This window comes from Argentina anserina, chromosome 2 (assembly GCF_933775445.1).
Source record: "Argentina anserina chromosome 2, drPotAnse1.1, whole genome shotgun sequence".
Lineage (NCBI taxonomy): Eukaryota > Viridiplantae > Streptophyta > Magnoliopsida > Rosales > Rosaceae > Argentina > Argentina anserina.
Genome location: NC_065873.1, coordinates 20,506,118 through 20,630,212, shown reverse-complemented (window position 1 = coordinate 20,630,212; position 124,095 = coordinate 20,506,118). Strand labels below are relative to the sequence as shown.

General features: G+C 37.6%; 15 protein-coding genes and 1 long non-coding RNA gene across 18 annotated transcripts; 6 read left to right on the top strand and 10 right to left on the bottom strand.

Annotated features, from left to right (window-relative positions):
• The first annotated feature begins 1,088 nt into the window (after positions 1–1,088).
• LOC126784730 (outer envelope membrane protein 7-like) lies at positions 1,089–1,537 on the top strand. Its single transcript, XM_050510222.1, has one exon. The coding sequence runs from the start codon at positions 1,150–1,152 to the stop codon at positions 1,357–1,359; it is 210 nt and encodes a 69-aa protein (XP_050366179.1). The 5' UTR covers positions 1,089–1,149; the 3' UTR covers positions 1,360–1,537.
• Positions 1,538–3,720: 2,183 nt separating this feature from the next.
• On the top strand, positions 3,721–7,246 carry LOC126784723 (F-box protein At2g27310-like). The gene is made up of 2 exons (XM_050510214.1): positions 3,721–4,009; positions 5,984–7,246. Exon 2 carries the CDS (start codon positions 6,004–6,006, stop codon positions 7,123–7,125), a length of 1,122 nt encoding a protein of 373 aa, XP_050366171.1. The 5' UTR covers positions 3,721–4,009; positions 5,984–6,003; the 3' UTR covers positions 7,126–7,246.
• A 1,783-nt stretch (positions 7,247–9,029) lies between these two features.
• Positions 9,030–12,453, top strand: LOC126784721 (protein trichome birefringence-like 10). Its single transcript, XM_050510212.1, has 4 exons — positions 9,030–9,771; positions 10,627–11,016; positions 11,250–11,408; positions 11,628–12,453. Exons 1-4 carry the CDS (start codon positions 9,389–9,391, stop codon positions 11,980–11,982), a joined length of 1,287 nt encoding a protein of 428 aa, XP_050366169.1. The 5' UTR covers positions 9,030–9,388; the 3' UTR covers positions 11,983–12,453.
• A 295-nt stretch (positions 12,454–12,748) lies between these two features.
• LOC126784728 (antifungal protein ginkbilobin-like protein) lies at positions 12,749–13,480 on the bottom strand. The gene has a single exon (XM_050510220.1). The coding sequence runs from the start codon at positions 13,442–13,444 to the stop codon at positions 13,031–13,033; it is 414 nt and encodes a 137-aa protein (XP_050366177.1). The 5' UTR covers positions 13,445–13,480; the 3' UTR covers positions 12,749–13,030.
• Positions 13,481–31,004: 17,524 nt separating this feature from the next.
• On the top strand, positions 31,005–32,209 carry LOC126784727 (uncharacterized). The gene is made up of 2 exons (XM_050510219.1): positions 31,005–31,194; positions 31,426–32,209. Exons 1-2 carry the CDS (start codon positions 31,080–31,082, stop codon positions 31,788–31,790), a joined length of 480 nt encoding a protein of 159 aa, XP_050366176.1. The 5' UTR covers positions 31,005–31,079; the 3' UTR covers positions 31,791–32,209.
• A 1,322-nt stretch (positions 32,210–33,531) lies between these two features.
• LOC126784722 (aluminum-activated malate transporter 2-like) lies at positions 33,532–36,009 on the bottom strand. The gene is made up of 6 exons (XM_050510213.1): positions 35,695–36,009; positions 35,270–35,416; positions 34,817–35,089; positions 34,602–34,708; positions 34,106–34,249; positions 33,532–34,021 (listed from the first exon to the last, which is right to left on the bottom strand). The coding sequence occupies exons 1-6, from the start codon at positions 35,969–35,971 to the stop codon at positions 33,698–33,700; spliced, it is 1,272 nt and encodes a 423-aa protein (XP_050366170.1). The 5' UTR covers positions 35,972–36,009; the 3' UTR covers positions 33,532–33,697.
• A 22,600-nt stretch (positions 36,010–58,609) lies between these two features.
• On the bottom strand, positions 58,610–59,930 carry LOC126784731 (uncharacterized). Of its 2 annotated transcripts, XR_007670978.1 has the most exons (5): positions 59,806–59,930; positions 59,533–59,633; positions 59,346–59,448; positions 58,930–59,234; positions 58,610–58,757 (listed from the first exon to the last, which is right to left on the bottom strand). It is a non-coding gene; the product is annotated as an uncharacterized LOC126784731 (long non-coding RNA). The 2 variants fall into 2 exon arrangements; XR_007670977.1 differs by having other exon boundaries at positions 59,533–59,891.
• A 6,740-nt stretch (positions 59,931–66,670) lies between these two features.
• Positions 66,671–72,025, top strand: LOC126782956 (transcription factor BHLH42). Of its 2 annotated transcripts, none has more exons than XM_050508313.1 (6): positions 66,671–67,220; positions 67,383–67,620; positions 69,305–69,401; positions 69,645–70,284; positions 70,706–71,646; positions 71,737–72,025. In XM_050508313.1, the coding sequence occupies exons 2-6, from the start codon at positions 67,430–67,432 to the stop codon at positions 71,806–71,808; spliced, it is 1,941 nt and encodes a 646-aa protein (XP_050364270.1). In that variant the 5' UTR covers positions 66,671–67,220; positions 67,383–67,429; the 3' UTR covers positions 71,809–72,025. The 2 variants fall into 2 exon arrangements, with proteins under 2 accessions (XP_050364270.1, XP_050364271.1); XM_050508314.1 differs by having other exon boundaries at positions 66,672–67,220; positions 67,366–67,620.
• Positions 72,026–72,253: 228 nt separating this feature from the next.
• Positions 72,254–77,153, bottom strand: LOC126782766 (general transcription and DNA repair factor IIH helicase subunit XPD). Its single transcript, XM_050508071.1, has 12 exons — positions 76,555–77,153; positions 76,187–76,467; positions 75,589–75,671; positions 75,083–75,486; positions 74,485–74,678; positions 74,022–74,202; positions 73,775–73,899; positions 73,492–73,581; positions 73,290–73,368; positions 73,105–73,181; positions 72,868–72,976; positions 72,254–72,549 (listed from the first exon to the last, which is right to left on the bottom strand). Exons 1-12 carry the CDS (start codon positions 77,086–77,088, stop codon positions 72,439–72,441), a joined length of 2,268 nt encoding a protein of 755 aa, XP_050364028.1. The 5' UTR covers positions 77,089–77,153; the 3' UTR covers positions 72,254–72,438.
• Positions 77,154–77,471: 318 nt separating this feature from the next.
• On the bottom strand, positions 77,472–79,000 carry LOC126782306 (uncharacterized). Its single transcript, XM_050507524.1, has 5 exons — positions 78,756–79,000; positions 78,617–78,674; positions 78,064–78,525; positions 77,862–77,983; positions 77,472–77,720 (listed from the first exon to the last, which is right to left on the bottom strand). The coding sequence occupies exons 1-5, from the start codon at positions 78,851–78,853 to the stop codon at positions 77,642–77,644; spliced, it is 819 nt and encodes a 272-aa protein (XP_050363481.1). The 5' UTR covers positions 78,854–79,000; the 3' UTR covers positions 77,472–77,641.
• Positions 79,001–79,091: 91 nt separating this feature from the next.
• On the bottom strand, positions 79,092–84,644 carry LOC126782305 (preprotein translocase subunit SCY2, chloroplastic). Its single transcript, XM_050507523.1, has 14 exons — positions 84,561–84,644; positions 83,862–84,365; positions 83,661–83,749; positions 83,314–83,393; positions 83,097–83,186; positions 82,648–82,739; positions 81,869–81,952; positions 81,591–81,732; positions 81,184–81,300; positions 80,830–80,959; positions 80,341–80,464; positions 80,145–80,251; positions 79,528–79,650; positions 79,092–79,422 (listed from the first exon to the last, which is right to left on the bottom strand). The coding sequence occupies exons 1-13, from the start codon at positions 84,607–84,609 to the stop codon at positions 79,561–79,563; spliced, it is 1,698 nt and encodes a 565-aa protein (XP_050363480.1). The 5' UTR covers positions 84,610–84,644; the 3' UTR covers positions 79,092–79,422; positions 79,528–79,560.
• A 1,964-nt stretch (positions 84,645–86,608) lies between these two features.
• On the bottom strand, positions 86,609–88,612 carry LOC126784803 (uncharacterized). The gene is made up of 4 exons (XM_050510312.1): positions 88,507–88,612; positions 88,213–88,278; positions 87,045–87,243; positions 86,609–86,940 (listed from the first exon to the last, which is right to left on the bottom strand). Exons 1-4 carry the CDS (start codon positions 88,552–88,554, stop codon positions 86,681–86,683), a joined length of 573 nt encoding a protein of 190 aa, XP_050366269.1. The 5' UTR covers positions 88,555–88,612; the 3' UTR covers positions 86,609–86,680.
• Positions 88,613–90,592: 1,980 nt separating this feature from the next.
• LOC126782731 (pentatricopeptide repeat-containing protein At4g02820, mitochondrial) lies at positions 90,593–92,574 on the bottom strand. The gene is made up of 2 exons (XM_050508039.1): positions 92,296–92,574; positions 90,593–92,039 (listed from the first exon to the last, which is right to left on the bottom strand). The coding sequence occupies exons 1-2, from the start codon at positions 92,572–92,574 to the stop codon at positions 90,753–90,755; spliced, it is 1,566 nt and encodes a 521-aa protein (XP_050363996.1). The 3' UTR covers positions 90,593–90,752.
• Positions 92,575–92,794: 220 nt separating this feature from the next.
• Positions 92,795–97,274, top strand: LOC126782730 (mitochondrial Rho GTPase 2-like). The gene is made up of 14 exons (XM_050508038.1): positions 92,795–93,050; positions 93,130–93,268; positions 93,373–93,522; positions 93,605–93,781; positions 93,876–94,127; positions 94,258–94,326; positions 94,433–94,488; positions 95,015–95,096; positions 95,249–95,460; positions 95,764–95,833; positions 95,996–96,108; positions 96,369–96,522; positions 96,671–96,857; positions 96,968–97,274. Exons 1-14 carry the CDS (start codon positions 92,839–92,841, stop codon positions 97,039–97,041), a joined length of 1,947 nt encoding a protein of 648 aa, XP_050363995.1. The 5' UTR covers positions 92,795–92,838; the 3' UTR covers positions 97,042–97,274.
• An 11,673-nt stretch (positions 97,275–108,947) lies between these two features.
• LOC126784526 (protein FANTASTIC FOUR 1-like) lies at positions 108,948–110,170 on the bottom strand. Its single transcript, XM_050509989.1, has one exon. The coding sequence runs from the start codon at positions 110,081–110,083 to the stop codon at positions 109,109–109,111; it is 975 nt and encodes a 324-aa protein (XP_050365946.1). The 5' UTR covers positions 110,084–110,170; the 3' UTR covers positions 108,948–109,108.
• A 6,519-nt stretch (positions 110,171–116,689) lies between these two features.
• Positions 116,690–123,480, bottom strand: LOC126781998 (probable transmembrane GTPase FZO-like, chloroplastic). The gene is made up of 11 exons (XM_050507139.1): positions 122,924–123,480; positions 122,148–122,692; positions 121,965–122,033; positions 121,096–121,290; positions 120,757–120,888; positions 119,069–119,155; positions 118,475–118,912; positions 118,206–118,373; positions 117,688–117,918; positions 117,335–117,450; positions 116,690–117,181 (listed from the first exon to the last, which is right to left on the bottom strand). Exons 1-11 carry the CDS (start codon positions 123,405–123,407, stop codon positions 116,899–116,901), a joined length of 2,748 nt encoding a protein of 915 aa, XP_050363096.1. The 5' UTR covers positions 123,408–123,480; the 3' UTR covers positions 116,690–116,898.
• Positions 123,481–124,095: the final 615 nt, after the last annotated feature.

Sequence of the window (124,095 nt, the reverse complement as noted above, 5' to 3'; positions counted from 1 at the left end):
TATTACTTTCATAGTTTCACTTGATTTATCCAGAAGCTAATTTTCGCCCCGAGAGGCATACATCATATAATGATTATATTCACATGAATCACTCTTCGGCTAAATCCAAGTTGTTGGATTCGATCAATTCGAATCTTCTCCCTGCTCAACTTTGAATCAATAACAAAGTAACAAACTATCCAAAAGTAACATACAACAATTTTGTTTACAAATAACTAACTATCTAATTTGATAAAGTAAATAAGGACTAAAATTTACAAATAAGGACCAAATGATGTCAAGTTGCCACATGTCATAAATATTTTATTTTTTACCCATCTTTAACCCATAGTGTTTGCTACTATTAACAGAGATGTTATCTGCTATTGTTGACTATAAAAACTAAATATTATTGTCGTGTTAAAAACTAGTTGCTATTGTCGACTTGGAAAACACCTGCTACTGTCGACTTGGAAGACACATGCTATTGTCGATTATAAGTCTAGCTGCTACTGTCGGTTGAGAAACTAACTGCTACTGTGGTTTTTAGTGAGCAAAATTCAAAATTTCAAAATTTCAAAATTTCTCAAAACATATGCAATATGGTACTTAAATAAAAGCACATGACATAAGGAACAACTTTATATATTGGCTCACCTCAAAATTGCTAGTGGTTTGGCCGGAAAATTTAAATTTGCTGTAAAAAAACTAAAAAATGAGGAGATATAAATTTGTTAGATCTAGAAGTGACATTTAGTAATTTTCACAAAAAAATGAGTATTTTGAATATTTGTGTATTAATTAATTAATCAGTTTTATTTTACTTATTCTTTGGGTTTGAGCTTGGGTTTATGTCATAATTTGTATAAGAAATATGAAAAATAATTTTTTAATTAATTTAAATGTGGTCTACTACTATTAAATAATTTTCTATTGAATTTCCAGATTTTACTAAATTATTTAAGTGGATAAATACTGCAATTAGTGTGCTCTTCTCTCATTCGGGTTCCTGATTTCCCAAGCATCATGGCCCACTTGATGGCCCATACCCGAAAACAACCCTATTTAACTCTTTTATCTCTCCCTCCTCCACGGTTGAGAGACGCGTAGAGAAATTTGAAACTCTGAGTCAAAAGTTTAACTTGCTTTCAAAGGAAGACGACGACGGCGATGGCAAAAGGTTCTGCTTCCAAGCAAGCGGTGGTGGTGTTCGGAGCCTTGGCTGTTGGGTGGTTGGCCATCGAGCTCGCCTTCAAGCCCTGGCTCGACAAGGCCCGATCCGCCATGGACAAGTCCGACCCGGCCCGGGACCCTGATGACGTCGTCGAGGCGGAGGAGACCGCCGCCAAGACCGAAGACACCCCTAAGGATGATGCTTGAAGTAGTTAGACTAGTAGTACCAAACTACCAACTGTGGGGTTTCGATTCTTAGTTGTGTTATTAATCATCAGATTACTCTTGAATTGAAACTTTGTCATGTCTATTTTTATGGAATTCTGGCTTTTATTTAAGCTCGAATTATGCTTTCATGTATGAGAATTTCTGGAGTTGAGTTCTATTAGTCTTAAACCTGTGATTATTTCCAGAATTTTGACTTTGACACTGGGATTACTTGGGGTAAAGTTAGATGAGCCCAAAGCTAAGTAGCACGGACACGATTCGATATGTAGACACAACATATAGAATTTTTTTTGGACACAGACACGTGGTGGACACGTTAATTAAATATTATTTTAATATATATATATTTATTAAAAAAATTATTTTATAAATTTGAAAGTATTTAGAATTTTAGATGTATATATATGTCAAAATGTGCATTAAAATGATGAAACCATAACTTGTTAAAATGACTAAAGACTTGATAAATATCTTGGATAACCAAAGTTCGAATCCCACCACAAGTATTCTTATTTTTATCACGAATTTCTCTCCTTATATATATATATTAAAGTATGCATAAATATAACAAAAACTGAATCTGTTGGAATGGTTGAGGAGTTGTTGAGTGTCTTGGATGATCAAGGTTTGATTCTCACCATAAGCACTTTCACTTTTATTATGAGTTGGTGCGTGTCCGCGTGTCCGGACCGTGTCCAAAGTCAGTTCGCGTGTCTGGCGCGTATTGGGGCGTGTCCGTGTGCGTGTACGTGTCGGACACGCGATACGCCACTGCAATGGCGTGTCCGTGCAACCTATGCCCAAAGTAATTGGGTTTAGGAACAATAACTGGCCCAATATGTTTCGATTTTTTTTCAAAACTATGCGAGCACCGAAAGGCATCAAAATGAAACAAAACAAAAAAAAAAGTTCAATTTGTCAATACCAAATGCTAGGTAGACGATCCTTTTAGGAGCCGCCTGCATCACGCCGGCAGCATATGTGGCATAAAGACTAAATCATTGCCGAATTTGAGCAATATTAGGTGGCCTTCGGTAACGTTTGATCGAGATTTTACTCTACATTGATATTCATTTACAATTACCATGGACTATGGGGTTTTTACGAAAATGGAAATCTATAATGTGATTATGCCTGAATCTACCAGATACGTAGCCAGTGTGTATTTTAGGTACCAACCTAGAAATGCCTTGGTTATACCAACATTGGTATCATGTCCTTATCGGACGGAGTCCAGGTTTTTTTGTATATCATGTACGTGGAGCCTCTATAGAGAGACCTCAGACCTCCATATGTTTCTGGTTCTGGCAAGCTGTCATCTTCTCGGAAATATTAGTTCCACAAAATCCCGCCCATCGTTTTATTCATTAAAACCATCACATCTCGCAGCTCTCACCGGTCGCCCGTAACCGGTGACCAACTCGGGGATAGAACTCGTAAACTGTCATCGTGGCGCAACTTGCGAGTGAATGAAGAAGCCACACCAGATGATTGGTCCAACTAGTCAAGTGTTGAGTGTGTGTGATCATACTATTATGCATATGCGAGTTGTGTGTGAAAATTCTTTCTTCATAGTTGGCCTAATCCACATTATGCTCTTTAATTCTATTTATGATGGTTTTCTCCAATACAAGAAAGCTTGATTAACTTGATGAAAGCATTGGTGGCGATGAATGCCATTACTGGTCCACGGAGTAATAGGAAATTTTGCTTTGCACGAAATGATAAAAGACTTCTATTTAGAATACATTTCAGCTCTTTAAAGCATTCCATCACTCCAATTATGTGTTCAATTATTACATTTTATAACTCATATGTTACAAGAGTGATACGTCCTATAAAAGATAGCATTCTTGCTTTATATGTTACTATTCTCATTGTCACACCTCACAATACACACGTCGCTTCGAAGTATTTAGAAGAGATCACTTCAGCTTTGTGTTCATGACACATAATTGCAAACAAGTACAAATGCATGAGTTTGTTTACTTTTATCTCAAGTTATTTCAATACTAATTACAATTTACAGACTAGGTAGCTTGGGCTAGTCTCTCCTCAAATTTGCTCCCGCCTCCCCTGACAAATGAAGAGAAGAACAATAAGATATTTATTTGGGATAAGAACATGAATATTTTTGAGAATGTGATATGAAATGCAAGTTACAAGAGGATAGATTGAGAGAGGTAGGCATAAATGAGGACACAGAAGCATGGGTGGTTCAATAAATTATAGCGACGATGTGGCCAAACTTGTGTGGTTAAAACAAAAATGCAAGAGCTAGAAGGCTTCAGAATTCCCCAAATATCATCTTGTACTTGATTCCCTCTTTCATTGTATCCAGTTTGGTAACAAGGACAAACAAAGTCACTTTGCTCCAGTCAGTTTACCTCTTCCAAAAACCCCTTGTGGAAAGTGACCCACGACCCTCTCCTCCCTCTTTGATCATCAAACACCCTTCATCGGATTTGCATACCCTTTTTTCTATTTGAAAACTATTAAGGTTGTTCCTCCCTTTCCTTCCTCTTTACATTGGAAACTACAATTAGTCAAAGCTTGCCCGGCTCCTTGTGCTTTGGTTGCAGCGTCTTTTGTTCATGTTCATGGGAGTTGTTCGTGGCTAATCTATGAGGTTGGTACATCCTAACCCAGTTCCGCTTTTTCCCAGTTTCTTGGTTCTGATTGTGTAGAAAAGTTTCAGTTCTGGTTTGTGTGATGAAGATTTTCGTTTTGGTGGGTTAGTTTTGATTTGGGTGGATTGTGTCTCATTTATTGGCCAAGCATTCATTAGAAGCATTTAGATTGGGACCTTTCTCATTTGAAGTCGCAAAAAGAAAGGGAATTGGCTGTGATGTGTTTCATTTTGCTCTGCCAAATTATGGCACTCTTCAGAACCAAGTTGTTTTTTTTTTTTGGCCTTGTTTGATTGCTACCATTGCCCACCTCTTAAATGTTTGGTCCTTACTTTCTGTATTGATTGATCTGTCCTTTTCAAATTTCAAAATGAATTTGGCAACCAAGTGCGTCTCTCTTTTTCCATGGAGAGAATCCAATATGATGTTTGGTCATTCATGTTGGAGTACTAGTCTGTCAGATTTATCTTGTCCTTTTACCAAGTCTGTATCTCTTAAATTTCCTTGTCGAATGAGCACTTGGCTTTGTGTATTCTGGTTTCAGAGGTACCCAATCCTTTGAACTCATATGAAACCTGCGTTATCTACTATTCTGGATTTGCGTAAAAAGAGTAGAAGAAGAAAGAGGTCCTCTCACTTTGCCTTATTTCCTTAACCTGAGTAATTGATTGAGATAGTGGAGTTGTGATTGCTAAATCGTATGTTTAGGAAGTGATTAGCTCTTGCTTAGGTTTGTTACTATGTTTTAAAGTAATTGAGATCTTGTCTAATGATACATAAACTCATGTTGGGTTGTCAGACTATGCATATAAGCATCATTCTCTATTCACTCGATGCAGGTGGTATATTTGATTGTTCATCCCTGTTTCTTGATTTGAAATGCTTCATGTCTTTATGCTCTTACATTAAATAGAAACAAGTAAAGCTCACCCAAATGACCACCGAAAATCTGCAAGTATTCTTTGTTCATAGTTTGAGGAACCACCTGCAACTTGGCAGCATATGCAGTACCCTGCCTTATTTTCAACAGTTCTATCTAAAATCTAAAGCCCTCTCTTGTATATAGTAGTCTCCGTTGTACTGTTTCCTTACTGGTTTCCAACTTTCAGTGTGTATCTAAGTGGTCTTTGTTTTTACTCTTCAAACTTCAAATACAAACCCCAATGATGTAATTATTTTTCGTTTCACTTTCTTTCGTTTTTGTACTTTCTACTCTTATAAAATCTATGTTCAGTTTTGTGAAAGATCAATGTCAAGGATTATGTTTTATAGAGACTGTATTATCTCTGGGAGGAATGTAAATGTCAGTTTATGTTTCTGCTTAAAATGATGTTAAAGCTCGAAGCTTTGATTGGAAACATGTAGTGGACACAATTTTATGAACACCTTTCCTGCTAGACTATGTTAACATTATGAGCACTTTTTTAAGCAGTATTTTGGTGTAAGCAACGATTACAGCATCTCCCTGTTCCTATCTTTTTCTGAATATTTATAGGGAGAAAAATGGGTAGGGACTAGGGACTTTGGGATCTGATTTTACTGGGTTCTTATTATTCTAGAAAAAAAAATCTTGGTTATCATAATTCATAAAAGGATTTTCAAGCCTGAATCTTTTATTAATATGTAGTGTTTTCTCGTGCATCATCTTCTTCTACAATTGTTCTTTATTGAAGCACTTTAAAATTACAACCAGGCTTGGTTACACATATTAACTTTTTAATGAGTTTGTTCCCTTTCTATTGACTGATCAATTATAGTTACTGTAATCAAGTTGGAAATCATCGCTCTACATAAAGGCATAAAGCACATGATAAGTTAGTTGATGGTAATTTTCTATATTCTAAAATGACTAAGAAATTTAGTTGTATAAATTCAAGGCAATTGTTTGTGTAAAACTCCAAGTCGATTGTGTGATTTCATATCATGAAATTATTTGTGAATAGTTGGATTTATCATGTTTCTTTGTATCCCAGATAACCAAGAATCCACAACAATGTCAGTTGCACCATTTGAGGACACGGCATCTTTGAACACAGACCTTTTCTACGATATATTGAAACGTCTTGATGGACCAACTTTGGCTACTGCAGCATGTACATGTGCAGCATTCTGTTCCATCTCGAAAGAAGAGAGGTTATGGGAAGATGTGTGCTCTTCTATGTGGCCTTCAACTAATAGGGAAGATGTCAAGAATTTAATATCATCCATTGGTGGATTCAGAAAGTTCTATGCTGATTGTTTTCCCCTTATTGTAAACAAGGAAGTTACTGACTATCAGTGGAACGACTACCTTGAGTACCCTGAAGAATGGACCGAAGCTGAATACTACGGTGACATGGATGAGTTCGAAAGTATCTCACCATCGGATTTTGTTTCAATCGTAGACATCCGTTACAAGGATAAAGTAATCTGCTCTAAAGTTCTTTGGGGGATCCCAAACGCAGACGGCTTCAATGGTTGGTTTTACAACTGCCCATTTCGGATTGATCTTCTAACCTATGCAGCCAGAGATGATGACGATGACGGTGAGGCTTTCCTTTCTGTTGCTAACGGCCTGCCACCAATCACATCTATGGAGACAGAAAGGAAAGATGGGAAATTATGGCGGGGGCTTCGTGATGGTCTCCGGCTTAGTTGGATTGTCGTAAATAGAAAAATGAAGCAAGCTGCTAATCTTGCTAGCTGGTGCCCAATTGGTGGTCAAAGGCATTGGCCAACAGACAAAGACTTTGTGATTCGCTTCGGATCCATTCTTCCTGCCAGAGACATCCTTCCTTGTCAAGTAGTGGAATGCATCCTCAGCATGAAGTTCCGAGTGATTTGTACAGAAAGAGAAGGCACCGAGACAACTCTTAAGTTAACTGAATTGAGCATGCAGTTAAAAGACATGGAAGGTTCTCATGTCAATGGACGAAATAGTTTGCTAATTCTCAAGGAAGCACTGAGCTGCCGCCGCAGCAAAAACTACAGCGAAGTTCTTGAGTCATGCAATCTGTATTCGAAAGTCCAGAATGAGCTCAAAGAGGAGAAGATGAGAAATGAAAGCAGGTTAGATAGACTTTGTATCTTGAGTGGCATTTGTGCATTTGTATCCTTCTGTTACTATGTGTTGTGAAGATGTTGCTGGTTTTTGTTCGCAACACTTAACCTAAACAGCTCTGACAAATATTCCACGTTTGTACTCTTCTGATGTAAAATTCAAATTTTGTTTCCCTTGATCAAAAGGTTTTTGCCTCTGTTTCTTCTTAAAAGTGTTCTTGTGACAGAAAGATTTGCTACACTGCAATCTGAAAAATCTGCCTTTGGGGAGCCAAAATTGGTCTCAAGTTCTGGACAATATTTAAACTAGAAGCCCTTCATGTCTTCTGTGTATATAGCTTGTCCCGTTACCTGTAACAAGTAAATAACAGAAAACCTAGATACAACTGTATCCGAACATACCAAAGCTAACAAGTTTTCATGTGCACATGATGCATGATTTTTTATATTAAAGGAACTCCTTTTGTTGGCTAGAAACTGGGAGAGGACTCAGAGGAGTGCTGCATTATAAAGATGAAAACGGGGAATCTCAGTCTCATATATAGTAATTAATACAATTATTAACCAGAAAAGACTAATATGTTAACCAATTGAGATTTGAAACACGTTTTTGGTCTCTGTTTGTGTGAAAGCTCATTCTCTCGCCTCTGAGAATCCTCTGAATTCTGATATTCCCCCATTCTCGCCTCATGCTTAGGCTGCTGTCATGTCCTTGGTTCATTGTTAATTTTAAATTTCCTGTCTTCAAATATTTATCATATTTCTGGTTTCTGAAAGGGAATATATGCATGGCACCAATGTTCTATTGTATCAAAAAAGAAAACAATTTTCAAACTTTTGTTTTTTAACTGTATTTCATTTCTTGGAATTTCTCAACTGATGATTGATTGACTTGGCTCTTGTGGCATGATTGTGGCTTGGAAATGGTTGGGGATTCAATTTCGCAATTAAAATCAAGGGTCCATATGTATCCATCAATTCCTGGTTGTTAATATAGATTATAGAGGACGGTGACACTCTTTAACATTTTCTTTATTATCCTCTATTTGTTAGTTTTGATATTCATTATAATCAATCCTTGATGTATGGACAGAATCAATGAAAGAAGCTTTTAAAATTTAACTGGATGCGCTTGTTCAAAATAGTTAAGTTTCTCTTTTCGTTCATTTTCATATTCAATTCATAAAGACATGTTGTATAAGTTTTTATATGTGAGGTGACGATGAGAACATGAGAAAATTGACAGCATAGACATGTCCTTTCATATATATTAAGTTGGTGTTCAAGGCCCCCAAAATTTCTCCTGGTTTTCCTTATTCATCAATCGACCTGTTGACACTGAATGCTGATATGAAGTATGTTGATGTGCAAATAAACATGATTTGCTTATTTCAAATTGGCAGATTAAATGATAAATCAGAAATTCAGAATTCTAACTCCTAATACTACAAATGTATATGCGAGCTGGCCGGTTTAAACTGATCACGTTACACTATTACGAGTTTTAAAGTTTTAAAAGCATAAACTAGATCGTTGAACTCAAGTTATGAATTGACAAGAAGCACAGATTTACTTTGAATAATCGTAAATTATCAAAAAATGAGCTGCTATGACTAACTAGTGTCTCGTTTAATCATGGACTTCTACCGGGAAAATGCGGCTAGAGAATATACTTAGAAAAAACAAACAAACAACCAAACATAAAAAAAAAAAAAGAGAGAGGACAGTTTTTGCCAAATGGTTTGTCTTAAACCCACGATTCACACGACCAGCCATCACTAATTCGAGAAGCTAATTGCGGTTTCAACAATATAATCTTCGCCTTCATGATTTTCTTGAGATGGGAGAGTTAACCAAAGATTACATCTTTAACTTACAAACACCAAGAAAGTGTGTGTAAATTTAAAACCCTTAAACAAAGGCATCCATGTCTTTAGTGCTTCCATTTCTTACTTGTCGTCAAACTAGACAAACACCTCTCTCTCTCTCTCTCTCTCTCCATCTTCTTCTACCTCAATCAGACACCACCACCGCTTTGAATGCTTGCATGATTTCTAGACCAAAACCAATATCTCTGATCCTAATCTTACAACAACAAAACCAAACCAAACCCCATTATGAAAAGAATTCTTCTTTAGGCATTTTCACCATTAATATTCACAACTTCCCTCTCATTACATACCCCACTGCGCTCTCCAAAGTCTAAAGCTCCCATCTTTTTTAAACACCCTTTTGCCTTTGGACCATTTCTCTCTCTCAAGCCTGCCCTGGAAGAATCATTAAGCTTCCATTATACAAGCAAAGTGGGTTTTGAACTAAGTTTCAGAGAGCACAAAACAATGACCCACTTGGAGTTCATCAAGAAAATCAAGCGGTTCAATCCTCTAGAGCCTTCTCTTAGCATTCTTGGCTTCTTCTTGGTCACTGTTGTGCTCATTGGCTGCTTCTTCTACTTGGATTACGGCACAGTTGTTCATGGGATACGGTCTCGTCTTTTGCATGGTTCATCTACTGGTGGGAAAGCACGGTCTGGGTTTCTTGATCAGGGGAATGAAGAGTGTGATGTGTTTGATGGGAACTGGGTTTGGGATGAGAATTATCCTTTGTATCAGTCTCAAAACTGTTCATTTTTGGATGGAGGTTTTAGGTGTTCTGAGAATGGGAGGCCTGATAGCTTCTATACAAAGTGGCGTTGGCAACCCAAAGATTGCAACTTGCCCAGGTTTTTGTAACCTTTTATCTCTTTACTTCTTAAAGTTGCCCAGAATTTTCTTTCCGTGAAGTTTTGAATATCATGTTTGTGTTGCTTTGGCTTTCTGTAGATGAAAGTTTCAGTGATAATGATAGAGTAATTGGCAAGAGTTGAATATATGTGTTGTATTTTTGAGATAATGATCATGGTTTATATGTGTAAATTTTGCTTCTTTATGGAACTAGACTCTACTTGTTTTGTTTGCCTGGGAAAACGCTGTTAAGTTTGGCCTAATTTTTTGCTGGATTCTGTTTCTGGTTTCATATTTGCTTTCTCTTGATATTGTCATTGTCATTTTCTGTTCCAACAAATTTGAGTTATGGACATTGTACAAGTTGATTGATATGTCTCCTTCGTTGGTTAGCTGTACCCGTGAACCTTTTGGGTTGGGTATATCCTTATGATCACTAATTTGAACCGTTCAAGTACTGGAAAAAAATTTCTGTTTGGTTTCTGTTTTTGGGTGTGTGTTGTTTTTCCTTTGTGGACTGCCAGCCTGTGTTTTCACCTGCCTTGTGCTTCAACAATCTTTGTTTAGTGCTATATTCTTTGAAATTGGAGATTTGGTTTATTGTTCTCTGTTTATAATTGATGATCAATTGCTTGTTCTTAGTCCAGAAGACATGGAAAGCCGCTTATGTTTTTGTATATTTAACTTAGTTAACATTGTAATCAAGTACAGATACCTATAGGTGTAGCTTCAATTATACTGTAATAATGGTCAGCCTCATGTCTCCTTCTAGCTCAGGGGTCTGTCTTGATGAAATACTTCTGCTTTAAACAGGTAGTTTGCCTAAATGGGTTCCCCTGTTCTCTTGAGAACAGGTTTGATGCAGGGATGATGTTAGAAAAACTTCGAAATCGGCGTATTGTATTTGCAGGTGACTCAATTGGAAGGAACCAGTGGGAGTCTCTTCTCTGCATGCTCTCCTCTGTAGTTCCTAACAAGACTTCAATATATGAGGTGAATGGGAGGCCAATCACGAAGCACTCAGGGTTTTTGGTCTTCAAGTTTGAGGACTTCAACTGCACTGTGGAATACTACAGGTCACCATTTCTAGTCTTTCAGGGTCATCCTCCGGCTGGTGCCCCAGAGGAAGTGAAGTTGACTTTAAAAGTGGATCAAATGGACTGGATGTCCAGCCACTGGAGGGATGCAGATGTGCTAGTTTTGAATGCTGGCCACTGGTGGAATTATGGGAAAACCATCAGAGAGTAAGATATATGTTCTAATTACTTTCTAGTAGATAGCAACAGATATTCGTTACATAACTACAAACAAGCTCCCAACGTAAAGTCAAACAGGTGAATGTGGATGTTTAAGAATGAATATACTTTGCGTCAATGGAATACATGGTTGGGTAAAGATCTGATTAGTTTTTGTGTGGAGAGAAATATATGCCTTTTATCAACATGAAGTATGATCTTTGGAAATGCCGTTTTTTCAGGGGATGCTACTTTCAAGAAGGAGAGGAGATAAAGATGAATATGACTGTAGAAACTGCATACCGGAGATCAATGGAAACCTTGATTGACTGGATTGATGGTGAAGTCAACATGAACAAGACTCATGTACTTTATCGAACTTACGCTCCTGTGCATTTCAGGTTTTCCCGATACTCTCATTGGTAGATTATTATTAGTTTCTTTTGTAACACCACATTTCAGTTTACGTTGATTGCCAGATGTTATTTTATGTGGTTTCCCATATTCTATAAGCTTCGGTAATTAGCATATATGGCATAACCAGTGACATTTTCCCTTTGCATATTATTAACAATGGCACTGTATACATACTGAGCACTAATAGGCTGTTTATGTATCAGTGGTAGTGATTGGAATGCTGGTGGTGGTTGTCACTTGGAAACTCTACCTGGATTAGGCCCGTTGCCTGTTTTATCCGACAGTGTTTACAAGACTATCTTTGATGTGTTATCTGAGCGATCAAATGAATCACATGTAAGAAAAGTCGATTTTCTGAATGTTACAAAAATGTCTCTGTGGAGAAAAGATGGCCATGCTTCTCTGTACTATTTAGGAGCTACTCCAGCCTCAATCAACCATCAGGACTGCAGTCACTGGTGCCTACCTGGCGTCCCTGATTCATGGAATGAACTTCTTTATGCCCTTTTCCTTAAACACAAATCCATTCGCTCAGGAAATTCAACGAAAGCTTCTTAGTTTCCATTGTGAGTGGTAGTTCCTCAGTTCACCATCCTAATGATCATGGAAGGACTCCACTGCAAAGGATGGATATAAAGAGTGAAACATTTTGTTCTGCTTTCACACTAACAGGTGAAGTTCTGGTATGTGAAGGGGAAAGTTGGGTTTTTCTTGAGCACTAACTGGAGCTTGCTTGACATGCCGAAAATGGGAATGACAGATTGCGTTCGGTTGACGACAACACTCGGCTAGGCTTAATTGGGGACAGTGGAAACCTTCAAGGATAGGTTTTATACTGTAGTTACAGCAAATTTATTGTTACCACAGTTGAAATTGATTTATGGAGCAAGTCATACTTTTGTAGGGATGTGAAGGATTGATGAGGCAATCTTGAGAACCCTTGTATAAACACCTGGTTTTGGTTTTCTCACATGATGTAATTACACAAAAGGAATGAAAAGGTTTTACTTTCCATGTTTGCATCTTGAATTCTATTGCCCCCGCGTACTATTTGTTTTGTGACTGTATATGAGCCATGATATAACATGATTCTACTGTCAGCTTATTGTTAGGTTGAGCCATGATACATCTCATATTTCTTTTTCTATTCATGTGTTGTTTAGGCATCATCAGATTCTTGGTTATAACACAGTTCCTAATTCCTATTCTATTCAACACTGGGAAATGGATATTCGGTTTGATATTGTGTGAACGTACATCTCATACAAGAATATGACATTCAGTTTTGTCAAAAAAAGAATATGACATTCAGGGTAGCAGCAAAGCAAAAACAACCTTCATTTTCTTCTTTTCAAATCAACACTTGTCTCCTTCTCATTTCTAAAATACTCCATGGAATAGATGGCCAATATATCATACAACATAGGATCGGAAAGCATTCAAATGTGAAATCTCCATATGTCAAACTATGATCTATTGGTACATCGAAATTGCCCAATGCATTAAGCACTCACTAGCTAGTGGAAATCAGACTCAATAAATAAACAGCTCAACAGCAATAACCAAATCTTTCGAGATTTGAACTCTTTTGGGATCGTCTACTGATTCACTCAGTGAAAGGGTATTGCTCATACCTGATTGAACAATCACCAAGAACAGCACGACCCCCTATGTTGTTCTGACACGTAGCTAACATATCGGTTTTCGCAGCACCGAGGCAGGTAGTGCAGTCCGAGCTCGTCACATTCGGGTTGCAAGAAGCATGGCCGTAAGCAAAAGCATTAGGATATGGAGATATGTCATAGTAATCATAGTGCTTGTGTGCTGATGTTTCAGTCTCCATTTCTTGGAGAATATAAGCAAGGCTTATAGCAAAAGGATCACCAGACGTATACACACCTTGGTTGCACAGAACACTTGTTATATTCGTGTCCGGAACGGCTTCGATCACAAAGCAAAACCCTAAGAATGAGATTACAGCTACTGCTATTTGGAGTTGATGAAGAAGAAGAGCACCCATTTTTTCTGTTTCTTTGTACAGAATTGGAGATTTGGACTTTAATCAATACAATCATGTGTTTCTCCGTCAACCTATCCCCATAGTTGTGACTTGTGACTATGTTTGTCTTACTCGATTTGTATTATGTTAGGACGGTTCTATTCCTTTTCCGAGTGTTTTGATTCTCTACAGCAAACCTGTCCCTAAATCCATGAAAATGCTTTCTCTATTCAACGAAGCTGTGAGCCTGTGACCGAGGTAGATATTTTGAAACACATAATTTCTTTATTAACAAAAGCTCTTCATGCTTTATTGTCGATGTATTTGTCGATATCCTTAATTTGTAGTGTGACCGACAAATAGCAAGTCAGTAGAGGCTCCTAGCCTCCTACGTTAAGATGGCTAATCACAGCAAACAATGAGTACGTGGTCATGAACTATGTTTGAAAGCACTTAATTAAGAGAGAGCCAAATTTGAAGCTTGAAGAAAGAAAAGTGGTATAGTATTTGAAAAAGCCCTAACTTTGGTCATGCTTGCACCTTGATCATGCACTGCAGGATCCACCTTCATTACCTTTTTCCTCACATCTTCTCTGTGTATTGCGCTAGTGACAGTGTCTAGTGATGGTATCTCATATGACAATAATAAGTGCTCTTTATATCTTCAAAATCAGAGTTAAGACTAGTCAACAACATAAAGACTTTATCTTCTTTAGCACGTTTGATACATCTCAAGTTCATTCCACATGGCTTTCAGACTTCCAAGATGTGACGTGAATGAGGAGTTACCTTGTTGAAGTTCTGACATCTCTTTCTTAAGCCGAAAGATACGAGAAGTGTTATTCAAATCAGAGTACATGCCCTTAACTTCCCGCCATAATTGAAAAGCAATGTAAGCATAACCAAAGATCCCTCTCATCTTTGGTTCCATGGAATTCAGCATCCATGACATAACTAGCTTGTCTTGGCCCATCCATTAATTATAATAAGGGGAGGAAGTAGCGGGAGGTTTGATTGTGCTATTAATGTAGCTAATTTTGTATCTACCAGTAAGATCAAGGTTGATCGCTCGAGACCAATGAAGATAGTTAAATTCATTAAAGAGGGTTGAGGTAAGACGCTGACTTGTGTCAGTTCAATCATGGTTTGAAGAAATGTTGTCTCCCTTATCAGGTTTGTTTCCTCCCGCTATTATGAATTAATGGAGAAAGTAGATGAATGAGTAATGAATTTTGCATAAGCATGTCTTATGAGGATACCTACTCTGATACCATATTGAAGAATGAAATTAGATGAAACAAAGAGAATAAAAAAAGGTTTGAATGAACTGTATTGCTTAATTACAAAACGAAGCAACGACAAGCTATTTAAAGAGCTATAGAGACTGGTTAATAACCATTAGAGTAACTATCTAAACTACAGACGGTTAACAAAGCTGAGAAACTAAACTTTGAGATGCACAATAAGATGGACAATATGACTAATCACTCATAAGAGTAATTAGTCATTGATATGCGATGGTTCCCTAAAGAAGATTCCACTATCAACCAATCATCTTGAAGCTCATATTTTGCACAGAACAATGCAGAGGCACATAGGTGAGATCTTTAAACTAATTAATAACAGTAATAACCATAATGTTAACAAACTTATTAATTAGGAAAATTGGTATGCCATAGAAGAAGAACTGCATGCAGGATCACGAAAAGACACCAACAAACATTTTCAGCTATCTTTCATATTTGTGTGGACATGAGTAACTGGGACTAGAAATAATGCATTTTTAGTAACTCATGATTAAACATGATAATCAGTTAATCACAACTTGATATCATTGGTACCATATATTTAAGGTATAGTTTGGAGCTTATTCCAGGCACCAAGGTGCTCTTGCACCATCCACGTGCCATGCACGTGTTCAGTTAGTTGATGTCAAAATGAAACGGAGAAGCCATCTTTGAATATGTGATTCTAGCTCTCTCACCTCCATCCCCATTTGCAAACAACAACTGTATCAATTTCACCCGATCAATGTCTCAGAGCTCACCTCTTTCCTAGTCTCCATGAAAATAAAAGATAAAACAAGAACAAGTAATAGCAACGGAAAATAATATAGAAGAATTTTATTTTTCTATTGAACAATTTATATTACAAAGATTATACCTTAATCTATGACAATATAGTTCTCAAAAGTAAAATACTTCTTACTTGATAGTCACAATTAAGTATTGAGACAACCTCATTAAAATCGTTGCTTCAAGTGTCGATACAACCTCACTAAGATTGTTGTAGTCACACGGATGATCAACCTCACTAAGAACGTTGATGTTGTCATTAAAGTCTTCAATGGAGTCACACAGATCTCCTAGCACTAAGCTCTCATTTTTGTGAATTTTTCTTCTCTTTGGTTTCACCTTGTTTCTTCTATATTTGTTTCTTGTCCGTCTCTCTCTATTATCTCAATCGTTGATGCTTAATATCACTTAGGCATATGTATGGACGATTAAACAATAATTATGTAAAATAGAGATGCATGGTAAATGCACTAAGTAATAATCTCTTCCTCTATTTTTCCTCCTCGATCTACCATAATTGTTTTTCCATAAGCATGTATATATAATGGACGTGAGATAGATGAACGTTTCCAACAAGTCTACATATTTTGATTGAATCAGAAAGATCATTGATTCTCAAGTGCAACAATGCAAATAAAAATCAATAGTTTGGTTAAGCACACAATCAAATATAAATGATGCAACTACGATTAGAGCTTTCACAAGTAGAGATACTAACATGACCTCTTTACTAGCATTTCGGGCTAACTTGTGAGAAGTTCTATTATAATGAGCACTACATCATATATGAGAGATATGAGTTTATCAATGTCAATACCAATGTATCACAACCTATTCTCTATGCTCCAAATCTCTTACCTTCACAATTTCTGAAATGTCTATTTATAAGAGAAGAGACTTTTCCCCCTTACTTAATGCATATTTCCTATAAAAAAGGAAAATATATCATCCATGACTCCACCTCCTAGCTAGGGTTAAATTCCTTAACAAACTTACCAAAAAAACCGTGAGTTATATATATATAAGAAATTAAGCAACCATATATGTAAACTACCATATATATATATATGCAAATAAAGTAATTAAAAAGATATGCTCAAAAATATCGGAATTAAGTCTATATGGTAGCAATGAGACATTGAATCCAATGCTCTCTTTCTCTGATTAGGAAATCCTTTTTCTGTTTGATCTTTGATTTGATTTCCGTCTTCATCTCTTGCACTTTAAGCTCCATCAACTATGGAGGCCAATGTATCTTCAATCTCCCCCTTTGGCCTTCCATGCAACTTCTCATTACAAGCATCACATAGCATCATTATATGCACTTGCTTTCTTCTCCCCCTAAGTTGATGGAGAACAAAGGGCAAGAGAGGGTGAAATCTGCAAAAGAAAAAAAAAATCTCGTTGCCTCCATATGAATTAATCATGTAGTCCATGTAAGTCTTAACAACAAGTCATGTAAATCACAGAACAATAACTTATAAAAGCGAGCAGCGGAACCAAATTTCAAGATAAATCACTTAACCACATGTAGTGCAAGAATTACTACTCCCCCTATGAGTGATTCACGCCACATTTCAATGCCAAAATATTGCAAAATTTGAATCATTCTCCAAGACAACATCAGAAGCAAGCGGAAGCAAGAATATAGGAGAATCATAAGAAATTAAATTCTGCAAAGGATATCACATAAAGATTGAACCAAAATCTGACAAGGAATTACTGTGAGCAATATTATGTTCTATTTAGACTCTATTAACCAAATCACTCTTTATAACAAAGATTATCATATATCACAAAATATTTGAGTGTGAAAGTGCAAAGAAATGTACTTCAATATGGGAAGGAATTAGAGGAGAGATTAAACTCGCAAGCATTTCTTTCAACTCTCCCCCTATCTGTCGATATAATCTCCTTATAACACCATAGTTTTGACTTTTCTTATTTTTGATAATATACGCTCAGTACATTGCTTATACAATTTTTCAATCACTATAGAGACCAAGCCAGTCCATTCCAACATGTATCGAGTAGTTAGTCAATCCCTGGATAGGAGAACTAGCATGGCCTAAAAATATGATAACCTTCGGGGAGACCAAACCAGTCCATTCCTCTAGGCGTCGAGTAGTTAGTCAACTCCTGGAGATGTAGAACTAGCCTGGCCTAGGACTGCATGCACACAATTTTTGTGTGTGTTGCATGCAGTCAATATCCATAACATTTATTCAACTACACCGGCTCCTGATTAGGTTACTCAACCCAGATTTTTCCATAACAATGAAGTACGTGTATTGTGAACTCAAAAACAGAAGTGATATAAATTAATGGAATATCACAGAGAGTGTAAGATCCAAAGTAATGTAGGAACAAGGTTAAGATCAATAGTAATGCAATAGCAGACAAGAGTCAAGATTATGCAACCCAAGATCAGAAAATAAAGAGTTTTTCATAATCAGGATTCTCAAATAAGCTTCATTGAACTGAGCAAACACCAAGAGAAGTACACAAATAAAGAAATCTTTCAGCATCCAAAGATTTAGTGAATGAATCAACAAGTTGCTTTCCTATTAGCACACAACTCAATTCCAATGTGTCTGAACAACATCTTAGCCAAAATGATATCTTAAATCAATGTGCTTAGTCGTAGTATGCATCCAACAGTAAAGTACCAGACAAAGGGAGAATATTAATAATTAGAACTCATAAAAAAAAGGTGTTTCTCAGTGACTCAATGAGACTCAACAATCACCAGCTTGCAAAGCATTTTTTTTTTCACATTCATTTCATACAGAGCATTCAAAGGTTGGCAGTTGGTCACATGCAATTTAAGAGTTTAATACACACACACACACATAAGCACAGTCAGAAGAAAACAAGTTTAGTTGATGAAAGTAGAGAATGCTCCCTCTTGTAGACTTCCAAATGCACACAACCTTTGAAGAGTGAACCAAAAGTACCAACCTCAAGATCATTAAGCCTTGACTTCTTAACATAAGCTCCAAGTTTAGTTCACTCCAAGGTGGAAGTATATGAGGGCAGAGGACAAAGATTTCAATTCCAAAGATTTTCTCCATCAGCCCATATTCCAGAGTCCATAACTTTCTGAAGCAGTGTCGGATGACTGTGAAACCACTTGAGGTGAGAGCTGACATTGCTAGCTTTCTGTGCATATGTATAACACTTCCTAACTTCCTGTAGTTAGGTCTGACATCCCTGCAAAGTTAGACAAGGAAAACACAAGTACATTTAAACTAGTAGAATGACTTTTATCCACTCAAACCTGAATTTCTGGAGCCCTGGTGACCTAATGGGGTTGTCCATTTGTGACCCAAACGTAGACATCTAGAGCTGCAAATCCATTCATGGCACGCCTCATTTAGACCTCAGTAAGTTTAATTTGTTTCGCCTTTATCTGCCCCTTCGTCTGCCCAGTTCTCTAATTCTTCTACTTTGACCCTTCTGTACTCAACTGGAAGCTATAGACTCATTAGAGCTCAGAATCACAATTTTCTAGCACCATTGGAAAGTAGACTGCTGGGGCTTTTAATTCATATATAATGCATTTTCTGGTTCCAGATGAGCAGCAAACGAAAATCATTCAAAGTGCACTGATCTACAAGACTGAAACTGTCTTCTGTAGAAGTGATTCCATCTTTCTTTGCTCAACTATATGACATGAACACACATTGAAAAAATCAAAACGAACAAGAAAAGAAACATATAATTGAAATCAAGCCATTTCAACCACTCATGCTTATCAATTAAGGATTCTTTTGATTTCTGACTTTGTTCTTAGGCTCCATCATCTTCTCAGCGTCATTATCAATTGCAAGTAACTCTAGTTTCCTCCCTTGACATGATTATCTAGCGCATGTTCACTTGCATTGAACCATTCCACCATATGATTTTGCTGCTGACCAGACCTCAATCACTCTTGCTTGGCTGAAGCATACGACTGTTTTGATCACCAACATGCTGCTTTTGTTGTTTCAGTTGCTTTACCCTCCAAAAAAAACTTGTCTCAGTGTACTTCAAATCTTTGCATTATCTCAGGGCACCACCTGATGTGTTCAATTGAAGAGCCATGAGAATATTTGGCAACATACTCACATGCAAACGCCCGTGAAGTACAATATGATATATGGAAAATTGACAACACAACCAAGGAGTGCACAACTGATTAGTAGTGAAAGTTAATCAACTACACATGAATGATCAAACTAGTTTGTGCAGTAGAGTAAACATGAACTCTTCTTTGAACCGAGCTCCCCTATGCAGAAGCAACAATATACAACAAAAAGAAAGAAAATGACTGCAAACAAAACCAATGCACACAATTTTTTTTTTAACTAGCAAAATTTCTAAACTGAAGCACATGCAAAAAGAAAAATGAATAAAATGCAAATGACTATTCCATGAATGTGCCTACACTACATGATCATTCAACATATAACGTTTAATTTGAAAAGCTACGGAGCAGAGTTTCAATCACATGAGCATACCTTAGCTTACCAGTTATCACAATGATAACACAATGAAGTAAAAGATTTAGATGAGCTTCCATACCTTGGCATACTCCCATAGGTGTGCAAGTCAAAACTTACCTGATTTTTCTTGGCATGAGGTCTTGATTTGGACCCTTTAATTTTTGTAGCTTCATATTCTGACTTGCTTATGTTGTTGTCTGACTCCCTCATTCCACAATAGCATGAATATGAAGCCTGATTTCATACTTGAATCATCATCCTCCTCTTGAATCGAGAATTCCTTCTGTCACTCAAACTGGAATTGCGAGCACATGCAAACTCTGAATATGATTCTGTCAAAACTGGAGAAAACTAGATTCAGTGAGCTTTTTGTCCATGTGTGGTACATATTCTAATTTGAAGTATTCTGGAAACTGGGCTGTACGGAAGTACACAGATTTGCACAGGTAACTTCAATTTGCATCAAAAACACGTTCCGGCCTCAGCAAACATGTCCTAGCTTTGATTATAGCTCATTCAAGGCAGTCTGAACAATTAATACGTCAATCAAATTCATACTTTGAATCATGCTCATAACCTTCCATCCCACTTTCAGTCACTCCACTAGTTATCATGTGCTTTGAAGCATAATCATGAATTCCACCAGGTCACCATGCCTTTGTTTTGATCTCAACCCACAATATCAGCAACACAATGCAATATTGAAAATCTTCGCCCTTCTCATCATCTCCAGATCCTTCAGTATTTACCTATGAACCTGTCGTGAAAGATTTCCACCACAAGGCTGAGGAAGCCACTGAAGTTGAAGTTGTTGACCATGTCACGAGTGTTGAAGACGGTGAGACATGTGGCCTTGGTAATTCTGGCCACGGCGTTGCAGATGATGAAGATGTGGGGAGTAATACAGTCGATCAAGTCCATGATTTTGCTACAACAGCGGCTTCGTTGCTCTCCATCGTACCCTCTTTAATTTCTCTCTTTGATCTTACAATTTTGTTGACACACTTAGACAAATAATGGCCAAAGATAACAATCACAACCTCAATCAAATAGAGTTCGTACATATCTTGAATCAGCAGTGACCCATGATAAAAGATATTTTTGCAATGGGGATTCATCTTGGGCATCTGATCCAACTTGATATTGATTGTCTAGGGCTCTACGTTCTGATTCAATAAGCCTATTTTCACACTTGAACAAACTGATCAAAAATACCAGAAACAGAAGGCTTATATTATTCTATGTTACGGAAGGAAAATAAACAATTTTTTCTTACCTTAATCTTACAACGCTTACGTACCAATACATCATCAGAGTAGTTGTGTCAAATTCTTGAACCGGCATATTCTATATTTAATCCCACATATCTCACTAAGTGCGTCTAGTGACCTGCTCTGGTACCAATTGAAAATACAAGATAGAACAAGAACAAGTAATAGCAGCGGAAAATAATATAGAAGAATTTTACTTTTCTATTGAACAATTTATATTACAAAGATTACATCTTAATCTATGACAATATAGTTCTCAAAAGTAAAATACTTCTTACTTGATAGTCACAATCAAGTATTGAAATAACCTCACTAAGATCGTTGCTTCAAGTGTCGATACAACCTCACTAAGATTGTTGTAGTCACGCGGATGATCAACCTCACTAAGAGCGTTGATGTTGCCACTAAGGTCTTCAATGGAGTCACACAGATCTCCTAGCACTAAGCTCTCGTTTTTGTGAATTTTTCTTCTCTTTGGTTTCACCTTGTTTCTTCTATATTTGTTTCTTGTCCATCTCTCTCTATTATCTCAATCGTTGATGTTTAATATCACATAGGCATATGTATGGACGATTAAACAATAATTATGTAAAATAAAGATGCATGGTAAATGCACTAAGCAATAATCTCTTCCTCTATTTTTCCTCCTCGATCTACCATAATTGTTTTCCCATAAGCTTGTATATATAATGGACGTGAGATAAATGAACGTTTCCAACAAGTCTACATATTTTAATTGAATCAGAAATATCATTGATTCTCAAGTGCAATAATGCAAATAAGAATCAATAGTTTGGTTAACCACACAATCAAATATAAATGATGCAACTAAGATTAGAGCTTTCACAAGTAGAGATACTAATATGACCTCTTTACTAGCATTCCGGGCTAACTTGTGAGAAGCTCTATTATAATGAGCACTACATCATATATGAGAGATATGAGTTTATCAATGTCAATACCAATGTATCACAACATATTCTCTGTGCTCCAAATCTCTTACCTTCACAATTTCTAAAATGTCTATTTATAAGAGAAGAGACTTTTCCCCTTTACTTAATGCATATCTCCTACAAAAAGAAAAATATATCATGCACGGCTCCACCACCTAGCTAGGGTTAAATTCCTTAACAAACTTACCAAAAAAACCGTGAGTGCACTTAGGAAAGAATTAAATAATATACCATGCAAAAACAATCCTAATTAACTTCAAAAACCTTTTCCAACCAAAGAATGTGTTTCCTTATATATATAGGATAACTAGCTCTCTACGTACATGCATAGGTATACACCATCTAAGCCCTAGCAACCAATACTTACCATCTAAACCCTAGCAACCATATATATATAAATATATATATATATATAAGAAATTAAGCAACCATATATGTAAACTACCATATATATATATGTATGAAAATAAAGTAATTAAAAAGATATGCTCAAGAAGATCGGAATTAAGTCTATATGGTAGCAATGAGACTTTGAATCCAATGCTCTCCTTCTCTGATTAGGAAATCCTTTTTCTGTTTGATCTTTGATTTGATCTCCGTCTTCATCTCTTGCACTTTAAGAGTTTAAGCTCCATCAACTATGGAGGCCAATGTATCTTCACTCCATCAATCAATTAAATCAATCTCACCCAATCAGACCCGATTAACCATCAATCATGACATCAGTTGATACTCTGATTATTGCTTATATTCAAACATACCCTGAAATTTAGAATTCTATAATTTCTTTTTCTTCAGATTTAATCATGGCCATCAGATACGGTAGAATCGTTCAAGTCAGATCTGATCCTAAACTCCCAATTCCTTTTATTTAGCCTTTCTCCTTCTCCTCTTGCCTCTCAACGTAGGTCGTATACGTCACCATAAGATGTATCTCGTCTCTGTTTCTGGGTTTTAATTTCCAAACAAAGATGAAAACTTTGACGAAGGTTTGGTAGAGAGTATAGATACATGTGCGAGCATTATGAATCGAGTAAAGCCATTGAATAAGAAGTAATTGAAATCGAAACATGAGGAAGAGAAAATTAAAGCTGATTAATTGACGTGTGGCACTAACACTGTGTATTGAGTGTGTTGTGCATAAGCCCAGATTCTTTGAAGAACGAAGAACACATAAATCTCTAGGTTTTTTTTCGCCAGATTCACCACTCTTAACGGCGTTAGCATGGAAGTTGCTGCTATGTAGAAAGCTATAATATCAACGGCTGAGATTAAATATTGGTAGTTAGTTCACTTAAACCTTGGTGCCTTAAATAAGTCTCCTTAAGAAATTAGAAACTTTTCTAACTCTTGTTCATTTCTATTTTCTTACCTTACCTTAAAAAAAAAAAACCTAGTTAACGATGTTGTAGGCTTGTGATTATTTCATAAATGGCCCATAATGATTTATCATTCAGTACATCAATAATCATTTTATTGAGTAGCAGTTAGTCTATGATTCCGGTCCATGGGAGTTAGTAAATCATTATATGGAGTTACTGGACGTTAGTTGTTTTATTTATTTTGAAATTAATAATTTGTTTGCCGGGAGATTAGTAATTTATTATTGGACATTGTTGGGTTCAGTGATTTGTTATTTTACGTTAGTAGAAGTTAGTGTTTCATTGTTTGGAGTTACTAGACATCAGTTTATATATTATTTTAGAATTAATAACATGTTTATTAAAGGTTAATAATTAATGATCGGACGTTACATAAGTTAGTAATTTATTAATTAAATGCTACTGGGACCAATATAATACTTTGGGAGAGGTAAACTAAAATTTAGCGATAATTGGTTGGAATCTACTGCCTAGTGTTATCTTTTTCATTAATTTTCTCTTTTAATAACTTTTTTAGTATATGAGAGTAAAATAGTCTTAAAATAAATTAAAAAAATAATTTTTGTACTAATTCGGTAAATATTAGGTTGAAAAAAATAATTATTTTTATAATAATCGACAAATATTAGGTTAATTTGTTGAAACATGCACATTTTAACCAAAGTCATGCAAATGATGAAATATTATTAAATTGGACATTAAGTGAAAAAAAATTGCAGAAAAATAAAGACAAAATAAAATTAGTGTTCCGAGAGAATTACTATTATATCATTGTGTGTGTCTTAGCCTTATTAAGTTTCTTGTTAGAGATAGATTCGCATCCTTGTAATAGATTAGGACTCCGAATCCTACAAGATTGTGGTTATGTAATGCTTATATATAGGCTCATTATCAATCAATAAAGTGTTACGTTATGTTCCATTACATTGTTATTATTCTCGTTTTGTTCCCCCTCCAACATGTTATCATGCACTTTGTTTTAAAGTGTCTCAGCGACGAGGCCACTAGAACAAAAAAATTCAACCCTGGTCCTAAATCCTTTTTCCTTCGGTAACATCTTTTTCTTGGTTTCACCGGAAAATTACATCAGTTTCCGGCAAATAGTTGTTGGAACAAGAAAAAAAAACCAAAAGATCGAAACTGATAAGGGCACCTAGTACTTTGATCTGGGCACTCCAACCTCAAATATTTCCGAGCTGCGTCGTCGAGCTTAGCCACTGCCAGACTATGCTCCTCCGGCGTCTTCCCTCCTCCAGTGGACGCGGACCCAGTCCCGGTATGATGAACCAAATCCCACCTGTCGACGACCTCTGCTCCTTCGGCGTCTTCCCTCCTACAGTGGACACCGACCCAATCCCGGTATGATGAACCAAATCCCACATGTCGACGACCTCTGCTCCTCCAGCGTCCTTGCATTCGTCGCGCCGCCACGAAGTCTCGTCGGGCCTCCACGACGCTCTGACGACCCTGCTAGCGAGTCTCATCAGTCCAGAACGGCAACAACCCTCCCCAGTTGCCCTCCTCCTCGCAGCCCCGATGAGACGCATCATCTGCTTGACCCGGATCTACAGGATCCGACCAGCCTTGACTCGTCTTTAGAAGATCTCGACCCAGTTCGATCTCCGGACCCGACTCATGTCGGCCTTTGGGCCTTCTGCTAACCCCAACAGCCCACTTTGGGCCTCAGTCCTTCCGAGCCCAACAACCCTATTGACCACATATTTTTTTTCTTTTTAATTATTTAATCGTTCCATTGCACGTTTAGTTCATAACTACATTTTTACGTGCTCGTAATAGGAAAAATGACCAATCGTCGTACCATTGTGATGACATGCATGCCCAAGATGGATATTACTCAGGAGCTTTTTATGTCATCAATACGATGATCAACAAGCAAAATGATTTTATCAAGCAGCTTTTCTACATGAAGATATTTAAAGATTATCTCATTTTAATGCGGTTTATTTGGCAGACCAACAAATAAGTTTTTCTTAAAGTTGTTGCTTTTGAACACACACACAGATATATATATATATATAAATTATTGGGCGCTATTAGCATTCTTTATGTCTCCTTTCCGACCTTTCTTATAACACCGATAGGACCAAAGAGGGATATGATTCCCCTCTTGGTCGACTTTTTTCGTGTGACGGTCATGAAGGAGTCACATTATTATTTAAAAGGAAGAAATCGATTTCGTGTGGTCGCCTGAGTGCAGCGCTGTTTTGGGTGCGATCATGAGAATCGCCGATATGCATCGATTATTTTGTGACCATGTACATCACAACCCTTCTAATTTCGCTTACATACTTGAATAGTTTCGAGTATTCGAAACCCATACAACCCTCGTTTCTTATGGATGCGTCGCCATCACGACTGTTATTTGAATGTTTGAGTTTTCTTAAACTCATGTCTATAAATGATAATCCCAAGGTCTACGTACTAATTTATTTGAGTTGAAATCCATTAGTCTGAAGCAGCATTATTTGCTGACAAAAGATAAAAAAACAAATTATATGGGACACACTTAAAGTGATTCAATAACCGTCTATGACGTTGTATTATGAGAGTTGACCTTGATGCATGCTCCACATCCAAGAAACACATGTCGTTTTGGCACATGTATCTATATTATCGAGAGAACTTTGAAGATGGAAACGTAACATTCTTCCATTCTCAAGTAAGTAAAAACTTTTGAGCCAGAGGCTAAGGTTCCGCCCGATCCGATATGCAAGATTTTTATTGCTACAGGCTTTTGCTTAGTCAATCTCTTTTGACTATGTTTTATGCTTACTATTTTTCAAGTATGACGTTGGTATTGCCATGTTTCTTGCTCGACTTTCGCTTAAGTCGTCTATTGGAATTGGAAGCTTGTTTGTGTTGTATTAAATATTTCATTTTCATAAATTTTCTTGTATTCCTTGTTTACAAGATAATCTCGTGAGAATTTTATTTGCCTTGACTTAGCATAAATGGTCAACATTTGCAACTCACGTGGTTTTTAAATTGGTCACTTTTGGGTCATGGGACCCTAATAGTACTACATTGTGAATTTGGACCTTAAAATTTGGAAAACGGACCACGAAATATAAAAAATTGTCGTCGTTTTAGCCTCGGCCGTATCCGGTTATTGTTCCGGCGTTTCCGGAACGTTTTCTGGCGTTTTGGCCGACTTCCGGTCATTGTTCGGCGTTTTCGGCGCCACTAACTGGTTCCTACCGGCGTCCCTTGTCGAATTTGCAGCTCCGGCCTCCATACCTGCCAAATCCGGCCGCCGTTGACCGGTTTTCCGACAAATGGCGCCGGCGGTTTCCGGCGAGTTTTCCGAAGATTTTTTCGTTGTTTCTCGTCATTTTTCCGGCATAGTTTCAGCAGTTTTTGCTGCCACATTTTCCCAGTCCAAATTTCACCAGGTTTTGAGTTATTTTGTCATGGTTTTCCGGTTAATTTTCTGGTTTTATCCAAGTCGTTTCATAGCTCAAACGATGTTGTTATTATTATTGGTGACCACCCGCACAAATTGGATGGTTTTTACCACCCTAATTTTTTGGTATTCAATTGCTCCAATATCATATTTTTACAACTTTTAAGTTGAAGAATGTAGTTCTATTGTCATGTGATACATTCGATAGGATTGTACTATTTGTTTTCAATCCTCTTTCTGACAATGTCCTACGGGGTATTGCTTAGAATTGTTCCCCGTGTCGTCGAATCTCTTAATTTATTTTGATGATGTCCTGCGGCGAAGTCAAGTGTCTTTCTAATTGCGTATCCACTCACACTGTTCTACGGGATATGTAATTATTTTACGGATCTCGTGCGGAGATTGTGTTTTATATCTTTGTGTCTTGCTAAGTTTTAAAAGGTCATACATGTCAATGATAAATTTTCGTATAAATACTTATGTTGAGAATGAATAGGAATATCTTTGTCAGAAATTCTACAAATTGGTGTACGCAATTCCGCAGCTGCCTTGCACGCCCTGCACCTCCTGCTGCCCCTTCATCCCCTGCAGACCGGCAACCCATACACTGCCCTGCAGCCCCTCCAACTGCCCCGCATGCCCTCTTGTACGGCTTCTTGACAAAACGTGCTTAATTGATGACTTTTATTATCAATCTTCTCATGTGAAGGTTTCCTTTGAGCATATTCCATTATTACAACATATTTAAGGTAACATTAGTGGACCCTATCCAATCGAATGCGGACATTTTTCGGTATTTTGAAGGTATAGGTTAAGAGCATGGACGCGTTGGTCACACGTCACTTTGCTTTCCACAAGGAACGCTGCATTTGCTAAGTTTTTAGCTATGATCATCATACTAATGGCTCACCACCCTTCCCATCCTCTCAAATCTATTTGATTGGATACCGTTGGAGAGTTCACCTCCACGACTTTGATGATTTCGTTTTGCATATCTACTGGGATCATCGTTGAACATATTGTTCCTCATGTTCATTCACTGCACGATCTAGCAGAGGCTCGGTCTTGGTTATGGGTACTAACCTACTGGTATTTTCATGAGGATATGTAATGAGTTGCATGCAACGACACTTATTCATTTCAGACCCACAACTCACCAAACGTTTAGTGCGTACCAGATGGTTACTGGATACGATCCCAACATTCTTTTCACTAAACGCCTATTTGGTGACGTTGTTAATATGCCTCCATTTTCGTATCTCAGATGGGTCTACATGAAACGATTAAATATTTTGGTTGGTTATGATTTATGAATCACCAACACTTGTCCGTTATTTCCAATCTACAACCGTGGATCTCTATCTTGCGATATATCTGCAGACAATCACTTTGATGAGACATACTTCCCATCGTTAGGGGGAGATATGAAATGCTCTCATTCTGGTTTCAATACCAGGAATTGACGTGGTGTGGCACTATGTCTCATTAAGATCCTACACTGCTCTGAGTAAGCAATAAGTGCAACGCATTATCAACCTCTAGAAAGTCAAAGATTCAATGCTCAATGACTTTACCGATATTGCGAAAGTGACGAGATCACACATAAATGTTGTGTTGTACCGGTAAGGTTGGAACTCCCGAAATAAGGGAGAATTTCATATGACATGGTCCTAGCACTGTTGACAACATCCCTGACAGTGGGAAGAAAGCCGACGATGACACCATTGTACATTGTGGTGTTATCAACGCCCGTGGTATTGCACCACAAAACAAAACAAGGGCGGAAAACACAAAGATGGACTAGTAAGAGTCATAGCTTCGGTCTTAGCTCCTACCTAGATAAGGGGGAGATCATTATTCTCTTGAATCAAAACCAGAAAGAAACGATATGCGTAGGCACAAGTATTTCGCCCATCATCAAGAGATATTCTCTGAACATGTCTATCAACTAAGTTTCTGTGGGACGCTTCAGACTCATTTCGTTGATGTCAAAGAACAAAGAAAATCTTTCAATTGATAGTATAAGCGCGCGCATGTTTAATGGATTGATATCCCATGAATGATGATGCATTCGCTTATACTCTTATTCCGTTGTAAAGTATCAACAATGAGCAACTTGACCGAAGTGGAAAGAATCAATACAGACTGAACTAGACTTGTTATATTAGTCATTATTCGTAAGTGTAATGAGAAAGATGAAGTCATGCGATATTTGCAGGACTTATGGCGCAAAGATCATCTCATTATCCTAGTATTGACTACGATGAGTCATATTCTCTCATAATGGACATAATTGATTTCCGCTACTTGATCAGTAGTAGTGTCCATGAAAACTGATTTGCAGCATATGATATTGGTCATAGAATATATGTAAAAGGATCTTGATACAGATATGAAAGTGCCTGAATGACCTTAATTTCTTAAATGCCTCCAGACCACGGAGAGCTTATGCATTCAGATTGCGACGTTCGAGAAAACGTAGTACAATCGGTTGCAAGAACTTATACCCATACGTGTTCATATGAAATCCAATTTTGGACTCTCTATTCCGTCTAAGTAAAGATGATGAAGAGACTCAATGAGCTATGGATTCATATATGTAAGTGTTGTTGGGACACTATTGCTTTCATTATGATGTGATTAATTATGCGCCTATGCATCGTCATTAGACTTGAATTGTTCTTTTGACATGGGTCTAGTTCTACATTTAGCGAATCAATACATTCCTCCCCACACCAACACCGCCAGAAGCTCATACACACTAGCGTACACATTAGTGTTGTTGTTGACACTGGTAGCGTAGAGGATACATATGATACCGTCTCGGACCAAAATCAGTCACTAATTGGTCTATTCCCCCATTCATTTGTGAAAGACACATTGAATGTGACAAATCAGAATTTGTCCAGTCTCTTAGGTCAACTTCAACTAGACCTACATGACAACTCACTCAATAAAATATGGTAAATTTGGGACTGTTGGAAATGTCTATGTGTCTACTTTCCAAAGATACCAACCATTTGTTCATAACTATCATATTAAGTGAGTTATGGCAGTTTTAGCAAAGTAGAACAGTTTTGTCTGGGAATTTGCAAGTCAGTCAACTTCGACAGAGCATTGTGAACTGCTCCGATCGAATTAGGTTGTGAACTTTATGTCATTGGAAAGCCACATGTGTCTACTTTCCAGAACATTTTATGGTTCACGAATACCTATTGTGACGAAGAAGTTATGACCGTTTAAATGAGTGAAAATCACTCTACCCAAGCATCTGATTTTCATTGCAGACTCTTGTTTGGAGTTGTTATGCAATCTTGTTTCCTAAGATCTAAGTTTGGCTATGTATAGCATGTATGATATAAGGATACGTGGTAAGATTAATGATTAATCATCAGTCCAAGATTACTTTTGAGAAGCATGTAATGAACGTTGTATACGTTGTTCTTTGTACTCCATGATTATGACACTAATCAAAAGGAGTTGTTTTGTATACTTCAAAGGGAGTCTACCTCACATGATGTTCTCAAATGTAAACGGTGCGTTCTGCTTTTTTTCCCTTCGATCAAGCTTTTGTTTTTACCCAAGAGGTTTTTATTTTACTTGACAAGGTTTTTACCGAGGTAAAGATGTGTGCACCATGCAACCTAGGCATGCGACACAAGGGGGAGTGTTCCATGAGAATTATTATTCTACCATTGTGTGTGTCTTAGTTTTATTAGGTTTCATGTTAGAGATAAATTCGCATCTCTGTAATAAAATAAGGACTCTGAATCCTACGAGATTGTGGTTATATGATGCATATATATAAGCCACATTATCAATCAATAAAGTGTTATGTTATGTTCCATTACATTGTTATTATTCTCGTTTCGTTTCTATTCCACCAATTAGAAGAATAAATTTAGTTTGACGACCGCCCAGGCCCTAACTGAAACCAGGGCCACGTGTGGACGATGGCGTCGGTTCTATCTGCCTATATAACCCAACCATGATCGGGTTAGGTAGGTCGGCCACCGATCTGGGATATCAAAACTGAAAACAACCTCGCTCCAGTTTCATCAGCCATGTTGCGCTTGAGACCAATCTCGGATTTGGACCCGGACGATCCCCGACGGTGGACGAAGCCTAAGAGTAATTTAGAGCGGCATTGCTGGGAGGAAGGTTTTGTTTCTATTGAGCGTAAGTTATCTCTTGTTTGGTCCAGTTTACTTTCCCGATTTTGGTATTCAAAGTTGTCTGCAATTTAGGTTGAGAAAGGACTGCTGCTACTTGATTATCCTATTAAATATTTATATGATGCATGAGTTTGTTTGCTTTTTATTTGGAAGAAATAATTTACAAACAGAAAATTATATGAAGAACATATCCAAGATTTTGAAGATTGTGTTTTTCGTTCTGTTCTGTTGACAGTAGCTGAATTCATAAGATATCAAAGGAAGAAATTTGGGAGGCGACAAGTATACCGGCCTTCGGAGGCAGAACAAAAGAAAAACTATGGGCGCTGGCTCCCTAGCCTAATTACTGCAAGTTGTATTGATGATGAACCTGCTCCTTCGAAGAGAAAAGCAATCGACTTTGGTGTAGCTCCTACTGCTCCTCCGAAGAAAAGAGCAATGGGTGTTCCTTCTGCTGGTTCCGCGTTCAAGGATTGTAACTCTTGTGGTGTCACCCACTGGCGTCAACAGTGTCCATATCGTGTTCCGCGTGGTGCTCCGGAGGAGTCGACAGAACCAAAATCTGCTGTTGGCACTGACAACACTTCTCCCCAGACCTAAGATCAATCACTGAGTCTCACCCTTTTGTAAGCTGTGTTTGCTGTGGTCTGTATTTATTTGGCAACTCAGTCAACTCCTTTTGAAGTCATATTTCTATGTATGTATGGGTACTGTGTTAAATCTGCGATCAGCCCCTCGCAGTACTAGCTAAGTTTTTAATGTCAACATGCTCCGCAAGACGGAATGCTGTTGGGTCTGACAACAGTTCATGCGAGACCTAAGTTCAATCACAACTTGCACTCTGTAAGCTGTGTTTGCTTTCCTCGGTCATGAACTCCTTTTGATGGTGCATATATATTTTGTGTGGGAACTGTGTTAATCCTAAATCTGTGACCAGTCGTTTGCAGTAATAGCTTGGTGTTTAATGTCAATGTGTATGGTGTTTTTCCTGTTAAGTTATTGTGTGATTTCTGATGCTATATCTCTGTCACATCTTCTGCAGTCTTCCTAAAATGGAGTTGCAGAGGTCACTTCTGATGCATTGCTATACTGATGTTAATTGCCCTTTGCACTCACTTTTAGTTAACTAATTTTTTTTGTATTCCTCCGCAGTCGATGAGTTGTTCATTTAAGTTGGTTGGAAAATCATTTACAGCATGGTGGTTGAGAAACTGCAAAGCTCTACTGTGTCAACTGTGAAGTGGAATATATAAGAGATAACTGCTAAACTAGTTTATTTTTGCTGCTACATTAACCATTAGCCGTCACTAGAACACCTCAAAGACTAAAACTAACAGGCGACGGGATTATATTGATTTTTCTATCACGTTTGTTGTTTTGACTGATTACTTGGTTTATGCTAGCTCTTTCACATATTCTTAAATGATAGGTGTGGAACTTTCTGTTTAATTGAGGTATCTGACTCGAATGTTTGATGCGATTTGATACGAGGTATATTTTGCAGATAGTACAATATTCATCATGCCTGTGGCAATGGTGCTTTGTGTTTTTGCCAACTAATCACAGGTTATTCCTAAATGTCATGCTGATAATGTATGTGGAACCTTTCTAGATAATCCGGCCTGTACATTAGGTTCACGACACATCTGGTTACTGTTCATTTTTACAAGCTGAGCATGTACTATTGATAATTTCATTCAGATACGGTAATCTCTGACCAATTCGTTCTTTGTAATGCTGTTTTTTTCCGTTACTTAAGCCGAATACCATCTTGGTACACGAACTCTAACTGGAGACTAAGTTTGTGAGGCGAAATCCTCGCGTTCGAGTTGTACCTTTGCATTTGGTGCTGCTTTATTGTCCACATTACTGACCAAATCTAGCAAATGCAGCCCAAGGACTTGTTCAATGTGATATATTCATGATCTATCAACTGGATCATGCCATGCCTAATTTTTCGGTGACTCTTCAAACTAGATCCATGAAATACAGCATCTTTACCAATAAGATGCAACAGCTGCATTACTCCACAATGCATTAATGCACCTTACTGAAACTCTAAAAGGTGACGCAACGATTAGATTTCTATGCAAAACTGTCGATCTAGCTAGTCGAAAACATTTCTTCGACTAAACTCTGGATTCCCCTTAGGCCCTCGAGCCAGTTCTAGCCTTCTAGGTCGGTTAAAAGGAATGAAGTACCAAGCAAGGCCCATTCTACACATTTCTCTTCTAAACATCACCCTTCGCTTACATAGAGGCATAATCTAAAAGCAAATTGAATTAAAATCGAATTGAACCTTATTTCTCATATATATGATCATCGATCAGTTACATGGTTAATACCAAGTCCCATCATTTGGTCTCGTACATACAACATGTAGTTCCAGGCCAAAATTGGCAAATGGTTATGTACAGGCGTACAGCATAATACCATGTGCTCAAAGTATGTACTGATAGCTGTTAAGAAGACCATTGCCATGTATATATATATACACTTATACATGGTTATTTGGTACGAAATTCAGCGAGTTCACCAAGTTCTTCAACCTCCTTTGCCAACTCTTCAACCTTTTCGACCATCTCCATTAACAGGAAAACAAAACATGAAATCGCAAGTTCATCGACATTTTGTAATGGTCCAATCTTGGAAGAAGAAATGATGGAGTTCAGTTCTACTCTCATTGACTTCAACTTGGGCATGATCATAGCTTCTTCTTGGCTTCTTCTCATCTTCATAACGCTCTCTCCGATCTCTCGCAGAGTCACTGCGAATGAAAACCCTACAGCTTTGCTAGGCTCTTTAATCGACTGTCTCACACTAGATGATGGCTAACCATTCCAAAACAAAGAGTTAGTCGTAAACTTGTGTTGGAACATCTTAATTAGTGAGAGCAAGGGTAGCGAGGTACGTACCTGTCTAGGAGATTGAAGGCAGGCTTTGAGGGAAAGAACAATAGTAGCGAGGTCCCTTAGCTGCTCTCCAACCTGTAGATATTTGTTCCATGGGTAGTAAAGACCAAATTTCCCATGCCATGGTTCCCACTTCGCAAAATTTGCCTGTCATACAATATATAACAGCGTTACACCTCACTTTTATAGTTGTATATCCAAGATGGTGCTTTGAAACTTGATGAAAAATAATAGATTGTTTATATATCATGCATTATGTGAGGTTATGATCGATCAGGTGAGAAAAAGGCGGTTAACCTTTTTTAAAGAATTGTATTAAAATGTTCGGCTAAAAATCGATCATAGGTCCATTTCACTGGTAATCATCAACAAAGGCCAGTAAATTGAAAATCGTTTTGCCATCTGATTATTTCACTGTTAGTCGTTTGGTATTTGTCTATGTTAAGATGGCCAAACTGTGTTTGATAGCTAATAATTAATTAAAGGATAAAATATATACCAGCGACTCATCTTTAGACTTCGAGTGCAACACCGATTTGCAACCACTGGAATTGGAACTCGGTCGGCCAGGCTTGTTATCTAATCGGAAGTAATCTTCAAGGCATTCTATACATAGACGAACAGGAAGATGAGTTAGATGGTTCAATAGTACATATATATCAACTTTACAGAATGTATAGTTTTTTATCCTAGATCGTAAACTTAATTACGTACCTTCAATAGCTTTTGCAAGGTCATGGAATTTACTGGAGATCGAGTCATGAAGCTCATCACTGGCCCATGTGGGGGAAACGAGCAAGCTTATGAAGATGCAGACGGCGAAACCCATTCCGATGGTTGATAGCCGATCACGAGCCAATTCCAACACCTCCTCGGCACGTAAACCCGAAACAATCACCAGATTGAAGGTCAGTATGAATATCATTGCTGCATAGTCGTATCTCTTCCTGATGCTCGGCTGCAATCTAACATATGTCCCAGCTGCACCTGAAAACCATGAGGTATACTGTTTTTTAGAAATATGATCACAGCCATCACACACTTTCATCACCAGGCATATAAACTCGGTAATGCACGCCACGTCATGCAAGTAGAAGTTCCAAATTCTTTGGGGGCAACCACTAAACTCAGATTGAACTAAATATGCAGTATGATTAATTATCTTACCGACTATAAATACAGAAGAACCAATGATTATGGTGCTGGCCTTGCCCATGCCAGTCACTTCTTGAGCTAAAGTTGCAGCTGAGCACCCAAGTCCACCTCCTAAGATGGTTCCTAATCCTCGGTTTAAGCCCTTGCTAAGTGTAGCACCTACAGCATTAACGTTACCCAAACATATATATAAGTGATCATTTATCAAAGAATGACTGGTTATCAAATGATTGAACAACCGGGAGCAATTTACTTACGATACTTAGTTGACATTCATAAAAAGTATCTAATGAATTATGAGTTCAATACATCCTGTTACAAAAAATTAACTCGAACTAAAACTAAATCAGAATTTGAAACCAGATTATAGCTGCCAAGAAGAAAAAAGTGAACTTGAACTAGACAGAAAAGAATCAGAATATACAACCGGATTATACCTGCATAGAACTCGAAGATGACGACGACGGTCATTATTGCCCACATTGCATTTTCTCCGACTTGTTCATAGAGAGGATCAAGCAGATAGAGAAGTGAAACCAAGACCAGGGCAATCCCAACCTTGAAGCTGTGAATGAGCTTTCTCATTTTCTGCTTGTTCTTTTGTAGATAAGAGATTATTATTGAAAGCTTGTTTTGTCTCTTTTTCTCTTCCTTAATGCTTGGAAGAGGAAGAGAAAGCTCTTCATCTGGAATTGATATCACAGTCGAACCCATTGTGAGTACTACCCCAGAAGTACTTATAACTTGTTACTCAGTACGATATCAGTTTGTTGAGTTGGGTTGAGAACTTTGGAATGAGGAATGAGGAATGAGGAATGTGATATATATACACGTTCCTCCCGTGAACAGTGAGAGGCAAAATGAAATTAGATAATCCTAATTATTCTCATTCAAAGTTCTACGTGGACAACTAGCTGGCTTAGGTAGTCCTTTCGACTTCAAACCTAAGACAATGCCATATCTAGCTAGGCATGGATGCATGAAAACAACATCTAGGTTGGTGTTGGATCATATATGAATATGGAGTTAACTGATTTAGGAACTTAGTGACCTAAGTGGAACGCGTGCAAGATCATTAATTTATATGATCCACAATTGTCTTTTCGCAACAATTCAATGCGAAATGCGGGTTGAGAGAATTAGAAGGAAGTATTCCGTACCATAATATATTGGCCAAATTTCTTTCATGTCAATATATGCATGTAACAGAATAACTAAATTTGTTCGTTCTTTAAGTTCTTTTTAATTATAAAAGAGTAGTTCAATCAAAACTTATTATTATATCATTTAAATTAATTTTAAGAAGATCATACCTCCACACAAGTATCCTAAGTTTCACCCGAGGTTCCATTCATATTGTTAGGTTTTGAGATATACGCACGTACGTAACTTGTTGGTAGTCACAGCTCAGATACATCATGCATAATTGCCTGGTGTCATGTAATCCGAGGTTGATTTACTTGATTAACAAGACATGGTACTTCCCCAAGCTTCATGTTCCATGTTTATCTGTACTTCTGTACACATCAATCATCGGGCTAAGTCTTGTATGCGACGGACGCAACATGCCCACCTCCACCAGAAATGATCGATATGAAACCTAAATTCTTGCTAGAGTTGGATGCAAGTAGTCTGCTAGATCTATAACAATTCTTGTCCTAGGTGGATAATTATACACGTACGAATCAAGCTACGCCTTTTGGGTGCTCAAATTCTTTTACTTACGAATTAGGTTAGAACCAGTCTACTGCATTAGGAAATAATCCAATCGTAGTTTCTACATGTGATGACAACATAAAATACGAATACAGAAAAAAAAAACACTGATACAATCATAATATCGTAGTGATGATTATATAGACAAAGACAAGTCGATCCCACTCTGTAGTGCAGACGTTACATGGTGCCACTTTTCTCTGTCTTTAATATCTTTTGTGCTATTTATTTGGTAGACATCTTTTATCCCATTTTTATAACTAAGCCATCATCAATCTGGCTGAATCCCCTTAGTGATCATCATGTTGGCTACTTCTTTCCAACTTAATTAATGGAATGTTTTAGAATGGAAAATTAATTCACTGGATTACAAACATCCAGTCATCACTAAGTCTTCAACAACAGAGTCCTCAATAGAAAGGGCTCTTACATATATATTATGATTCTTGTTACTTATTGTTTTTATGAGGAGTGACAATGTGTTATAGGAAATTAGAGAGATTTAACAACAAATTAGTACTATATAAAAATAACTTGGAAATATGAATAGACCCTCCATATACTTTAAGAACGATAAAGTAATTACACCAATTAGCAACTAATCTTTATTTGATACGTCCAACGAGTCAATAAGCACCAGTAGAATTGAAGGGTAAAATTGATAAAAATGTCGAGAATGTGGAAACCAAATATATACCGATAGAAATTATACAAAAATTTATGATTAAGCTAAAAACAAAAAAAAAATACTCCCAATAGATGTTGTACTGTATACTAGATTTTATAATAATAATAATAGTGAGTATTAATTAGAGAGCTTGCATTAGATTAACATGTACAATTCAATCTGATCTATTGCATTAGTTTTCCTTTGCTGTCTCGAAGATTATATGCTTTGTAATTTTAGTTGTTAAATAAAAGAGTGATTTGCATTAATTGATTGACATCAGAACAAATAAGTCTCAAAGTTATATATTCGCGCCAAATTAGAAACCTAAATTTAGTTAGAGGACCTGAACATGACCTACTTAATTAGTTATTGACAGCCTTAATTTAACATATATATCAGCTCATAGTATGCTTTCTAGCTGATAGCAAATTCACCAATCTAAAATTGCGTTCTTACTACTGGTACGGTGGATAGTATTTGTCCTCAAATAGACATTAGCCGATCCAGATCTACAGTGATGTTGTTAAATGCGTCTTTCACTTAACAAACAACGTGCCTTCTGACAAATTATGTGATCAAGTTAGGGGTGTTAATCGGTGTGAATGGTGCGGTTTATAGGTGATACCGAACACCAAACCGTTCTATTTATTCGGTTTGGTTCGGTTTGATTTTTCACTTTTTAAAAAAAAAACCAATTGTGTTCGGTTTGGTTTTTCTCTGGTTTATATCGGTTTTTCTTTCGGTTATTTTATAAAGAAAATCGGAGTTTCTTTCCTTGTCTATCTACTTGATTCTTAACGAAATAAAAATAACATGCGGACATATTTGCAAAATTCTATTTACAAGATATAGTTGTTTCACAAATGCATACAATTGCAAAAAGCCACTAAACAAGTTATACCACATTAGTAGGCATGTTGTGCTTCCAATGTCTAAAATTCAAAATATTAAATTTTGACCGTCAGATGTGATCAGCATATTTAAATACGGATATGGTAAAAAAATTCATCTAATTTTGATAAAATTTGGGTCTCGATCGATGTGGTCAACATTAACTTAATTTCATCTAATTAAGTGTGAATTCGTTCTTACCCCCTCATTCTTAACTAGTTTTGGTGGATTCTTTCACGCACACACTCTCACATATATGTGATGTAGTAGCTCGTGTAAAATTTTCAAAAATTTTACCTTCCAGGGAGAGGGCTACCCATAGGCCCATAGGGGATAATAAGCGTAAAAAAGGTTGACCGCCTTGATCGGGACACAAACGTTATCGAAAATATGTGACTTTTTTACCACAACAATATTTCACTATACGTAACGCATCATGCGGACAGATTTGCAAAATTCTATTTATAATATATAGTTGCTTCACAAATGCATACATTTATAAAAAACCACTAAACAAGTTATACCACATTAGTAGGCATGTTGTGCTTCCAATGTCTAAAATTCAAAATATTAAATTTTGACCGTCATATGTGATCAGCATATTTAAATACAGATATGGTAAAAAATTCATCTAATTTTGATAAAATTTGGGTCTCGATCGATGTGGTCAACATTAACTTAATTTCATCTAATTAAGTGTGAATTCGTTCTTACCCCCTCCTTCTTGACTAGTTTTGGTGGATTCTTTCACGTACACACTCTCATATATATGTGATGTAGTAGCTCGTGTAAAAATTTTAAAAATTTTACCTTCCAGGGATAGGGCTACCCATAGGGGATAATAAGCGTAAAAAGGGTTGACCGCCTCGATCAGGACACAAACGTTATCGAAAATATGTGATTTTTTTACCATAACCATATTTCACAATACGTAACGCATCATGCGGACAGATTTGCAAAATTCTATTTATAATATATAGTTGCTTCACAAATGCATACATTTGCAAAAAACCACTAAACAAGTTATACCATATTAGTAGGCATGTTGTGGTTCCAATGTCTAAATTTAAAAATATTAAATTTTGACCGTCAGATGTGATCAGCATATTTAAATAAGGATATGGTAAAAAATTCATCTAATTTTGATAATATTTGGGTCTCGATCGATGTAGTCAACATTAACTTAATTTCATCTAATTAAGTGAATTTGTTCTTACCCCCTCCTTCTTGACTAGTTTTGGTAGATTTTTTCATGCACACACTCTCACATATATGTGATGTAGCAGCTCGTGTAAAATTTTCAAAAATTTTACGTTCCAGGGATAAGGCTACCCATAGGGGATAATAAGCGTAAAAAGGGTTGACCGCCTCGATTAGGACACAAACGTTATCGAAAATATGTGATTTTTTTACCATAACTATATTTCACTATACATAACGCATCATGCGGACAGATTTGTAAAATTCTATTTATAAGATATAGTTGCTTCACAACTGCATACATTTGCAAAAATACCACTAAACAAGTTATACCACATTAGTAGACATGTTGTGGTTCCAATATCTAAAATTCAAATTATTAAATTTCGACCGTCGGATGTGATCAGCATATATAAATACAGATATGGTAAAAAAGTTACCAAATTTTGATAAAGTTTGGGTCTCGATCGATAACATATTTAATTATGTATATTAAATATATCTATAAATAATATAATTTCTTTATAATATATATATATTCGGTTTTTCGGTTCGGTTTCGGTTTCTAAACATCCCAAATCAAAACCACACCAAATTTTTCGGTTTAGTGCGGTTTTTTTGCGGTTTGGTGCGGTTTTTTTTTCTTCGATTTTTTTCGGTTATGGTTCGGTTATTTTTTCGGTTTTCGGTTTTCAATTAACACCCCTAGATCAAATTTTGCTCCATGGCATGGCTGCTTTTAAGTTTTACGGTTTTACCTACAACCTGTCCGGCCACTTCTATGAACTAATTTATCATAATAGATGTCTGAAATTTCGATAATGATAACGTATGAACTTTCCCGAACTTGAGAATTTTGACTTCCATTTTATCTGTCTCTATATACATGCATATATGTATAATCAATTTTCACGTTAATTAGTAGTTATATAAAGAACCAATTATGTTAGGGCTTGATCTATCATCTAGCTTGCAAAACAATACAAATTAGGATCGGCGACAAATTTTCTTCTAAGATGGAAGTAGAAAAGAGATAATCTTAAATATAACTAATTGTTGCTTTGCCAATTCCCCAGCAAAATTAGTAAATTCTATCATTATTAGATTACGTGGGTGTATTGTATATGAAATTAGTGGGTGTTTTAAAGATATTCATGGATTTCAAAAGTCTAAGTGTATTTAATACAAAATTTTAATTATTTATACAAGTCTAGGTATATTCAATTAGGATTTTAAAAAATCATTATAAAATCCATGAAAGTCTGGTGGTGTTCAATCATGATTTTTCCAAAATGAATAGAAGTATGTGGGTATTCAAAATATCATTCATACTTATGTAATTATAAACTCATGGAATCTCATAAACTTTTATAGTGTAAAATATACACACAAGAGTCTAAAAATTGTAGTCTCTAGACCAAAGATTTTCATAGACTTTTTCATTTCATTCAAATATCGATGTTCATCCTCCATCATTTTTTTATATTTTCTCTTTGCCTTTTCTTTACCAATTATTTTTCCTACAACCCAACATGATTATTCACCCTTTCATTATTTTCTTCTTTATGTTATGTTCTTACAATGTATCTTTATAATTACTAAAACCTCATTCTCAATTGTGGACACATATCTAATACTACCAATAAAAACAATGACGATGAAAGAAGTACATAAAAAAATTTAAAGGGTTTCCTTTACTTTTTATTTAAAAAATTGAGATTCTCTAATTTCTTTATAATAGACACAACCAATAAATTTGCTTAGAATAAATGTAATACCCGAAAACCATAGAAAAAGTTTATTATACTAATTAAGTTAAAGGATATATATACCTATAGATTTTTTAAAAAAAGGAAGTCCAGAGGGAAAGAGATAAAAACGAAAGGATTGGCATGGGAGGGGATACCTAATCTCTCTCTCTCTCTCTCTCTCCATAAGATTTATCGTCGAGCACTGCCGCTATGGACGACGTCATTATCTGTGGGAACCGATCTACGAGATCATTCCCAAAAGCTTTCTCATCTTCTCCTCTATAAAACCACTCCTCGATTTCAATGCTTGGTGTGTTTGAAATTATTTTTCTTGATCTATTTTGGGTCAGAATGTTATAATAAAAATTAATCCGTATAAAATTTTATTAGCATGCATTAAGTCTCTATTTAATAGAGGCATTATAGAACCAGACCAACCTAAATGCTTAAGACGCACTTGGGAGTAAAACAAATTATCATGAAACTGTGAACAGTAAAGCAATGGAACCGTAAGCTTGTAATTAATGGACATGGTATGTACATTAATTAGTTGCCATATCTTATATTCTTAACTAATAAAAAAATAAAGTATTAATTTTGTATGAGTACTAAAATCTTTAGAAGTCCTCGATATGAATTATGTGTATTTCATAAATCAATAAAAATCTGTAGAAATCAGCCAATAGTCTATAATTGAAGTCAGTGATTTTAACAATTATATAAAAGTCTGTGAACTTTTTAAAGAGTCTGTGGACTTTCTAAAAAGTTTGTCAATTAAAATATGTCCACACAAATCCAAATACAATACACCCTCTTACATGTTGATAATTATGATTTGCAAAATTGCGCAAAAGAGTAGCCATGCAAGTTTCTTAGTGTGATCTTCTTTTAGATAAAAATACGTGCGCATGAACATCTTAATTAATTGCATGCTTCCTAAGAGTAAGAGGCATTGAGTGCCTCTCTTATCATTCTAAAGATGGAGTTCTCAAGATTCAACGAAAAGCTTGTTGAGTTACATATTACATGATTTTCCTTGGGCAAATATAGAAACGAGATGAGAATTTGGGGTTTGTTTTCCACTAAAAGAGTATTTGACATATCCTAGCCTAAACCTCCACCAAACTAATCTCTTCTGCATGTTGTGTCCAGCACTAAGGGGAGTGCATCTGATAATTGAGAGAGTGAATTATCATGGTCGATCGATCATGGTAAAAACTAAAAACCAATAGAAAATGTAGATAAATTCGAAGTTGGACCAAAATCTATAATATTCAAAATATATATCATGCTCAAGTCTGTTCATTCACATTTAAAATGAAATAACTTTTGGTTTCGTTGGAACATGATGCGTGCAGCAGCTATATCTAGCAATGAGGTTCTCTTAAGTACGATTGTATATTGTACTAGGTACGTTCCAGACAAGTTCTAGAGGTTCTAATGGACACGAATCAGACGCGGTTTGAAAACTAATGATATTGATGGCCACAATCTATCGATCAGTCACTAAAGCACCGTCGAAGATTGAAAGAGGAAAACTCAATTTCAGTCGAAACTTGGAACAGGAGGATTAGATGAAGGAACCAATTAGCCGTAAGTATTTAATTCTGTTCCTGTTTTCATTTGGCAATGACAAGTGACAACTATGTAACTTTATGGTTAAGTACTGTAAGTTAGGTCGTCTTTGAAATTTGGATGCAAACAGATCCTGAAGTTGAATATACAAAGGAACAGGAGGAGCGAGAAGCAAAGTGTACGTAATTAGGACTACTTCAAAATGCAATTACAGATACACACACGTACACAAACTATGCATAAATGCACCTATTGTGTAATTTGCAGACAGGGTATTTCCAACCAGCAATATATTGGAAAAGGGTTCGTGTGGTTTGCTGGTTATTCCGGACAAGAACTGGTGGGCATATACCCACCCCAAAGCCATGGAATTGATCAAAAAAAAAGATTAAAATGGGTTATCATCTTCTTTACTTTTCAGTCCGTGCCACGGAAAGCATCAGCCGTACGTGAATATATATATATATATATATATATATTAGGTTTTACTTTTCATACGATCCACCCGGTAAAAAACCCTACTACTCGGTCTCTTTAAATTCTTCTTCATCTTCAATTCATTCATTCAACTGATAATTAAATTAACCCCAAGTATTCACCCACTTCCGTCGCATCCCATCATTGTTACCTAGTTGATGCATCGTCATCTACCTGTTTGAAAATGAGTTCACTGATGTCTCACATTGGAGTACTCCATTAGTCCATTTGTGAACTTCGCTCGCTACGGTCGACCATATATCCGCCAATTTAGCGAGCACTAGCTACTTCTGCAAGTACAATTGATCGATTACGAGACTTGTAGTATTTTCTGAGGTACATAAATTAATTTCGTGTAAAAAAATTGAAAGTTCAAGCTAGGTTTACCCTTTACAGTGTTGTCGAGAATTATATTAGGGTTTAGCAATCGATGATCACCTACGAGGGTTAAATATCTGGAGTGGTTCGATCGATCATTCGATCTTATATCTTGACAATGAATACGTCAGAAGAGGCAATCATCAACCCAAAAAATGAGAACCGGCAGGTCATTCATTTACGTACGATTGTACAAATGTTGCTAGAATTTTGATCGACTGCATGCAAATTTAAAGTACTGTATTTGGTACAAATTTCTAATTAGGGAAGCTAAAGTAGTGATAATTTGGAAAAACATAAATACATAATTACTAAAAAGTATGACATAGTGGGCAGTGACGGATTTAGAATCTGAACACATGATGGGCTTTGACTTTGGCCGAAGATCAAAAAAATGTTGTCACAAGTGTATAAGAGTATCTCTAATAGTTTTTCTAAACCTAAATATCTCTATTATAGAGGAAAAATATCAATTTTTAACTCTAACAAATCTCTAAACTTTATTTCTTACAAAAACAATTCACTTTTCATCCTAAAAAATAATCAAAAAATAAATAAATAATTTATCTCTCCTATTATAGAGAGATCGACTAGATGTCGATAAAGATTTAATGCATTGTGAGATTTAGTTTGATTTTTATTTAATTATACATATTTGTATATACAATATAATAGAGGAGTTTTTTATATAGAGATTTTGTGTTTTCATTCTCTATAATAGAGAATTTTTAAAGAATCTGTTAGAGATGCTCTAAATATGCAAAATACAGACGTCAATAAGTCTTCAACATGAAAGAAGGAGTCAATGAAAGTAGAAGAATATTATAAAATTCAACGGAAAATTAAAATATCTAACAAAATTGTTTAAATTGAAACTCTTAATAACTCATATATGTAATTTCATATTCAATAAATAAAGGAAACAATATTAGAAGAGTTCTGGAGATTTTTTATATTTAAAAAAATATATATGACCATTTTATAGTGGAAATGTATACTAAAAACATAATTTTGTACTTACAGAATATATAAAGAAATAATTTAACAAAATTATAAAATTATTTAAAATAATTAATAATTGATCAAATATATAAATAAATAGTGAATAAATTCATAATACAAATTAAGGAAAGTAATTATTTAATATTATCATTTTAAAGTTACTTTTAAGCATGAAATTATACCAAATTTGGAAAGTGAAATAAATATACAATTCTAGCTAAAAATATACATAGTAGTGAGACTAAACTCTCTATAATATAACAATTGTTCCTGGAGAATTATTATTCTACCATTATGTGTGTCTTAATAGGTTTCCTATTAGGAGATAGATTAGCATCTCCGTAATAGATTAGGACTCCGAATCCTACGGGATTGTGGTTTTGTAATGCCTATATATAGGCCCCCATATCATTCAATAATACACAATTATTTTATCTTGAAACACGTTATCAGCACTTTGCCCTAAAACCCTGAACTTTTAGAGCCCTAGAATATTTTTTTTCTTTTCCACCGCCGGCCGCCTTCGTCTCCGACCTCCGGCATCTTCTTGTCGGCGCTCCCCGTCAGCCCTCGCACGCGACCCCTGCAGCCCCCGCATCCTGCCCTGCAGCCCCCGCATCCTGCCCTGCAGCCCCTGCGACCCCTGCACGCAGCCCCCGCAGGGTCTCCTCCGCATTCACTCCGCAAAAACATCTTTTTGCCCCGCAAGACCCCTCATCAAAGGATTCAAAATTGCTCATCGAGAAAATTCACGCAAGAAACGCGAACTTCACAAGAAAAGTCTTCGTTCAAGAGAAACTACTTCCGTCTTCTCCAAACTTTTAAAGGAAAAATCATTGCTCGTCATACTATGGTGATGACATTCATGCCGAGATGGACGATACTTTTGTCATCTACATACAATTTTGATCATATCCTCCCAAGATTTTTATGTCATCGGACGAAGATCGAAAAGGAATTCATCAAGCAACTTCATGCATGACGATCGATTTGCAGAGCAATTTAATTATATGCGGTCTATTTGGCAGACCAACAAGTATGTTTTTCTTAAAGTTACTGCTTTTGAACATATATATATAAATTATCGGGCGCTATTAGCCTTTTTCATGTCTTTTTTCCGGCATTTCTTATAACGCCGATGAGACCAAAGAGGGATATGATTCCCCTCTTGGTCGACGTTATTCGTGTGACGGTCCTGGGGGAGTCACGTTATTATTTAAAGGGAAGAAATCGATTTCGTGTGGTTGTCTGAGTACACCGCTGTTTTGGGTGCGATCATGAGAATCGCCGATATGCATCGATTATTTTGTGACCATATACATCACAACTCTTCTAATTCCGGTTACATACTTAAATAGTTTCGATTATTTGAACCTATACAGCCCACGTTTCTTATGGATGCGTCGTTCTCGTGACTGTTATTTGAGTTTTCTTAAACTCATGTCTATAAACGATAATACCAAGGTCTACGTCTCATTTATTACTCTGAAGCAGCACTATTTGCTCACAAAAGATCCCAAAAATAACACATTCTATGGGACACAGTTAAAGTGATTCAATAAACGTCTATGGCCTTGTATTACCAGATTTGACCTTGAACCATACTCCACATCTGAGAAACACATGCCATTTTTGGCACTTGTATCTATTTATTGAGGGAATTTTGGAGATGGAAACGTAACATTCTTCCATTCTCAAGTAAGCAAACATTTTTGAGCTTCAGGCTAAGGCTCCGCCCGATCCGATATGCAAGATTTTGTTGCTACGGACTTTTGATTAGTCAATCTATTTTGACTATATTTTATGCTTACTATTTTTCAAGTATGACGTTGGCATTGCCATGATTCTTGATCGACTTTAGCTTAAGTCGTTTATTGGAATTAGAAACTTGTTTGTGTTGTATTAAATATTGGCATATTCAATAAAATTTCTCGTATTCCTTGTTTATAAGATGATCTCGTGAGAATTTTATTTGCCTTGACTTAGCATGCATGGTCGACGTTTGCAACTCATGTGGTTTTTAAATTGGCCGCTTTTGGGTTACATGGGACCCCAATAGTACTACATTGTAAATTTGGACCTTAACATTTGGAAAACGGATCTTGGAACGTCAAAATTGACGTTGTTTTCCCCGGTTATTGTTCCGTAGTTTCTGGAACGTTTTCTGGCGTATTGGCCGCCTTCCGGCCACTTGCCAGCGTTTCCGGCGCCACCATCCGGTTCCTGTCGGCTTTCCCTGTCGGACAGCAATCCCAGCCTCGTTGTCGGCCAGCTCCGACTGCCGCCGGTTCCAACGAGTTTTCGACGATTTTTTCGTCATTTCTCGTCATTTTTCCGGTATATTTCCGGCAGTTTTTACTGTCACATTTTCGAGTGCAAATTTCACCCGGTTTTGAGTTATTTTGACATGGTTACCCGGTTGATTTTCCGGTTTTCTCCAAGTCGTTTCATAGCTCAAACGATTTTATTATTATTGGTGACCACCCGCACCAAATGGATGGTTTTCCACCCTAATTGTTTGGTATTCAACTGCTCTAATACCATGTTTTTTCAACTTTTAAGTTGAAGAATGTAGTTTTATTGTCATGTGATACACTCGATGGGATTGCACATTTGTTTCAATTCCCCCTCTTACAATATCCTACGGCGTATTGTCTAGAGAAGTTCACCGCGTTGTTGACTCTATTAATTTTATTTTGAGCATGTCCGCCGTGAAATCGAGTGTCTTGCTAATTGCGTAACCACCCACACTGTCATACGACGCAGGTAGTTGTTTTACGGATCTCGTGCAGAGATTGTGTTCTATATCTTCGTGCTTTGCTAAGTTTTAAAGGCCATACATGCCAATGATGGATTTTCATCTTGATATTTGTGTTAAGAATGGAGAGGAATAAATCTGTCACATTTCATTGACATTAGCTTTTTCAAGCTTAGACAGTAGCTTTGTTAGCTTGCAGACATAGCTTTGCTTGCCTGTAATAGTAGCTTTATGTAACTCAAGATTCTTTGAATCATGGGTTCAGTTTTGCTGTCTTCTCAGTTTTGACATGATCATTTTTTGGTCATTTTGAACAAGATATGATGATTCAAGTTCTTTACAATTCACATGATCATCTATTTTTCATGTTCACGAAGCGATTGGAGGACCACCTCACCCGTGCTCCACACGGTGAGGCCGTGCCTATCCGTGCCATGCACGGTGAGGTCGAGCCTACCCCTCTCGGCAACTCCATGGAATTTAGGCCATTGGTGGCGGTATCCCATCCTTCACAGGAGCTTGTGATGCCTCCCGTGTTTTCTAATGCATCCATAAGAATCTCTGATACCTATCGCTCATTTTGCAAAGCTTGTTATCTTGCTAGATTTCAAGGAAGTCCTTATTTGCTAAGGCTCTAACCGAGAACATTTCATTCTTACAAAGTATTTAATGTGACATTAGTGGACCCTATCCAACCGAATGCGGACATTTTCGGTATTTTTATGGTATAGGTATTTTTAACATCTCGGAAATATTCCGCCATAGTTAGGGCGGTTAAACCAACCCTCAAACGAGCTCCGGGTGGTTCATTCATCTGACCATAGACTAGAGCCAATTTTGATTCGGAAATATTGTGTTCATTAATTACGCCAGATTCTTTCATTTCCATGTAAAGATCATTTCCTTCACGAGTACGTTCACCCACTCCGCCAAATACGGATACGCCCCCGTGAGCTTTGGCAATGTTGTTGATCAATTCCATAATGAGTACTGTTTTACCCACTTCAAAAGAGTTAAAGAAACTTTACAACGTTACAAAGAACTTCAAGACATTATAGCTATCCTTGGGTTGGACGAATTATCTGAAGACGATCGCTTAACCGTAGCAAGAGCACGAAAAATTGAGCGTTTCTTATCACAACCCTTTTTCGTAGCAGAAGTATTTACCGGTTCCCCAGGAAAATATGTTGGTCTAGCAGAAACAATTAGAGGTTTTAAATTGATCCTTTCTGGAGAATTAGATGGTCTTCCTGAGCAGGCCTTTTATTTAGTAGGTAACATCGATGAAGCTACTGCGAAAGCTACGACATTAGAAACTTAGAAATGGAGAGCTAATTGAAGAAATGACCTTAAATCTTTGTGTACTGACCCCGAATCGCATTGTTTGGGATTCGGAAGTGAAAGAAATTATTTTATCTACTAATAGTGGACAAATTGGCGTATTACCAACGCTCATTTGCTAAGTTTTTAGCTATGATCATCATACTAATGACTCACCATCATACTAATAGCATCGACGCGTTGGTCATACGTAACTTTGCTTCCACAAGGAACGCTGCATTTGCTAAGTTTTTAGCTATGATCATCATACTAATGGCTCACCACCCTTCCCATCCTCTCAAATCTATTTGATTGGTTACCGTTGGAGAGTTCACCTCCACGACTTTGATGATTTCGTTTTGCATATCTACTGGGATCGTCGTTAAACATATTATTCCTCATGTTCATTCATTGCACTATCCAGCAGAGCTCGGACTTGGTTATGGGTACTAACATGCCGATTTTTGCATGGAGATATGTAATGATGTTGCATGCAGTGACACTTATTCATTTTAGACCCACAACTTGCCAAGCGTTTAGTGCGTACCAGATGGTTACTGGATATAATCCCAACGTTCTTTTCATTAAACACCTATTTGGTTAAAGTTGTTTATGTGCCTCTATTGTAGTTATCTCAATGGGTCTACTTGAAACGATTAAGTATTCTGGTTGATTATGATTTATGAATCACCAACACTTGTCCGCTATTTCCAATCTACAACCGTTGATCTCTATCCTGCGATATTAGCAGACGATCACTTTGATGAGACATACTTCCCATCATTTGGGGGAGATATGGAATGCTCCCATTCCGGTTTTAACGCTAGGAATTGACGTGGTGTGGCACTATGTCTCATTAAGATCCCGCACTACTCAAATTGAGCAAATGTGCAATGCATTATCGACCTCCAGAAAGTCAAAAATTCGATGCTCAATGACTTTATTAATATTGCGAAAGTGACGAGATCGCACATAAATGTTGTGATGTGCCGGTAAGGTTAGAACTCTCAGAATATGGGAGAATTTCATATGACTTGGTCCTAGCACTGTTGGCACCATCCCTGACAGTGGGAAGGAAGCCGACAATGGCACCATCGTACGCTGTGGTGTTGTCAGCACTCATTGTATTGCACCACAAAACAAGGGCATCAAACGCAAAGATGAACTAATAAGAGTCATAGCTTCGGTCTTGGCTCCTACCTAGATAAGGGGGAGACCATTATTCTCTGGAATCAAAACCAGAAAGAAGCGAGGTGCGTAGGCACAAGTATTTCTCCCATCATCAAGAGATATTCTCTAAACATGTGTATCAAATAAGTTTCTGTGGGACGCTACAGACTCATTTTGTTGATGTTAGAGAAGAACAGAAATCTCACGAATTGATTATATACAGCGTGCACGTGTGTTTGATGGATTGATTTCCCATGATTGGAAGCGTCAGAATAATAAATATATATTATATACTATTTTTATATTTTATATTTTTATTATTTTATTCAGTTTTAAAATAACTTAATAACTATTAATAACTTCTTTTCTAAACTATGATTATCCTTAGTTATAGCAATATTAAAACTTCTTTTCAAAATTCAAACGAAAGAAGGTCCAATATGGTGTGAAGGTATTGGCCACGTGCAAGTCAAAGAGACATCACTAGATGAAATTGAATAAAAAAAATGTTCGTGTTCTCTCTGTCTTGTCAAGATTTTCTTCATATCTCTCCCGAGCTCTTTCTATTTTCTCTGACACATTAGATCAATTGATGCTATTCATCTTTAACTGCTTGAAGAAATTGAAAAAAGATGAGACGACAAGAAGAGACTCAAGACATTGATTGATGAAATAGAGGAAGGGAAGGAATCGCACTTCCAATTTGGAAGCCAACGCTTCCACTGCGCTTCCAGTTTGGAAGCCAACGCTTCCGCCGCGCTCCCAAACCCTCATTTTCTGGAATCGCGCTTCCCCGCGCTTCCACTCCCGCTTCAGCTTCCGAAGTGGGAATCGGTCATCAAGGCAAGCTCTTGTGCTATGTAGTCGCTCGTATTCCGTTGTAAAGCATCAACGATGAGCAACTTGACTGAAGTGGAAAGAATCAATACTGGCTGAACTAGACTTGTTATGTTGGTCGTTGTTCGTAAGTGTAATGAGAAAGATGAAGTCATGCGATATATGCAGGACTTATGGCGCAAAGATTGTCTCATTATCCTAGTATTGACTACGATGAGTTATATTCTCTCGTTATGGACATAATTGCTTTCCGCTACTTGATCAGTAGTAGTGTCCATGAAAACTGATTTGCAACATATGATAGTGGTCTTAGAATATCTGTAAAGGGATATTGACGCAGATATGAGAGTGCCCGAGGGACTTTAAATATCTCCAGACCACGGATAGCTTATGTAATCAGATTGCGACATTCGAGAGAACGTAGTACAATCAATTGCAAGAACTCATACTCATATGTGTTCATATGAAAGCTAATTCTTGATTCTCGATTCCGTCTAAGTAAAGATAATGAAGAGATTCAATGAGCTATAGATTCATATATGTAAGTGTTTTGGGACACTATTGCTTTCATTATGACGTGATTAACTCTGCGCCTATGCATTGTCGTTGGACTTGCATTGCCCCCTTGACATGGGTTTAGTTCTACACTTAGTGAACCAACACAAATCTTATCCACACCAACGTCGCCAGCAGCTCCAGCAACATCAACGTACGCCTTGGTATAGTTGTCGACACTGGTAGCGTAAAGGATACGTACGGTTCCGCTTTTGACCAAATTCAGTCATTCATTGGTCAATTCCCCCATTCTTTTTGCGAAAGACACATTGAATGTGACAAATCAGAATATGTCAAGTTTCGTAGGTCAACTTCAATGAGACCTACAAGACAGCTTGCTGGATGAAATATAATAAAATTGGTACCGTTAGAAAGGTCTATGTGTCTCGATAATATAATAATTATGTTAAAGTAATTATTTCTTTTAGTCTTGATATTATTCATTTATGGAAATGTTACTGTAGTAATATGTTTTTGCTAAAAAAACTTACAACGGAGCCGCCAGTGATAGTGGGTAGGTACATTTCGTACGTAAAGATAGAGCATGAGTTTGACAATTTGCAAGTCCAACTGTAGCACAAAAAGGTTACAAGATATGTCGTATGCAGATAACCGATTTCAAAACTGGAATGATTAATTGCGAGAAACAGTATAATCAACATCAGCCGTCGGTTATATATGGACCTGATCAAAAAACCTTACAGGATTTTCTTCATATAAAAGGAGAGGAAAGACTGAAACAGGTCAATTTGAGTGGAACTTTTACTTTACAATACATAATGTTAATATATATACAGTCCAAATAACCAAATTCTGGATTATTCTAGCCTTCCTGCCGAAAGAATCGTTAGTAGATTGATAAAAGTCAATCGGGTGGGACTTGGTAAAGAAAATAACGAGTCTACTTATCAGATGCTTAATTAGATGGTAATTAAGCAATAAGCAACCCTTGCTATCATGAGTTCATGACTATCATCCCACCACAACCTTCAAGTGCATTGCATATTAATGATATCAAAGAACAATGGATTCCTTTCGAAGTTAAAATTATATATATGTATATATATATATATGTGTGTGCAATAATGTGGATTAATGAGGTGATTATGTACAAGCTAGTTTGCAAAAAGAATTATCACCATCGGTTCTCTAAGTATAACTAATTACACCATAAGAGTATTTTTTTATAGACTTTCTATTATACTTTTTAGTTATTTTATGGAGTATGTTTAACTTTTAAAGAAAAATAGGGGCTGCACCAGACTATCTATTATAACTTTACTTTAAATATAAGCTATCTTACTTGACAAATTTGTCTGGTGAGATAGCTCAAAGTTAAAACATTTAAATTTAAAATATTTTTTTATAGAGAATTATATATAATTTATAAATATATTAAAATATTTTTTAGTCATATAATGAATATTTTTGAATTCAAATAAAGCTAAAATAAAAAGAAAATGACAGAGACAGATTTCTACATTAGTTAGGCAAAGTGACTTTTAAGTTATTTTAGTTAAAATGTAACTAAAATATAGCTAGCATTGCTAAAGATACTTTAAGAAAAAAAAAACAAAAAAACAGAAAAATCATATGCAAATTACATAAGACAATGGCGTATTCAGATATTAGTTCAATTCATGCAATCCATGTTGGAAACGAAACTTGATTGCAACAAGTTTAACTCACAATTGGAATTCAAACACACTGCATTATTCAACTTTGAGATAGGCATATATATAGCCTTCTCGATGTAACAGAAATCCTAAACATAAGCACTCGTTTTCAGCTACGAGTTCTAACAAACCAGGAATAATTCAACTTAACTAAACCCTACTGACTAGGACTAATCCCAACAGACTAGGACTTTATTTAACCAACAAGAAAACCAAGTCAAAACTCAACAAACTCTCCCTTAAACTGAACCAGTGCAACGATTCAGTTTACTTCAGCTGCTTCACACATTCCAAGCTTGGTGCGAAGATGAACAAAAGCTTCAGTCTTCAAAGGTTTAGTCATGATATCAGCAGTTTGCTCAGCTGTCCCACAGTAAGACAATGAGATCGATCCTTGTTTAATGACATCTCTGAGAAAGTGATACCTTACATCTATGTGCTTACTGCGTCCATGAAGAACTGGATTCCTTGACAACTTAATGGTGGAGCTGTTGTCACACTTGATGTCTGTACAGACCTCTTCTTCTTCTTCTCCTAGTTCTTTGAGAACCCGCTTTAACCAAATTGCTTGACAAACACAGCTTGCAGCAGCAACAAACTCGGCTTCAGTGGTTGAAAGTGTCACAATTGGTTGTTTTCTTGAACTCCAAGATACAGCTCCAACTCCAAGCATGAACACATACCCACTAGTGCTTTTACGATCATCACAGTCTCCTGCATAGTCACTATCGGTAAAACCTTGCAGTTTGCAACCTTCAACTCTTCTGTAAAAGATGCCAAAATCCATCGTTCCCTTCAAGTAGCGCAATGCTCGTTTCACAATTTGTAAGTGCAGCTCTGTGGGCTTGGACATGTATCGACTAGCCAAACTTGTGACAAACATCAAATCCGGGCGAGTAGCTGTCAGATACATGAGATTCCTACAAGCTGTTTGTAGTAAGTCTCATCAATCACTATGCCTTCCTCATCTCTTGAGACTCTTGTGCCAGGAACAATAGGGGTAGACACTGGCTTACTCTCTAGCATACCAAACTTCTTAAGAATTTCCATTGCATACCTCCTTTGACATATGAAGATCCCTTGTGACTTCTGTATAACTTCTATGCCGAGAAAATAACTCAAACTTCCCATATCACTCATGTCAAATTCTTTCATCATAGACTTCTTAAAATCGAGCAAGAAATCAACATCATTACCAGTGTAAATCAAGTCATCAACATAAAGACTTACAATGATAATTTTGCCATCCTCACTCTTCTTTGTGAACAAGGTTTGCTCACTGTCGCATCTGTGAAATCCATGGTTGACGAAGTAAGTTTCGATCCGACTAAACCAAGCTCGAGGAGCTTGTTTTAGTCCATACAAGGCTTTGAACAGTTCATACACCATGTGCTCCTTCCCCTCTTTCTTGTAACCTTGAGGCTGCTCCACATAGACTTTCTCGACAAGCTCACCATGAAGAAATGCAGATTTTACATCAAGCTGAAACACCTTCCATTTGTTTTGAGCTGAGGCTGCAAGGATGGTTCGAACTGTATCTAAACGAGCAACAGGTGCAAAAACCTCCAAGTAGTCAATTCCTTCCCTTTGAGTGTAGCCTTTTGCAACAAGTCGAGCTTTATGCTTGATGATCTCTCCATGTTCATTGTGTTTAGTCTTGTAGATCCACTTCACTCCAATTTTCTTTGCTCCTTTTGGCAGCTCTGTCAACTTCCAAGTCTTGTTCTTCTCGATAGCATTGATCTCACTATCCATTGCCTGCCTCCATTTAGCTTCTTTAACAGCATCTTCGAAATAAACTGGATCAGCATTCTCTCCATCTTCGATCAACAAGACTTCATCCTCATTTAGGTCATTACCAACTACATAGTCATCCATCCAATCCGGTCTCCGACGCTCTCTCCCTGCATGTGATATACTCTCAACCACTGTTTCTTTTCTTCGAGGTTTAGTTTTTGGATTTGGCAGGCTAGGATTTTGAACAGAGGTAGGGTTTTGAACAGAAGTAGGGATATGAACGAGGCTAGGGTTTTGAGTGTGACTAGAATTTTGAGTGAGGGGACTAGGGTTTTCAACTTCTTCTTCAAGGTTAGGATTTTGATTTCTCACATTTCCCTCACTGTTTTGGTTACTCTCACCACTGTTTTGGTTACTCTCACCCCCTTCATTGTTTCCTTCGTCACCTGTCTCTCCCTCAAACCCTTCACCCTCAAAATTTTCACACTCATTCTCATTTCCCCAAGCCAGCTCAAAACTGATCTCCCTCTCATGTTCCTTTCCCCATTCCCACTGTTTGTTTTCTTCAAAAAACACATCCTTACTAAACACAACCTTTTTCTCTACTGGATCATACAATTTGTACCCTTTGGACTGTTCACTCACCCCCAATAAAACACAAGGAAAGCTACGGTTATCCAGTTTACCTCTCTTTTCTTCTGGTACATGCACATGACCAATGCACCCCCAAACTCGAAAGTGATCCACAGAAGGTTTAGTTTTGCTCCATGCCTCTTGAGGTGTAACATCCTTTACTGCAAGTGTTGGTGAACGATTCAAAACATAGAACGTCCATAGCACAGCTTCCGGCCAAAAAGTTCTAGGCATTCCTTTAGCAACCAGCATGGAACGAACCAGATTCATCACTGTCCGATTCTTCCTTTCTGCCACGCCATTCTGTTGAGGAGTGTAAGCATTGGTGAGTTGCCTTTTAATTCCCTCTTCTTGACAGAAATCATTGAAAGCATTAGATGTGAATTCTCCTCCTCTGTCTGTTCTCAAGCATTTGATTGAAACTTCTGCACTTTTCTCCACTAGCTTCTTGAAATTCTTGAAACAGTTTAAAGTTTCTGATTTCTCACAAATGAGATACGGCCATGCTTTACGGCTATAGTCATCAATAAAACATAACACATACCTCTTTCCACTGTTTGAAGTAGGAGTGATCGGTCCACATAAATCAGAATGTATCAATTCAAGTACCTTGCTGGCTCTCCATAAACTTCTCTTTGGTATCACACCTCTTGGTTGCTTTCCGATCAGGCATTCTGCACAAATTTCTTTAGAAGCTCCAAAATGAGGCAAGCCATCTACCATCTTCTTGTATTGCAGCGTCCTTAAACCCTTGTAGCTTAGATGACCATATCTTTGATGCCAAAGATATGTCAAATCTGAAGAAACTGAGGTTTGAAAGCAGCGACCATCTTGTGCACTCGAAACTTGTGAGTCTTCAGAGAATAGAACAAACATCCTGTTTGTGCTCATTTTAGTGCTTGCAATCAGTCCTCTCCTTGAGTGATAGATCTTACACGTTCCATCTTGGATCAAAATGGCAAGACCCTTCTCTTGAAGCTGTCCAATACTTAGCAGATTGTTTCTCAAATCCGGAGCAAAATAGACATCTTCTATAACATACCTCATGCCTTTGAAAGAGACTTTGACACTGCCTTTGCCAACGACGTTCATCCTCGAATTGTTTCCAAGCTTGACAGAATGAGAAAAATTTGTGTTCAAGCTTGTAAACAAGTCTTTGTCTCCACACATATGGTTTGAGCATCCGGAGTCTAGAAACCATGCACTACTTTTCTGCTTTTCTGCTTCCTCAACATAGGCCATCAGTAGCATTTCTTCCTCTTCATCGAACTCTGCATAATTAACTTCCTTGTTCCAAGATGGACACTCATTTTGAAAGTGTCCTAGTTTATGACACTTGAAGCACTCAACTGTGGCTCTGTTGAAACTTTGTTTGCCTCTACCTCTTCCTCCACGTCCACGTCCTCGATTTCCTCTTCCACAAATGCTTCCTTCACCATAAGTCACCTTGAGAACCTGCTCCTCTCTCATGCTTCCGTTGCTTCTGTTCAGCCTCTGCTCATGCACAAGCAAGCTGCTTTGTAGCTCATCAACTGTCAACAAGTCAAGGTCATTTGACTCCTCGATAGAACAAGCAACATAATCAAATCTAGGAGTCAAAGATCTCAGAATCTTCTCCACAACATCCAACTGTGGCATGTTTTCTCCTCCATGAATCTTCAGCTTATTGATAATGGTTAGGGTTCGAGCAAAATAATCATCTATCTTCTCGTCTTCTTTCATTTGAAGCATTTCAAATTCCTTCTTCAAGGCCTGTCTCTGTGCTCGTTTTGCTCGATTCGTTCCATGATATTTCTGTTTCATGGAATCCCAGATGCTCTTCGAGCTTGACTTGTCGAGAATGGTCTCCAGGATTGTTCGAGGAATGGCTTGAAAGAGATAGCTTTTGACTGTGAAGTCATCTTCTCTCATCCTCTCAACCCTTTTTCGCAACTCTTCTGCTTGCTTCCTTTGTGCCTCAGACTGTGTTCGTTGTCCTTGCACAACCGTGGAGAATGTCTCAGCTTGTTGTGTCACTTGGGTAGGCGTTGGTATGCCAACTTCAATGTGGTGCCAGGCCTTCTTTGATCTGATGAAGTTCTCCATCAAAAGTGACCAGTGATCATAATGTCCATCAAAAATTGGAATGAACAATGGTGCCGAGCTTCCCTCAGCTCCAGGCTTCAACAGTGCAGTACTACTTTCTGCCATCACAAATCTCTCCCTTAGTGTTTCTCTCTTTACACACAACCAGGCCCTTTGCAGAGCTCTGATACCAGATTGTTGGAAACGAAACTTGATTGCAACAAGTTTAACTCACAATTGGAATTCAAACACACTGCATTATTCAACTTTGAGATAGGCATATATATAGCCTTCTCGATGTAACAGAAATCCTAAACAGAAGCACTCGTTTTCAGCTACGAGTTCTAACAAACCAGGAATAATTCAACTTAACTAAACCCTACTGACTAGGACTAATCCCAACAGACTAGGACTTTATTTAACCAACAAGAAAACCAAGTCAAAACTCAACAATCCACAAGTGCAAATAAATGTTAAATGGATAATTTACAGGTCGGTGCACTACTACACAAAAGTACATCAATGGCATTTTTGAAACGCTATCAAATGTCTTTCACGGCATTTTTCGACGCCATTCTTAAACATCGTTGAAACCGGTGCAGTCCTTTCCTAGACAAATCCATGGTGTTTGATAAACGCCATTAAAACATATTCCATGGCGTTTGAAAAATGTCATTAAAATTCCATAGATTCTTTTACAAAACGCCATAAATTTAACGGCGTTTTTCCAAACGTCATTAAAAGAAATTTGATGACGTTTGACAAACGCCATGGAATTTTTTCCAGTTTAAAAAAAATTATATATTGATTTTCTGTATGTAATTAGAAAATCAATGCAGCAGTACACATCTTATGAACAAGACTACTTTTTATCAACTTTAATCAAAGAAGAAATACTCAGTGTACAACACTTTTAGTGTAATGTCTATTACTGCTTACAGATTCATGTATATGTAAGTTGAGAGAAATAAAATAAAAGAGAGAAAAAAGATCAGCACATGTTGCTTTAGACAATAAACCAGATCACGGAAAAGTGGTGGAGATCGATGAGCAGCAGCTGCCTCTGAAGCTCGTTGGAAATTAGCAGCACCTATATAGAAAACAGAGAAATATCAGAAACTAGATAAGTTAATGTTTCTATAGCAGAGCATAATTAGACTCTCGTGATATTATAGAATAATGCTAACTATTCAGAACTTTATAGGACATAACACATAACTCATAAAAAGAACAGGATTTAAAAGATAGCATAACTGTCTTACGGTAAAGAACCAGGAAGTAAATGGAGGGAGGCAAGTAGGCCCTATCAACTAAGTTGAACAAGATACATGTGAAGCAATGAACTCCAAGCATGCATATATAGGTACACTATCTTGAATAGTTAAGATATCATCTCATGCAATAGGAATCACAGAAAAGAGTTTCGGCCAACTAACATGTTTATGTAATATATACATCAAAATTTGAAATATATAAAAGAAAAGGATATATGAAATGAGACATTGTGATCAAAGAATTATCGAACTGTAATTGAGAAGCTGCACAATAACACCTGCTTCTTCCATATCTGTAAAAAAGGGAAATAAAATAATGGTCAAGATTTCAATTAGCATAAGATAGAATAAGATATATGCACAAGTATCATCAAGGACGTAATTATGGAGGTTGGAACATATACCTTCAATAAATCTCAATCGTTATGCTCTTTATCAATGTTATTAAGACACATCCACTGATAGGTGATTCAGGATCAACCCCGTCTCTCGATAAAACACTCCCCTCTGCCACCAAAAGAACAATTAGTAAAGCCATATAAAAAACAGCTAATAAAAGTTCATTAAAGTGATAATTGCAAAGACTCATACTTCCGCTCATCCTGCATCTTGTCCCTCTGCTTTATGATGACTGAACCCAACTTTCAACACCATATCTATAACCCAATTAGTAAAAATCCCAAATCGTAAACCTAAATCCCAAAACAAAGGTCGATATTCAGCTAGCATCGAATTAGAAATATCCTGACTCTTACCACAAAAACCCCAAAATTGTAAACCCTACCTGAAAACAAACAAAGAACAAAAACCTTAGCATCTAGCAATGATTTACGAAAAAGAACATTCATAATCCAAATCACGAACCCCAAAAATCTCCAAATTGTGAACCCTAAACCAAATTCGAGAATCGTTGATGAATGAGAACCTCGGCTTCTTACAGAAGCAGAGAAGCTTTGTATATTTGAGTTTGGGATTTTGACGGATTTGGGTGTTTGAGGTCTCGGTTTGATAGAGAGAGAAAGTGAGAGTCGTTTTTTTTATGAAACTCATCGTCTCATTTGATAGAATAGTGTGTAAGTTAAAACAAAACATTCACGTCGTAATATTTACGACGTTCACAAACGCCATGAACTTCAAAAATTACAATGTCAAATAGCTTTATCATAGCGTTTTATAAACGCTATTAAAATTCTGGAAGTTAGACAACGTTTGAAAATGCCACAAGTATATCTTTGAAATATGGACACGAAAATTTGATGGCGTTTAAAAAAAACACCATTAAATTTCAATAAAGTTTTTTTTTTAATGCTATGTCTAAAATGTTACTGAAGACTATATGTGTAGTAGTGGTGATCCACTCATTATAACCATTCAAGAATTGTAATTTGGCGCGGGCGGGTTGAACGCCACTGACTTGTTTTATTTTTAATTCGAGTTCAAAATCATTTCAAAGTCGTATCAGAATTGACAACCCTCAAGACCTACATTTTCACCCTGAAAACTATAAGAATTACTTTGCCAATCATGTTCAGTGTAATTGCAAATATACGGGAGCCATGGACTTGTCGATAGAGTGGTCGCAATAATCTCCTGATGCCTATAAGTGGACGAGCTCCAATTAGAGATCGGACAACTTAATCATAAGTGGAGAGTCCACTAATTACTACACCCTGCATTTTTGGTGCTTCATCCCCGGAAAATGGAGTGTCTTCTTTGTCTTCTAGCTTCTGCCCACCTTAATGATGTTTATATATGATACTTACCGAATTTCTTGTCAATTCGAATCCTATTCTAATTAGTAATTACTAGCTAGTTTACTAATTTGTTTTTCCTTCATCCATGATAGTTTCTAGTAGAGACTTTTAGTAATGTTTAAACTCTACGCACGTACGTATATTGAAGAGAGAAAATGATAGAAGATGGGGACTATGAATATACACGTACGTAGAAGAACCATATCAGAATCAAGCAATTCTAGCGCTGGAAAGACTCGGGATATTCCGAGCACATAAATCATGAATGGAGGAGCATCAACTCACCACAACACAGGGTTGATCAACCCTTAATATACCTAGTTAATTACCTACCCGCGTTTCGACCCTGTCGCTGGTATATATACATGTTGCTAGTGCATGTACGTGGTCTACGGTTATTGGGCTTCAACGTGTTCATCATGAAGTTCTTAGTGAACAATATGGAGTTTGTTTGGTCTAATTGCTGCTGCCATATTCACCTATGGCTGTTTAGTTATGGATTTTGTCGTTTTGATGAAGCTACTCTGGTTTAGAAGTGCATATATATATGTCAGCTCCTTGTGGCTAGCTCGTAGTACGTGCTTTAGATATGTGGGTGTTTAAATCCTGATTTTGCCAATGCCACCCACATCTCCTAGCCTACTCGATCTAAACATCGAAAATTAGAAATTAATCTTGATGACACCAAATGAAGGGAGACAACCATTAGGACTTAGTTGACGCTGGATAGATCAATCAATAATCTTAATCAAAATCAAAGGTACGTACGTAGGGTTTCAAGAATTCATATTAAATGATTAATTAAATTAAACGAGGATCTGTACGTCAATCCATCTATTATAGATAACGAGATTACGATCGAGTGGATGTGAGTTCAGAAGGACGATATTATGTGTCCTAAGAGGTGGTACAGTGGAAGGTAGAAGCCATTACGTACTTACAACACGTGGGTGGTTTGCTTGAGCCCTCTTCTTGATGGATCACCTGAAACCTAGATACTGTAGATCGAACATGCATGGCCGAACAGCAACTTGAAACGTACATATAAATTAATTTGAGACTTGATCGAGCCCTTCTGATAGCGTGGGCGGCCGTCTTGTTATTTATTTCAGAATCAACGGGTAGTTGTACACTTGTTTTAGTTGTTTATACACAACGAGACGTACGTTGTATACTTTTGTATGTGAACACTGGAGCTAGCTAGATGTACGTACTTGCGGCTTTTGGAAATCATTGGACTGAAATTAGTGTAGGAAATCTAATTATGCGAAGGTGATCGACCACTCGACCAGTACGTAGAGAGAGAGAGAGAGAGAGAGAGAGAGAGAGAGAGAGAGAGAGAGAGAGAGAGGGACTCTGGGCCGAATAGCTTTAGATGCGGATGGGCATTTCTAACTAGTTGGATTAGGTAAAGAAGACAATTAGTTAGCGTTTCATAAACACATGAGAATTGGGCCATAATTGCACTATATAATTAATTTGCCACATACATAGCCTCCATGGCTCCATGAGTCTAGGAGCCATATACTTAACTTTCACAAACAGATGAGAAATAAAGAAAAGGGACAATGTTGCTTTCTGCTTCTAGTCTTCTGCCGTTCTACGTATAGATCACTGACACACAGAAGCATGACCGTTGATGACACTGGCCTAATAGCTATCGCTCTCTTCTTCTTCTTTTTTCGATATTTCTGCTCAGTTCTTTGTCTTCTTCCTTTTTCCCTCAACTGCATCTGTGTATATCGATCTGTCTCGTATCTATAAGACTAACTACTCCCATATAGGGCGCGCAGTAATGGACGACTATAACGGAGTCAAATGCATTCATTCATTCAAGTTGGTTGGCTTTCTTTACAACCACGTACCAAATGGCTTAATCAGTTGTGAGCTAGGTATATATATCTAACAACTTCGTTTAGTTTTTTTCGTTTCTTTTGACTGTTAAGTAGAGTATTCGAAGGAATTTCTGGAATCCATAATAAGCACATGCTCAAATAGTTATTCTTTCTTTCAACCATGTGCTTCTTCTCTTGATTTTATGATGTCATAATATAATTGTATGGTTCTAGCCAAACTGTTGCTTAACCAATATGATCCCCAAATTGTATGGTTCTACACAAAAAGATGCCAGATCTGTTTAATCAAGTGGTGAACGACCTATTTATGTTACACCAAATTAGTAATGGACATAACTTGGTCAATAACTCAATATGAAGTTTTTGATAAAGTGATACGGAGTTCACATCCAAAATCAATTGATGAAATGGTCCAAATCCTTATAAACCCACATGCTAGATCACAATTCCCAGTTTAGGATGTATATTCTCAATCCGTCTCCGCACGTGTGGCAAATTTTCAAACCATACACGTAAACAACATTTTAAGTGATGTTGAGTCCGTGCGGCCATTTGGATTTCACACGTGAATGTGAGTAACTTGCTCTGATATCATTATAAAGTGATATGAGGTTCATATCCAAAAACCAATTGGCAATAGATGGAATGACTCAAATCCTTATAAATTTACAAGGTAGGTCGATGTATATTCTCAACACGTCTCCGCACGTGTAGCGAATTTTCAAGCCATACACGTGGACAATATTTTGGGTGACGTTGAGTCCGTGTAGTCATTGGGGCTTCACACGTGGACGTGAGTAACCCGCTCTAATATCATAATAAAGTGATATGAGGTTCACATCTAAAACCAATTGACAATGAATGGAGTGGCACAAACCCTTATATATTCACACGCTAGGTCTCAATTCTCAACGTGTGATGTATATTTTCAACACGTCTTCGCACATGTGCCGAATTTTCAAGCCATACATGTGGACAACATTTTGGGTGATATTGAGTATGTGTGGTAATTTGGACTTCACACGTGGACATAAGTAATCCGTTCTGATACCATGATAAAGTTATATGAGGTTCACATCTAAAACCAATTGGCAATGGATAGAATGACACAAACCCTTATAAACCCATAGGTTATGTCTTAATTAATTCCCAATGTGGGATGTATATTTTCTCAACCGTTCTACAAATGATGATATTATGAATAGAGAAAATTTATCTAGAACATGATAAAGGTTAGATGTGGTTTGATACTAATATGGCAATGTCATGATTGCAATCTTGTGGCATGTCAACATTTTTTGTATCTAAGATTATAATCTCACAATTAATAAAGTACGTATAACCTTTCTTAGCTGCTCTAACTGACCAACACCAAAAAGTTTGACCCAATGAGAAGTCGACCTGATTTTGAGTTTCATCAATTCTACTATTGCCTTAAGAGTTATGATATAGGTGCATTAGTATATGGACGAATTGAACATTCTTGGTGGTTACGGGTTAAATAGTTGAGGAAGACGTTCTGGTAAAATCACTAGGCTCAAATTAGTCTATAGATTTAAAGAATTTTTGAGGATATCAGTGGCGGATCCTGAATTGTTAACTTGGAAATACTTGAAATTCTAAACCAAAGAAGAAAATAGTGAAAATCTCGACGGTGCGATAAAATTTTATTAATTGACACAAAAATGGATACACCTAGTCAAAGGGAACGTAATGAGTCTACCCCCTCAAATGCATATAATAAAAAATGTTAAACTTACTAAATTTAACTATACGAGTCGATATTTCTTCAAACTCTTTTATGACCTATTAATTTCATGTAGATTCAACATACTCTTTTTCACTATGAATGACCATACAATTGTCAAGAAGTAATTTTTTGTCAGACGCTTCTGTTTTGGCTGAAGTTCGGATATTATATGATTTTAGTCTAATAACCTCAAATCATTAAAAAAATATAGGAATTAAGAACGTGGAGTGTGGAACTTAGTCCCAAGGTCCCAAATGCAATCAATCAATCTAATTTAGGAATTAGGGATTTAATTTTTTTGTTTGTTAATTGGGGAGAAGATGAAGAGAAAGAAAGAAAACAATCTTCTTTCGCTATTATAGTGAATGCAAAATGGTTGGGTGTGAGTGAGAAGATTGGGTGTAGGGGATACTTGAACTAAAAAAAAACAATATTCTTACTAGTATTTTTTTTCCTGATTGGCCAGAATGCTTGAGTATCCCCTGCTAACCTAGAGGATTTGCCCCCGTAGGATTTTTTTTTTTTGAAGAGAGATTTCATTCATAGAGAGCAAACATAAACATGCCATTATATATCCACCCACTACCACCCGATAGGTAGACAAGGCTTCATGGTATACGTACCATAGTGATACATATGATATACCTAACTATTAAATATACTTCTGCACCATGCAAGGAAAGAAAAAACCCACATCATGACAAACATGAATTTAGCAATACAACGAAACCAAAAATTGAAAAACAAAACCAAACAAGAGTTTCAAATGAAAAATAAAGTCTCAATCTCAACCAAAGACATCGAGACATAACTAAAATAAACTTAAGCATGCTCTTTTCCCTTCCCCTTGGAGCTAGGGTTGGGAGGTTTTCCATTATAGAGGTATGCTAGGACTAGCTCTCCCGAAACCTTCTTTGGCTAAGGTGGTTTCTTGTTCTTTTGGCCAGGAGGGGAGCCTGGGCCACGCTTCGCGTCTTTGTCATGGATGAAGGCAAAGAGGAACCGCATGGAATTCCTCATTTGCACTTGAAACGAACTATCATGTTTCCAGAAAACACTTGAAGTGAGAGCGTAGATTCATTGTTGAGAATTTCATCTTGACCAGAGGACGTGCAAGGAGAAAGGCTTGGCCAAAGCCTTGGGATCATCATCATCGTCATGAATGTTGGATATGTCGAACACATCCTGACTAGCAATGGCTAGCAACTGTGTGAAAGTTTGAGTGACTAGTCTAGGGTTGCTATGGAGAAGCAAGATGAGAAAGGAGGACAATCAAGAACATCACTAGTTGCCTGAATCTAACCTAGACTAGCTAGGGTTTTGAGGGGCCAATGGGAAGCAGCGCTCTCAAATAATATGATCGCCCCGGAGGATATTGTTGTTGATCCTATAAAAGATATTATCGTAGTGCGAGCAAATTATAGATCCTCACTACAAGTTTGCCAACAAATATGTCTGAAAAACAATATTAAAAGAACTAGCTCTCCATTTCTTTTTATAAATGAACAACATTTGACCCAAAATTAAGCCGACAATATACACAATTGAAACTTTGTATAAATCTATTAAAAAACACAAAGACTCTACATTTACTTATGATACTGATCAGAAAGAATAACTAAACTAATACGAACTCTCCATTTCTTTTTATAAATGAACAACATTTGACCCAAAATTAAGCCGACAATATACACAATTGAAACTTTGTATAAATCTATTAAAAAACACAAAGACTCTACATTTACTTATGATACTGATCAGAAAGAATAACTAAACTAATACGAACAACTGCTAAATATTTTTTTATACCCTCTTCTTGGCCAAAACCCTGGTCTTCATCTCATCAGATTAATTAGTTGGGGGTTTTTAATTAGAAGTATAAACAAGAAAACAAAGAGGCCTAAATTCAGTGGTGCTGACCTTATACTAACATTTTCCATTTGACAAGTGGATGCGGAAAGAAAGATTGGTAGCTTCCACCCAATCAAAACTCAAACTACTTCCTTGGATCTCTGTTATAATCTGTACCAGTCCCCCTCTGCAATTCCAACGTCCAGTCTTCTTGGGCCTCTCTTTAGTCTTTACCCACCTAATCCCCTCTTCTCTCTTCTTCATCATTTTCACATCTCCAAGTGTTTCCAATCATACAAGTAAAAAGTACACTAAACCACACGCGCGCAACTATATATACAGAACTGAGTTTCGATTCAGACCCAGAATATGAGCTAAACTGTCTGGTAGACCGACCAGTCAAAACCCCCCACAAATCTCCCCAAACCCTTCTCTCTCTCTGCCATCGTAAATATCCTGACTTTCTGAGTGAGCTCAACGACCCTTCAGATTTTTCTATCTCTATCAATATATACAAAGGTGCAGACTAAAGCAATTGTTGGAGCTCGAGAACCCATCTACGTATCTTCCTCAAAGTCATCATCCACCTTTTTCTCTCTATTTCACCTGCAGGTCCTGCTTTAATCTGCACCTTCTCTTCCCTCCTTAAAGGCCTCGCCTCCCTTTCTTGATACAACGCGTCGGAAATCGGATACTACCGGCCAACACCACCATGATCATCTTCCAAGTGTTTGATTTCTAGATAGCTGTTCTTTCTGCTCCTAGCTACCTTCCCAGCCCTTCCTCTCCCCCAAGATCGAGTCGGTTCTCCCTTTTCTCGATCTCCTTTCCGGCTTAAGGAGGGTTAGGTAATTAAGGGCTAATCGGTCTGGCTTTTGTGTCATCAAACTAAGGAGGATATAGAGACAGTCAGGTGGCGAACCGGAGCAAGAGATCGGGCTCGGTGCTACTTCCGAAAATGGCTGCACCGCCACCGAGTAGTAGCAGGCTCCGTGGTATGTTACAGTCTGCAGTGCAATCTGTTCAATGGACTTACAGTCTCTTTTGGCAAATCTATCCCCAACAAGGGTATGAACACGCGCATATATTACTGTATATTAAGTGATGGTCTTGAACTAATGAATCAAAATCGTTCATATAGTTCACTAGCTCGATCATATCGTTTAGTCATCTGCTAATTTTGTTGGTGATGATGTTGTGGTGATGAATTTAGGATGTTAATATGGGCAGATGGGTATTACAATGGGGCAATCAAAACGAGGAAGACAGTTCAACCTATGGAAGTGAGCTCTGAGGAGGCGTCTCTTCAAAGAAGCCAACAGCTTAGAGAGCTCTACGATACATTGTCCGCCGGAGAAACAAATCAGCCAGCTCGTCGCCCTTGTGCTGCCTTGTCCCCGGAGGACTTAACCGAGTCAGAATGGTTCTACTTGATGTGTGTATCTTTCTCATTTCCGCCGGGAGTTGGGTAAGTAGTACTTGAGCTTTTGTCAAACTCTAGATTCGTTTCTCTTCTAGTTTTTTCGTTCTTAATTTCATTGGCACATTATTCTTTTTTTGTGTGCTTAAGTTCTGTGCAAATGCGCAACTAAAAATAGGCAAGGCGAACGAATAACACTGTAAGGAATAAAAACCATCATAAAATTAGCTGAGCATTTCCAAATACAACAACACCATCAATGTTGGTAACAGAAAGCTTTAAGGTACTAAAGTTTGTTTCCATATTCTCCAAATAATCAACGCTTGATTAAATTTGTTAAGTAACAAGAACCATACACCAACAACTCCAATTATCTTGCTAATTCGAAAGGGGTTCGCGTGTCAATGCACATGTATAATTTAAGAAGATATTGACCAATGTGTACGAGTTGATAGATTTAATACTTGCTCTAGTACTAGTTTACACACACCAATACAGTTAAGCTATCCCATCTAACATTTCGAGCTTTCTGTTTGAAACATCCATAAGTTATTTATGAGAGCTAGAACACACTTAAATTTCTTGCTAGATCTATATATATAGTAAATGCCTAAATGGGTACACACCCTATTCCTATATAAAGAAGGATCAACGGGGTCCCTTATATTTTATGTCTTACAAGTCAGAACTTTAAATGTGTGCGAGATATGATCGAGAAGGTAATTTATGAAATTCAATGTCATGCTGAGATTTGTTAAAAAAAAAAAAAACCGTATGCGCTGAGGGCTCTAGAACTGAATTGTGTTTTCAATAGAAAAATCTGTCGTGTGCGCGGCATACAACAAATTGATGCCAAAACCTCACACACACCCATCGTGCAGCTCACGTGCTCCTCTTCTTTTACCTACAAAACTCTGTTGTACGCCATACATCTATGTACAGAGATGAACCCTTTTTCAATTTCCTATATGAATTTATAATGTGAAAGATTCACACGTGTAAGAAGCATCATCGCACATGTGAAGATATAAACCCCAAGTATCCAGATACTATTTTGTTTGCTAGTGTTCATGACTTAGTTTCTGGGATTTCATGGTGGAGAAAGTTAACGGAGGCACAGGTTTTGTTTGCTACATATTTGTTGCTTCTTCACAACTTTAGGGTTTGGGAGAATATATTCGTATGGCTTCTGTCAAAAGGACTTTGCTTTTGCTTGCTCATTGGAATTAAATCATCGAGTCATTCACTATCAAAGCTAGCTACTTGTTTGGGATAACAGACAAAGAAATTGTGTTTATCTTTGCAGAAAGCTAACATTAGAAAAAGATCGATGAGTAATTGAAGTAGTTACATGTTAGAATTTTCTCATATATATAATATCCATGAAGTTATATACCGAGAGGGGTTGGATATTTATGTTTCCTATTTAGCCAGACTGAGTTGCCTAGCTGATATAGGAAGTTTTTATCTCTTTGCCGTTGGAATGCATAAATACGCTGCTCGAATATTAAGGGTGAGGAAGAGCAGTATTAGATCGAATAGGCTTGTCATCTTGTGCATTATTTCCATTATACATACTAGCGGTAACCTAACATTTGGTATTTAGTTTTCAATTCGTGAGACATGAAACTTGTTGTCTGCATAAAATTTAGTTTCAATGCAACACCATTATGTATGAGGAAATTGATTGATAAAATTGGTGTGAATTAATTGGTGATACTTGTACGTGTAGGTTGCCGGGAAAAGCATACACAAGGAGGCAACATGTATGGCTCACCGGTGCAAATGAAGTAGATAGCAAAACCTTCTCCAGAGCTATTTTAGCCAAGGTGATTAATACTCGATCATCTTATTGAAACAAAAAATATGTATTACAAGATCCATATTATGAAACAAAAAAGAATAATCTAAGATATTTAAAGTGAAGTTTTCGCAACCCTCAAATACAGGTTGAAACCCTAATTATAGGTTGTGATCGATTCAATTCAACCCTCGAATTCTATTTTGTTCTTCTTTTCTTAATAAATTAAGGTATTTTTTATCTGACTTTTGCATGCGATTCCTTTCTTCAGAGTGCTCGTGTTCAAACTGTAGTGTGCATTCCTCTCCTTGACGGCGTCGTTGAGCTAGGGACAACTGATAAGGTTCCAGAAGACCAAGCCTTCGTGCAACACGTCAAAACCTTCTTCGCCGACCACAACCACCTTCCGCCGCCGAAGCCGGCCCTCTCGGAGCACTCTACGTCCAACCCCGCCACCTCCTCTGACCACCACCCCCGCTTCCACTCTCCACACCTCACCGCCTTCCGCAACAACGCTGCCGCAAACAACCCCCCTCCCCTCCACGCAGCCGCCCCAGTAGACGACGAGAACGAGGACGAGGACGAGGAAGAAGACGACCAGGACGACGAAGGAGAGTCCGACTCCGAAGCCGAAACCGGTCGTAACGGTCGTCCTCTCCCCGCTGCCGGACCCAACGTCCCTGCAGCCGAGCCTAGCGAGCTCATGCAGCTCGAAATGTCCGAAGACATCCGCCTCGGCTCCCCCGACGACGCCTCCAACAACTTGGACTCCGACTTCCACATGCTGGCCGTCAGCCAGTCTGCCAACGCCGCCGATCAGCAGCGCCAAGCTGACTCCTACCGGGCAGAGTCCGTCCGGCGTTGGCCACGCGTACAACCGTTATTGGGCGCCGTCCAATTACCACCCTCAGGTATACCAACACAACTCACCTAGTTAACTCATTGACTGACAGTTATCATTGAAACGTATTATTCTGGTACAACAAGTCCCGTTCTTTTCGTTTCTCTTTCATCTATCCCAGTCTAGCTGTTAGGTCTCTTACTATATTTCGCACGTGGGGGGCCCACCCTCAAACGGTGGTGTAGAAATGTCAAAACGTTCCCCGTCGGGCACGCGCCACTGTTCTCCGTGGACACGAAATTCAAAGCAAACCATTTTCTTATAGCCCTCTTGCTTCTCGGGATTGAACTTTTGGTCTTAGTACGACAAAGATGAAACCCCGTTCAAAAATGTTTAGTGGCACTTGTGAAACCCCGTTTGAAATTAGTGATTGATTGACCCTAAACATTGGTTTGATACCGTTCTAACCTAATCATATTTTTTAATTGTAGGATCGATGGCATTGGAAGAATTGAACCACGACGACACACACTACTCGGAAACGGTCTCCACCATCCTTCAAACACAAGCTACACGGTGGACTGATTCGTCGTCGAATGACTACGTCACCTACTCGAACCAATCAGCTTTCGCCAAGTGGACGGGCCGAGCCAACCATCATCTTTTGGCTCCGGTCGAGGGGACGTCCCAATGGCTACTAAAGTACATTTTGTTTAGTGTGCCCTTCCTACACACGAAATATCGGGACGAGAATTCGCCAAAATCGTCTCACGACGGTGAAGGTTCGACCCGATTGAGGAAGGGGACGTCACAAGATGAGCTGAGTGCTAACCATGTGTTGGCGGAAAGGCGTCGAAGGGAGAAGCTTAATGAGAGGTTTATTATACTGAGGTCCTTGGTGCCTTTTGTGACAAAAATGGACAAGGCATCGATTTTAGGTGACACGATCGAGTATGTGAAGCAACTACGTAAGAAGATCCAAGATCTTGAGGCACGTAATGTGTATTTGGAGGACGATCAACGAACGAGATCGTTGGGTGAGATACCACGGTCTAATAGCATGAAAGAGTTGCGAAGCGGGCTCACGGTGACGGAGCGCTCCCGTGTGGGCCCGTCCGGGTCGGATAAGAGGAAGTTGAGAATTGTGGAGGGCAGTGGTGGCGTGGCAGTCGCTAAGCCTAAAGTGATAGAGGAATCTACACCGCCACCGCCACCACCAGCACCCGAACCGGCTCCACCAACGCCCATGTTGACAGGGACGTCTCTTGAGGTGTCGATAATAGAGAGCGACGGATTGTTGGAGCTCCAATGCCCGTATCGACAAGGGTTGTTACTTGATGTCATGCAAACACTACGAAATCTCCGAATTGAGACCACGGTTGTGCAATCCTCTTTAAATAGTGGCACATTCGTAGCTGAACTAAGGGCCAAGGTATTACAATTTACTTAATTTTACAGTCTCAACCATTATCCATAGCCGTCATATTGTTTGGTGGAGTAACATTTGAATTGTGATTCTCAGGTGGGCAAGAAAACAACCATTACAGAAGTGAAGAGGGCGGTAAAACAAGTCATACCCCAATCTGACTCTTAACACTATCATGTTAGAGTTTGGACTCTAGGGGAATCCCATTTTCGCTACCTGACTCCACAGTGATGCCAGTGGAGTAGCTAACTCAGTGTACATTATCAGAACAATACCTTTTTTTCTCGAATTGCTCTGTATTATTGATTCCCCATGTAATCTAACAAACTGTACTGGTGGTGAAATTTTTTAGCAGTATTAATCAAGAATTCAAGATCTGCAAATCGATATACCCCCGTTTCATGTTTAGCCTAGTAACAATTCTTGTATCTATTTGAGAAGTAAATGATAACCACTATGTTTTACCCAAGTTTATTATGAAACCTCAAACTTCTTTCCTCAGATTGCAACTTCCTTGAAGTAAATGAATGTAAATTATGTAATGGTGAATTCCGTCATTTGGTAATGTGGAGTCTGTAATCACAGCTAAATGTAAATACAGACCCTCAGATTTCATGGGGAACCAATCAGCGTGGGAAACAAAATGCAGATCATTAGATAGAACTTCAATAAACTGACTCTAAACTGTTGGTCAAAACTGGTTAGTACAACTATGTAAGAACTTCAGTTTAGAAGTTTGATTGATCAGAAGAAGCAATAATATATACACCAAGGAATTCGTACAATTAAAACAACATTTCATGAGAAATTCCTTGGCCCATCCTTCTCCAAGTCCTCCTGGGATAGAAGTGTCTTCCTGCCACTGCCACCCCCGGTCTTGTCATATGGCTGCGCCATTTTTCTGAGGAACTGCATCCAAGATAAAACAAAATTGGCATACAAAAAATTTGTACATAACTGAAGTATTTAGCCAAAATTCCCCAATAATAGCTCTCCGATAAAAAACCAACATAGTTTACTAGGCCACTACTAAGACCAGTAAAACAGATGATACATGACTCAACACAAATAATACACAAGAAAATATCTGTTGCTAATAATTCGAAAAGAAACAGAAAGCAAAATCTAATTTTAACAGAAACCAGAGGAGTTTGATTGATCTGCTTAGTGTAATTCAGAGAGATAGTTACACGGTACAAACAGATGAGATCATCAAAGAAGACAAACCTCTCGTGCTATATGGAGAGCCATATCAGTGCTTAAGTTGAGGTGTGCATCCCTCAGATGGGAGAGAATCCATCCTGGCAACTTAGATCGCTTGTCATGACGGCTATACCTGAATTCGAAGTTCAACATCCAATTATTAATTTTTAAAGTCTAACAACAAAAATTTCAGCATGGAAACCCAAAAATTTGAAAAATTAGATGAACAAACAAAGAAGAGCATAATTGAAGTATGCAAACCTCTTATCTGCGAAAATCATCATTCCATAGTCTGCTTTTGACCGGATGACCCTGCCAACACATTGGGCAGCTTGTCTCTGCACCAGTAAAGACAATCAAAGCATATCATAGAAAATATAAAGATAAAATAAATACATAATAAATATAAAAACTATTGCTTGGATGATAAGATAATGCAAATATACCAAAGCGTCAAATGTCAAGAAATCTCCTTCCTTTATCTGAAAGGTCTCCCTCAAGTACTCAAGCCGTGCAAGCAAAATCCTAAAGAACAATGTAATCCCATGTCAGGCCATAGACAACATAACTCAACATCTTGATAACCAACAACAAAGGCACTTTTAAGTTTTAACTGAAAAAGGAAACAGAGAATATAAATTAACTCACTTGCTCAACGTGTACTGAAAAGGAACACCGTACATGATGACCAATCGTCCATAATGACGATCAAAGTCTATTCCTTCAGCTACCTTCCCCCTGAAAAGATAATTATATTATAGTCCCATCAAGTTGATCATCAATTCAATATTCATGTTAAAGACTCCAGGTTACACATGGTAAAATATAATGGATTATTGTTTTTAGATTTAGTCTCACCTACTATAAATTGTTTAACTCATCATGCGATAATATTCAGAAACTTTAAATACCTTGAGGACTGGTTAAATACCTGGCCACAGAAAAGAAGACAGCACCTCTCCCACAGTCGCAAGCTTTGCGGTAGTTATCCAAAGCCAAAGTCGTCTCTACCACGTCCTGAGTCTCAATGAATACAAGCTTATGCTGCATTATTTCCTGTGACAATAAAGCACCATGTACATGTGAAAGTTTATCTCTATAGAAAACACAAACAAGTAGGAAAAAGTAAAGGGTCCATGAAGAGGTGGAACAGGAAGAGACACAAATAGTGAAATTACTTTTAATATTCCGCTTTCATTCCAGCTGTTCACTATACCATCCATATATGAGTAGCTGACGAAAAAACATACGACTCCATCTGGAACTACGGAGACCATCTCCAGCAGCAGCCTCCCATAATTCCTTACCACTCCAAGATCACTTCTCATATCAAATTTTGTACTAACAGGAAGCTGATCACTGAAATAGTATACCAAGAATATTGAATTAGAGTAAAGTTTCACAAGCTAATTGATGTCTTTTAAACCACGTAAGAATGTTAAAGATAAGATTACAGTGCTATATAGAATTAGAGTAAACCAAGAAAATTGAAATAGAGTAATGTTTCACAAGTTAAATGGAATTGTTGTCTTTTAAACTAAGTAAATGTTAAAGATAAGATTACAGTACTATATAGCCTATAAGTAATCCCATAACAGATATAATATAATAGAATTTCCAGGGAGATGACAAATGTCTTACCTTCCACGGGTGAGAACCATTGGGCATATGCATTCTCTGGTCAGTGACATTGTAAAGCTTCGACTCACAACAGGGTTAAAATTGAGTAGACGGGGGTAGAGATCAATTGGGCTCAAGGTTCCAGATGTAATCACAACGGACTGAAATCGATCAAATACAGGCTTTATGGCAAGAGAAGCATCATGACAACTGAGCTGGAAAGACAGATACAGAAGCCTTGATCAGAACAGAAAAGCTTTAGTCTATCATTAGCAAAGTAATATAAGATAGAAATGTAAAATAATAACAGAATAGCTTTTCTCCATCACCACCTAAAAAATATAAGGAGATATAGTAACGTAAGACTGAAACCAATTGAAGCAAGCATTCTATGCAATTGAAAGACAAAAAAGGCCATAACCACCGAATTGCTGACAGAAATTCTGAAAAAAATTGTTCAACTATATAACAATTTGATATGTTGTAACCAAATAAAATCATTTTCAACTTGGGTTTCCACCAGCTAGAGAAAACATAGATCTTCAAAAATTAAATTATTTCACATACAGTATATGTTTATAGGTAATATGAGGAAATGAGAGAAATCAGCTACACCAACCTGCAAAACAGGATCAGGAATGTGTGGCATTCTCTCGTCAAATGGCTCAGTTATGATGGAGAAACCACGAGCATATGTTCCCACAAGTGTTGCAAAATCGCATATAGTTTGGATGTGTAAGAATTCATCTGTGTCAGTAATTTCTAATGTCATCATGAGTGAGTGTAGACGGTCATAGCAGAATTTGAGAGTTTTTTGGTCAATTCCAGCCTGGCTGTTGATAGCGTTAACAAAGCCAACAGGAAGCTCCTTTTTGACATTCTCGGTCTCAAGACACGTTTCAAGGTACTGGACCAATCTTTTTAAGACATGCAGAAAATGGTCTGCTTTGCGAATATTTCCGGGCACAGCCTCCTTTAGAATATCGTCAGGTAGAGCAGGGTTCTGAAGCCAAGTATCCGTCACTGCATATAAAGAGAAGTGGACAAGTTATAAGAACTTAGGACAATGTCAATAATTTAAGTTCTCAATAATATAAAAAGATGAGGGGCGAGCATTCAACATACTGGGCAGATTTCCTCCTTGTGCCAAACCCTCAACAAGCCGGTTGTATTCTTGTCGCAATCTTCCTGCGTCTGTGGCCTTGAACCTACCTACCATGTCAAGCAAATAGATGAAAATCTGTATGACACGAGGGGAGGAATCAAAGCAAATTGAAAACAAATCTATCACCAAATAATGAAAACACATTGTGATAGTGATATATATAGAAGGACAAGTATCTTAATGAGTAAAGACTGACAGCCTGAATGTAGCTCAAATTCAACAGAACTATCCATTGCTCGTCTCTAGTCGGATATAAACACAGTGAATCAGACAGTTACCTTTAGCCCATCTAAAATCTGTAATTAAGATAAGTGCAAGATTCAAAGAAATATAAAAACCTAACTAAAAAATAATGCAGCCACAATTCTGAACACATTGTGATTTAATAGGAAGATAAGTTAACATACATACAAATGTCTCATTGAGTAACACTGAGAGCCATCAATTCAGCTCAAATTCAACAAAACCAACCATTGTAAAACTCTAGACATACCATACAGCATTTAAACATAAACCGGCAAATTACACGAACAAAAGCATATCAAAAACAGCTCCTACCTTTCAATTTCCTGCTGCATCTTGTTGAGATTCCTCCTGGCCCCCTCAAGCGTCTGCCTTCTCACACTAACACTAAGCGCCTCGATACACACATTGTCGATATTGTGAGCCTCATCAAACACCACAACGGACTCCTTCTGCAGCTCCTTGGATATAATCCCCGCCACTTTAGGATCAAGCAAATACTGATAGCTATACACCACCACATTGGCCGCCTCCACCATTCTCCTCGCCAGAAAATAAGGGCACCAGCCTTTGGCCTTCCCAAACGCCCTCAAGTCCTTCATTAAATCTCCTCATCAGTTAATAAATCCGCATCCGAAAACACTCACTTATATATCAACAACAAATTCAGATATTATCATTACCTGCAATGTGTAAACTCCGGGAGGCAGCACGGTCCCCTCGCCGGCCCTATCAAACTGCTCGAAAAACTCACACTGCGGCACATCAGGGTTGGCAACCGCGGCGGCGCGGACCCAGCTGGCGGTCAATTTCCGGCAAGCAGCATCCACGGAGTCGCGATTCTCGGCGGCGAGGACGGTAGGATTGACGCAGAGATTTTTCCGGCTGGAGAGTCCGATGGCGAGGATCTCGGCGTGTTTGCCGAGATGCTGGACCTGGTAGCGGTGGAGGAGCTTGAGCTCGGCGAGAGTCTTCTCCATCTCGTGGACGGTGCGGGTGCAGTAGATGAGCTTGACGGGGTTGAGGGGCTTGGAGAGGGTGTAGGAGGTGATGAGGGAGAGGAGGGCGATGGTTTTGCCGGTGCCGGTGGGCATTTCGAGGAGGCAGTGGCCGCGGGCGTCGAGGGCGCGTTTGAGTTCGAGCATGTACTCGTATTGCTCAGGGTAGATGTGGTCGTAGGGGAAGTAGATCGTGATGTCGTCCATTTGGAACTTCATTTTCGCTGGGTGCCTCCGGTGATCGGAGAAGCGATGTGGCGGTTTTGGGAGGTTTCGCGCTTGGAACGCCGCTACTTCTGCAGTGTACACTTTCTTATTTATAGAAGTTAAAGCCTGTTTTTTTTTGTCACGGATTGTTTAACTTTAGACGCAAAATTACAACACAATGTAAATCAGTTACATTTTAACAATTTTTTATTATTATAAGTTTTAAACTTTCTAATCGGCCCCTCAATAACATATGATTAGAGGGTACTGTAGGTAACAACGTTGAGGAGAATGTTTTCGAAATTTCATAGTTGCGTATAAGTTGTATCGAGAGTCATTGTGTATGGATAGTTGGATGTAATTAGGATGGTAGAGAGAGTTATTTGTAAGTAAATCGGATCAAGTGAAAACATATTATGATTGAATGAGTAACGAACTAAATAGCCAAATATAAAGCAAGGCTATAATATTTCAATAAACAACTTTGTTATGACATGAACTATAGAATAAAGTTTCTGTGCATACTGGCAAAATGTTACACGTTAAGAGCTTCCAACAGCACCATTCATGAAAAATCCTGAGCTATTCCTCCTTCAGGTTCTGTGTTAAACGCCAGGCCCTTGATTACATGTCGACACTGAAACCTGCATCATCAAACCAGATATTCCCTAAACAATCCAAGCACCATAACACATTCAAATGGAAATGCAGAACAAATAGCAAACGAAATTTAACAAAATTCAGAAGAGAAGATGTGCAGGGCCTTCTTTCCCAATTCGACTTACCATATATAATCACCTCCATCTGAATCAGACTCAACTAAAGCATCAGAGCTGCCGGTTTGCGAAGACTGATCAATGTTCTGGTTCTGGTTTTTGCACTTAAAACGTATCCTCATAGGCACAATCTGCAACAAAATTTGCATCAACAAGTTGTAAGTTAATCGCGAAAGAAGACTCAGATTAAAACGAATGCAGCTGCATTCACCTTGTTGCTGTACTTGAAATCTCGCTTAGGAAGAAAATGCAGAGGCTGATTTAAACAAGAGGGAGCCTGAACCAACAAGAACAGCTTCAATGGCCCCGGATACGAAACAGCCCCAACATTCATCGACACCAACCCCCGAATCGCTTTTCTACAAAGCACTTCCGCCGCTCTGCTTTTCGCAAAATCGACTTCTACTTCTTCCCCGCCAGAACCAGCACTTCTTCCGGAAAAGCTCAATTCGTACACGTGTTGAGGCCGCATTGGATTGCCGCCGAGAATCAGAAGCACTTTCCCGAACCGAGGAGCTGCTTCGGTGATGACCATCTTGAGCGCCGTTTGGAAATGCGAGACGCCGTCCATCAGCTTCTGGAACCTTCGGATCCCTCGCTTGGCTTCCCTCATTTCGCCGGCGTGCTTCCTCCGCAGCGCCGGCTTCACCTGGTCGTCTCTCAGAGCCGATTCCTGAAACTCACTAAATCAAAATTAGGGCAAAAAAAAAAAACGATTCGAACAATCACTTCCGGCTTCTGCTGCTCAGCTCAGAAGTGCTTACCAAGTCCTTGTACTTTTCGGAGCGCGAGTCGAATTCCGCGGTGATGTCCTGCAGTAATCTGAGGTATCAAATTGTTCAGATTGGACGGTTTCGATTGAAAAATGTGGGAAGGAGTTGAGGGAATTGGGGGGAAACTTACGCCGGGATTTGCTGGTGCATGAAGAGAAGGAAACCTGAGATTTCGTTGACGGTGTGGAAGATGACGGAGACGTCCAGTGAGCCGGCAGTGAACTCCATCTCCGATGAGTCCTATCTTCTTCCAACTCTATGAATTCAAATTTCCAAACGGATAAAACTAAGGCCCAACTGGCCCCGGCCTTTTTATCACTGCGGTAAAATTAATGTCGCAGGATTTACTAAGTGAAAATGCGCACTCGTGTTAAAATGAGGAGCGCTCCAGAACTATCCGGTTACTTATTTGATCATGTAATCTAATTTTGTAGGGAGAAGCATGTTTCGTAGAGAATGAAGTAATTCGATAGACGAAACTTTGTTCGTGATGCTTGTGAATGCAAAAGAAGATGCACTGTCAAAGACCTTAATGTTACAAGTTACAAGAATAGCGAGCTATACTTTTGAAGTGCAACTAGGTTTAACATCTATCTGGAATTCCTATTTGTAGACGTGACAAAATTAGGGTTGATCTGATGGACTAATGGGAACGAAATCTTTCCCATGAGATGCAGAAACCATGCTGACGATGAGTATTCTGCTCAAAACCACCAGCTGAGACCCCTTAAAACTGATCGTAAATGTAAGGTTCCCTTAACCGCTGTAGGTGTTTCATCGGTCTACAAATTCCAGCACTGCCAAATAAAAGAAAGACAGAAAACGCTTTGTTAGAGCCAGAATGACCACACTTGCGGATATACTTTGATCAGATTTTGATAACTGGGAAAATGCAGCGTCACCTTTGGACTAGAAGGCAGAAGATTTCCTGGAAGCTACACACCATACCGACTTAAAGCTTTACTTAAACTAGGCATTACATTATATGCTTGATATGATCTTCTAAGTTCAATGATCGAACCCACCTGCACAATTAAAGGTCAGAAGTGCTTGCAGGAGTCGAACAAAAAGTGAAGCCATAAACTTAGATCCAGTCGATCCTTTAAACATTTCTTTTAAAGTTGGTCATATACAAGGTAAGTGAAATTCAAACAAGATATTTGCCAAGACTGTCAAAACATTCAAGTCATATATGTAGGATTCAACAAAAATAGATGAGGAACAAGAGAATTGGAAAGAAACAACATTACTTGAACAAACAGTACTTGATCATAGTAAATCAATTACATTACCAGAGCTAGGTATAGCACATGTATAGTAAGTAAATAGGTAATCACTGTAAAGATTCAACTTCCTCTCAAGTATTGATGCTATCAACAGGCAAACTAATTTCACAACAATCAGTAAACTATCAACCAAAATAAGACACAACCAAACAACGATTTCTATAGCAGTGGACATTCTAGAAAATGTGACCAGGTGAGCATAATTCAGAACTCAATATTAAAACTGCACTTACTATTATTAATACTGATGTCAGCCCGATTGAAAATCCAGCATTAATGTTACGTAAATAATGATCAAGTATACTTGATGTTGTTGCTAGGATGCTTAACAATACACCACCTACAGGACAGAACAAGGCAAAAAAAAAATTCAGTTGGTGGTTGAAAAGAATTTAGGTAATATTGAAAGAGAACAAGAGAGAATTATACCCCAAAAACGTGTTGATGCCTGAATCTTTGTCAGGTATTCAATCGTAGCCTTCCCAGGTTTTATATTTGGTATCCTGGCACCCATCTTATTTAAGTAATCAGCAATTTCCTTCGGCAAGTTGGCCTGGACAAGGTGTAATTGATTAAAATAACTAGCAAGCAGCAAATTAAGAAACATACTATATACCTCTATATCTAACTCTGAGACACTTCAGATTTCATTTCAAAAAAGTTCTCAACCACGAGAGACAATTAACACTCATATTAGACACCTTTAGAATAAAAGAAAAGATGAAGTATAGTTACACGTAAGCATAAACTGATGAACACAGCAGGAGACAAACATCATGACAGATAAACAAATTCCTACCAATATCATTTAAAGATATCGAAAAAGATTCTCAATCGATCAAGTAGCCTGGGAGCTTGCGTAGGGGAAACAGATGTGATTGTAAAATAGCTATATAATGAAGTAAGGAAGAAACTTACAATGTCAAATATATTGAATAAGAAGACGAAAAATGCATAAATTGTGTAGTAGACCCAAGGCGCTGCACCAATAGAAGTATCAGGGTTCAATATCTCCTTAACATGCTCCCAGAAAGACGAACCAAGAAGACTGCCAACAGAATAAACTATAATGAGAAGAAATAAAATATTGGGTACAACTTTACAATTTTAAGGAGCACATTACAGTCAGCTGAATATAAGAAAGGAGAAACTCGTTGACTTCAACAAAGCATAATAAACTGAACCAACTAACAACAGTAGCCCAATTAAAAACACAGACAATGGTTTCTAATCTTAAACATACAAAGATGATGCTAAATAATAAGTAACAACCTTGCAAGAATGCTGGGAAATGCCAAGAGATAAGTAGTAGTGAGAACAGGCTGCATTCCTGCTGGATTAATAGTAAAAGGTATATATGGCTCCACTTCAGTAACAGGTGAGTCATCCCTGTTCAAAATAAGAACAACCAAAAGGTAGTGTCAGTGAGTAAGATAACCAAAAGAAACTTATAGAAGCTTTGATGTATGATGCAAAATGCTACTACTATGCTACATGTGATCATCAACTTTGGCTTCAAGATTGAATACTAGTATATACACTACCATCATCAAAGCCAATTAGACCGAAAACTTTAATTGGGAGGATAAGAAGCTCCATGCTAGATATACCCTATGTATGCCTTAGCTTTCATCACTAGAACTGATAATCACATATTAAATTAATGAAAATTGTATTACCTTGCAGCAGAAGCAAGCTTAAAACCATAGTACTGAAGCTTTATCTTCCTACAGCCTTCAGTTACCACAACTGCCCACATAGTGACTATAGTGAAAACACCCAATACTCCAACTAAGTATGGCCACCAACTAACAGAACTTCCTACAAAAGTAAATAAAAATCATGGAATCAGGCAGATGACATTAGACAAAATACTAATGATAGAGAAAAGATAGTTACAAGATAACAATTAAAAGTCCAATCAAGGTAACTCAATGGTGTTCACTGAATCATATACCTGAGAGCTGGGTCAGCATATTGTACAATGTCTCTGTGTAGCCAATCAATATTTGTACACATATTATTAAAGATGAACCTTGTCCTGAAATGTGCACAATCTGTTAGAGAACAAACAAACGTTCTAATTTCTTCTAAAACGAAAAATTATATGGCAACTCAAGCCTCCTTCTTCATCAGTAACAAATATTTGTGGACAGAAGAGATCAGATGAGGGTAAACAAACCGTGTATGCCATTATGTGAGTCTTCACAATCATAAATTTAACGAAATTAACTGGAAACAATATATAAGAAATAATTTGGAAAGCTGACAGTCACCAAGGGTCCATGGTAACAGGCAAGTATTCTGACTCAAATTTAAGAAAGTTCTGCTTCTGTTTGATACACCATCGATAGGTATCCATATAACTACACTAAAAAGCATCCCTTAGCTAAAGGACCATGGATTTGAAACTTTTTGAGTCAAAGCTGCCATTTTGAGGCAATGGCTAAGTAAAGATGGTCAAGTTTCAGTAACAATTCAACTACTGTATTAACAGATTTCTGGTAAAATGATTCAAACAAAATAAAGAAACTGTGTTAAATACAATACTAGTGTAAGCACAATATGCAGGAATGGTAAACAAAACTTGACAGGGTGACTCACAAAAGGAATATACTGCTTTTGAAGAAAACCTAAATGAGACCTCAAGATGGCAAATTGGCAAGTATATAAATTTCTGTGAAATATAAGCAAGACTATCTGCCAACCAAGTAACCAAAAGGTCAAGATTCATACCGAATCCAGATTCTGTAATGGTATCACATATCCACGTCATTGTCATAGCACCACAGACCAATAACATACTTGTCAGCATCACATGCTTGACCCTGCAATATCCCAGAAGTATAAACATCTTCAATACATAACATCACCCAAGAAGCTATCTAACAAATATAAATATAAACTACCAGCTTCTTCATATGAACAAAAAATCTATAAGTTGAGGATCAGATATGTTGGTCATGAATTTAAAATAATCTATAATTTGAGGATCATAGGTGTTGGTCATGAAATTAAAATAATAAAAAGTAAGAAGATCCATGCTGCGTACACGAAGGCAAAGATAGCATAGGCAGCTGCAAATAAACACTTTTGTTTAAATATTTCAGACCTAAAATCCTTTTTTTTTTTGGAAGTACAAATTCTACAGTTAAATGAGAGGTACAGACTACAGACTATATTACCTGTGGCTAGCTACGTAGATTGAATATGGAAGTGAATAACAAGAAACTATAACAGCCTCCACAATCGCAAAGCCAAGAGACATCCACCATCTTGAATAGAAAGAAAAAACACTCGCAGGGTTCAAATGTGTGCTTTAAATGCTGATCTAAAGTAATTTATTGTAAAAGTATGTAAAAAAGAACTTGGCTCACTGCTTGAGTTAAAAACTAGACACACATGTAACTCTTAATCTTCTCTTGACCATCTAAGCCTTCTTTCCGCAGCTTCACCAAGGAGGGAACAAGATAACAAAGTACCTGCACATCAAGTTTTGTAGTTTCAATATCTAAATTGTATTTGATACCTTTGTATCATTCATTGGTTTGAGAGAAATTTAGACATAAAATGAAGACATCACAGAGCTTTATGCGAAACAAGCATCTATCTATCACCAGATATCTAACAATAATACACATTTTAAGAGTAAACAACTATAAACAAAGTGGAATCTACAGGGAAGCTGTAAGAGATAATCACTTAGTTAACAGAAATTAAACTTAACTAGCTGAAGAAAAGCAGCAAACCTGCATAATAATCGAAGCTATAATTTGAGGGCTGATCCCAAGCTGGAACAAGGACATTTTAAGCTCTGCTGTAAAATCGCCAAGCTGATCTGCAAGAAAGGAACATAGGAAAGACTTAGCAGTAAGAACCAGTCGACATGTATATGATATAAGAAACGAAAGTCCAACTATACTACAAATCATCAATTACTCAGTACTCACCAACGGATCCAGAGGCAAAGCTGAGATAATCCTGAGGAATCAACCTCCTATCAAACCCAGGCAGAGGAATAAAATAACCCACACGACTTATCACAATCAGCGCCGCCGTCACGCACAACCTCCTCCTAATCTCACTCTTAAAAAACGACTCAGCAGCATTATTAATCACTGAACTTATCCTCACAAAATCCAGAAACCTGTTCCTAAACATTATCGGCTTCGCCTCCGCACCATTATAACCCTCACTCTCATCCACTCTAACAACATCCGCCCCCTCATTCGGTGCCACCGGTGCAACTCCAAGGTCTAGGGAATCAACAGCTGTGTACTCATCTCGAAATCGGTCTGAAAACGTAGCAGACATTCTAGTGCTTAATTTAGAGACGAAATTCCTGTTTAGCGAAATTGGATTTCTGGTGCTTAATCGGATAGGATTGGTCTTAAAGGAGACGCAGTTGGTTTTGGTTCTAACTAGGGGAAGGGAATAAATTTGAGTATGAGAACCTGTACAAAATAAATGAAAATTAAACTACATCAGGAAAGAAGAAAATCTCATATGAAGCTAAGGCATTCAACTCAATGCAATATTAAAACAGAGAAAGCCTTTATAGAATTGAGGGAGTAAAACTAAGACTTACCAGATGTTGAGAATTGCTTTATTCAATTATTTCTGTGATTTTATTAGAGGATGAGACTGACCTGGAAGTTTAGAGGGGAAGAACTGGGAGCTGAGGAAGGTGGCTTCCATGGCGGGACTTGGAAGCAAACAGAGAAAAGCGGGACGGTGTTGTGTTGTGTTGTGGTTCTTTAAGAAAGAGAGAAGCTCATCTTTATAGGAGGTATTTCCTGCGTCGCTTCTCATACTGTTTTGTTGTCTCTCGCTGTATATTGGTCTGTCTCCAATTTTGCCACGTGGTAGGATGTGATTGAGGAATTTAACATTGGCTGAGTTTTTTTTTCTTTTTTAGAAAGAATAACATTAGCTGAGACGCTGAGTTTCAATTTTGCACATAATCTTCCAATAATAGATTAATCTGCAGAAAATTTTACCTTACAGATCTGCATACTTGCATAGTATTATTAGTATGCTAATAAAAATTGTGAGTGTGTGAATTAAATGTATTTAAAAACTATTAAATTATTAACGAATTAATACGCATAGAATGCAGATTTACGCAACAGACTAGTGTATAAGTTTACACCACTAGTATATGATTTATTGTAAAAAATCTGCACCAATTTTCAACATGTAAATAAACACTATGCCACTATGGTGACCGCCATAGTGACTTATCTCACAAGTTGAGGCCGACTATCCTTATTGTCATGATTAATAATAAGAGGGGCATTAATAATAAGGCAAGGTCATTAACATCTTTACCGTTACCAACTTGTACCATTCAACTTCCTTTGTCTTCGAGCTCTGCCTTCTACTTTGATCTATATATATATATATATATATATATATATATATATATATATAGTCTCTATCCAGAGTGAAGGTTCATTCTGAAATTTCAGAGTGAAGTTCCAATTTTGACACACTTTTCGGTCAAATGTTTTCACCATAAGCGATTCAATATTTAGATATGCTATTCAAGATCATCTCTATAAAGTTTCATCCAATTTGACACTGATTTGAGCTTTCAAAATTGAGATTTACACGAACGGTTCACGTTGAACAATTTTAATTCATTCATTGATTTAATCTAATTTCAATATTTTAACGATGTCCGAATTAGATGAAATTTTGTAGAGATGATCTTGAATAGCATACATAAATATTGAATCGCTTATACTGAAAAAATTTGACCGAAAAGTGTGCCAAAATTGGAACTTCATTTTGAAACTTCAGAGTGAACCTTCACTCTGAAACTTGAAACTTCAGAGTGAACCTTCACTCTGGATATGGACTATATATATATATATATATACAAACACCTACACCAATAACACCATATATATATATATATATATATATATATATATATATATATATATATATATATATATATATATATATATGGTGTTATTGGTGTAGGTGTTTGTTTTCAAGGTTATTGGATCGTTAAATTTCGTTTATGTATCGAGCAAAATGACGCAGTTACAAATGGTGTTCGATGTAAAACATCAAGAATACAAGTAGGCGATCTATGCATCTAGAGGCTAGATCTTGCTGGTCAGATTCAAAGTTCAAGCTATGCTAGCTACTCTAGAGTATTACAATTTCAGGGAAAGATCAAGCCAAACAACTATTGCTTAATATTTTGACTGCTTGCCTTACCTCGTCGGTACACTATTAGCGAACAAGGTAAAACTCTGGTCGTTCAATTTGCGACTGAGGTTTACCATATAAGGTAATAAGGACTTGATCGAGGAGCACCTAGATCGCAGAGGCATTCCTTGAAGAGAAGACGGTGCTTTTACAAAGAGGGGAGCAGGAATATGAGAAGTTGGAGGTATTACTGAATGAGTATTATTGTAGTATTGTACCCACAGTCCATCACTCCACGTCTCCACCCACTTCTTCCACTTTCATATTCACTCAGAAAACGATTTATGTAATTTGAGAACATATATATAGCTTCGATCATACAATAGTTCATTAAGGTAAATAACTAAATATACAGTAAACCGCAGCAAATAACCTTGTGCTGTTATTATTCAGTAAATTACGTACAGACATATCAATCATGAGCTAGCCAGCTAGGTCATCTGAACTGCCCTTATGAGTTTCTTTCTTTTGATATGTATAAATGAGATTGTACGTACGTACTTAATAGTTAATATCCGATCCACTCGTCATTTAGTACATCTAATTAATAAGTCCATTCCTTCGGAAGACATAACTCCGGCGAGGAGTCGTTATGATTATCAGAAATAATGTAGCATTGTTCATCCATAATCTTGCTCCCACTGGTTTTATCTCGAGGTGGCATACAGTCTTGAGTGTCGTCTTTGTGACTGGATCTAAAACGTTTTCGATGGCTATCTTTAGGCGAAATGTGCAGGCCAAGGGCATGAACATTCAGGTTGAGAGCTTGAATCACACGGTCAGGCAACAAAACCGGAGCACAAGCTGCATAGAATCACATCGTTGATATTTAATCCTGCGTACCTCGATAAAAATAGTGCCTCTAAATCTTGAAACACTTGAAGCACGATCAAGTTTTCAGGACATACCTGGTTTCTTCTTCGAGTGGAAGTTGGTGTCAGCTGTTTGCGGCAGAAAAACGCCGGTGCCACCGCTTGACTTACGGGACGAAGAATCTAGGAAAACAGCTTGCATTCCATGTCCTCCAGATACCCAGTTGTTGACACCGTTCGGTCTGCTCATATAATGTGGTGAATACGGTGATTTTGGACTGTAAAATTTTGGATTCTACATAGATAAATTGATAGAGTAATTAATTTGATTAGTAAATCAGAAATTATACACTAGCAATTAATAAGCAAGACTTCATTTAATTTATACTGGAAACAAAAACACACATGTTGTGTGTGTGATAGTTGGGTGTTAGAGAAAAATGTGGGAGTGAGAAGTTAAGAGAGATATTAGGGGAAACATGAGAATTAATTTTTGGATCCTTAGTTTTTATACTATTAATTTTGTTTATTATTATATTTTATCATTTGTTTATTAACATATATTTTAATATAGTTTGTGGTGTAAGAATTAGATTGTGATTTCACACCCATTTTAGTTGATTAAGTGGGTTATAAAAATATAGATTATCATGGATATTACTAAGTAACCTAAAAACCTAACCCCATGTATGGTCAATATCATAAGAAACCCTATACTTAACAGCTATTAATGACTCCCCTAAAACACTCACATCAATAATGAAAATTTCCCAACAGATACTCTAAACCAAGAAATGTGCATGCCTACTATAAGGCATGGAACCACAAAATCATCCTTGACTTCATGTGATATACCGTACCTTACTCAATTTCCACTTTTCTGTTTGATCGAGTTTGTTCTGAGACACTAATTATCAATATCATTCAATCTAGCTGCCTCATTGTTCAATCATCTCCACAAATGGAAATCACGTACTATACCCTAACTAAATTATTGCTTTGTTTAAATGATTGGAATATCGAGATATGCAATCATATCGTGACCGTCTGTGGAGTTCTGCACGTCTACCATTTATCCCTCAAAACAATGTGAAAAATATGTACCAGAAATACCTAAAATCAAGCAACTAATCAAATTACAGGCCAGCCAAGCAATACCTAATCCCTCTATACAATATTAAACCACTTTAAATTTTCCATATCACAGCATCCCTCCACAAACTAAAAAAAGGAATTAAGAAGAAGATAGAAGAACATGAAGTACCAGTTGATCATGGTAATGAAGTCGGTTGTCGTGGTGGAGTTGCTGCTCTGTCAGTCCCAAAAATGCCTATACAAAACCAAACAAGAATCTTATTACAATGGTGATCGATAAGGGTCCATGATCGAGTTGGACGTTCGCACTCTATACTTCGCCGGAACTAAGCAGACCGGCCGGTCGACCTTCGTCATTGTATGTACGTCGTGTTGAGACGACTTGAGAAGACCGGCCTCAAAGTGCGGACGTCCACTCTTACAAGTACTTGGTAGCTAGAGAGTCAGAGAGTGAAGAGTTGACCTTTGAGTCGAAACCTTCATGAACAACTTGCTTGGGAAGGCGCGACATTCCTTCGATACCAACCTCTCCTCCTTCTTTCTCACGAGAGAGAGAGAGAGAGAGAGAGAGAGAGAGAGAGAGAGAGGCTTAGAATTCTTGTTGTGGTGGTGGAGCTCCAACTTCTAACCTGCAACGCAACTAAATTTATATAGGAATCGATCACTAACTCTCGGACTCTCTGAGAGTTTCAGTGTGATTAGGACCTTAATTTCCACTGAAATTACGCGCAAAACCAGTCGCTAAACTTCCGCGGCTAATGACTAATCTGACCTCAACGCATGCGATTCAGAGTACATATTTGATTCTTAACATTGAACCTGCACAATAACAATGTGAATGAAATGAGTAAAATACTTCTTCTAATTCCAGCCTCCATTTTTTAAATTCGAAATCAACTACCAGTTCACGCTTTCTGAGCGCCACATATTATTCCAGTGAAAAAATAAGATCAGAAGAAAGCAGATCAGATGGGAACTGGTTGGTAACAGAAGGTCGGGGGGCGCTCGAGTCATTTTATGTGCATAAGGTAGACGTGTGTTGGGTTGGGGTCGGTAAACCTCTTTGGTTGTTTCAGGTATTCTTCAATTAACGATCTGATGTTAATTGTTCGAGTTGCTTTTGGTCAAGATTATTTGATCAAACTCACTCACACTCCCAATTCTAATCCTTTTGATCGACAATATTTTAATACACAAGAGGTGCAAAGTATGTACACAGTATAATCGTAGTCATCTGTATCTATCCATCTGCGAGGTCAATCGTGTATATATTTATGTTAGTTAATCTTAATCATCCACGTATAGTATGGTATATGCATGCACGATTGTGTACGTGAAGATACATACCGACTGTCTGACTCCTAGGCTACTTGGTTCTTGACATCGAGTTATGGTATAGGTGTTTAGGAAATTTGAGTTCAATCTAATCGCACTGACAAGTCTATAGTTGAAAGTTGAAAAACAACTAGACTATCGATCACCCAGTTGTTTCATTTGAAATTAACGGAAATATAATACCGATAATGTGTTAAACAGCGACAAGCGTGATCCATGCACTAACTGTACCGATATTGTCCAAACTTAGCCACCTCACAAGTGTTGGATTTTAATCACAAAAGGCATCGGTACAATTCGTTATTATTCACCTACTTATAATCTCTATTTTATTTGTCACTTCTTAGATGTGAGATCTCTCCTCTCCAACACGCCCCCTCACGTGCAACCTAATTTTTAGGTATGCACGTGACAGATTAACATCTCACACACTGGGACGAAATAACCCAAGGTCCAATAACTAACGACACTTGGTGATCATCTAATCAGAAAACCCTTCGATGACATGATAATGACACTCATCATGGGCCCATGACAAAGTGGCACTCAACTCGAGCTCAGATTGGAAGCGCGACTGGAGAAGGACCCGCTCTGATATCATGTTAAACAGCGACAAGCGTGGCCCATGAACCAACTGTGCCGATATTGTCCCAACTTAGCCACCTCACATGTGTTGGGTTTTAATCACAAAAAGCCTCGGAACAATTGGTTCTTATCCACCCATTTATAATCTATATTTTATTTGTCACTTTTTATATGTGAGATCTCTCTTCTCCGACATAATGTACTTAATTGATTAGAACATATGGAAAGTTAAGAAAGAAAGTAAATCTATGTGGCAATCATTGTGATTTGTATCTTTCTTATACATGAAGATTATGGTTTAGGGTATCAACTTCTTATAATAGTGTGTTTTGGTGTAAGCTGGAAAGCTGAAGTCCATAACTAGTCAACCAGATTTGAAGTAGGTGAACGCCAACCCAAATTCAAAAAGATTATAAAAAAACTTAATATGTACCCAGAAGATCGACTGGCTAAGTTTAGGAAAATATGTAATGGAAAAGATTGAAGAGTTGCAACTGCTCATGATTATTCCATCCACTTTAGGCCAACAGAACTGGCAATTTAGTTGGGTTGGCAGGTCAAACAGGAGTAAGTTTTAGTTGAGGCAAACTGGCAAATTGTACTTTGTTCTAAATAATCTTAAAGGATTTCATTTCACCTAGGTGACCCCGAAATTACCACACTTTTTTTTATCATGGTAAAGTAAACAAATTAACTGAAGAATAAGAACACAATACAAGCCAACAATCTAACCTTCAAGGCCACAACAAAGGCTACAAGACTAAGAACTTCAAAACTGATTCTGATCAACTATACGAAATTTTCTTCTGGTACTTTCGGTGGAGAGCATATGCTAGTATCCTCACTCCCACAGAGTTTGCTGATCCTCTTTAGAAGTGATCGAGTCTCTTTATTCAATTCAACATTGTCCTTCTTCATCCGTTCTTCAATCAGAAGTGGCATTTTACGAGCCTGTGCATAAGATCGTAGGAGTGAATTATAAGTCTCGGTACTCACATGGCCAGCATTCCGAAGGAAAGCCAATAGTTCCTCTGCCTCTTCAACATTGCTTTCCTCATTGAGCCTGCTAAATACTTCTGCAATCAATTTATGGTGGGGATCCCATTTTTTCACACTACCAACTGCTTTCTTAAAATATTCTAGCATTTTTTTCGTATGCTTTTGTTTCAAATAGCCCCAGGTAAGAAGCTCCCAAGTACTGTAACAGGGGGTGACTTTATTTTGCACCATGCGACTACAGAAGGTTTCAGCCACATCCATTTGGTCTTTGTTGATGTAAGCTGCAAGAATTATATTTGAGACCCTAGGATCATGAGTCCCAGTAACAGACTCCCACTCCGTATAAATTTTTTCAGCTTCTTCAATCTCCTTGAGTTTCATAAGTGAAGCTATCATACACGTATACTCCGCATCATTCATTTTGGGGAAACATGATTTTAGTTTCTTCCAGACTCTTTGAACACCAGCCTTGTCCCCAATATTTGCAAGCAGACTGATGAGAGATGAATATGCGACTCGATGCTTCCGAGATACCATTTTCTCCATCTCCTTCGAGGTAGCTGCTGCTTTTTCAACCTGCGAGCTTTTTATGTACAAGTTCGTTAGCGTGCTAAGAGTCACCCAGTCCGGACTTACCTTTGCCTTCTTCAGTTCAAGAAACACTCTTTCTGCACTCTCAACATCATTTTGCGAAGCACAAACCGTTAACCACAGATTGTAAGTGACAACATCCAGTTTAGTATGAACCTTCATCTCCCCAATCACTTCCGGAACCTTGTCTAATTTCCCATTGGAGACATACAACGACATCATGTGGTTATAAGGAAGGGAATTCCTCATAAAACCACACTCTTTCATCTTTTCAAACAGAGCTTCCGCTTTCTCAGACTCCTTATTCTGCACATATGTATGCAGAAGAGCCGAACAGGTGGTTCCGTCTCTCATCTGCTCAGGGAGATCCTCGAAAAACTTCTCGGCACTATTCATACCCCGAACCTTTGCAATCAAATCCAACTGAACAGCATAATCACCTGCCACTAGCTTCATATCTTCTTGTAATGTCATCCATTCGCATATCTACACAAACCATGTCACATCAAACCACATCCAATTCATTTCACCAACAAAATGACTAACATGATCAAGCCTATATCATGACATTCCACCTCTAATTTAATTCATATATAATAAAGTCAAACTTAGTCAAATCTTAAACCCTGAACCCCTAATTCCATCAATCTTAAAACCTCTCCCTACTAATCAAATTCTAACAAATTCAAAGTAGAGCTTAATATGAGCAAAAAATGCATACAAATTAGTGAGAAGAACTAACCTCAAGCGCGTGCTTATAACGCCGGAGCTTACGAAGCTCACGAACGATTCGATTAAGCTCATACTTGCGCACAGTGCCTTCTTCCTCTTTCCATTTCCTTATAGTAACCACGGCGCTGTGTCTCGCATACACCAACCTCAGAAGTCTCCTTCCCAACGTGTCTCTCCGCTCGCCCGCTTCTTTCTTCGCTCCGCCGCTCGCCGCCTTCACCACCGCCGAGAAATGGCGCACGGCGGCGATCGAGCTCCGGAGGTTTCTGACCAACATACTAAACCTCATTACCCCCAAAACCACCCCCCCCCCCACTAGTAGTAGAAAATTTGGGCTCTCAATGGGCCGGGTCGGATTCATATTTTCCACGTGGCGCGGAGTCTCAGTGACAAAGCAGCTTTTTTCCGACGCAAAGACTAGTCCCCGCGTCAAAAACGGCAGCCGAATCTTCGTCGTTCAAATCTGATTCGCAAGATTAAAAGTCTAAAACCCTCTCTCTCTCTTCTCTCTCGATCAATCTTTTCTTTTCCTTTTTTTTTTGGGCAACCAAAAATGTCAGTACAACCTGCTATGTACACCGGACGGCGCACCGGCGTCCGGGTAGTCGTCGCCGGCGACCGCGGCACCGGAAAGTCGAGCTTGATCATCGCACTGGCCACCGATGGCTTCCGTGACGACCTTCCTCCGGTGATTCCCCCTGCTACTCTCCCCGCCGATTTCTTTCCCGATCGGATTCCCCTCACCGTCGTCGACACCTCATCCAGGTCAGTTTTAACTCCTTAGATTTCGATGTAAATGGAGCTCGGTTCGAATTTTGATTCTGATTTTGTGTGGATTTATTAGCATGGATAATACTAGCACTAATAAGCGAAGCGAAGAACTGCGGCGAGCTGATGTCGTCGTGCTGACGTACGCCTGCGATGATAGGATGACGCTGGAGCGTATCTCGAGTCACTGGCTCCCTGAGCTTCGTCGTTTGGAGGTTTTGCTTTGTGAATTGGCTGAATCGAAGTCTTGTTGCTTAAGCTGAGAGCTAATTGTGGTTAGATATTAATTTGTAGTTGATGTGATTCGAAATGGTTATAGGTGAATGTGCCTGTGGTTTTGGTTGGTTGCAAGCTGGATTTGCGGAGCGAGGAGGAGCCGATGAGCATGGAGCAGGTGATGGTACCAATTATGCAGACTCATAGGGAAATTGAGACCTGCATCGAGTGTTCTGCGGCTAGTTTGCTGCAGGTATAGTCACTTTTGGTTAGCTATATTCGGATTTCTGTGCAAGAGTTTGAAGATTGGGCTAATAATTTTCTAATGTGTTTAGATTGGGGAGGCATTCTATTATGCTCAAAAGGCGGTTCTTCATCCGACAATGCCTTTGTTTGATCAAGAAACGCAGTCTCTGCAACCCCGTTGTGTGAGTGCTTTGAGGAGGATATTTACTCTTTGCGATCATGACATGGATGGTGCCCTCAATGACGAAGAGCTGAATGGATTCCAGGTTTATTCTTCTCCCATTGTTGAGAGCGTTGTTTTTAAAAAAAAATTAATTCCGTGTTTGGAAATTTGATCATTTATGTAACTGTGGAAAACAGGTTATGTGTTTTAATGCTCCCCTACAACCTGAAGAGATCGTGGGAGTTCAAAGGGTTGTACATGAGAAATTGCCGGAAGGAGTCAACGAGAACGGTCTTACCCTTGATGGTTTCCTTTTTCTCCATGCCCTTTTCATTGAAAAAGGGCGTCTTGAGACGACTTGGGCGGTCATAAGAAAATTTGGATATGAAGATGATTTACAACTCAGGGAGGATATTGTCACACTCCCTTTTAAGGTGGCTCCAGATCAGGTATTGCTCTTTTTTTTTCTTTTTTTTTTTCTTTATTAATCCAGTGCAAGTACTTAATAATTAACTATTAACTTTGTTTTTGGCTGCCAGTTTTACTTTCTAATACTTACTATTAAATGTCATATATTAGAGTGTGGAGCTAACAAGTGAAGCTGTGGAATTCCTGAGGGGGATATTCAGGTTACATGACACTGATAATGTATGCGCTCTAATATCTGATCTCAACCATACTTTTATGCCTCTGCATGCAATTTATATTCTGTCTTTGTTTTATGGATCTAATGTATGTGCTGTGACAACACTAGGATGGAGCTATACGACCTAATGAGCTTGATATGCTATTTGCTACTGCTCCAGAAAGGTGAATTCATTTGTTGAAAATTTATTTATTTGTTTTTTGTGGTATACATTGTGTTGGATCGCATAGGTAGTTCTGTCGTCTTTCATACTCAATGAATGGTTACCAGCATATAATACCGTGGTAGAGGCTTTTACATGCATTTCTGGTTGATACAATAAGATTTTCATCTTCACAGACAGACAATATCTTGATTGTTCAAATCACATATAGTGCAGCATTATGAGCTGTAATGTGTAACATGGGAGCCAATCTAATCCAACCTAATGACTTACTTAATAAAATAAATGTCATCTTGATATGAAGTTTGAAGATGAGGAGTCTGTATAACCAGGAGATTTCACTGAGAACATTACACAGTTAACATTTACTGTCTGATATAGTAGAATATATTCAGAAGTTCTGATTTTGAGAGTGTCCTGTCTCCTGAGCTAGATGTTGAGTTTCCATATTTTTCACGAGGCATTCTGTCCATGATAACTCCTATTCGGAATATGGTTCTGAGCATTATGTTCACATGAATTTTCAGTCCTTGGAGTGAGCCTCCATATCAAGGTGCTGCAGAGAGGACAGCATTGGGTGATTTAACGCTCAATGGATTTTTATCCGAGGTGTGTATGATCATAACTTTCCAAAAGATTTTTTTTATAAAATCTTTTCATTGCTTCCATGTGGAGTAGTAGTTGCTTATTCAGTTCCAATATTCCACTGTATCTTTGGATTGTATGCCTCAAAACGTAACTATCGAAGACTGGTGATGCAGTGGGCCCTTATGACACTGATAGATCCAAGGAAAAGTATGGCTAATTTGATATACGTTGGATACCGTGGGGATCCTGCTTCTGCACTCCATCTTACTAGAAGGAGAAAAGTTGATCGTAAGAAGCAAAAGACTGAACGAAATGTTTTAAATTGCTTTGTTTTTGGTCCTACAAATGCAGGAAAGTCTGCTATAATCAATTCATTCATAGAAAGGTATTGCTCTCCCAAATTATTGTACACAATATTGCTCTCCCAAAGAAATATGTATCTGTTATATAATAATAAACTTTCATGTTTCTCACCCCTTTGTGGAACACAACTTTTTCAGTCGGGTATGAGCTCCCTTAACTCCCAATTAATTGGTATATAATACTGAACAATTGATATCTCTTCATCCTTAACTGCCATTTTTAAATTAAAAAAAAAAACATACCAGAGAAAAAAATATTTTTGATCAGTTAGTTTTTGTGAGTATTTTTACTGTCTTATTGTGTTGTGCCGCATTTACAACTGCAGGCCTTTCTCAAAGAGTGACACTACCACAACTGGTGAGCGTTGGGCAGTGAATGCTGTTGATGAAGTTGGGGTAAGTGTCATCAGTATGTACATATTAAATATTTCTGTAGAGAGGATAGCGAGTCACTTAAGTCTGGATGAAAATTTAATTTTAATGTTAGAATTAAATAAAGGCAAACGTGACTGTCTATGTGTTGACTGCTATCTTAATCATGTCTTTGTAAATTATAAGGGAAATAAGAAGACTCTCATATTGAGAGAGATACCAGAACACGACGTTAAGAAGCTTTTGTCCAAAAAGAACTCTTTAGCGGCCTGTGATGTAGCTGTCTTTGTCTATGACAGGTAGTTACATTTCTTCTATTTGATGAATGTCGGTTATGTTTTCGTTTAGTGAGGTCATTAATTCTAATTGTCAACCACTGGGCATGGTACACCTAAATTTGTAGAACTGAGAAAACGGGTATACTCTTGGTTTCCTTTGCTTTATATTAATAATTATCTATTTGGCTTGTTTGTTGAACTTAGATGTGCTTGAGGGATTCTAAATAGAGTTGATGTTAGATGATTTCATGTTATGACATTTTCTTTCTTTCACCTTCCAGTTCAGATGAACATTCATGGAAAAGATCAAAAGAACTCCTTTCAGAGGTTGCTAGGAAAGGAGATGAGAGTGAAGACTATCTTGTACCATGTCTTCTTATTGCTGCCAAGGATGATCTGGATCCATATCCAATGGCAGTGCGAGATTCTCTTGGGGTATATACATTTTAATGTTAATCTATCATTGATAGTTGCTTATATGTATCAATTAATCATCACATGTTCCACAAATTTGCATTTTTGCTTTTAAGTATTTATTTGAGAGGGTATTAGCTAATAATTTTCTTTTTCATTCTTTGTTCAGGTTAGTCAAGAATTAGGCATAGAGGCGCCTATCCGTGTGAGTATGAAGCAGAGCAATCTGAATAATGTATTTGGTAGAATTGTACATGCAGCTCTGCACCCTCATTTGAGCATTCCTGAGACTGAGACTAGGAAGAACCGCAAGAAGTACCGCCAGCTTTTCAGTCGATCTCTTACCTTTGTCTCAGGTATGTTGTACCCTCATCCTCATCAACACCAAGGCTAAGCACCACTTCGAAGTTGATATCTTACTATTTTATGTACATGCTCTTTAATATACATTTGCGATCAAATACAGTTGGGGCTGCTGCTGCAGTTATTGGACTTGCAGTCTACCGTAACTATGCAGCAAGGAAAAGTGCTTCCGCTTAGTTGCAAGACTTGATCTTCAACCAATTGTTGTTGCTGTCACCTGCAGTTCTTAAACTTAGCTTCCTATAACTTCTCCCCAAGGTCTTCTGATAGTTACAGTGGGTTTTTTCGGAACAAATGTATAGAAATGCCTACGATATTTTTTTCCTGGAGACCAGCACAATTTTGGTACAAACTACAATTTATTGTAATATTTTAAATAAGTTATTATTATTGTTTAATTTTGAAGATAATTAGAGTACTGTACTGACACTGGTTTGAGTGAGTTGGGTCTGATGCTCATAAGCTGGGCATTTATCTAGAATTATGTCCCACTGATTCTTTCATAATTGTAGTTTTGGCTATTAAAGGCTGTGTACTTGGTTCAATTTGTATTGGTATCTGACTAATGAGCACTATATTCTATCTTAGTTTTGGACTTAGGTTTATTCCCGCTCCACTGTTCTTGTTTATGTTCCTCAAGTGGAGAGACCACAAGCAACTACTCTGGCAAACTGAAGTGGGGGACTTCTTATCCCTGATGGATCTAGCCCGCCGTTTGGGAATAACTGTCTGCTTGTTGGTTGGTTTGAAAATCCCACTTGAGAAACACTAATCACTAAGCTAATCTTTAGCTGGAGGCAATACTTTTGAACGGACACGTGTGCTAAATTGGTATTCGGGTGTCGGCATTGGCATGAAGTGTCTCAGCAAATTTGTTGGGCATAGCTGTGTTGTAGTGATGCATTGTCTCTTGCGAGTTTTGTCTGCTCAATTTTGGCGTCCCTCGACTTGATGGACTTGCATATCTGTCATGTGGAATTCCAGCTCTGTTGGTGGCTATTTGACATTATGACTCATTACTAGATTTGATCACGGAAGGGCAACATAGACGTTTGATTTTGTCCTGGAAATCTGCCTCTGATTCACTTCTAGTATACACCCTTAAGTGTACGTCTATGCTCATGAGTGAGTAGTGTGTCTATGCTCTATAGTCTACACCCCGCATCTGTCTTGACGCATCACTTTTGAGCGTGGTCGTTTCAACTTGAACAGATTATTGAAAGCTAGCATGAAATCACAACCCGGCCAAAGAAATCTCATGTTAAACGATCATGAGACCCGACTCTATATTCCCCAAAAAAGTAAAATCAAAAGAGGGAAGCTGATTTGAAAGGCTGGGATTGAGGGAGATCGATTAGGATCAGCTTGGTCAAGATGGAGCTAAACAAGATCTTCTTTCACTGATTTTCTTCACTCCCAAGAAGCACCTCGCATGGTCAAGTCTCTATCCCTCTGTCTCCGTCTGACACGAAGGAGCAATTTTATTCCACACACAAAGATCTCCATCTCCAGTCGATCGTCTTTTATCGTATGACTTCATTTGTTTTCTTCATGCACTTGTAGGACTAGCTCTACATCTATCGACCTAGCTAAGATCTCCCTGTCTCCACATTATTGCATGGCTACTTTGAGAAAGAACAGAAAGAAAAGTATCTATTCACAGACTCGGGATTTTCCACTTTCTCTGGGCTCACGTTTTGAACACTAACTTCCTTCCACAACATGAAGAGACCTGTATACGTTGCATGAAGCCATGAACTGGGAAAAGTCCCGGATTTGAATCTGTACTGTGTATCCACTTAAGGTGAATTTAAATTATTAAATATTTACTTATTTTTATATATGTATTTAAATTATTTATATGATTAAAAATATATAATAATGTTCAATATTAAGTTTAAAGTCCATACAAAAATATTAAAACAAAGGTAAATTGTAAAACAAATACAATATTAAATCTTAAGTTCTTATTCTCTAAATCATTCTCTAACTCTTTTAGTATCAGACTCAAACTCAATATTTATTTCTTATTTCTCATATTCCGTGTTTAATTTTTTAATCATGAATTTTTTTATTTTATTGCGTTTTAATTATTTTTATTTTTATAAAATTCACCGATTTTGACCGTCATGACCACCACAAATCACCGAAAACTGTTTAGAACCGACTAGTTGGCCGCTAAATTCCTCGGAATCCACGTATAACCGAATATGCAAAAAAGTGGGTGACCCGCTTCCTAACACCTACGCCGCTTTTTGTTCTACACAGTAGTTGGTTAGGGTTTAGTGGGGGCGGCCAGCCACTCACAGACGGGCACATGGTGTGAGAAATGAATAATTGGATGGCGACAGAGAAATCTAATGATACCCAAGAGCAGAGAGAGTATAAGATATCCAGAATCTGAAATGCAAAATCGTGGGTCCTCCTCCTCATTGGATCCTCTGATCCGAATCATATTTTCCCCAACATCTAAACATTAACGTATACAAACCAGTTGCTCGATCGGCCATGAAACCCTCATGGATCGATATGGATGATCGACTTGAGATTTATACGTACAAGAAAGTTAGTTCTACATCTCAAAACTATATATACTACATCGATCGATCAAGGGTGATTTATTAACTAAGCATCAGCTGATTATAGCAGGTAATCTTTACCAGAGATGACATGTTCCTTTCCCTCGGAATAAATACTTCGAAGATAACAGAATTTTAATGATTCAATTGCCCTCATGGATCATATTTGCACAAATGAAACACGAACATAACATGTATTGTTTTTTTTTTGGTCGAATAACATGTATTGTTGAAGGGTTGAAAGTCGTTTGCTTTTTATGTACTTATGAAGTTTTGATAATTGGTAAAGGACATCGCTCCCTCTGGTGCCATTTCTCCTGTTTCTGTCCGTGGTTGTAGATTCCAATACGGCAATACCACATCGCTGATCTTGGTGACTGGCGTTAAAGATCGATGTCTATACAAACAACTGTTTACTGTTTTTTTATCACAACACCACTAACCAAAGAAAATATCAAATACGATCGATAAGCACCAAGGGACTATCTGGTGGCCTTGATTGGTTTGGTTCAAGACCACAATGCACCTTTCTCTCTATTATGTCTCTATTATTGGGGACCTAAGCTACACTGCCATATAAATGCATGGTTGGTGCTTAAATTTATCTGTTCCCATTTGAATATTCCATCTCCACTCTCCAAAAGAATTATTCCAAATTTGGCACCTTCGATCATATAAATCCAATATGGCATGGTAAACAAAATCACAATAAAACTACAGATAATTATTAAAGACTGCGTTTAGAAATGCTGACATGCATGCATTTATGCTCAATACCGTTCTAATGCGAAGTTAACATTTTAACAACCACGTACGTACGTACTCGTGTAGCTAATTATACAAACTAATTTTATTAAGATAAATAAGATTCTCCTCTAAAAATATATATATATAAGATTCTTAAGGGAAGTTGAATATTGTTGAAGCAAAAAAAATTCCTGCACCTTAAATATAAGATTCAGACCGGTGATTGCGATCATGCAAAGCACTCCATCTCCAGCCTATATGTAGACATGTATATGGCATACATGCACGCCGTATACGTTTAAAAGTTGCTAATCAATATGATGTGTGTATATATATATATATATATATAGTCTCCTTCTAGACCGAAGTCCCGCTTTGAAATTAAAGTGTGAAGTTCTTTATTTGACTAATTTTTCTGTCACTTTTTGACATCTCCACTATTCAATAGTTAGGTATATATGTATATATCATTCATACAAAATTTCACCCAATTTGGTAGTTATTAAGGTATCGAAACACTATTAAATTTATGAACTAACCGAATCTATTTAACCAGAACCGTTCTTGTAAATCACAATTGTAAAAGCTCAAACGGTCACCAAATTGAATGAAATTTTGTATAGATGATCTATACATACATATCTAACTTCTAAATTGTGGAGATGTGAAAAAGTGATCGAAAACTAATCAAATAAAGAATTCCGCACTTTAATTTTAAAGCGGGGCTCCGCTTTGGAAGCAGACTGTATATATATATGTGTGTGTGTGATATAATTATCTAGATCATCTTAATGCAATTGTTCATTCAATTTTTTATCACTATGATAGTTGCGGATGAGATTCAATCCTCTCATTCCAAACTTTTTCCATGAATTCGAAATTAAATAGAAATGGTTGAAAGCATGGTAATATTCACATATACCTAGCTGCATCACCTGCATGGCGGCTTTGAAACACTGGAATAGCTAAGTTGATGATCACGGATCGAAGAAAGAGCAAAGTGGATTAGGTTGGTGACATGGATGTCCAACGAGGAACGTATAAGTATATTGGGGCACATATGTGCGTGGACGAAAAAGATGTAAATTGGTAGTATTGGAGTACAAGTGGAGAACAATCGAGTTGAAGACGTACGTATTGGAAGGAGTGAGTGGAATACCACACATCTTCATAAATTTGATTGGATCAAATTACAGTTTTTTTTCTTTCTTCTTCCTATTCTTCTTCGATTCCCAGACTAATGACAAGGATGAGATCGATGACCAGTGGACTTGGGATCGACTCATGGCCACGTCACTAGCTAACATAAACCTCCGGCCTTAATACGCACGTAAACATGAATTTCTTTCGGTGCTGTGTTTTGTGGTGCCATATCGATCTCAGTTCTCAGGTACGTGCCAACGGCATGTCATCCACACAAGGGACAACGACAACTCAGAGCTTAGCTATATTTATACAAAATCTCTGGTTTATGGAGGCATGAAAGATATATACAATACAAACGATACAGCAAAGGTTTAAACTGTATTCAAAGCTAGAGCCAAAAATCAGAGAAAAGTGGGGACAAGTCAAACTCTAACACAGAGGGTTTTGTGGTTTATTTTGTGTCCAGGGTTGGGACTTGGGAGGACAGAGTCATGCTACTTGTTTAAATAATCATGCAATTTGAAAGCAACTTTTTGTTGGTTAATCACTTAATCTCACGCCATTGTTCGTAAAAACAGATCTATATATGCAGGTATTAATTCAGGTATTAATTCATATAATTGGTTCAAACTCTATGCATGTTTTGGTGTACCTTGTACGACGTACGTAAGAATTAACTCCACTCATTTCTTTGTTATTTGTTAGCTCCTTTGGGGTTTGTCTGTTGTGCAGCAGGGTATCCTATACACACACTTGTGTGTGGTGAAGGATGAGTTTGATAAAATACACAGTGGGTGTAGGAGGTTTCTGTGTGGATGAAAGTGCTGCTGCATCCCATGCAGCAGCGTATAGCAGAATTATCCGCTCCTTTGTGGTATACCGGAGTTTACGTCATGACCTTATTGGCCTACATGCAACGAATGAATTACTGCACAGCAAACGTAAGAAAATGGATCTATCGCACCGCATTCTGTGAAAAACCATAGATTAAAACATGGAATAATTTCGATCAAGATATTAGGGTCTCGACTCTCGACACAATTAGACACTTTGAAGGCGCACCCGCAGTCATGGCACTCAGTCGTTCCCTGGCTTCCCTCCTTCGACCTCAAGAGAATAATCTTGAAAAGACATTCGCTAACCTAGAGCACCATCCACCGAGAGATCTTTAAACTCAAGCATGTTGTGACTTGTGAGGGCACTATAAAATCCCGCATTAATATGTAAATTTAACATCATAACCTAGAATCCTTGGAAGTTACATATACTACATAGTTAATTTCCTGTTCTACGCATTCGAATTTCTCCAGCTATGTCGCGAGAAACAAGTTGGTCCGTAGATTGAGTCAGGAAATTAAAGTCCCGCACTTAAGTTATGGATTCGTCTATGGTGCAGCGCTGCATACCATACATACCGAATCAAACAGTGGATAGAGGGTGTCTTAAAATGCACGTGGAGTCCATGAGATGTATGAAAGGTGGATTAGAAGCGCTGCACGCATGCAGCGCTACACCATAGAATTTTCCCTAAGTTATCATAAAAAGAGAGAAACACCCCGGACTAAGGTACTACTGCCCCATTAGGGTGGACAGAAACTCAGCCAATAAGCTGTGGACAGAGGAGGGTACGTTGTGCAGTGCCGAACTTTTGCTTTTATTTCATTCATCATCATCATTTAGTCGATCATGTCATGGAGTTTCAGAAAGTACTAGCCAGGGAGTGAAGAGTACTAAAAGCTAATATAACTAGCGGCCGGAGAGAGCTCTGATAACATGTTTCCCCCTGGATATAAAGATTTCAGTGAAGGAAGACAGCCTCCATTATGGGATCGACGTGTCGAGTTTGTTGACTAAGACATATATAATAGTCTCCTCCATTATGGGTTGTAACTTAATTAGAAAATCAGGGTCTTTCAAAAAAAAAAAAACTTAGGAAAATCTGCGACAGAGGGTTAGCAAGAATGGCAAGGTACTAGCTTAGTGGAGTTTCCTCACAAGTTTGAGCTCCAATATTCACAAGTCTTTTATTAGTTGCTAGATTATTGACACTGGGGTCATGCGGAACTCATATGACACTGGTAAAACTGTAACTACCAGAGAGTCTTAGTCATCTTGAGGCTCGACTATCAGATGTCTGCGGCTCTCAAGCTGGGAAAGCTCGGGGTAGCGGAGTATTGACTACTCTCACATGGTAATGGTGTTGGATCGGACCTAAATGTTAATTGAGTACCTGAACACCACAGGTAGTTCATAATGTTTTATTAACTTATACATGGTTGGCCAGTGTAAAAGATCGACATGATTGAAATATATACTAGTTAATCTCAAATTATCTCCAACCGATCATTACAGTTAATTAACAGTTTTGATAACTAATGCGTATGTGAAAACAGAGAAAATATCTCCAACAAGTTGGCATGCACGTACGAGACCAACTAATATGGGCTCTATGATGCATGAAATTTAATTAGCACATTTAGAACATGCGTAATTTTATCAAATAAAAGCTAAACTAACCGCCACAACACGTGACACTGTCATGTGATATACCCAGCTAATTATATTACGTTATAATATAATTAATATGCACGCGGTGAAAATGACAAAAAAAAATACAAAAGTTTATTTACATATAAGAACCAATCAGAAACAATCACAGTAAAAAATAGATCAATAACATTAAGGAAATACGACACATGAGATATGTAGCGGGTATATATAATAATTTATCATAGGCAGTTGTGTTACGTACGTACTTGCATGCCAATACATAATCATCGACAGAGATAGGCGCTCACTAAATGGAAGAGATAGATCATGGCTCTGTCGACACAAAGCTAGAATCAAGCTCTTCACGATGATGCATACTCTCACCATGCCATATATGTGCTATTCTTAATATCTAGCTGCCTAATAGGATTAGATAGCCTCTAAAAAAATAAGACGATGTATATTATACACAAGGATATCGGATGGATCCATGTGTTATCGTCAAGTTATTGACAATTTTTTTTCCATATCCTAAACCACGATCATAATCCTACGCCATTATATGTATATCCGTATATGTTGACGTATGGATGTCCCAATCCCACCATATTGTGTATTACCTCATAAACTACATATATAACAGCTCTCCCATGCATGTTACCATAGGTTGATTGATCAATTTCTCACTTACAGTTACAGTGTTACACCCTCCTTCATACCTACTTACAACCTATATAGCCGCGTGGAGGGGTAACTCATCGATCACATTTCCAGTGTGCATGAACGTGCTTAGTGCATGTTTAACGTACTCTTTGTCAAATGACATACGAAGAGGGCAATGATGTTTCACTTAATAGTTGCCCAAACTTGTGGAGTAAATACGGAAGGTCACGAGAGTACGTGAAGAGAGCTAGATTGAGGAGCATAGATACAAGAAGTACAACTAATTAATAATTAATCTACGAGAAAAACTATATTATGCATTACCGCCATTACGTGCAAGCTGTAGATGTTAATATCCAATCGCACTCTCTTAAGAAGATCGACATGATTAATAATGCTTAGGGCAATATATGATCGATCATCGAGTGCGACTGCAGACTGGCTTACCTCTTTGTCCATGATGGAATCTAAAGGGTTAAAAAGAATACACATGGGATGACAACCACTGGTGAGGTGAGTCCATGTTACTCTTTAAGTCCTTTGCGCTCGAGGCCACGACCATGATAATTACTAGACATACTCGCTCCATAACTACTTCGCACTTCTTACATATTCCTCGCTTTCGAATGACCCCATTTTCCTAAGAATATAGTCAATATACCAACGACCAAGCCTTTATCGCCTTGCTAGGGATTCGAAACCCTACTGTACGGAAAGAACGATCATGGCTTCCTCTACGGATGGAAAAGCTTCCATCGTGTTCTCGACTAGCTAACTATTCTCTTTCCACGGCTTATCGTAGTTTGGAATTATTTGTATGCTTATCTAGTCCAGCCTTAAGAAGAATTTCGTCTTCGACTTTATGTTTGTAGAATAATGTTTCTGAAACTCAACAAGGAAACCAATTGCATAAAGAGGTTTAATCACAACTTGGTTAATTTGGAAGAAATTGCAATCATAAAAGGGTTTGCACTATATATATTGCACTATCATGAAATGGTCCAAAATGGTCCAAAATGCTAGCTATAAAAAGTGATAGAACCATTTGATTGGATACCAGTATTTGGGACCAGAAAATGCCTTAAATTGTGGTAGTTTGAGAGACTACGTCACGCACTCACCTTTGTGCACGTTTGGATATGTCAGTTTTAGCCGATGATTGGCGTAGTAGTACTTCTTCTCACATTTTTAGATGAAGTTTCGAGTTCGAATCTCTTTTTTAAATTTTTAAAAAGACGTCATTCTAATAATTTATCATGTACAAACGCATACATTTTCTCAGATTAAAGGTTTGTCGTGTGTGTTTTTTTAAGGGCAAACATCTGTTTAGTCCCTGTATTTTTTGTCGGTTATTTATTTAGTTCCTGAAGTTTCAATATCATTTATAGTCCTCGAACTTGCAACTTTTAATTTAGATAGTCCATTCTATCAATTCATCTGTTAAATGATGAGGTGGTCGTTAAATATCCTCCCAAAAAATGTGTATTTACCAAAATGTCTTTATATCAATGTTTTCTTTTTATTTTCTTTAGTATTTTCTTTTTTATTATTTTCAATATATTTTTAAGAGATATGAATGTCTTTACTTGACAAAGTCATTTCCATTATTTCTTTGTGCCTTCATATAAATTTAATATAAGGTGAAAATCATAAATTTTATTAGATAATTGAAGAAAATATTAGAAAAATATTCCTAGGGCAAACGTTTTCTAATATTTTCTTCAATTATCTAATAAATTTATGAGTTTCACCTTATGTTTCTTTGTGTCTTCACCCCCACCAGCAGCGGCACATGATAACTATTGAAGATATTAGATGTGTGTGTGAATTGAAGAATCAATTAGTCTACATCGGTGTGTTGCGTAATCCACATCTGTGTGCTACTTAATCTTGGAGTAATTATAGCATTCTCGTTTTGTGTATATATACCAGTATGTGTAGCTTTGCTTCATTCATGAAATATACAAAAGAGAAATACAATTGAGTTCAAACTCTAAACTTTCATCTTCTTGTTTCATCTCAAAATTCAACATGGTATCAAAGCAGGTTTCATGGCCTGTCTCTTTTACTATGCATCTTGAATCAGAGCAGGCTTCCTCATAAGACCTGTTTCTGAAATCATGCTTCCGCAAAACTTCATCTTCATCTTCTTTCTCCATTAATTCATAATGGCTGGAGGAAGTAACTTTATCTCCATCTATCTCACTCATTCTCAATAAGAAGTAGATCCAAATCGGAGTCATTATATGATTTCTTCTTCTTTCATTTTGAAGAGAAATCAAGTTCGAGGTCATACCTCAATCATTCCCGATGAGGAGTAAGCTCAAATATGAGATTACATTGTAATCTCGTCATTTCCGATTCGCTTGGGTCATTTTCCAAATTGTTTTTTTTCTCTTTGGTCAGCGAATGTATTTGATTATGACCCCTCTTAATTCCTTGTTAATGGGGCTCGGCTGATCAGTCCATATTTTCCATTCATGACCCTAGTGTTCTCCTTTGCGCTAACTCAGTTTGATCACCTTTTTAGTTCAAGTACAAGGTTGTTGTCTCTTTTGTCATTCCGATTTCTTCATCATTCATTAGGAGAAGAGATTGGTTAGGAGTAGATCCAAGTCGGTCTCATTATTTAATTTCTTATTCTATCATTGGGAGATAAATCTATTGGAGTTCTTCCATATAATACTCCTCATTTTATTTATTGTCATTTCATGATTTTCATCTCATTCCATTTTGGAGGAGAGATCAGTTTAGAGTTCATAACTCCTTATTTCATTTCTCTTTGACAAATTTATTATTTCTTCTTTCATTTTGAAGAGATTTATTGTCCATGGTCAAGATCCAATTTCTTCATCTTTCATTTGGATGAGAGATCTGTTTAGAGGTTTTGTTTTAACCTCATCATTTCTGATGTTGGATTATCGGAATTTTTTTTATATATGTTGGTTCCAATCAGATTTGTTCTCTTCGAGTAAGAAGGTCGGGGTCATATCCCGATTTGGCTTCATGGGGAGCAATTTTGAGCAATCAACTATTTGACCAAGCAATTACTCTGTTTTTCTGGATTGACCTTGCTGCACTAAAATAGAAATTGGGATTGACTCTGACCTTAGAATCCAGTTATGTAAAAAGGTACAAAAACTAGACACATAGACCTTTCCCGGCATATGTGGCTCATGGTCTCAGGTTATCAGAGCAGGAAATGGGAGCTATCCAAAGTGGACAGACAATGTTGCCACAATTTGTTTCACTTATTCCTATTCATCCTCTAATCCATAACTTCTTTAGCCATACTTAGAGATTGTTAGTCAAACTCAGCTGTCATTTTCCTTTCAGCTTTTGCTTGAGGGGAAGTATTGAAGATATTGGATGTGTGTGTGTGAATTGAATAATCAATTAGTCAACATCGGTGTGTTGTGTAGTCCACATCCGTGTGCTGCGTAGTCCACATTTGTGTGCTACTTAGTTTTAGAATAATTATAATATTCTCGTTATATATATATATAAATAGGTGTAACTTTGTTTCATTCATGAAATATACAAAAGAGAAAGAGAAATATGTGAAACTTTAAACTTTCATCTTCTTATTTCATCTCAAAATTCAACAGTCACCATGAATTGGAGCCAAGTGCGTGACTCGAGCTGCAAGGAACAAGTCAAGCCATGTCGGCGTAGCCACTGCTCGGTCAAGCCTGCATCAAATGCCTCCCTCGCGCCAAGTAAACGACACCAAAAAATCCCAGATCGAAAAGCTCAAGCTCTCCCAACACCTCCACAAAACGCTGCATCTGCGCCACATTCCTAGGGTTGCCACCCTCTTTTGCTTCCTGACACACGATCTCATTGAAGTTTCCAATTATGATCCAAGGAAGAGAGGAGACGCCATAAAGATCGCGCAGCAGATCCCATGACTTCCATCGCTCAGCCGCATCAAGTCGGCCATAAAACCCAGTCAGCCTCCATCGAATTCCCGAGCCATCAGTCGCATGAACTTCAACATCGACGAAATACCTTGATTTTCCCATAAAACGGACATCAACTCCCCGATGCCAGAACATTACCACTCCCCCGGATTGGCCGTCGCTCGGAAACGCCTCTCCGTTCTCGAAATCGATTTCCAGTCGGTACTCGGTACTCCATGTCGTCGAGTTTTGTTTCCGTCATAAACACAAAGAAAGGTTTCTTCTGATGAATCAAGGTTACCAATGCTTCGACTGCTCGATCATTATTGAGACCCCTGCAATTCCTAGCTTCGGTCGGCGGCTTTCTAGGTCAAAAAAATTAAAGAAGATTTTCTAATTAACTTTCATTTATAAGAAATAATTGTGCAATTGATGATGAATATAAAAGTTAATTGGAACAGAAATAGGTTCTTCATGTGTTAATAATGTGTTTAGAGAGTTAAAAACAACAGGTTGAACAAAGAGCCATGGCCATAAGAAGGCTAGAATGTCAATAACGACAATAACTAACATTAGCCAGATTAGCCGATTCATACATCACAAGCTAGCTAGGGGAACTTCAATATTTTTCATGACTAGTAAATCTATGAAAATATAGAAGAAAAAAGCCGAAGTGAAACAATATTAGTTAATCTTCAGAAACAGAGCAACTCTGTTTTAGGTAGCGACCCAGAACGACTCCGGCGGCCAGTTCATGACCATTTTGTTGTTACCACGCCGGTTTTCCTTGCACCGGCTAGGGAGCTTCTTCTCCATTCCAGTTTCACCCACAACAATTCCACTATTTCTTTCCATCTCCTCCTCTGTCTCCCAACAGCCACCACTTTCCTCCACTTCCATTTCCATTTTATCTTCCTCTTTCTCCCAACATGTTTTAGTCTCAACTTCCATCATCTCTTCAACCACTTCATCTTCTTCAACAACCTCATCATATTCTTCTCCATCTTCTTCAACCTCCTCAGAGGTCAGAGGCATGTCCATGAATAAGCGAAGCCTGAGCCGCCCATCGCCGCGCTCTGCTTCGAAGTAGCTTACAGGAGAAGTGACAGGAACGGCTTTCAGAACAAGCCTACCGCCTTCGCGGTGAGGCAAAAATTGGACGCCATTGGAGCCACTGATGGAATTCAAAGGTGGAGGAAAGTTATTCTCACCATTAACACTACGAACCAGTCTCTTCGGTGATGGAACACTCTCAGTCAACCTTGGGATTTCCACACTACTCTGTTTTGAAGCAGAGAATGTTGGGGTTTTCTCAGCTTCAAGTGAGAGGAAAGGAACGTCATCGTTTTTGAGCAGAAGCAAAGACATATCATCACTGCTTGCATCGCTTCCGGTCTCGCTGCCCAAGCTTTCAGTGCACATTGCCAGGCTTTTGGGGCTGAGCACCGAAGCCGAGCGTTTCGCAAGAGGGTGAACATAGACATCTTCTGTTTCAGTCTCTGTTTTAGGGGTCTGAATTGCGGTGGTGAAAGACTGGAGGAAGCTCCAGCTAGGTTTGTCACCGGTTTTTCCGACCTCCTGAGGTTCGGTAATGGCGACTACTGCTGTCGGTTTTGGCGGAACCAATTGGAGCCGAACAAGAGACTCAACACAGGGTTGAAGCTCTTGATGACAAACAGTAGTTGAAGACATGGTTAGGTAAAACAGGGTTTGAACTTGGGTGAAGAATGTGAGAAAGCTAGGGCAAAGTACAAAGATTTAAGCGAGACACAGGTTTGGTTTTTTTGGTGAAAATGGAGATGAAAGAAATGTGGAAGAGGTTGGATTGAATTTATAGGGAGGGATATGGGTGGGTTTTCTAGTGTCTACAGACGATAGACGTTAACAATAGTGTATAGGTCGGTGCTAAAGTGAAGAGAGGAGCTTTTATGCCCACTAAAACATTTCACTATGCAAGACTGCCAACCGTTTCAAAAAAAAAAATGCAAGACTGCCATTAATAGTCAGAGTCTAGTAGGACTATTCCATACCAACTAGAATTGAAAAAAAAATGAAATTATAGAAATTGGAATGTTTTTGGACGGTGGAAAAAGCTTTTTGGTGAATCATTAGGGCATGTTTATTTGAGTTTTTGGACTCTTTTGGACTCATTTACTTAGAAACATGTAGTTTGCTTAGAGAAAACTAAAAGTTAATATTGACGACAAGTTCTTAACATGTCGAGTAGGGCTGCGCAAAGTTGGTTCCGGTCGGTTTTTGGTCCAAATCATTTTTGAAACCGACCCAATCGGTTGGGTCAAAACAATAGCCGAAACTGTATTTGAGTTAGTTGGGCCAAAAATTTCTGTTTGACTGAATTTTGAATCGGGTCGGGTTCGGTTATGGTTTTAACCGAATTCATTGTAAATTGGTTGATAATTCGACCCAATTGCAAAAAATTTAAAATTTACATGAGGTGGGAGTTGAAATCCCTACCTCTTAGGTGTAGAGAATGGCAAGGAACCACTACACCAAACTTAATTCTTGTTATTTTATGTGCAAACAATATTTTATTAACTTATAATGAATTTATTATTATTTTAATACATAAAAATAAATTCGGTCGGTTCGGTTTATAAACGGTCGGTTCAACCTATGAAACCATTTTCGAACCATTTCATTTCGGTTTTGGACTTCTTGAATCCATTTTTCAATCCATTTGAAATCAATTCAGTCGCCAAACCATATATTCAGTTCGGTTCGGTCGGTTTATCCATTTACAATCGGTTTATGCCTAGCCCTAATGTCAAGACATTATCAGTATGTTTGAAGCCATTAATCTACATAGATTTTTACTCTATATGTAGATCGAGAGAATATTTGTTTCATTTCCATAGTAGGTGGTTGGCAAAAGTCGAAATGATGTATTTTCACCTTTGGTACTAACTTTTACTGTTACAACTCAAGATTTATTCTCAAATTACTTGTTGAGTGGTTGAATTGAGAAAAATTTATCACACATTGTTATGTATTCTGAAATCATGCTGTCATTATTGATTTGTGAGTGAAGTCAGAAAGGTAAAACTAATTGCTAACCGTAGGATTTTAGCACCATAAAATGAGTTTTATTATCATAGTTTCACTTGACTTCTTGTTTAGTATATTTTCAATAGAATAAAACAGAATATGGCATTGCTGAATAAAGCTGGGGTGAAAACATAGAAATAATACTTGTCGGGTGACGGTGTTATTCCTGGTTCCTAAGGTACTTTACTTATTTAAGTAATAAATTATGGGGTTGAAACATTTTATTAGTGATGAAAAAGAATCAATAGTATGCCTCATCTCAAAAAGAATCTTCTAATTCATATCATACTTATACTTATTGGAGTGGAGTATCTCTAGTCAATAGGTTCCTGAGGTACTTTACTATCAGAAGCATTTGCTGTTAAATCACAACCAAACTAATCCAGTGATGACCAGAAACAAAGAAGCTAGAGATACTCTACTCCAGTAAGTATGTCCATTGAAATGTTTAATGTCTTTGGGTCAACAATTATATTAGTTAAATGGTTCTGATTAGTGTTAACGCTTTGACTTAGAGACTTTATATATTGTTAACTAACTAATGGTCTCAAGAAAAAATGGTCTCAAGCTCCGCACATAAGGTGCGCAGCTGAAAGTTGGCTGCTTATTATATAAAATCACCGACCAGTACGTAGTGAGTATGAGAATAAACTCGTTAGTGGAGACTTATACTAATTTAAACCTCCGCAGGTTTGTGCAAGTATCCCGTAATATCTTCTGATTCTTCTCTCTTATTTGGTCTGTTATATTAATCTCAAATTTTGTCTTCTAAGGCAAGACGACATTGATAATCATCAAACTTATTTTAAACTGCACTACCGACTTCCTCCGTCAAAAAATTTCTTAATTACTTCTCTATTACTTACAAATTGCTCTATCAACTACGTCGATGGTTCTAGTTAAAGTAAGGTTTTTTTCTTTCTTTTTTGGGCTATTTCAATATATACCTAAGGGTGTTTTCTATTCATACCTCATAAAATATCAGTTAGACCTCTTTTTTTTTTTTTTTTCAAATTAGTATTGACTTTGTTAACTGATGCGAAATTACCAATACAGACAAATATAAAAAATAAACAAAAAATCTCAGTACCATACATTTGATTTCTCAATTCTTTTCTTACTAAAATAATTTCAAACGGACTCCTCCCTCATCTAGCTAAACTATTATAATATCGTTTTCAATAATTCACATGCATCAAACAAAATAATGTTCTCACTTTATAGACTTTTAAAAAAATTAGTAGTTTTATTCTTCCAGTTTATTGTGATTTACAGATTTGAATGCATTTTGTTGTTATAAATTATCGATAAATTTTATTTGCTAATTATACTGTGATTCTGAACAAACTGGCTCGAGAGACTCAATATGATTATAATACATTTGAATCAATTAAATGAATTTTTATAGTAAATAAATAGAGTTTTATTGATGTTATCAGAACTTTGGTATTTTGGCAAAATTAGATAGGTCTAAATAACATTTTACTTGTTTATCAAAGTTGATTGGAGGTCTAATTACCAGTGAGGTCTAAATATTATTTTTGAGGTATGAATAGAAGCTCACTATACCTAATTTTTAGAAGCTATTTTAAGAGAAGCCCACCTATTTTTTTCTTTATTATGCACTAGATTATAACCATTAATTTAAATTTAAATTACAAAATGCCACTATTAAAAGCTAATATAAATTAGTGATTAGTCAATTAGTAAATTGTGCTCTCATTAACTATCTTAATTATAGATTTCTTTTACTTAACATAAATTTAGAAATAGTTTGGGCATGAGGTAGACTTAACCTCAGGTCCATCCCCCATTCAAAAAAAATAGAGAAATAATGGAGCATTTCGTTAATTACATATCTAGAATTCAGAAGCTTTTTAAATTAAAATCAATTCAAAATCAAAATCACTTTATGGTGATTTGAACTCTCTTTTTTAATAATTTAAAATTTAAAATTTAAAATTTCATAGGTAGTTTTGTTCATTTCAACAATTTATTTACAACTTTTTTTAGGTATTTATTTACAACCTTAGTTTGAGGTAGAGATATAAGTTTTTTTATTCATATTTAGTAGGTTTTTATTTTTAAATTAAACCTAAAAATTAGGTATGTATTCATATAACTAACATCTCTTCTAGGAATTTTTACATCAACATGTTTGTTAGGTATTTTATCATTTCAAATATCTCTTTCATAGGTTGAATTTGAAATTTATACTAATATGTATGTTTCTATCTATTAGGTAAAAGTAGAGAGTAAAAAAATGAAAAATTGAAACCTAGAACAAAAGGTTTACGGCACGAAAATTTATGGTATAATGATACGAAAAGAAAATATTTGAGAAAACATATATATTATGGATAACATATGTACCTTATTGGTAGATTCAAAAAATTGAAAAAAAAACGACGAATGATACAAGTACACAACAAGTTTTGTTTTCTCTCATATGATCTACAAAAGCTAGAGTAGTGTATGTATTCTGAAACTCTCATATGAGCTATATAAAGAACTTTTTCTCAAGAAAAATTTGAAATCAAATCTTTCAACAATTTAAAGTAATGAAAAATCAATGGAATTATTGAATTAAACATGTACAATAAGGTACATATGTTGAGAATTGAAGACTGCTGGTTGCCATGAATCTACGACTTTGGTTGATGAGAGCTTCCACCATATTCTGAATTTTTTTTTTGAATTGAGAATTCATTCAATAAGAAAAAACATAAGCCAAGAAAGTCATTATATAACCACATGGTATCACTTATTTCAAGATATATAGAGCTTTCTAGTACATGTACCATAGTGTTACATATAGGATTATAGGATATACCAACTATCAAAACACTTCCGCACGATACAAGGAAAGGAACCCCTACACCATGACAAGCATGGTTTTGGTAACAAAGCAAAGTAACAAAAAAAAAAACCTAAAGTCCATATAAAAAAAACAAAAACTTGAAAAGATAAAAGTCAGGACAAGCCTGACATACGGTTAGGATAAACCCAACTTACTGTCAGAACAAGCTCGACTACACCCAAGGCCCAAGACCAAATGTAATCCATCCAGCCCATAACTAGTCCTCTCCATCCCGAAGAATAAATTGCCGCCGTTGCAAGGACCACAACACCACCACCGCAAAACCACCCGAACAACCACCAACAAAACCTGGACATCAGCCGAAAACCCAAAGAGAGTATGCCACCAATGCACACAGACCACCAACGCCTCCCGCCAACTTTGCCGCGGGAAATTCACAGACCGAACATAAACAACAACTTCAATCTCCAAGAGCATCATACAAGAATTGAACCAATCAGCTACAATTAATCTCAAAAACACCCACCAAGAGCTAACACAAGAGATCCCATCCGGCAGCAACACAATAAGAGTGGAGAAAGAGCCCCTACAAGTAGGGGTGGGCATAAAAAACGGAAATCCCGATCCCGTCCCGAAATTCATAGGAACGGGACGGGACGAAGGTCTAAAAACGTTCATCCCGTCCCGATCCCGTCCTGTTTCATAATAGTGGGATGGGACGTGAGACGAATAATTTTTATCCCGCTTTGTCCCGTCATGTCCCACCTTTATTGAAAACTTAAAAATTCTTATATATTTGTATCAAAATGAAACTAATTTATGTTCTTAATAACTCCAAAATTATATCAACTCAAATAATAATAGTAAATTATAATTTTTTTGAACATAATATGTATTTTTTTGTTAAAATTTCATTATTAAATGTTATTTTGTTAATAAAAAAGTAAAAATATATGTTTTTATTTAACTTCATAGGAAGGTGGGATTTATCCCGTCCCGTCCCGATCTCGTCCCGTCCCAACCGGGATTAATCCCGAATGAGATGCATTCTTAAAAACCCTCGTCCCATCCCGATCCCGTCTTGATTCAAAAGAGTGGGACGCCCCGTCCCGTCCCGTCCCGTTCCGTGCCCACCCCTACTTACAAGTCGTTGGACAGAAATATGGAGATATGAAAGAGGCTCTCTGTCAAAGGGAGAGAGGAGAGAGCGGCTAGGGTTTCACCATATTCTCATTGATTGAACTAAGAATGAGACTTTAACTTAACTTAATGTAAACGAAAACCTAATAATTTTATGGTAGAGACAATCAGACAATGTTGATGGAGTATATTAAAAGAGAAATCTACGCCCCCTACATGGTCGTCGTACGCAGCTAGGGATGACTAATCTCCCAATTAGGTCGTGTCCCATTGGATCAACTTCTATTAAGATAATTAATGGTTTGTTGCTCTTAACCATGCATCTCCTACTAATTAAGTAATCAATTTGTGATTGGCTAGCAGAAGTATGTGGCTGACAAGAATATTTTCGATCCATTTGTACATGTAGCTATTAGCCTATAGCCCCCAACCTTCGAATTTGCTTTTCTTTGTATAAATTCTCCCACAAATCTCCGTTGTTTTCAATGGCCGATCAGTTAAAAAGAAAACCCTCCTAACTTCATGCACTATGTCTCACCGACTCTGGTTAAAAATTTCTACCAAACACATGATATTATCGATAGGTTTGTCGACGTACTTCAACTTTGTGATCACCTTTGCCCAGAAATGACGAGGGAATTATACTCATGGGTCAAGGCTTCCACAAACATGCTAAGAAAGCTATCGCACTTATGCAATATCACGATCGAGCACTCTCTTTCATCACCCCTCTTCTTTTCTTGGCCAGTGATTAAAACGCTGAGTGTTTTCAGTTGCCAAAATTGAGAGGTAGGGCAGTACATGGGTCTGGCAAACATGTCCTCTATATTAGTGGCTTATAGCTAATGCTAATGGATACCACAACGCATAAGAACTTTGTCCATTCAAGGATTGAATGTCATGTTTCCACATGATCATTGGCTGCCATTCCCACCATCTTAGCCTGCAACCAATGAAGAATGAGAACCTTCTCAAACAACCGATATATACCTAAGTTGTGCTTAAATAGACAATGCATAAAGGATCAAGAAGAAGCCCTAGACTCCAACTCTGTAGCAGTGTAACACTGTAACCCATATTTACAATAAATGAACTTATTCACAGAATATAATCTCTATTTCTCCTCAACCAAATAACACATCCGCTGTAGCACAACACAAATTGGCACAAGCTATAGACAAGCTCTTTTGCTTGCAGAAGATACAGACAATAAGACCAAGTTCTAGTTTTCAGTTCTTACCAACTCCAAGAATGGGGAACAATACTGTAAATTACTAAATTTGAATTTTACATTTTCATTTCCAAGTGATTGTTCTTATTGATATATGCTCCTTATATTTGCTTGTTACAGAAAACAATGGGAAAATGCCAAAGGAGCATGGGAACATTCTAAAAGTTCTTCATTTACGAGCCTACCAATTACTAAGGACATTGATCGCAAGGTATAATGCACGAAATGATGGCTAAATTCAACCAGGTATCACGATACATGAAGATTTTGGATTTCAATTCGTAGTGTTTGTAGTTGTTTATCAACATTGGATATTTCATCTTGAAGAGCTAGGAGTTTGTCAAGTCTCTGCTGTGCTGTATCTTGGTACGGCTTGCTGACATTTTTGACAAAATTTTCCATGTTCTCAATAGCTTCCGAAAGGTCATTCTGCATCGACTGTTCAACCTCTCGTGCCAATCCATCAGCAGTCCTTCTAACCTTCTCTATCAACTCTTGCCTCCGAACTGGAAATTTTGATATCGCTATAAACCTGCATACCAGAGATCAAAGAAAAAGCAATTTAGAACACGACGAGTTGTTTAATCATCTGTCATGCAGAATCTCATCAACATCACGATGGGGACGATGGAAATCTCTTCCATCATTAAAACAGAATTACGTCAAAGGAGATGAAGAAAGTTACCCGCCAGCTGAGCAAAGACCAAGAGCAAGAAGATCTTCCAAAGTGGTTGGCAGCACTGTTGTCAGAAGTGAAGCAGATAAACCAGCTGCTCCTAGTCCACCAAAAGTCCCAAGAAACTGAAATTGCAGCAAACGTCATATCAGACTATTTAATAAGATCAATATAAAGTATACACCTTATCACAAACTGTCAATTAGTCAAATCCTTTTTTTTTATGTAGTAAAAGTAAAGGTATATATACTGTATGAACTTAGAAACACAAAACTGGCATGAGCATGTCCAACTTTTTATTATGACCACCATACCCTATTCGAATTTTCATTATCCTACAAAAGCTACTATACTATGCTCACCGCTTCACGTATTTCTTGCTCAAACAATTTGGCGGCAGCATTAGCACTGAAGTCCTCTATCACTTTCAAGCTGTGTTTATTTACTTTTTCCAGCGATTCAAATCTCTCCAAATTCACCTGATTCTGTGGGTATACGAATGAAGGCAAACGCTTTTCAAATGTATTTGAGTACATTCTTCCTTCCCGAACATTATCGGATTGCAGCCATATGACATATTCTCCAAGGAGTTTCTATTTGACATGAAAATCTCATTAGAAAGTATGGCGTATGATGTATGCTCCAAGAAGTTCCAATTGCCTCAGAGAAAGAACAATAAAAAATGGCAACAAAAAATTGAAGTGATATGCAGTGATGCAAGGATTTCAAGTCTTTAATTCCCTATGCAAATAAAAAATAAAATTTGTGAACTATCTAAACATATATCAAGCAGCCATGGACGAATCATCAAATCCAAACTTCAAGGCTTTACCAAAGCAATAAGGGGAATATTATGGAAGAATGACCAAGTTTTACTTACTTGCACATCCAAAAGTGCGGGGCCTATAATGTCGTTCTGAACCCTTGAGGTGGCTGGAATAGTAGCAGGGTTTTCCCCTTTGAAAACATAGGAAGCAACAAGATCCAGATTTGATATAAGCAGAGTAGCTTCTATGAGCGCCACAACACGTGATTTTGTAGTATCAATCTGCAATGTTGTGCATGTACAATTAATATACAACATTATTAGAAAATACCACCAATTTCCAGTTAAATCATAGAATGCTTATAGAACTCTGAAACATATACCACAGATAATATTCTTCTTCTCCAAGCAACGCTCTCATTCTCCATCCTCACTGTGTAGTTCTTTACGCTGCCAACTATATCATTTATTGAGGCCAAATCCTGCTTGGCATATCGGCAGTCTTGTGTCACAAGAGTTTCACAAGCAGAAAGTAGTTTCTCCGCAATTGCAATGGGTGTTTCCAATTTAAGTTTCATTCTTTCCATTCCTGTACTTGTTGATCCATCTAAGAAACTATACAAGAAGTTTTCAAGTTCATAGAAGTTATTGCTTTTCCACTGAGAATCAGATAGTGATAGCTTTGCGTAATCTTTCGCAAACGCAGAAGATGCAAGTTTGGCTTCAAGAGCAGTTCGTGCAGAGACGGGAAATAATGTCACGTGTTCGGTATTCAGCAGTTTCTGGGTATTCTCCCTAATGAATGACATTGCTTCCTCCAGCTGCAGTAAATTAAAAAAAGGTGAATCCAAGGAACCAGGACTAGATTCAGAAGCTCAAGTTTATAAAATACCCATATTGATAGATTTTACTGCAAGAGACTGCTAAAGGTATCTCATCAGGAATTTAGGAAAAAATAATTGCACAATTGGACGGACCTCATTAGCATTCCGGTAGATATCAGATTTGTTCAAGACAAATACTACTTTCTTCTTCCACTGCTGAGTATAACGAAGAAAAGTGACCTGAAACAATGCCAGTAATGAAAAGAGTTTTTTTCACCAACAGTCTCTCAACTCTGGTGTACCTACCAATGTGATACCTCAACTCTTAATCGTACCAATGTGATACCCAGACTCTAGTATTGCTATCATTGAAGTACTTCCGTTAGTTTTTTTTAACTTTTCCGTTATCTTAGTGACGTGGCAGGTACGTGAGGCCCACAAAGAGGGTTAAAAGACAAAATTAACCTCATCTGAGAGGAGCAATATTTTTCCCGCCTTTTACCTTGAGAAAGACACCCAACAATTCCAATTTTGGCGCCAATTTTCCCTCCATACTCCTTAATTTGTGTCTCTTATCTAAACTAAAGAACTACCGCCAACCAGTCGACCACAATCTGATAAAACCTAGATCAATCTCATTTTCTATTTTTACCCTAGCACTTGTTAAACTAACAGAATAAATATAGAAATTTATATGGAACATCTCATTTCCACAATCTCATAAGAATATAGAAACACATAACTTAACGAAATTCAACTACATGTACCATTAGTTCTTACAAGCAAAAATCATGACAGATCAACATAAAAGGTGGCAACTAATGGTACTTAAACATGTATTTGAATTTCATTAAGTTATGTGTTTTTATATTCTTATGAGATTGTGGAAATGAGATGTTCCATATAAATTTCTATATTTATTTTGTTAGTTTAACAAGTGCTAGGGTAAAAATAGAAAATGAGATTGATCTAGGTTTTATCAGATTGTGGTCGACTGGTTGGCGGTAGTTCTTTAGTTTAGATAAGAGACACAAATTAAGGAGTAGGGAGGGAAAATTGGCGCCAAAATTGGAATTGTTGGGTGTCTTTCTCAAGGTAAAGGGCGGGAAAAACATTGCTCCTCTCAGATGAGGTTAATTTTGTCTTTTAATCCTCTTTGTGGGCCTCACGTACCTGCCACGTCACCAAGATAACGGAAAAGTTAAAAAAAACTAACGGAAGTACTTCAATGATAGCAATACTAGAGTCTGGGTATCACATTGGTACGATTAAGAGTTGAGGTATCACATTGGTAGGTACACCAGAGTTGAGGGACTGTTGGTGAAAAAAACTCTAATGAAAATGAAGTTAAGCTACCATGATGAATAGTAATCCATTCCATTACCCCACAAATCAAGAGCTTTCCTTGCATGTTATAATGAGTCAATGTATCAACCAAGACCTTTTAGAATCTCTACATAGTACTTTCTAACCATAGGACTCTGTCACTCGGGTAGTTTGTCTTTGGATCAGCATCTATTAGTGTATAAATCAAAGAGAGCAGCCTTTAAGATTGAATAGAATGGTTATAATTACTTTGTTATCATTCAGCCCGTTCAAGAGCAAAAAACTCCTGTTAGACATTTGGGATAGGGTGGATACTTTCCCACTGTAGTTGTTTTATAGTATCCATATACTGTAACAGATAAATGAGTTCTTTTCTTAAGTGAATTATGGAAAGGAGGTGAAAGTGTGAAACAAATGTGACAGACCCCTTAACATCTCTATTTGTCAATTTAAACACTACAAAGCATTAAGCAACTCGCCAAAAAATGCCATCTTGAGAAACTAGTTCGTCATACCTCGCTTTCAGTTAAGGGGCGATCAGCAGAGATAACAAAAAGAAGCAAATCAGCACGGGGTACAAATTCCTCGGTAAGGCGTTGTTGCCTTTGCAAAATCACATTAGTTCCAGGTGTATCAACAACATTCATCTGCATCCAGTGAAAGCAAACTAAGTACAACACATAATGCATGTTTTATCATCAAGTTGCACGTAGCCAAATAATAAGATGATAGAATAAGCATGTGCATTAAATTCTCTTGTGCCTCAGGCTCCATGCCTCTATGATTACATTGGATACTTGTTAAAGCTGAACTGAAAAACGAAGTTCACAGAATAAAGTAATAAATTAACTCACTTCTTTAAGAATTGGAGCTGGAAGGTAGCATATATATTGACCATCTGGATGCCTTTCACAACGCTGTTCCTCACCGTCCATTTCAGAATAGCGTAAGAAGGTGATCTCATTAGTTGTAGGAACAACCCCCTCTTTAAGATATCTTCTCCCAAGAAGTGCATTAATAACAGTCGATTTCCCAGAGTTAAATTCGCCCTATAGACATAAATAGATATAATGAAGTCACATAAGAACCACCAGAAACATTCCAAGAGCATTCATGAAGAAAGCAATGTTGGAGAACACTAATATAATCACGAAGAACAACAACTTATTCTTTTACAACAGTAAGAGGACATATAATCAACCTAAAGTGGTAGTTTGCTAATATCCACAAGGTATGACTTTAGGTTGGAAACGTTGATCTAAACAAAGCCCAAACAAGAAAAGCTCGCAATCTCCAAAGGACGACTGGCTATCTAGAAAATTGTAGGAATGCAATAACATACCATATGACCAAAAATAGGTGTCTATACAGATAGTGAGTGAGAGAGAAGAAAATTCTAACTGATTGTGTTGGTCAGGTTCAGGGTACATAGGACCAAATTGTTCACCAGGTCGTTATCAGAATAATGTAAGGGATTTAATAGTACTCCAGGTCCTCAACTATGGTTTTCTCACAATGAAAAAGTCATTCAAGATTATATCTATGGTGAAGAGACTCGTTTACAGTCCACTAGCAATTCCATATAACTGTTGCACAACTGTTATAAAAGGCCACCCTTATTCTAAGTTTTATCTAGACACGAAACAAGTTTGCATGAAATATAGAGCTAATACCAATGTATATCCCTGGAACCAGAATTTGTTGAAGTTCAGCACACAATTACCACTATAACCAGTGAAAATGGCTCATCAATTTGAGAAACTGCATCAATGAGAAGCGAAACCTCTTCCATCTGTCATGCAAATTAAACACTCCACCATCATTACAGAGTATACAAACAAAGTTGTGAAATTTAGGATATCTCAAAGAGTAACTTCAACTACCAAATGTTTAATTAAATGATCACCAGTGGAGCAGCTCTCTGGATGACATTTATTGCTTTAAGCAACACTGATCTCTCTGCTTCAATGAACTTCTTTTCTCTATCCTCCAACTTAAGAAACCCAGCAATATTGTCCTTGGGACCATTCTTCACATCTGAAAATTTAATCTTACTCAAGCTTTCAACTTCATCATGTGTTTTACTATCCGTCATGTACACAATATCAAACAACTTGCTCAAAGCATCATCATCAAGCATCCGAAAATCCTTCAAAGACGTAACAAATCCACTTGCCCCGGATTTGAGTAGCCCCAGCACTTCTGTAAACAATTTACTTTTCAAACTAATCGTGACAAATATCGGTATCTTCACATTTTCAAAAAGAGAACTCAGCACTGCTGGAACATTTTCCTCTCCACCATCACTATATATAAGAAAATCAGCTCCTTCAGAGCTGGATGCGTTCACGCCAGCATCAACATCTTGCACATTCCTAGCCACTAAAGGAAGGACTACAGAATCTGATTTTGACGCCATCATTGTGCTTCTTGCCACAATAGTAGGAAGACCTGTCCAACAAGAAAACAAACAACACCTTACTCACCTAATCATCCCATTTACAATAAAACAATCACACAACTTCACATAGACACTAAACAAGTATGCAACTTTCACTATCTTTCACCAAGCATACCTTAGTTTAACTATAGTATTAACTGAAGCATACACACTAAACTGAAGTACTAAACTAAAGTACGCTTCTTTCACAATGACACTCATTAAAAGTTAAAACTAGTGACCTTGATCGGAGAGTAGAATCCCACTCGCATTAGCAGCGGCAGCAATATCCACGCGCTCGGAGATCAACAAGTAGGCGCGGTCTTTAACTAAAGACTTCAGCTTACATGCGGCGTCATAGAGGCGGCCGCCGTTAGCCTGACGGCCGTCGAGGACGAGAATGCCCACCCATTTGGAGACAGCTTTATCGACCAAAGCCAAGACATCGTAGTCAGAAGCGAAGACGTCTTCAGGGTCCAATAGGAGGACGATGTTGGGGACCTTGATCTCAGGGCGCTTGAAGCCTCCGGGGAACTGAGTTCTCGGAGGTTGTGGGTTTTGGCGGGTGAATTGGTTTGGGTTTTGGGAGATGGAGGAAATGGGGAAGTGGGTTCGTTTGGGGAGGTGAGGTTTGGGGTGGGAGAGGTGGAGGAATGGGGTTGAGGTGGTTTGGGTGATGAGGAGAGGGTGTGATGTGGAGGTGTGGAACGAAATGAGGGGTACCATGGGGAAGACAACTTGGGTTTTAGAGGTTGAACTCTTTCAGAGCTTCAGACAGAGATTCTGAGCAGAAAGAAGAGTGCGGTCTTCTTATCATCTTATCTTTTCTAAGTGGTGTTTGAAGAAAGTGGAGGTTAATATATGATGCGATATGGGCCACCTTAACTCCACCTTATCATCATTTTCATCTCTGTATTATTCTCTTATCATAATTTGAATTCATGTAATTTCGTCGATTTAAGTAATTAACAACCACAACCTGATGATGTTGGAGGGGAGTTTGGTTTTCAACATGGGTATCTGTATGAGAAATGTTTCAACCCAACTGAAGTCATGTTTGTGTTTCTGTGTGTTTAGTGTTTACCTAATACCAAACCAGAACAAAGCAGACCGATAAGTTATTGTGAACAAAGTGGGTGAGTTGTGGATATCAATGACAACATTGTAAACTTTAATTTCGATTGCTGTACAGGTACTTAAATCCTTAACTCAGGTTATTTCTTGAGACATGTAACATCCTTTTATTCCCGGCTCGAAACCTCTTACCCTTTTTTTTTTGTTAATTTTTCTAAATTTTTATAAGTCATAAACTCATAATCTACCCTCATTCAAGTCAATGACTTCCTCACTTCCCTCACATACACAGAGTCGGCCAGTCCCCTGACTCAGTGACTCCCCTCATCTGAGTCATCTA

What these genes read in the sequence shown, in the direction of transcription:
- LOC126782731 (XM_050508039.1), bottom strand. Translation starts at nt 92,574, where the DNA reads ATGAGGTTTAGTATGTTGGTCAGAAACCTCCGGAGCTCGATCGCCGCC. An exon ending in GTTATAAGCACGCGCTTGAG is followed by an intron (nt 92,040 to 92,295) that starts GTTAGTTCTTCT and finishes TGGTTTGTGTAG; the next exon opens with ATATGCGAATGGATGACATT.
- LOC126784730 (XM_050510222.1), top strand. Translation starts at nt 1,150, where the DNA reads ATGGCAAAAGGTTCTGCTTCCAAGCAAGCGGTGGTGGTGTTCGGAGCC.
- LOC126784723 (XM_050510214.1), top strand. Translation starts at nt 6,004, where the DNA reads ATGTCAGTTGCACCATTTGAGGACACGGCATCTTTGAACACAGACCTT.
- LOC126782306 (XM_050507524.1), bottom strand. Translation starts at nt 78,853, where the DNA reads ATGGAGTTCACTGCCGGCTCACTGGACGTCTCCGTCATCTTCCACACC. An exon ending in ATTTCAAGTACAGCAACAAG is followed by an intron (nt 77,984 to 78,063) that starts GTGAATGCAGCT and finishes ATTTTGTTGCAG; the next exon opens with ATTGTGCCTATGAGGATACG. An exon ending in GATGGAGGTGATTATATATG is followed by an intron (nt 77,721 to 77,861) that starts GTAAGTCGAATT and finishes TTGATGATGCAG; the next exon opens with GTTTCAGTGTCGACATGTAA.
- LOC126784803 (XM_050510312.1), bottom strand. Translation starts at nt 88,554, where the DNA reads ATGTCGCGCCTTCCCAAGCAAGTTGTTCATGAAGGTTTCGACTCAAAG. An exon ending in TTCATTACCATGATCAACTG is followed by an intron (nt 87,244 to 88,212) that starts GTACTTCATGTT and finishes TTATCTATGTAG; the next exon opens with AATCCAAAATTTTACAGTCC. An exon ending in CCACTCGAAGAAGAAACCAG is followed by an intron (nt 86,941 to 87,044) that starts GTATGTCCTGAA and finishes GATTCTATGCAG; the next exon opens with CTTGTGCTCCGGTTTTGTTG.
- LOC126784722 (XM_050510213.1), bottom strand. Translation starts at nt 35,971, where the DNA reads ATGGGTTCGACTGTGATATCAATTCCAGATGAAGAGCTTTCTCTTCCT. An exon ending in TTCTTCTGTATTTATAGTCG is followed by an intron (nt 35,090 to 35,269) that starts GTAAGATAATTA and finishes CATGGTTTTCAG; the next exon opens with GTGCAGCTGGGACATATGTT. An exon ending in GCCTTCAATCTCCTAGACAG is followed by an intron (nt 34,022 to 34,105) that starts GTACGTACCTCG and finishes TGGAATGGTTAG; the next exon opens with CCATCATCTAGTGTGAGACA.
- LOC126784728 (XM_050510220.1), bottom strand. Translation starts at nt 13,444, where the DNA reads ATGGGTGCTCTTCTTCTTCATCAACTCCAAATAGCAGTAGCTGTAATC.
- LOC126782956 (XM_050508314.1), top strand. Translation starts at nt 67,111, where the DNA reads ATGGCTGCACCGCCACCGAGTAGTAGCAGGCTCCGTGGTATGTTACAG. An exon ending in CAAATCTATCCCCAACAAGG is followed by an intron (nt 67,221 to 67,365) that starts GTATGAACACGC and finishes TGATGAATTTAG; the next exon opens with GATGTTAATATGGGCAGATG. An exon ending in TCATTTCCGCCGGGAGTTGG is followed by an intron (nt 67,621 to 69,304) that starts GTAAGTAGTACT and finishes TTGTACGTGTAG; the next exon opens with GTTGCCGGGAAAAGCATACA.
- LOC126782305 (XM_050507523.1), bottom strand. Translation starts at nt 84,609, where the DNA reads ATGGAAGCCACCTTCCTCAGCTCCCAGTTCTTCCCCTCTAAACTTCCA. An exon ending in TATGCTGACCCAGCTCTCAG is followed by an intron (nt 81,733 to 81,868) that starts GTATATGATTCA and finishes TTACTTTTGTAG; the next exon opens with GAAGTTCTGTTAGTTGGTGG. An exon ending in AAGCTTGCTTCTGCTGCAAG is followed by an intron (nt 81,301 to 81,590) that starts GTAATACAATTT and finishes TATTTTGAACAG; the next exon opens with GGATGACTCACCTGTTACTG.
- LOC126782766 (XM_050508071.1), bottom strand. Translation starts at nt 77,088, where the DNA reads ATGAAGTTCCAAATGGACGACATCACGATCTACTTCCCCTACGACCAC. An exon ending in CCGGAGTTTACACATTGCAG is followed by an intron (nt 76,468 to 76,554) that starts GTAATGATAATA and finishes GATTTAATGAAG; the next exon opens with GACTTGAGGGCGTTTGGGAA. An exon ending in ATGCAGCAGGAAATTGAAAG is followed by an intron (nt 75,672 to 76,186) that starts GTAGGAGCTGTT and finishes CATGGTAGGTAG; the next exon opens with GTTCAAGGCCACAGACGCAG.
- LOC126784526 (XM_050509989.1), bottom strand. Translation starts at nt 110,083, where the DNA reads ATGTCTTCAACTACTGTTTGTCATCAAGAGCTTCAACCCTGTGTTGAG.
- LOC126784727 (XM_050510219.1), top strand. Translation starts at nt 31,080, where the DNA reads ATGTTGCGCTTGAGACCAATCTCGGATTTGGACCCGGACGATCCCCGA. An exon ending in AGGTTTTGTTTCTATTGAGC is followed by an intron (nt 31,195 to 31,425) that starts GTAAGTTATCTC and finishes TTCTGTTGACAG; the next exon opens with TAGCTGAATTCATAAGATAT.
- LOC126781998 (XM_050507139.1), bottom strand. Translation starts at nt 123,407, where the DNA reads ATGGTACCCCTCATTTCGTTCCACACCTCCACATCACACCCTCTCCTC. An exon ending in GATTCTACTCTCCGATCAAG is followed by an intron (nt 122,693 to 122,923) that starts GTCACTAGTTTT and finishes CTTGTTGGACAG; the next exon opens with GTCTTCCTACTATTGTGGCA. An exon ending in TCCAGAGAGCTGCTCCACTG is followed by an intron (nt 122,034 to 122,147) that starts GTGATCATTTAA and finishes TTTGCATGACAG; the next exon opens with ATGGAAGAGGTTTCGCTTCT.
- LOC126784721 (XM_050510212.1), top strand. Translation starts at nt 9,389, where the DNA reads ATGACCCACTTGGAGTTCATCAAGAAAATCAAGCGGTTCAATCCTCTA. An exon ending in AAAGATTGCAACTTGCCCAG is followed by an intron (nt 9,772 to 10,626) that starts GTTTTTGTAACC and finishes TCTTGAGAACAG; the next exon opens with GTTTGATGCAGGGATGATGT. An exon ending in TACGCTCCTGTGCATTTCAG is followed by an intron (nt 11,409 to 11,627) that starts GTTTTCCCGATA and finishes TTTATGTATCAG; the next exon opens with TGGTAGTGATTGGAATGCTG.
- LOC126782730 (XM_050508038.1), top strand. Translation starts at nt 92,839, where the DNA reads ATGTCAGTACAACCTGCTATGTACACCGGACGGCGCACCGGCGTCCGG. An exon ending in CTGCGGCTAGTTTGCTGCAG is followed by an intron (nt 93,523 to 93,604) that starts GTATAGTCACTT and finishes TAATGTGTTTAG; the next exon opens with ATTGGGGAGGCATTCTATTA. An exon ending in TCAATGGATTTTTATCCGAG is followed by an intron (nt 95,097 to 95,248) that starts GTGTGTATGATC and finishes CTGGTGATGCAG; the next exon opens with TGGGCCCTTATGACACTGAT.